The sequence below is a fragment of the Schistocerca cancellata genome, chromosome 1 (assembly GCF_023864275.1).
Source record: "Schistocerca cancellata isolate TAMUIC-IGC-003103 chromosome 1, iqSchCanc2.1, whole genome shotgun sequence".
Taxonomy (NCBI): Eukaryota; Metazoa; Arthropoda; class Insecta; order Orthoptera; family Acrididae; genus Schistocerca; species Schistocerca cancellata.
The window spans coordinates 265,014,850-265,136,745 of record NC_064626.1 but is presented as its reverse complement, the minus strand read 5'-3'; the positions used below and the strand labels follow the sequence as shown (position 1 = coordinate 265,136,745).

The 121,896-nt window shown below is 40.6% G+C and overlaps 2 protein-coding genes across 2 annotated transcripts; one reads left to right on the top strand and one right to left on the bottom strand.

The window, feature by feature from the left end:
* Positions 1 to 3,620: 3,620 nt before the first annotated feature.
* On the bottom strand, positions 3,621 to 34,866 carry LOC126170885 (nucleolar complex protein 2 homolog). The gene is made up of 3 exons (XM_049920757.1): positions 34,817 to 34,866; positions 18,372 to 18,579; positions 3,621 to 3,855 (listed from the first exon to the last, which is right to left on the bottom strand). Exons 2-3 carry the CDS (start codon positions 18,565 to 18,567, stop codon positions 3,746 to 3,748), a joined length of 306 nt encoding a protein of 101 aa, XP_049776714.1. The 5' UTR covers positions 18,568 to 18,579; positions 34,817 to 34,866; the 3' UTR covers positions 3,621 to 3,745.
* On the top strand, positions 34,810 to 74,276 carry LOC126170869 (signal recognition particle 14 kDa protein). The gene is made up of 4 exons (XM_049920756.1): positions 34,810 to 34,935; positions 35,021 to 35,093; positions 36,207 to 36,319; positions 74,043 to 74,276. The coding sequence occupies exons 1-4, from the start codon at positions 34,912 to 34,914 to the stop codon at positions 74,157 to 74,159; spliced, it is 327 nt and encodes a 108-aa protein (XP_049776713.1). The 5' UTR covers positions 34,810 to 34,911; the 3' UTR covers positions 74,160 to 74,276.
* Positions 74,277 to 121,896: the final 47,620 nt, after the last annotated feature.

The following is a 121,896-nucleotide window of genomic DNA, read 5'->3' as shown; positions in this document are numbered from 1 at the left end:
AGTCCTAAAAATACCCGCACAATAACACAGGTACAGAAATCTGCAGTCAAGGCTGTCACAGAGTGGATGAAGCCTTTGGTTGAGACCCCTATTTGGCTCCACACCAAAGGACCCTGATCAACTCTGGAAATATTGCTGCACATTGCGAGCTCTGTTTGCACCCCAAGGGCATGGCCAGTAGTCTTCACCACCTCTGCCAGTTGCCTGTACGAACTGAGGGTTACGTCAGAACCCATGCCACAGGTGTCATCGGTGCTGACGTGAGCCACAACTAGCAGATGACTGCACCCTGCATGCTTGACAGCCACCAGCAAGGCTGCCTCCTAATCTTGGATGAGCCCCCAGTGGACATACCATGTGAACAGTGGCCTTCTTTCCGGTCCTGAACGCTATCTGCCTCAGGGGCTCCATAATGCACCTAACATTGGTGCTCCCAATAACCAGTAAACTCCTCCCCCCCCCCCCCCCCTCCCCCGTGTGGCTGCTCAGACCCTGCTGAAGAAGTGGCCACCTGTCCATTCACAGGATGAATGGGCAAGGCCAGATGGCCACTCTCCATAATGGCCCTCCACCTCGAGCGACGTGAATGCCTTGCACCTGCCACTCAACCTGCTGTGAGGGTGGATCCACTGAATCATAGGCACTAGGAGGTGCCTCGAAAGCAGAGCCAAGCCTATGGGCAAAACAAGTGACATCTAAGGTGTCCCCTGTGACATGCCAGATTCTCCGCCACCGGTACACCCTGAGGCAGCAGCCTGAAGGTGACTGACTGTAGCCAAAAGCACATTCAGATGTTCGTGAACCACAGCCAGCTCTTCCTGCGTCCACACATAGCATGCACACATCTGCCCATCCTAGCAAGACTAACTGGAGAGCAGACAATCCTAGGTATGTGACTTCCTACCCTTCTGAACTGTCACCAATGGGCATGTTAAAGAGCTACGGAGCTGGCTATTCAGTGAGTAACAATTGTGCTAAGGACTGAATGACTTTACACTTGCAAAAACGCAAGATCAGCCTTCTTAAACAGAGAAACACACATGTAATTTAATAAATATACTATGTGGAAAAAACAGAGAAGGATCCAGACATCCACTAAAACATACGTTTTTCATATTAGGTGCATTATGCTGCCACCTACTGCCAGGTACTCCATGACCTCAGTAGTCATTAGACATCATGAGAGAGCAGAACGGGGCACTCCTCAGAAGTGACGGTCTTCAAACTTGGTCAGGTGATTGGGTATCGCTTGTGTCATACGTTTGTATGCGAGATTTCCACACCCCTAAATATCCCTATGTCCACTGTTTCTGATGTGACAGTGAAGTGGAAATTTGAAGGGACACGCACATCACAAAAGGGTACAGGCCACCCTCGTCTATTGACTGACAAAGACCGCCGACAGTTTAAGAGGGTCGTAACGTGTAGTAGGTAGAGATCTACCCAGACCACCACACAGAAATTCCAAAGTGCATCAGGATCCACTGCAAGTACTATGACAGTTAGGCGGGAGGTGAGAAAACTTGGATTTCATGGTCAAGCGGCTGCTCATAAGCTACAGATCATGCCGATAAATGCCAAATGACACCCCGCTTGGTGTAAGGAGTATGAACATTGGCCAATTGAACAGTGGAAAAATGTTGTGTGGAGTGACGAATCATGCTAAACAATGTTGCTATCTGATGGCAGGGTGTGGGTACGGCGAATGCCCAATGAACTTCATCTGTCAGTGTGTGTAGCACCAACAGTAAAATTTGGAGGCTGTGGTGTTATGGTGTGGTCGTGTTTTTCACGGAGGGAGTTTGCACCCCTTGTTGTTTTGCATGGCACTATCACAGCACTGATGTTTAAGCACATTCTTGCTTCCCACTGTTGAAGAGCAATTCGGGGATGGCGACTGCATCTTTCAACATGATCAAGCACCTATTCATAATGCACGGCCTGTGGCAGAGTGGTTACATGACAATAACATCCCCATAATGGATTGGCCTGCACAGAGTCCTGACCTGAATCCTACAGAATACCTTTGGGATGTTTTGGACTGCCGACTTCATGCCAGGCCTCGCTGACCGACTTCGATACCTCTCCTCAGTGCAGCGGTCCATGAAGGATGGGCTGCCATTCCCAAGAAACCTTCCAGCACCTGATTTAACGTATGCCTGCGAGAGTGGAAGTTGTCATCAAGGCTAAAGGAGGGCCAACACCATACTGAATTCCAGCATTACCGATGGAGGGTGCCATGAAATTGTAAGTCATTTTCAGCCAGGTGTCTGGATACTTTTGATCACAGAGTGTACATGATCTTTTAGATAAACCACGAGATGCCTGTGAGTTGCACACTAAACCTCCAGAAAGAATTTTTTTATGTCAGTATTGAAGATGATAGCTGAAAGTATGCTTCACTTGTGAAAGTCATTGCAGTTCAAGGAAGTACTATTTGAATTATCAAATTTGGCAGCAGTTTTTGGAGCTTTATGAGCACTTTTTCTGTGGGCAAAATGGTTTAGCAGGGATTGAAAATATGCTCAAAGAAGAACCTTCTGATGATGATTTAGTGAGAGATGGAATTCTTTTCAAGTTCGGTACCAGAGGAGAGTCTTTCGTGATTCAAATACTATGCAAATCATTAAGCTTGTGCATGAGAAGGACATGATACCATTTAGCAACTCAAGAGGATACAGAAGAAAATTATTATGTATCAGATCTGACTGGCAAGCTGATAACCACGAGATCCTGAACTACAATAACATCACTGAATTTCTGCAGCCTTGACAAGTAACTAGGCCTACTCTTCATACGAGTCAGATGATTGTCAGCATGGCTCAACATGGGATTTCAAGGTTTTCCTGCTAAGAAGACTAGTGACATACCAGAGAAGCCAAATGCTGCAGAGTAGCTTTTGTGTGTTCATGGAGAAGATATGTTCACAGAGAAGATCTGAGTTGCACTGGACCCCTGTCTCTGTTGTTTGTTTTGTTTCATTCATTATTAGAGTTTGCAACTATGAAAGAAATAATGTATGTGAATGTGAGAACAGTTTTTTCTACATTAATAAAGGTGACTGGTATGATTTATGTAGCTGCACAGTAGAGAAAGTAGAGAAGTGTGGCAGTTAGAGAGATATATATGAATATTAAGTGAAGATATTGATGTTGCAGAAATTGAGATGGTAGTGCTAGCTGCGGTTTTCTGTGAAATGTAAAACCCATGCTAAGAGGAGACTATGGCATAATTGTTTGGCTTGAAGCTGCATTATCAATAAGAGCAAGACAAAATGTAATAATGGCATTTAGTAAGCAACAGCTACAGTATTGCATAGTACATTGTTAACACATTACTGGCACACATGTATGTGCAGTAATATAAAATGCTGTATACTGATGCTACATGCTTCGACAAATACAGCATGGAGGCAGCTGACTATTTGTGCAAGAAACACACAGCTGTCTTCGCACATGCTAATGTGATCTTCACCGTCTCTTGCCACAAACTAAGTTTACTTCGACTTGAAGAAGAAGGGGTAACCTTACAGGACAATGAATAGTTTTGTTATGACCCTTTTATATGATTGAATTCAATACTATATACGTTCCATTCATGATTTCAAAAATAATTTATTAGTAATTAATTTATCAATAATTATTAATCTCTGAAGATAATATAGATATATTTACAGCAAGTATCACACAAAAGTGTCTTTTGTTATCGGCACATTTCATAAGTTTCACGTTTTATTATATAATAATTAGCATTTCTTTCTTTTAGAAGCTGGACCTCCAGCATCATCACTGCCAGCAGTCTGATCATTATCATCATCATCATCATCTTCTTCTTCTTCAGCATCTTCACTGCCATCTGCAACAATGAGATATTACAGTGAATCCTGATTCAGTCAAGTTCTATACAAGCTTTCAGTCAGAAATAAAGCTGTGAAATACTATGGGAACAGCACATAAAGAAAAACAGCAATTAAAAATTACAAATTGTAGCCTTACGAATGACCGGGTGATTGAAAAGAAAGACTGACTATATCAGATAACACTTTTTAGCAGCTTCAGTCATTCAGAAGTTTCCATGGTCTGCAGAACATCCACAAAGCACAGAGACAACTCTGCAGAAAACATAATGTTTGGAAACAGTAAAGAAAGTGCACGATGAGGTTAGAAGTCAAAATTTAAGAAGACATAGTATATTATCTTGGCATACATTGGTAGCACAAGGCGGATGTTGAACCAATATTAAAATCTTTTTGAAGTGAGTGCTATCTATATACCCAGCAGTTCGAGTCAAGAGTGCATATTTTAACATTATTTCTTGTGTGATGTATACTCTATAGGATTTTGTAATAATTACCACTGGTGCAGGAAGCTTAGGAACACAAATTATATATTGCATAATTGAGGATAATTTCAGGAATACTGCTAACATGAAAAAAATATGTCTCTCTCCTTCTCTTACGCCCTTTCTATCTTATCGTATTTTCTAGCATAGTGACACAGGACTTGGGCTCTACCACTGTGGATTTTTCCACCTCTGTAGTATACTGTAAAGTATGCTATATAGTATGTTGCACATAAATGTTTATGGTTTATAGTAGTATTTATTTAGCATAAAACTGCAAGGTACTTGTTTCGGATTTTCTTTTTAGCTTGAGTGACACAAATTAGGTGAGTGCTGATGGCTGTTCTTCATTCCAACTAAATCTTCACCAGTTTGACAGCCATCTACAGCAAAAAGATGCCCTAAGTTGTGCAAAATCTCCTGTGGCTATTATTACAAAAAGAAAACAAAACTGAATTAAAAAAACAATTGTAGCATTTGTGTTAATGGTGATATCAGTTGTGTTCACACCACAATACACTACATTTATATGTTTTACATTACTGGAAGTTTCTAAATGTGTGACGTTATTTTGTACTCTTCAGCAATTAATAAACCAGCTTGAAGTAGGAAGATAAAAAACATTCTTTGAATATTGAATATTTCTGGTAGTACACATGAGAAGTGATTTCACATGGTGTCTTTTTGAACGATGACTCAAATAAATTATGACACTGAAATCAAATTTGCCAACCAAGCATTGAGAAAAGTGATGTAATCGATACCTTTGGTTTTGAAACAGGATGATGAAATTTATTGAAAATGAGTAATAAGTGTTTTACAGAATAGATAAATCTGCTATTGGAGTGTAAATTTAGCTAAAAATAACAATGAAGTATGTTAAAGCAGAACATATTAAAAATAATGGTGCAGAATCCAGAGGTCCAGCAGATTTAGGTGAATGCTATATTAAACACAACTGCTGGTTGTCTAAGCAACATGGCAATCGACAACCTTCCAAAGACAACATTTGATCCAAAACTGTTTAACAAGAAGTCATCATTCTTTCTTGCACTTTTTCTATTTCAAGAAAGGGCAAACTAAAATAAATAAAAATAAGTAATGTACACATAGCAGTATATGGCCTAAATAAAAGTCAAACAAATTATCAGCCATGAAGAAGTATCAATGCTATGTGTAATAACTCTACACCAGGGATATATATCAAACCATGTAAAAAGTGTGTACATTTGAGGAAGTTCCGGTGCTATTTTGCATCACACTGTCCTGCATTAAGTCCTTCTATGAGAGATAAAATTAAATGTATATTTCACATCTCTTTGATGAGCTATTCACCACAATATTTGTGACTTGCTGTTCAGTGTAGAACATCAGCATGTTACAGTGTGTTTTCTTGTTGGAACATAGGTTAGAGAGTGCACAGAAGAAGTGGTAAATCTACCCCTTTAGAACAACAGATACAAAACTTGTTTATTAATATGGCACCTAATGCATATGGCAGCACCAAACATGCCATTCACACACAAGTGTGTAACTCTAGAACATGTATGTAAAAACATATTAATCACAACTAAAATGTTACAAACGCTTCAGCACAAATAAGAGAGACATTCTGATAGCATAAAATGCTGCCATTTCATATACCCATCATGTAATTCATCCAACTGTTGCACTCGGAGATATTCATGGTTTAATCATTTGTAGAATTCATGCAAGAGTAGAAACACACAGCACGCACGGCAGTATATCAAGCAACATCATCAATTGAAAATACCATTATGATTTAAGGATCTGCAAATATAATTTGCTGTTTCAAAGTCACAGATGCAAAAGTTCAACTCTTTCTTTAGCAGGTTACTAGCCCTAGTTTCCTAAAAAATCATATGTAAGCACATGGCAACCACCACACTGAAATGGAATGAAAAAAACAACCTTGGAATGCCCAGTTCTAGACATTTCATCAATTGGCCATCTTTGATACACATTAGGCTAACCCAGTAATTGCCATGCCACTCTCAATACCAATGAACTGTTGTTGTTGTTTTATTGTGGTGGTCTTCCCTCTAAAGACTCATTTGTTGTATCTCTCTACACTAGTCTATTTTGTGCAAGCCTCTTCATTTCTGGATAAACACTGCAACCCACATCCAAAAAAGGACTCTGGACTTTGTAAAAATATCTAAGCAATCCACAGTCCAGAAAACCAAGAAACACCACTCTGATTTAATATGGTGGCTCACAGAATTTTTATGGCAGTGACTTAGTTTTACATGCCAAACATTTTGATCAGTTACTTGTAGTGCCTGTAGTTATATGTCATTATGTCCATTTAATCTGTTTCCTTCATAATACTGCAGTTTCCAACAGCGTACGTAGTTATTTTCCTTTAACAAACATCAGTAAACGTGAATGCATACTAATAAGTAAACACAAGCTATCCAATACAAAAGTAGCAGCTTTCTTTTATTTTATTTTACATTTTTATTTCAAAATGCAGACTTTAGTACAAATTACATATTTACATACTAAGATATACAAACATAACTCTGCAATTACAATTACTTAACAATTAAGGAAGCAACAACGTGATTACTATATGAAACCTTTAAGGAAGCAGTATTTAGCAGTGTGGACATATTCGTTGATGCATTAACTTCACTCATGAACTTTATTTATCCAAAACCCATGTCTCTAATTCCCAGTACTGACTAGGCCTATATGTTATATTGCCAAGGTATACGGAAAAATTAACAAAAATAAAGCTTGGTGAGGTATTTCAAAGATCATACGGAGATGTTGTGCGACAGCTGTTTTTGATAATATTACTCTAATTATTATTCATTGGATGTGGCATACTGGTTGTTACTACTATTAAGCTGGTCAGACGCGTAAGCTATTTGTAGTGTTGAACACTTTATAACATAAATGGTGATGATAAGTCGAACTTTTGCTTGCAGCTGTATGCATTAATTATGATAAAAATAACTTGTGACTTTTGACAGTTCATTCCAGTTGAGGCAACATGACACTATTGTCCAGGAAACACTAATGATGAGCCTGTTTCCACTCCCATGCCACTCACAGGTTGGCACATTTAGCACAGCTTGTTGCCAACCCATCAGAGAACAGTAGCGTGATGGTGAGCATTGTGAAGTGCAGTTTTTTTTTTTCTGGGGCACTGGAGTGCTCTAGCTGTTGCTGTGAAGTAGTGTTTAGTATTAGTATTGTTTCAGTAGTAGTGAGATATCTCAAGCTGAGGTTTTCTGTAAAAGACATCTTCTGAAAATATGTTTGCTGGAACGGACAGTTGAAAGGGAATTTCAGTTTGTGGACAAGTCTGAAAACTGATTTGGTCTGTGTTCTGCACTTAGAATTGGAGTGCAATAGTGGCAGTCTGATTGTAAGTATTTCAAAAGTGGTGGGCAAAATAACTGTTGTACTTGACATTCACAGGTCTGCAAAAGGGTCAGGATAAAGAAAAGAAGGAAGATGAGTACAATAAAGCGTCACTATATCACTTTCTACCAGAAAAACCAGGCAAACCAAGAAGTTATGGAAGACTGAAAGCCAAGATAAACACGTTCCAGCAGGAGGCACTACGCAGGCATGTGTATGGTTGCCTCAACTCACTGAGTACCCTATGCTGGACAAGCGTCTTTTTAACTGCAGAGAAGCAGAATTATTTAATGGGAGTAAGTTATCTACTCAACACTGTCTGCACAAGCTTGGTTGATGGCAGAAATGTTATAATATTAGAAGTTCATCATCAAGGTAAGTTACATAATAGCCTAGAAAAGCCAGTATCTGAGTGCTGTAAGGAGCATTTGACTTGACATTGTGTGCCTTGATGAGACATGGGTTAATGCTCGTCACATATTAAAAAATGCCTGGATGGACTACACAGCCAAATGAACAACAAAAGCACCAATAGGAAAGGATGCCACGATTATTGTCTTGCTCGCTGGCTCGGCTTGTGGCTTCACCCCAAAATCTTCATTGGTGTTTTGTTCCAGAAAGTAACGTGACTGTCATAAGGAAATGAATGGCACAGTTCACATGGAAAAGTTTTCCAATTTGTAGCTACACAATATTCTCCAGAATTAAATAGGAGTAATGTACAAAGTGTCATGCTATTCCATCTTGTTATACAAAGCTCTATCATGCAGTGAAGGAAAATGGATATTTTTGTCTGTGTAAAAGAAATAGATGAACAGAAAACACGGTAGAAGCTGACCTCGCGACTTATCTTCGAAGATAGATCAAGGAAGGACAAACCTATGTTTCCAGCATTTGTAGACTTAGAGAAAGCTTTTGACAATGTTAACTGGAATACTCTCTTTCAAATTCTGAAGGTGGCAGGGGTAAAATACATGGAGTGAAAGCCTATTTACAATTTGTACAGGAACCAGATGGCAGTTATAAGAGTTGAGGGGTATTAAAGGGAAGCAGTGGTTGAGAAGGGAGTGGTTGGTTGGTTTGTTTGTGGGATTAAAGGGACCAGTTGCTACGGTCATCGGTCCCTTGTTCCAAAACTTAAAAACACCCACACAGAGGAAAAACGAATAATGGAGACAGCAGATGACACAGGACAAGACAGACTCAGACAGAGAACAGACAAAACGAATTAAAATCGCACAGAGTGTGACAATGGTTGGTCGACTATGGAGACAAAAAAGGAAAAGCCAACCACTGAAAGAAAAAAAACACACTAAAAACTCAGACTAAAATCGTTGGCCAAAGGCCAGAATCAATACAAAAGGACAAACACTTAGATTGAGTGATAAAAGCCCCCTGCCCGAATAAAACACAAAACTAAGCCTGCCATAGCATTGTCATCAGTTAAAAGGGCAGGGGGCATATCAGACAGCACAAACATCTGCCTGAGCACAGTTAAAAGTGGACAGGCCAACAAAATGTGGACCACTGTAAAAGCCGACCCGCAGCAACATAGAGGGGGGTCCTCACGGCGCAATAAGTGGCCGTGCGTCATCCGTGTGTGCCCAATGCGCAGTCGGCAGAGGACGACAGACTCCCTGCGAGAGACTCACAAGGAGGAGCGCCACACAGTCGTCATCTCCTTGATAGCACAAAGTTTATTGGGGGTGGTCAGATCGCGCCATTCAGCGTCCCAAAGCATGAAAACTTTGCGGCGTACGACAGCTCGCAAATCAGTCTCCAGGAGGCCAATGTCCAGAGATGGTTTACAGGTGGCCTCTTTCGCCAGGCGGTCAACATTTTCATTGCCGGGTATCCCAACATGGCCTGGGGTCCACACAAAGACCACACAGCGGCCGCAACAGGCAAGAGCATGGAGGGACTCCTGGACAGCCATCACCAGACGAGAGCGAGGGAAACACTGGTTGATAGCTCGTAAACTGCTCAGGGAGTCGCTACAGATAACGAAGGACTCACCTGAGCAGGAGTGGATACACTCTAGGGCACGAAAGATGGTGACCAGCTCAGCAGTGAAAACACTGCAGCCAGCCGGCAAGGAATGTTGTTCGTAGTGGCCCCCTAGAGTCAGAGCATAACCGACACGACCAGCAACCATCGAACTGTCAGTATAAACAATGCCACAGCCCTGATATGTGGCAAGGATGGATAGAAAGCGGTGGCGGAAGGCCTCCGGAGGGACTGAGTCCTTCGGGCCCTGTGCCAAGCTGAGCCGAAGACAAGGGCAGGGCACGCACCTACGGGGGTGTACGCAGAGGGGCCCGGAAAGGAGGTGGAAGAGGGAAAAACCTCAAGCCCCGAGAGAAGCTCTCTGACTCGGGCCATGATCGTACAACCCGACCGGGGCTGATGTTCTTGGAGATGGACGACCGACTGTGGGAACAGAAGATTATAATTTGGATGCCCGGGCAAGCTAAAAACATGGGCAGCATAAGCGGCCAGTAAACATTGGCGCCGTAACTGCAGTGGAGGGACACCTGCCTCCACAAGTAAGCTGTTCACAGGGCTGGTCCGGAAAGCACCAGTGGCAAGGCGCATCCCGCTGTGTAGGATTGGGTCCAGCACCCGAAACGCAGAAGGGGATGCTGAGCCATAAGCCAGGCTCCCATAATCCAGACGGGACTGGATTAACACCTGGTAGAGCCATAAGAGGGTAGATCGGTCTGCACCCCAGCTGGTGTGGCTCAAGCATCACAGAGCATTTAGATGGCGGCAACATATCTGTTTAAGCTGCCGAATATGAGGCAGCCAAGTCAACCGGCCATCAAAAACCACTCCCAAAAACCTATGTGTCTCCACCACATCAAGAAGTTCGCAGGCAAGATAAAGCCGCAGCTCCGGGCAAACAGTGCGTCGCTGACAGAAATGCATAACGCAGGTCTTGGCTGCCGAAAACTGGAAGCCATGCGCTACAGCCCAAGACTGCACCTTGCGGATAGCGTCCTGCAGCTGACATTCAGCAGCTGCAATGCCAATAGAGCTACAGTAAAGGCAGAAGTCGTCAGCATACAAGGACGCTGAGACAGACATTCCCACCGCCACAGCGATCCTGTTAATTGCTATTAAATACAGGCAGACACTTAAAACAGATCCCTGTGGCACCCCATTCTTCTGAACTCAGGAGGATCTATGGGAGGCCGCGACTTGCACGCGGAAGGTTCGATGCGACAGAAAATTTCGGATGAAAATCGGCAGTGGACCCCAAAGACCCCAACCATGAAGCGTAGAGAGGATGTGATGACGCCACGTCGTATCGTATGCCTTCCGCATGTCGAAAAAGACAGCGACCAGGTGCTGACGGCGGGCAAAGGCTGTATGGAAGGCTGACTCCAGGCTCACCAGATTGTCGGCGGCAGAGCAGCCTTTACGGAATCCACCCTGAGACGGAGCCAGTTGGCCCAGAGACTCAACTACCCAACTCAACCAGCAGCTCATCATCCGTTCAAGCAACTTGCAAAGAACATTGGTGAGGCTAATGGGGCGGTAGCTGCCCACCTCCAAATGGTTCTTGCCAGGTTTCAAAATGGGGATAACAATGCCTTCCCGCCACTGCGACGGAAACTCAGCCTTGACCCAAATTCGGTTGTAAAGGTCGAGGAGGCATCGCTGGCAGTCCACCGAAAGGTGTTTCACCATCTAACAGTGGATGCAATCTGACCCAGGAGCTTTATCAGGGCAAGCGGCTAGGGCACTGAGAAATTCCCGCTCACTGAATGGAACATTGTAGGATTCAGGATGGTGGGTGGGAAATGAAAGGCTCCGACATTCCATCCCCTCTTTAATGGAGCGGAAGGCCAGTGGGTAATTCGCAGAAGCGGAACTCAGAGCAAAATGCTCTGCCAAGCGGTTTGCAATATGTCGGAGTCAGTACAAACTGCTCCATTCAGTGAGAGTGCAGGGACACTGACAGGGGTCCGATAGCCATAGAGGCGTCTAATCTTGGCCCAGACCTGCGATGGAGACACATGGAGGCCAATGGTGGAGACATACCACTCCCAGCACTCCCGCTTGCATTGGTGGATAAGTGGCAGGCCCGAGCATGCAGCTCTTTGAAGGCGATAAGGTGTTCTATGGAGGGATGTCGCTTGTGACGCTGGAGCGCCAGCCAGCGATCTTTAATCGCTTCAGTGATCTCAAGCGACCACCAAGGCTGGGTGGACTCAGAAGAACTGGGAATGGCAGATTCTGCGGCAGTAACGATGCTGGTGGTGACTGAGTGAACCACTGCATCAATGGCTTCTTGAGAAACAGGTTCAATAGCGGCAGTGGAGGAGAACAAGTCCCAGTCAGCCTTATTCATAGCCCACCTGCAAGGGCGCCCAGAAGACTGACACTGTGGCAGTGACAGAAAGATCGGAAAGTGGTCACTACCACACAGGTCATCATGCACTCTCCATTGGACAGACGGTAAGAGGCTAGGGCTGGAGATCGAAAGGTCGATGACAGAGTACATGCCGTGCGCCACACTGAAATGTGTGAAGGCACCATCATTTAAAATGGAAATATCGAGCTGTGCCAATACATGCTCAACGGTGGCGCCTCGACCTGTTGCTACTGACCCACCCCACAGAGGGTTATGGGCATTTAAGTCGCCCAGTAACAAGAAAGGTGGCAGCAATTGGGCTATCAGCGCAGCCAGGACATGCTGCGCGACATCACCATCCGGTGGAAGGTAAAGACTGCAGACGGTAACAGCCTGTGGCGTCCACACCCAAACAGCGACAGCCTCTAAAGGTGTTTGTAGAGGGACAGACTCACTGTGAAGTGAGTGAAGGACATAGATGCAGACGCCACCAGACACCCTTTCATAAGCTGCCCGGTTCTTATAATAACCCCGATGGCCACGGAGGGCGGGGGTTCACATCGCTGGAAACTAAGTTTCCTGAAGAGCAATGCAGAAGAAATGGTGAAGACAAGATGGTGGAAAAAACCGCTGCAGTTTCACTGGAGGATGGTATTGTCCATGGCTGAGAAAGGCTTGAAGGGATTGGGGAGGCAGTTTACACCACTGGGTCACTTGCTGCCACTGATTCAGTACCCGTGCGAGTGACATCCATTGCGTCCGAGGGTCCGGTGAGATCCAGGTCTTCAGCAGATGCCAGACTCTCGACCTCATCCTCAGACGCGGAGCTAGTAGGAAGCGGTGGGACAGGTGCCACTGCACTGTCATTATTCTTATGAACCTCTTTCTTCTTCTGTTTCTCTCGCTGTGCCTTCGGTGGTTCAGGCTGAGAGGGCTTCCCTGGGTCAGTCTCAGGGACGGACGACGACCGTGAGGCCCTACGACCAGCGACGGGTGGGTGTTTCAGCCGTGTTTCCGCTGGTTGAAGGGAGGTCCCCAAGGGACCACTTCCTGGCGAGAGGACCCCGCTTCTCCGGCTGGGAAGGGGGAACGGATGTCCCCGATGGTTGGGGCGGTGTTGCTCCTGAAGTAGATGGAGCAGCAGCAACAGGGAGTGAAGTGCCCCCCCCCCCCCCCCCCCCCCCCACCATCAAGGGGGCAGGTGTGGTCCTTCGACTCTGAGAGCTGACTGGAGGTGTTGCAGCTGACGTAACTGTAGCAGGAGTGACTGTGGCGGCATAAGAAGACGTCATGCACACGGGATGAAGCCGGTCAAATTTCCGTTTAGCCTCCGTGTAGGTCAGTCGGTCCAGGGTCTTGATTTCCATTATTTTCCTTTCCTTCCACAGAATCGGACAGTCCGGCAAGCAAGGGGGATGGTGCTCTCCGCAGTTGACACAGATGGGAGGCGGGCCACAGGGAGTATCAGGATGGGATGGTCGACCACAATCGTGAAATACGAGGCTGGAAGCACAGCGTGAAGACATATGGCCAAACTTCCAACACTTGAAGCACCACATCGGGGGAGGGATATATGGCTTTACATCACAATGGTACACCATCACCTTGACCTTCTCAGGTAATGTGTCACCCTCGAAGGCCAAGATGAAGGCACTGGTGGCAACTTGATGATCCCTCGGATCCCGGTGGACGCGCCGGACGAAATAGACACCTCATCGCTCTAAGTTGGCGCGCAGCTCGTCATCGGACTGTAAAAGGAGATCCCTGTGGAAAATAATGCCCTGGACCATATTTAAGCTTTTATGGGGCGTGATATTAACTGAAACATCCCCCAGCTGCTAACAAGCGAGCAAGGCCCGTGACTGCGCAGGGGATGCTGTTTTTATCAAGACTGAACTGGACCGCATTTTGGACAAGCCCTCCACTTCCCCGAACTTGTCCTCTAAATGTTCCACAAAGAACTGTGGCTTCACAGATACAAAGGATTCACCATCAGCTCTGGTACAGATGAGATACGGGGGCAAATATGTTTCACTGGCATTCATAGACTTTCGTTCCTCCCACGGTGTGGCCAGGGAGGGCAACGATTTGGGGTCATACACATTAGCTTTAAAATGAGCCCTCGAATGCTTAGAGACTGCTGGTGGCTGGCCACCAGCAAGAGATGATGTGCCACACTTCATTGCGTGTCATCCACCCTGATGCCACCTACTCCGACCAAGGGCCATCCCCACAGGTGCCACCGAGCCACAGCAAGGGCCACCTGGCAGGATGGCCATTGCCGGGACTCCTGATGCCCCAGGGAGATGGGGATCTACTCCTTGGCATACATGGGGAGTAAATGACACAGGCATCAGTAAAGTGATCCCTGTGTTGTCAGGGGGCTACAACCAACAGGGTACATGGGTGGCCCCACCACAACGGACTGGCTACCGTGCTGGATCTTAGGTGCAAAAATGTCCAAGGTCGTCGTCTCAGGAAAAAGCAACACTCCACAGTGCATAGTGGTAATCGCACACAGGACGGTATCCTCGGCCAAGAGATGCAAAATGAGCGGGACAGCATTGCGACGACGAGAGAGCCGGCGAAAGGTCTCAACACACGACAGATACAATGCACCATGTAAGGCGCCCTTCCCCAATTGGTTCGCTCTTCGGAAGAATTTAGAAAGATGGAGATTAAACCCGAGAGGGGACCATCACATAAAACCGAAACTTTTGAGACTTCTTTTAATCGCCTCTTACGACAGGCAGGAATACCGCGGGCCTATTCTTACCCCCGAACCCGCAGGGGGGAGAAGGGAGTGAGACAGGGTTGTAACATGTCTCCGATGATATTCAATCTGTTTATTGAGCAAGCAGTAAAAGAAACAAAAGAAAAATTTTGAGTAGGAATTAAAATCCATGGAGTAGAAATAAAAACTTTGAGGTTTGCCGATGACATTGTAATTCTGTCAGAGACAGCAAATGACCTGAAAGAGCAGTTGAATGGAATGGATAGTGTCTTGAAAGGAGGATATAAGATGAACATCAACAAAAACAAAATGAGGATAATGGAATGTAGACGAATTAAATCAGGTGATGCTGAGGGAATTAGATTACGAAATGAAACACTTAAAATAGATGAGTTTTGCTATTTGAGGAGCAACTGATGAGGGTCGAAATAGAGAGATATAAAATGTTGACTGGCTATGGTAAGGAAAGCGTTTCTGAAGAAGAGAAAATTGTTAACATCGAGTATAGATTTAAGTGTCAGGAAGTCTCTTCTGAAAGTATTTGTATGGAGTGTAGCCATGCATGGGAGTGAAACATGGACGATAAATAGTTTAGACAAGAAGAGAATAGGAGCATTCGAAATGTGGTGCTACAGAAGAATGCTGAAGATTAGATAGGCAGATCACGTAACTAATGAGGGGGTACTGAATAGAATTAAGAAGAATTTGTGACACAACTTGACTAGAAGAAGGGACTGGTTGGTAGCACGCATTCTGAGGCATCAAAGGATCAATAATTTAGTACTGGAGGGAAGCATGGAGGGTAAAAATCATACAGGGAGACCAAGACATGAATACATTATGAAGATTCAGAAGGATGTAGGCTGCAGCAGTTACTCAGAGATGAATAAGCATGAACAGGATAAAGTAGCGTGGACAGCTGTATCAACTCAGTCTCTGGAATGAAGACCACAACAACAACAACAACAACAATAACAAAATAAATATTCATGTGCAGAAAACTGAACCTGTTATGAGTAAGTTGGACCTAATGGATTTTGTACACCTGTACAAGCCGAACACCCCATGTTAGCATGTCTATGAACTGGCTATGATGAAAGAACTTGATGTGATCAGGCTTCCTCGATACCGCACTCAGTACTCTAATTTAAGAAAAAAATCCTCACATGGCAATGCTGATGAGAGAAGCTATTAAGAGCATTACCAAACAGAATGGTCTCCACTAGTGACACATACCAAGAAGGCAGTTAAGAGATGGTGATTTCTGTCAGTTCCAGCACAAGTTCCCGATTCAAGGAAGAGAGGAGAGATTATTCATTATTGGAGGTGTGGCACTTACCCCATAATCGAGGCTGTTTATAAAATACTCATTGATTTAAATGACATGCCCATTGTTATCACTTGTTTATTCATTAACAATACCAAAAGTAGGTGTGAAATGCTTGGTGCTTGTTGGCAATGAAGCTTCCATATTGGCAATGCTGCTCTCTTCTATTCACTTAATACAGAACAGTCAAAATTTGCACGTTACCTATTTACATAAAAGCATCAGTGCTGTGGTTGAACCATTAAAATGAAAGTATTCTGTTTGTGGTTTCAGTTGCCTGAGACTGCAGTCATGTGTGTGTGTGTGTGTGTGTGTGTGTGTGTGTGTGTGTGTGTGTGTTGTTGTTAACAAAGACCACAGCCTAAAGCTTTAAGTGTGAATATCTTATTATTGTGCCTATCTGTGACTCAGCATCTCTGCTATATGGTGAGTAGCAACTTTCCTTCTCATAATATTATTCTGTTAGTGAGGCAGATTCATTTGATCAATGGTTACCAATGAACAATTACTCAGTTTTATGTGTCCTGTAACCTGTGAAAATATAAGCTACCATCAGGAGCTGAACACGTTAAATGTCAGCTAGCTGGTTGTTCTGTAAAAAAAAGTTCAATTATGGAGCCACTGGCAATGTTTTGAAAAGGAAACAATGATGAAAAGTAAACTAAGTGATGCAAAATGGAATGAACACACTAAATTACAAGTAGGGAAACTGAACAGAATATTTAAGATTACTTCAGAAATTGCATTGAGTATGTATAGAATCTGAACACATGATATTAATGTAACTAATTTTGCAGTATCCCTCCACTGTTTGAAGTCATTATCAAGTTGGCGTAGCAGCAGACATTATAGGAATTCAGTGGAAGCCGCTTTTAAGTTGTTACTCCATATTCTCTGCAGGGGATGTTTTCTTATTCTGCGTGCAGCTGTTTTTTGTATGTGTGCCTGGACATATGGTAATTGCAGCTGACATGACTAATAGTACGTAAAGAGCACCTATCATATGAACAACAGTGTTATTACTGTGCACTGTTGATATGGGGGGGAGGGGTGCAATACTTGGTTGGCATGCAGTAACATGTGCACAGAGTCTTATTTCTATCTCTGTAAGAAGACTCTGAACTCACTACCAGCCATCCTGTGAGCTGTTGCAGACACACATCCAGATGTGTAGATTATGGGGAGACTGCCTTATTATATGCAGAGACAGTAGCTGCCTTCCAGCAGCATTTACTACAGATATGGAGCAGGTGCCTCAAAGAAACATTGTAAGACTTACAAAAAGTAAACTAGCAACAACCTCAAGATCCATATATTTACCAGGGCAGCTACAAGACACTGAACAGTAACTTTTCCGTATTCAATGGGTACACGATAAGTCAAGTTGTAGAAAGAAATGTTGGCTTACAAGCTCAAAACAGTAAGAACAGTACTGCAGACTACATTATCGGAGTCTGCACTCTAGACGTGGGTTGGATAATTTGAATACAAAAACCAAAACACAGTATTCTGGTACTATAGTGACTTGAACCACAACTGAGAATGTATCCAAATAGCTAGCTGTGGATAATACACGTTCAGTGACTTACGTAAATCATTTACAAAGAATAATGCTACTATATATACACAGTTTAGTAAGAGGCAGATGCACGTGTGCCGTCCCCCAAACTCATCCAGTTGACAAAAACAAACACCTTTTATAAAGTACCTATTTATATAAATCTGTATTCTTGAGAAAAATATTTCCGGCGCAGGTACTACTGTTACTAATACTTTGCGAATCATGGAGTTAAATAGCACTTGTGAAAACAAAACAGTCACAAAATATTCTGGAGCAAGGACCACATTGTAGAACTACTAAGAAATCTCTGTCTACAATGATCTGTGAAATGCCTCATGCATTGTTACAGATAGCATAGATGACCATGCTTATTTGAAACATTTGAGAATACTTTTTTATGTAATGTACAATTAGACAAAAATAGAGCTTAAAACAAACAAGACAACATCCAGAACATTTCTTTAGAAGCATTTGTTGTCAAATTTCTTACGGCATCTCTCAATGTGTACCATGTCGCTGAGCTTCCCCAGTGCTCGTATTACAAAGCAGACATTTATCATATCAGTTACCTCCTTAAATATTGGATACACTTATTATGAGATGGTATGAGTAATAATATTTACAGAAATGGAAACACTACATTACTCCTTACCACTGTCACTGTTTACAGAGTCTCCTGGTGCATCGTTGTGGATGAGGTTTGTGAGGTATGTATTAACTTGCTTCTGAACATCCTTCAAAGTTTGTGAAAATTCTTTGAGATCCTGGGATTTATTGCCTTTTATTTCTACCAGAACCGTTCCTGTTTTGTCTTTAACTGTTACAGTTGGTACACTGCAGTTTGACATTATGTGGCAGATCTGTCAGCAGAATATTAATAATTGTGAATATTACTACAGAAAATGCATATTATTATTATTATGGTTCTTCAAAATAAAATTTATTTGATGATGCTAATGAGTTAATATAGGTGCATTAGTGACAAGCATACTAGTTTCTACTTGGAAGTGTATGGCCATGTTGGGCAGATCAAACAAAGGTAATGTTTCTACGTAGGTATCTCAAACAAGAAATCTCTTTACACTTCACATTCTTTCTCTCCCCCCTACCATATGTAGTATGATGTATGGTGTCATTTATTTCTTGCTATTTCCATATTTTTCCTTTTCTTTTTTTGGCCCTCAAAAAGGAAACCTTCGGTCATGAATGGTCAAGATGTAGTATCGCCTTTCTTGCTTTCTAGAAGTTCTACCCCAATTTATATGAGTAAACACAACCATATCTCTTCGCCAATATTTAATAGGTAGGTAGCAGCTATCACCTGCATTTGCAGACGTTATTTAATTGTACAACATTAATTATACTGTCAATATGAGCCAGTAGAAAGCCATCTTAATGTGTAACCTAGGTACTGTGTGGGGACTGACAGAACATGGGTTAAAGTGTTTCAGGTGGAGATTTTTAGTGCACAATTTGAAACCCACACATATTTTCAGAGTGTTACAGACACCTAACAGCAATATGAGTTCTGAAAAAGTGAAAAATTTTAAACCATGAAGTGATTTGTTCACAGGTTATCAAATGGCAGAACAAGATGCTTATGAGTCAGAGGCAGGCAAGGACATTTATAGGCATTATCAATTTCCACTACTAACAAACTGAAATGTGCACAAGACTATGCAAGCTGGGAATTAGTTTACTAACAATACAGCTTACACAATGTCACATCAGTAGTTTCCATTACTTTTGGTGCTACTTTACTACAGAAACATATTTGAAATGGAGAAATAACAGATGTATTCATCTATTGTTTTATTCATGATGGACCTTGATGAACTCTGTGCTTTTTATTCAATTAAATATTGTTAGGAGGGATCATAACATATTACATTTGTCTCACTCAAAGAGTTTTAATATGTATGACAATGCAGAAGTTTCTCCTAGTTGCTCATTAAAGTTATTCGCAAATATTGACATGCAACTACCTTTATTCTGACATTTTAAAATTTACATTATAGGATTTAACAAATGACAGACTAATTGGGGCGCATAAGAAAATAGGCATGAGCAACTGAATTACGGGTAGGATCAAGGCTCCATGTTTTGGCCACTACCACACTTATGGCCACTTTGATGTAATTAGTGAATCCCAGCCAATCATACAATAGTAATTATAAACAACACAAAATTTGCTATTTAATTAGAGATAGAATTATTTCTTTGTTTGTTCTTATTTGACATCATAATTTTGTGAAACGATTTGTGTTGAAGAAGATGAGTTTAGGAGAGGTTTTCTTTAAAGAACGTGTAATCGGTTTTTCATAATTTACACTTTGAATAAAACACGAGAAGAAACTTTATCTGTTGGGCGTAAGATTAGGTATCATAGTTTTATTTCTTACACGTTAAACATGGTACAACCTAAAAACACACCACCAAACTTCTATGGCTATTAACAGATCCGAATTTACTCTTAGTACCCTGTTATGGCCTTGCCTGTGACAATAAGTAGTGACACATGTGTTTTATTTGGCCACTTTTAAAAATATATACAAAACATCTACAGGGTGGAGAAGAGGATACTCACATTTTTTGCTACTGAATAACATGTAATATCCACATTAATACCACCCTACAGCCATCAGAGTTGGCAATGGAATTGTAAGTTCTTGTCAGATGCTGATAATGGTCATGTGGGATTCAACAGACCCAATGGTCCATGCCCACTGTGCCACATCTCCAATGGCTCCAGATTACAAGTACCCTCTGCCACCACAATATGGGATGGTTGGCGGCAGGCAGACAGTCTATTCACAATGAGGTGCAAACCAATCTCACTTTGAGCCTCTTCGTTACGTGATACTATGCAGAAGACATTTAGTTGCAGCTCCAACACCATTGTTCATGCTTTAGCACAGATAGCCTCATCCTTCTTGATACTGTAATAGCTGGACTTATCTGCTGCTGCATTCTTTGTAATGAGTCTTCATACTCCTCATTTGCTAATCATTTCTGCTTCTGTCCAGCTTTCCTGCAATGATAGTTGCTGCACCACTCTGCAGCCACCTCTTCTTACCATTGTATATGAAGTCCTACACAACATAACTGAAACCTGGTTTTATTTTTTACAAAATCTTGAATTATTTAATAGTACTTTTACTGCATTTTCGAAATCTACATACCTGAATCAGGTTCAGAAAATAATGTTGATATGAAGTCGTCCTTGCTGGACACAAATTTGGATCCTTTCCTGAAAGTTGTGCACAGCTCTCTCCAACAATTCATTCAGCACAGCTTTAATTTTATGATGAATGGAAATATTGACGTCATCTATTGTGTGGGGCTTGTTCACATACTCTCTTGATTTCAAGTAGCCTCACAAAAAGAACCTGTTGGAACCACATTTCTCTCATGTTAAATCAATGCCTTTCAGGTTCTGGAGGAAGAACGTTGTTTAACATTTCAATATAGGGCACTGATTTCACAGTAACTGTGGTTCCCCCTCTTCAAAAAAGTAAGGTCCACAGTCTCTATCTTGGTGATACCGCACCACACTGTCACATTTGAGTTGCGCAGAGGTTTCTGGTATAGCTCATGTGGGTTCTCTGACACCAAGTACAGACAGTTCTGTACATTAACATAACCATCTAGATGAAATTGGTCTTCATCAATTGCTCATTTCCCGGAGTTCAAACTGAAAACAGGGAAGACCAGGTGGTTTCTTTTTCATCATAGAACCAGTACTTCTAAATGCTGCAACCCATTAGAATATAGTATTTTGGTCTGAAACTGCATCATGACATTAAACTTCCAATGGAAAAGCCATTGAACCTGACAACAGAATCTTTGTTTCTAAAGAAATGTTAAAATGAGAACACAAGATGCTCTATGCTCCAAAGCAACTGAAAACACATTGTCTGAGCTGTCTGTCAATGGTTGCTCATGATCAATATCTCTACTCATTACCAAGTACTACTTGTTTAAAAATGTGTGCTTCCTCTGTTCCACCCTGGTCTAGATTCCAACTACAGATTATTTTATTTAAGTAGGTTATTCAAAATACAGGGTGTTTCAAAATGAATATACAGATTTTAAGGCTTTGTAGCATTTATTATGTTCACCTTACAAATATAAATAATACATCAAATGAAAGAGCAATTCAAACAGTTTTGTTTGTATATCTGTATGCAAAGGGAAGAGACGGGAATGACCAACAGTAACTGAAGAATGTGCTGAATGAGTGAGAGCCTTTCACTCATAGCACCAAGAAATCATTTCGGATGGCTGGTCATGATTTAGCATTTCCAGTGATGTCTCTGTGGAGATCTTTAAGGAGACATTTACAACTACGTCCTTATCATCTGCAGTTGTTACAAGCTGTAAAAAGCCTACAGCATGTGGTTTATGTGTCGACTTTGTAAACGAAACATTGCTGCATGGAAGTGAAGATATTCTGGATCTTGTCGTCTTCAGTGATGACTTGACATTTCACCTAAGTGAACACTTGTAAGAAAAACGGTTTCAGCTGCTCTTTCATTTGATGTATTATTTATAGCTGTAAGCTGAATGTAATAAATGCTACAAAGCCTCAGAACTTGTACATTCAGTTTGAAATTTCTCATATTTTTTATATCAAGATAGCCTAATTAATATTCTTGCCTGAGCTTCTCATATTAATTTATTTATCACCATAACAAAGTAAAATATGCACTACAATTCATGAAAATATAACATGTCTTTAACTCAAGGTTTTTGAAACACCTAAAGTATAAGATTTCAGTATGCCAAGTGAAGTTAAAAATACACTGGAGACTAGTTGTACAATGTTCCAAATACACTAAGAAATAAGTTTTATCTAGCTTCACAGGGATCTCCTGGGCACTGTGACCCACATTGTGTCTGCGGAGGAGTGGAGAGGGGGTTTGAGAGAGAGAGAGAGAGAGAGAGAGAGAGAGAGAGAGAGAGAGAGAGAGAGAGGGGGGGGGGGTGAATGTGGAATGAATTGGTTCAAGTTTGTAAGCAGCTGGAATTGCCCTGACTACTATCAAATGATTGATAGCTGCTGTGAATCATCATGTTGGAAGAGCTCATGAAAGTCAAGTACCTGTGATACTGGCACCAGAAGTCCCTAAAGTACTATCCTTTCCTCTGGGTCCTGTCTCCTCTGAAAGTACAGGATCCGTGATTACTCATCCACTTGACTGCGAGTGGTATGTCAATGGTAAATCTAGGCCCCTTATATAGGAAGGATGAGCACCAAGGAGAACTCAGGGTGTTGTACTGATCCCTCTGACCAAGGAGTCTGAGGTGCTTTTTCTCACTGAAACTGAGCCAGTGGGACTCACTTTACGTGTTTTGAGGAAACCTATTTTATACAGTGTCAAGAGGAGGCAAATACAAAACAGTAGGGGGTCTATTAATCCTCAGCAGTTCAAACAGACAGTGAATGATGGTACCCCTTAAAGAAATGGCAGCAAGGGACTGGAAAGGTCACCAGTGTACTCAAGTGTGTATGCCAGGGAGCCTTATTCAGTATGTTGAAGAGGCTACTCCAGGACCCATTGAGGGAACAAGATGAAACGAACTGCAGGCTGTGGCATACACTGGAACAAATTATGCCTGTCGTCTGGGCTCCGAGGTCATTTTGGGGTCAGTCCAGCAAATGGCAGAATGTTGAGAAGACCAGCCCCATGCATGGAGTTTCAATGAAGCTCACAATTTGCAACAATGTTCCCAGGACTGATCGAGGCCTTTGGTTCTCAGTCGAGTGGAAGGACTGGACCAGAGACTTCAAAGGTTCTGTGATGAGCTAGGCTGTGACCTCCTGGACTTGCACCATAGGGATGAGATCTGTAGGGTCCCCCTAAATGGGTCACATGTGCACTACACATCAGAGATTGCTACTCAGTTAACTGACTGTGTGTGGGTTGGACACAAGGGTTTTTTAGATTAGGAGACTCTCCGTCCAATACATATGATGACAGTTGTAGGGAACCAAGAAGTATCAGTATAAAATCAAAGGAATGCCTCCCACAGGCGAGAGTATTAAAATCCAAATGGTGAAATGCAGAAGTATTCGCAATGAAGTGCCAAAGTTTAAGCACTTATGAGAAACAGTGAAGCTCACATAAGCTAGCCAGTTGAAACCTGAAATTGCTAGCAGTGACATTTTTGGGGAAAGTTTAAGTGTACATCAAAAGGATAGGCAAATGGGAAATTTGCCACAGTAGACAAGAAACTCAAAGCCACTAAGATAGAAACTGAAGCTGCATGTGAGATTTTTGGACAAGAATCATTACAGGAGTGGGCATAAAACAATAATTGGATCCTTCTCTCTCCCACTAGACTCATTTCCTGATGTAACCGAAAACTTAAGATAAAACTTCAGTTCACTTGTATTTAAGTTCCTCATAATCATTAGTGGTGACTTTAATCATCCACCAATTAATTGGGAAAATTACAGATTTGTTGGTATGGGTGTGATAAGATATCCTACGAAACAGTGCTAATGCCTTCTCTGAAAAAAATTACCTAGAACAAATAGCTAGGAAATCTACTGATGATGGACACATATTGGATCTAATGGCAACGAACATACTTGACCACTTTAAGGATGTCCACATCAAAACCAGTATCAGTCACCATGACATGGTTGTGGCAACAATGATTGCAAAGTACAAAGGGTAACTAAACCAAGCAGAAAGTATGTATGTTCAGAAAGCTAGATAAAAAAAAATCAATAGTGTTGTATCACTATGAGGAACTTGAAACTTTCAGCACAGGCCAGGAGTATGTACAGGAACCATGCCTCAAGTTTGCAAAAAAAGTTGACCACAAACTGAGTAGATATGTACCCAATAGAACAGTCCATAATGGGAGGGAACCTCCATGGCATGCAGTCACTGTAAATAAACTTCTAAAGAAATAGATATTACTGCATAATAGATGTAAAACAAAGCATAGAACTATAGATAGAGAGATGTCGAATGAAACACGTTTGGCTGCCAAGAGAGCAAAGTGTGATGCCTTCAACGACTACTGTAGTGGAATATTGTCAAATGATCACAGAATCCAAAGAAATGCTGATCGTATGTAAAGGCCATTAGTGGCATCAAGGTTGTTGTCCAGTCTCTAGCGAATGAGACAGGAACTGAAACTGAGGGTAGCAAAGCAAAATCTGAAATCCTTAACTCCATTTTCAAATGCTCCTTCACAAAGGAAAACTGAAGTAATTTAATCCTTGAACCACTGAAAAGATGAGTGGAATAAGCATTAGTGTCAGTGGGGTTGAAAAATGGCTGTAATCATTAAAACTAAACAAAGCTCCAGGGCCCAATGGAATCCCTAACAGATTCTCTACTGAAAATGAGGCTGTTAGCCCCTCTTCTAACTACAATCTAATGTAGATCCCTCAAACAAAAAACAGTGCCCAGTTTTTGGAGAAAAGCATAGGTTACCCTCATCTACAAGAAGGGTAGTAGAAGTTATCCACAAAGATACCATCCAGGCTCCTTGACATCAATATGTTGTACAATCTTGACACATATCTGGGCTCAAACATTATGTCAAACAGAATGACCTTCTCCTAGCTAACAAGCATGGATTCCAAAAATATCAATCATGTGAAACCCAACTCATATTTTTCTCACATTACATACTGAGACTTTGGATTAAGTCAGTCACGTAGATGCTGTATTTCTTGATTTCTGAAAAGCATCTGACTTAGTACCACACCAATGCTTATTGTCAAAATTATGATCATATGGGATATCAAGTGAAATTTGTGACTGAAACGAGGACATTTTGGTAGGGAGTACACAGTATGTTATCTTCGAGGGAGAGTCATTGTCAAATGTACCAGTAACTTCAGGTGTGCCCCAGGGAAGTGTGTTTGGACCCTTGCCGTTCATGTTGTATATTACCAATGTTGCAGAGAAAATTAATAGAAACATCAGGTTTTTTGCAGATGATCCAGTTAACCACAATGAAGCACTATCTGAATGAAGCTGCATAAATATTCAGTCAGAGCTTGATAAGATTTCAAAGTGGTGCAAAGACTGGCAACTTGCTTTACATGTCCAGAAATATAAAATTGTGCACTTAAAAAGAAGCATGAGACAAGAAACATAGTACCCTGTGACTATAATATCAATGAAGTATCTTCTGACTATAATATCAATGTGTCACTGTTGGAATTGGCTAATTCATCTTCAGCTTATTGGTAGAACATTGGGGAAGTGCAATCAGCGTACAAAGGAGACTGCATACAAATCACTCAAGCCAACCACCCTAGAATATTGCTCAAGTGCATGGAACCTATACCAAATAGGACTGTGTTGTATTGTGGTCTTCAGTCCAGAGATTGGTTTGATGCAGCTCTTCATGCTATTCTATCCTGTGCATGCCTCTTCATCTCCGAATAACTACGGCAACCTACATCCTTCTGAATATGCTTAGTTTATCCATCTCTTGGTTTCCCTCTATGATTTTGACCCTCCATGCTTCCCTCCAATACTAAATTGGTTATCCCTTGATGCCTCACAACATGTCCTACCAACCAATCCCTTTTTGTAGTCAAGTTTTGCCACACATTCCTCTTAATTCTACTCAGTACCTCCTCATTAGTTACATGATCTACCCATTTAATCTTCAGCACTCTTCTACAGCACCACATTTCAAAAGCTACCATTCTCTTTTTGTCAAAACTATTTATCATCCACGTTTCACTTCCATACATGGCTACACTCCATACAAATACTTTCAGAAGAGATGTCCTGCATTTAAATCTATTCTCAGTGTTAACAAATTTCTCTTCTCCAGAAACGCTTTCCTTGCCATAGTCAGTCTACATTTTATATCCTCTCTACTGCAATCATCATCAGTTATTTTGCTCCACAAATAGAAAAACTCGTCTACTATTTTAAGTGTCTCATTTCCTAATCTAATTCCCTCGAAATCACCTGATTATACTCAGTTGTCTTAGTTTTGCTTCCGTTGATGTTCATCTTATGTCCTACTTTCCAGACACTGTCCATTCTGTTCAGCTGCTCTTCCAAACCATTTACTGTCTCTGACAGAATTGCAATGTCCTCAGCAAACCTCAAAGCTTTTATTTCTTCTCCATGGATTTCATTCCTACTCCAAATTTTTTCTTTGTTTCCTTTACTGCTTGCTCAATAAATGGACTGAACAACATCGGGGATAGACACCAACCCTGTATCACCCCCTTCCCAACCACTGCTTCTCTTTCATCCCCCTCAACTTTTATAACTGCCATCGGTTTCTCTACAAATTGTAAATAGCCTTTTGCTCACTGTATTTTACCGCTGCCACCTTCAGAATTTGAGAGAGAGTATTCTAGTCAACATTGTCGAAAGCTTTCTGTATGTCTACAAATGCTAGAAAAGTAGTTTTGCCTTTCCTTAACCTATCTTCTAAGATTAGTCGTAGGGTCAGTATTGCCTTGTATGTTCCTAAATTTCTAAGGAATCCAAACTGATCCTCCCTGAGGTTGGCTTGTACTAGTTTTTCCATTCATCTGTAGAAAATTCATGTTAGTATTTTTCATCCATGACTTATTGAAATGATAGTTTGGTAATTTTCACACCTGCTTTCTTTAGAATTGGAATTATTATATTCTTCTTGAAGCTGGAGGGTATTTTGCCTGTCTCATACATCTTGCTTACCAGATGGAAGAGTTATGTCATGGCTGGCTCTCTCCAGGCTATCAGTAGTTCTAACAGAGTATTGTCTACTTCAGAGGCCTTGTTTCAACTTAGGTCTTTCAGTGCTCTGTTAAATTCTTCACAAGATCATTTCTCCCATTTCATCTTCATCTACAGCCTCTTCCATTTACATAATATTGTCCGCAAGTACATTCCCTTGTATAGACCCTCTATATACTCCTTCCACCTTTCTGCTTTCCATTCTTTGCTTACAACTGGTTTTCCATCTGAGCTCTTGATATTCATACAGGTGCTATTCTTTTCTCCAAAGGTCTCTTTAATTACCCTGTGGGCAGTATCTATCTTACCCCTAGTGATACCTGCTTCTACATCCTTAGATTTGTCCTTTAGCCATTCCTGCTTAGCCATTTCATAGTTCCTGTCAATCTCCTTTTTGAGAGGTTCGTATTCCTTTTTGCCTGTTTCATTTACTGCACTATTGTATTTTCTCCTTTCATCATTTAAATCCAATATCTCTTCTGTTACCCAAGGATTTCTACTAGCTCTCATCTTTTTACCTACTTGATCCTCTGCTGCCTTCACTATTTCATCTCTCAAAGCTACCCATTCTTCTTCTACTGTATTCCTTTCCCCCATTCTTGTTCTTGTCAAATGTTCCCTAACACTCTCTTTGAAACTCTCTACAACCTCTGGTTCTTTCAGTTTATGCATCTCCCATCTCCTTAAATTACTACCTTCTGCAGTTTCTTCAGTTTTAATCTACAGTTCTTAACCAATAAATTGTGGTCAGAGTCCACATCTGCTCCTGGGAATCTCTTACAGTTTGAAATCTGGTTTCTAAAACTCTGTCTTATCATTATATAATCTATACCATGTGATCAAAAATATCCAAACACCTGGCTGAAAATGATTTACACGTTCGTGGCACCCTCCATCGAATGCTGGAATTCAATATGGTGTTGGCCCATGCTTAGCCTTGATGACAGCTTCCACTCTCGCAGGCATATGTGCAATCAGGTGCTGGAAGGTTTCTTGGGGAATGACAGCCCATTCTTCATGTAGTGCTGCACTGAGGGGAGGCACTGATGTCGGTCGGCGAGGCCTGGCACGAAGTTGGCATTCCAAAACATCGCAAATGTGTTCTATAGAATTCAGTTCAGGACTATGTGCAGGCCAGTCCATAATGGGGATGTTATTGTCATATAACCACTCTGCCACAAGCCGTGCATTATAAACAGGTGCTCGATAGTGCTGAAAGAGGCAATCGACATCCCTGAATTGCTCTTCAAGCAATGGGAAGCAAGAAGGTGCTTAAAACATCAATGCAGGCATATGCTGTGATAGTCCCATGCAAAACAAGTGGTACACGCCCTCTCAATGAAAAACACAACCACACCATACCGCCACCACCTCCAAATTTTACTGTTGGCACTACACACGCTGCCAGATGACATTCACTTGGCATCTGCCATACCCACACCCTACCATCGGTTCGCCACATTGTGTAGCGTGATTCGTTGCCCCACACAACGTTTTTCCACTGTACAATCAGCCAACGTTTATGCTCCTTATACCAAGCGAGGCATCGTTTGGCATTTACTGGGGTGTTGTATGGCTTATGAGCAGCCGCTTGACCATGAAATCCACGTTTTCTCACCTCCCGCCCAACTGTCATAGAACTTGCAGTGGATCCTGATGCACTTAGGAATTCATGTGTGATGGTCTAGATAGATCTCTACCTATTACGTGTTACGGCCCTCTTAAACTGTCGGCGGTCTCTTTCAGTCAACAGACGAAGGTGGCCTGTACACTTTTGTGCTGTGCATGTATCTTCACATCTCCACTTCACTGTCACATCAGAAACAGTGGGAGTGGAAGTTTCACATACATAGGTATGACAAAAGTGACACCCAATCATCTGACCACATTCAAAGTCCATGAGTTCTGTAGAGCACCCCATTCTGCTCTCTCAATGTTTAATGACTACACTGAGGTCACTGATATAGAGTACCTGGCAGAAGGTGGCAGCACAATGCACCTAATATGAAAAACATATGTTTTTGGGGGTGTCCAGATACTTTTGGTAACACAGCACATCTGAAACCTTCCAGTTTCTCCAGGCCTCTGCCACATATACAACTTTCTTTCATGATTCTTAAACCAAGTGTTAGCTATGATTAAGTTATGCTCTGTGAAAAATTCTACTAGGCAGCTTCCTCTTTCATTCCTTACACCCAATCCAAATTCACCTAGTACTTTTCCTTCTCTTCCATTTCCTACTATCGAATTCCAGTCCCCCATGACTATTAAATTTTCAGCTTCCTTAATTATCTGAATAATTTCTGTCATCACATCATACATTTCTTCAGTATCTTCATTATCTGCAGAGCTAGTTGGCACAAAGTATGTGTTACTGTGGTAGGTGTGGGCTTCGTGTCTATCTTGGGTGCAATAATGTATTTGCTATGCTGTTCATAGTAGTGTATCCACGTTCCTATTTTTTAAATTCATTATTAGACCTATTCCTGCATTACCCTTATTTGATTTAGTATTTATAACCCTGCATTCAACTGACCAGAAGTCTTGTTTCTCCTGCCACCGAACTTCACTAATTCCCACTATGTCTAACTGTAACCTATCCATTTCCCATTTTAAATTTTCTAACCTACCTGCACAATTAAGGGATCTGACATTCCACACTTCAATCCATAGGATGCCAGTTTTATTTTTCCTGAGTAGTACTCACCCGGGGATCCAAACTGGGGACTATTTTACCTCCAGAATATTTCACCCATGAGCATGCCATCATCATTTACCCATACAGTAAAGCTGCAAGCCCTCAGGAAAAATTACAGCTGTAGTTTCCCCTTGCTTTCAGCTATTCGCAGTACCAGCACAGAAAGGCCGTTTTGGTTGTTGTTACAAGGCCAGATTAGTCAATCACCCAGACTGTTGCCCCTGCAACTACTGAAAAGGCTGCTGTCCCTCTTCAGGAACCACATGTTTATCTGGCCTCTCAACAGACACCCCTCTGTTATGTATTGCTGAGGCAAGCAAGCCTCCCCATGAATGGTAAGGTCCATGATTCGTGTGTGTGTGTGTGGGGGGGGGGGGGGGGGGGGGGGGGGGGACTAACACGGTATATTGAATGTATACAGAGAAGAGCAGCACAAATGGTCACAGGTTTGTTTAACCTTTGGGAGAGTGTCACAGAGATACTGAGAGAACTGAACTGGAAGACTCTTTGAAACAGACATAAACTATTTCAAGGAAGTCTATTAATAAAGTTTCAAGAACGGGCTTTAAATGGTGACTCTAAGAATATACTACAATTCCCTACATATCACTCACATAGGGACCGTGAAAAAAAGATTAAAATAACTACTGCACACACACAAGCATTCAATCAATCATTCTTCTTTTGCTCCATACATGAAAGTAACAGGAAGGAACTCTAATAAATGATACAATGGAACATACTGCCTGCCATGCACCTCACGGTCGTTTGCAGAGTATGGATGTAGATGTAGAGCTGATGGACTTAGTTTTGTACTGTCCTAACAGTTTCGAGTTACTAAGGAAAATATAGCTACATAGGGCCTATCTATGCGAAAACTTATTGGAAAGGCAGATTTGTGAGATTCTAAGGCTATAGCGCAAAGAATCAACCTGGAAAGTGATATCATGCCACTGTTAAGAGAGATCAAATTTTGTCCCAAAAATAAGCTGTATGTTAATGAGAGAAAAATAAGAAACTGGTTCTATGGAGTATCTAAAACTCTGAATGACAAAAATATGTTAAATAACACTAATGGTTTTTAATATGGATAACACCTCCTCTTCTGACTCCTAAAGGGAAATTAATTGTAGACTGTTTCTAGGGTAATCACTACAATGCATTTTGTTAAATATATATAATAGTTTGAGGTGTAACATGAGTGGAATGTTGTCAAACCTTTTAGTGGACATTGGCATAGTATGTGGGTGCAGGATATGATAGATGAAAGGTATCAGCTAATATTGTTGCAGGCCAGTTTGTGGAGTCCAACATATGGATAACTCCATCTCAAACAACCAGTGGAGGCACTGGGCTTTCCATTTGCCACTGTCATCAAGGGTGTACCATGTGTATGTCTATCTTAGTTCAGAATAACTACTACTGCGGGATGAAGGAAGATAAGAGTTTAACATCCTGTTGATGACACAGTCATTAGAGATGGAAAATAAACTCAGATTAAAGAAGAATGGAGAAGGAACATGGTCATGGCCTTTTCAAACAAGTCACCCTAGTTATGTGCCTTACGTGGTTTAGGGAAGCCCTGAAAAATCTAAATCTGGGTAGCTGGTTGGGAATTTGAGTTGCCATCCTTTTGGATGGAGTCCACTGTGCTGTGGTGCTTGGTACCACCAACAGAATCATCTGCCACAGGCAATGGAGGCCACTATAAGAGATTCTGACAGCAGATAAATGGGCCAATGTGCAGCAAACCATATGCTAATTCAATACCGGTATGAGGCTTTCCACTCTCAACCACCAGCTCATAATGGAGTACAGAAAGTACCACTCTAAACCTGTACATCTACTCACTGCATGTCACAGGATGCAAGATTAGCATGCAAACACAGCACTGCCATTCACTATCGAAAGCATGAGAAAAGGTAACCTGATCTGTTTGATAAAGTGAGATGTCATGAAACACAATGATGTTAAGGTAAGAGCATTTTAAAAATTCATGTGAAGTTACGTGCCCTGTTTCCCAACAGAGCACAGATCATGTAGGTGGCAAAGGTATTCTCATGTGGATGATGTCCACACACAGGATCAAATGAAGCACCTCTTTACCCACTTGCAAATAGGCCCTAATGGAAGCTACTGTCCAATCACATGCAGCTGTTTGTTGATCTAAAGCTACATGCAGGCAACCTATTCCTTATGCAAGAAAATGGACCACTTCATCACTCTTAAATTGTGTCAGTTTTGAGCAACACTCCATGGACACTAGAATATGTGTGTGACTGTCCAAGCCACCTGTATTCAATCCTGTTAAACAAGTCTGGGACACCACTGCATACCTTGAATGCAGCTCAGATCGATCCCCATGAAGGTGAAGTGTGTGGAGACAGAAGGTTACAGGAGACTGAGGCCAGCACACTTACAGGAGCAGAGGTTATGTAGTAAGGATAACTGCCATCTGCATAGTTCAGAGAGGCTAGTGGCGGAGCGAAGAATCCAAATGTCCTGAGGTGTGAAGCAGTCATTGAAATTGAGCATGTTGTGCTCAGCTGCATGTTGTGATACCAGGTGGTCAACTGTGTTCTTGGCAACAGTTTGGTGGTGGCCATTCATCTTTATGGGCAGCTGGCTGGCAGTCACACCAACATAAAAACTGTGGAGTGTTTGCATCCGAGTTGGCATACGACACTGTCTCCTTCACACGTGGCCCAGCCTCTGACAGGCAGTGGGAGTGGCTTAGGGATGGACTAGAAGGGGTGAGCTGGATCATGGGTAGTATGTCCCTCATTTCACAGCAAACCTACAATAAGTGTTAACCAAACACTGCTGGGGAAAACTTTAGACTAATCAAAACCTATGGGTAGGGGCATAGAGCATTTTCAACAACGCCATACTTCAAACTTTTTAATAGCCTATTACAATATAGGTTATTACTTCTTGGCGAATTAATAACGTGGTAATATTCTGATGTAGGTTACCTGCATGAACAATTAGGAAATATTAAGCCATATTTTTACTGATTCTAGTAACTTTTAGGCTAAGGTGATCAATTACCAGCATTTTATGCTCATAGAGAAGTCTTTATTTTACCTCATAAAGCTATATCAGCTCAGACCTTCACAGGAATAAACCCACTGCGGTGAAGGTAATTTACCTTTCTAGCCTTTCTAACACTTGACTGATTAAAAGCTTCTGCAACAATAAGATGCTCTGATCATTATAATTTGAATGTCTGAAGAATTATTATCATTGAATACACCAGTTACCAAATGTTTAAGACAAAGGTCATAACTGCATAAACCAATCATTTAACTTATCTATGACATATGATTGTAGCATCTGTAATTGGTTCTTGTCAAAGAAGTTAATAATAACTTTTTTGGGGAGACTTAACCATGCAGCCTTCTGCTTGGAAATAAATTAACTGGTTTCTTCATGTACAAGTATCTTGAATGTACCCTGAGAGGGAACTCCAAGTTTATCAAACCTTTTTACTGATGGGCACAATTTGATTAGGGCCTATATAGCTTTATTTGAGTTATATTATACTTTTTATCATTAATCGTAATTTATATGGAGTGCTCTTTCATAATTGTCATTCAGACTGCGGCCTTTTTGTTTGATTAGCAGCATTTATTCTTACCATTTTTTTAAAAAAAATTAGAAACTGAAAAGCAAATGGCTGGATTCAGTAAATATTACACAAATTCTGAAATGCCATATTTCACTAACGGCAGATACTCTACTTTGCTGTTTTATTTCCTAACACTAATTAAAAACAAAAACATTCAAATCAGTTACTGTTTTTTAATTACTTCGAAGTGTTAACAGAAGCACTAACATACAGGCAATGAAGGCAGTTCCAAAGCATTATCTAATGCATGACACTTTATTTATGTGTGTTGAAATTAAGATTGGAAGATAATGAAAACGATTTTATTTACATTAACAAATGACAGTAGGGCTATAGATTTGGATCATCAAAAATAGTGCCTCTGAGAAGGGCTGGGTCTTGAAATAATTCGAGATGCGTTCATTTACATAAAGGAACGGGCAGTATATATTGAGACACCACAGGTGATTCTTCATGTGGAATGCTACCTTCAAAAATTATGTCCCTGACAAGGGCTGTGTGTTCGGAATATCTCGGAAAAAGGCCAAGGGTGATAAACAAATGTATGTAGTCTAAAATGTGGTAGTACCCTGAAACTGGTTTCAATTTGTCAGCAAAGTGCAAAAAGTAAAAGTAACATCGATTCTGGAGAATGTAAATGTGGACACAATGCGAAATGAAAATCTGTCCACAATAAAATAACAATCTACAGCAAACAATGACCAAGAAAATGTAACAATTGCACCGTTAACTAGTGACTTCGGAGTTTACATTAACAGAAAATACAACGTAAGTAAACATCGATACAGTGTTGTAGTAACGCTACGTATACCACATAATACCTCAACCGGCTCTCATTCCGTTTGTAAACAAATACACTAAATGGGCTGTTGTTCAACTGTTCGCCAGGTGTGGAAACAGTGTTCCAGGTAGGGTAAAATTAAGGGTTTGTTTTGATCCGATAAATGAAATGAAACAATAATGTAATATATTACTTTGTGAATAGAAATAATGTTTTATTTTTATGTTAATATAAATATAAAAAAGCGCCAAGTAATACCTACTGATGGTAGACGATTTGGTGTTTCATACGAACGTGGACTCTCTGGTAAATGTGTTGTAACTTTGATGCGGGAAGTGGCAAGTTTTAATATGCAGTATGGTGTTGCTTGAGAATGAAGTTGTAAGAAGCTATATAAATGTTTTGTATGTAATTTGATAGTATTGCTTTTGAAAGATTAAGTTCCCATATATTCGTTCCTTTGCAGTTTTTGACGGAGCTCACGCGAATGTTCCAGCGCGCGCGAAACAGTGGGGCTGTGGTTATGGTTATGAAGAGGTGTAAGTGTTCAGGTTCTGATTGGAAGAACGTAAGATGTGAAGTTTTGTTATTATTATGTCGACCGCCAAGATTTTTCTCCTCCACCCATATATCTCTCGTGTCAAAATGTCGATGTTAGTATAAGCGTGCCTTCGTTTGTATTGTAACGCGTAGATTATTCCTCAAGGCTTCTTTTTCTTGTACACTCTATGTTTGAATGATTTTTTTTAAGACCCCATCTCCACTTCTGTAGCCCGCCTTTTTTACCGCACATGTATTTTCCTCTTGCGTATAATAAACAAAGTTGTTTTGAGCTTGCAGCTGATATTTAGTGGTAGGTGATAACAGTGTTGTTTCGTTTTATAATATTTCGGCTTTGTTTTTTCCTTATCTTGCAGAAGCGCGAGTGTTAACGTTTTACTTAAGTTTTCTTTACCCCTGACGTGTTTATTTGTGACAGAGTGGCTGTAGTAGCCGTATTTTTATCCTGTGTATGAGATAAATACATCCACTGTGCTCCAGCCAGCTCCACCAAGGTTTATGTTTACAGGAAACTGTTGTGAAATACGTGGTTAGACCTCAAAGCTACACAGAAACTAAAAAAATGACGTCGAGTTTCAGGATATTTTAATCAAAGTGCAATGGGAGAGTATAGTCAGGATTTTATTATTAGTGATATTTGGAATTTTGTGGGGCCCTAAGTCGTTATTTTGAGCTTTAGAAGCCGTCCTTATGTCCCTATGTGAAGTCATTCATTTAGTGTGTTTCTCATTAATTAAAAAAAAATTGTTTGAACATAATTTTTTTTAAAAAAGGAGAGAAGTGTGAATAATTTAAAAACTTCAGGGAGTTTTTCTTTATGTATGCGTATGTAATCTGGCAAGGATCAGATTTAGAGTTTCTGAATGAGTTATGTCAGGCAAAGCAGATTGTTTGCTCTGTATTAGATACTGCCACACTTTTTTTTACCTGACTTTTCTTAACATTATCTCAAGGTTTCACCAGTGTTTGTTTTTGGTGTTCCTTCTCTTGGACATGCAAGCTACTGGGGAAAATTTCAAATATTATGAAAAAACACAAATGAAGGAAAAGATTCATTTATGTCATTAATAACAAAATTTTAATCTTTTCAGATGATGGCCGCACAAAACCACATCCAGCAAAAGGAAAGAAGCCTCTTCCAGAACCTACAGAATTTATGTGTCTAATGAGAGCGACTTTAAAGAACAAAAAAATCAGTACTGTTGTAAGTTACAAAACATATCTGCAGTTTGTTTTATAATAGGCCTAATCAATTTATTGTTTATTAGGGTGTACCTATGAAAAGTTTTGAGTGCTAAGTGCAAAATGAAGTTGGCATGTGGGATGTCCCAAAGTAAAGCGTGAGGTTATATCTTTTTTGCTATAATTGTATGCCAGATGAAGGGAAGAATATGAGTTCAGTGAAAAATCAAAGATATTTGAAGGAGCATTTTGCACCAATTGTTTTAATGTTATTCTGTCCAAGTAGTGCTAGTTCGTAAAGATACATAAGACTGATAGAGCTAGACAACATTAGGTTTCTCGTATGTAACGAGTGGAGCATCTGGGTAGAGAAATTTCACTTTATTGCAGTTTTTACCAGCATTACATGAAGCACTATGGAATTCTTCAGAAGAAGAAAGTGAATATATAAGATATATTTATTGAAGATAGTAGGTTAGTTTCGCTCCTAGGATTTCCTTTTTGTGCAGTTTCCTTCATCAATTGGAGAACTATTCAGCATGGTTTGTGTTAACATCAGCACAGTTTTTAATTGCTATTAAGGTGCTATCATTTAAATGTAAAAAGTAATGGATTGAATGGCATTAAGCTCTTTCCCTTCTCACTTCCTCTTCCTCCATTGGTACATAGTAAATTTTCATAAAGAACATCGTAGCTTGAGTTGGTGTATGAGAAGAGCACAGCACTAGGAACAAAGTGAACAGTTCGCATCAAAGAAATGGTTTACCTCCAGCATTGAGAGCCTTCATACTATGAAGGGACTTAAGCTGGCAATCAAACGAACATGTAACACCAACTCACAAGTGGCAATATCTGCTACTCAATGCTTACCTGTTTATCATTACGAGCAATCATCATCAGATCGTCGGTGAAATGAAATTCTGCCAATGACGTGGGTGGCGCAAATCGTTGTTTCCATACTGAAGTATGATACTGTCTAATTTTTTAAGCTGTTTCTTCAGCAAAGCTGTTGAAATGATTTGTGAAAACACATCAGAAATAGCTGTTGGATGCCCAGCACTCAAAGCAGCTTCAGAAAAGGAAGGAAAGAATTTCAGTAATTATGCAGAGTTGCAGCTAACACTTTGACCACATTCATCTGGAAAAGCTTCCTTGTCATTTTGATGTTATATTGTACAAATTTCTATACTCATACATAAGCTGTGGACTTTTAGAATTTCAGATATGGCAGCATGAATTTAAATATTGCCTCATACTTGATGGACATACATCCGATTGGGAGACAAGATGGTGCTCCTATGGAAAATATTAAAAGGCCTCTCTCAGACAGTAGCCATGCGGTCTGACGTGCCTTGCCACCATTCACGCAGCTGCCCTCACTCTCCCTCTACTCCCAACTGTTATTTCACACGGGGTAGCCATGCGGTCCGAGGTGCCTTGCCACGGTTCATGCAGCTCCCCCTCCCTCCCTGTCGGAGGTTAGAGTCCTCCCTCGGGCATGGGTGTGTGTGTTGTTCTTAGCGTAAGTTAGAAGTTAGATTAAGTAGAGTGTAAGTCTAGGGACTGATGGAACTCAGCAGTTTGGTCCCATAGGAACTTACCACCTCTACCACTACCCAACTGTTACAACATGCCTCTATTCAGGTAGTATGTCTGTGGGATACCTGCCATAGTCTACATTGTGTTGTCATAATACTGGCTGATAAAATTGGGCAAGGAATATCAACTTGCAAATGCCAAGTAATGACAGCTCCTTACAAAAAATTAAAGCAGCTTGATTCATGGCTGAATTCGGGAGTCCACATGTTACCAGTAAACTTGATTGCATGATTCCTAGTACCAATCTTTGACTGTCTGCTGACTTGGTAAATCCACATTAAGTATTTTCTTTAGAGTAGAACATGCAAGAAATGTTTATTGTGCACTGGCCTGTATTTCATGGTGCATGCCTCCCACCACAGTGCTAATCCTGTATAGTTCACTGCTGTGACACCAACTGAGTTACAGTGCATTCTTCCACCACAAAGGTTTATATTATTATTATTATTATTATTATTATTATTTAAGAACCTTCAACATCGCAGCGCGTCAGCAATCGTTGGTTAATATATTTAAAAAAACTAAAACCCCGCCTCAGTTGCGAAAAAAGCACGTAGTGTTAAGTGTTAACCCACAAGTGCCTAAGAAGACCTTTGTCAATGATTAAAAGAATACCATAGCTATACATTTATAAACGAAAAAGCAAACACAAACAGTACATATGTACAAAGTCAAAACCACTACTCAACTTAATGGTGTACGCTCCACCTCACACTGGCCTATGTTCGATGGGTCATGACCCGCCATAAACTGCTGCTACAAATGGTCGCACACTTACAAGCCTTTTCTTTTTCGTTTATAAATGTATAGCTATGGTGTTCTTTTAATCATTGACAAAGGTCTTCTTAGGCACTTGTGGGTTCTGAAGAAGGTGTAGTTATCTACGCCGAAACCTGGGTTAACACTTAACACTAGGTGCTTTTTTCGCAATCGAGGTGGTTTTTAGTTTTTTTTTTTTTAAACATAAAAAAATTATTTATTATAACACAGGTCCAAACCACACCATCTCAGATTTTCTTGAAATTTAGCGTAGGTGTACTGTTAGTATAGACATAGAAAAATGTGAAATTTTGCTGGCCTAAGTCAACTCCTGAATTACAGAGGTGTAAAATTATAAATGGGTCCAAAAACAGGGAATGGCAGTTTTCGGAGTTTGTGGTAGAAGCTTTTATAATTGAGCTACAGACCATGGATCAATACCCTTTCCTATGGTATACAGCAAGATATGGTTAATATAAGAAAATTCTTTTCAAAACAAAATTTAAAATTTTAATTTTTTGAAAAGTACAAGTTTTAACATTTCCAGATTTATGCTGTGAATAGCTAGTATTGTTGTAAATCACAGGCCAGAATATAAATTTGAGGTGATAATTTCTTCAGTAGTAAAAAAAAAAAAAAAAAACAGTAATTCAACTGTGTACTTACGTTAATTGTTACAACTCTACTAATGTTGATATTTTCAAACATAAACATTGCTGTGATAAAGATTTAAGTAAATAGTCCACTGTAAAACTAACTATTAAGTAATAGGTTCTGTTTATCATTTTAAGTTTAAGAAAGCTTCATTTGCTTGGTATACATCACTTCCAAGTAAAATATAAGTTCTTCCAGTAGGATTCACAGGTTTTATTTTCACCAAAACATCCATTACTGATACTCACAGAATATAAGAAATTCTTGGATATGAAAAGTGCAGTGATGCATGCCCATACTTTCAGAAGGCTGCACATGTGGCAGTCTGTCAACCGCAGAGTGCGCCTCGGACTTTTGTATGTGTGTGCGAGATCATCGTCATAGCCTGCCACGTGCTCCACTCTACTTAAGGCCAGCCAAGCTGTGCTTGGCCTGTTCTCTGTGTGCTTTGCTGTAGCTCTTTGTGTGCATGTTGGTTCCTGCTGAATGTTAAAATACTATATTCAAGTTGTTAACACTTTTGTGGAATAAAGTTGTGTTCAGTCTACTGCTCATGTTGTGCTTGTACGTAACGATAACATGATTGGTGGCCAGTGGTGGTCCTGTTCTCCGTGCAAATTTCTATCTTGGTTGGTCCTTCATTTATTCTCATGATGGCTAATGTGTTAAGTAGGACATTTTACATCGGCTGATCAGAGATCAAGAATCATTCGCCACAGTGTTGCACCACCAATCAAAGACTCTGGGCAGTCAAACTGTGGTGCTTCAACCATTGGCTTCTGTTTTGTGTAGTCGGCATGTTCCTTAGCCTGTGTCATCTGCTGTTTCGGCCTTTGCGGCTCCCATGGTTTATCTGTCTCCCTTTTCTACATACGATGAGTCTGTTGAGGAATAGGACACATACGAGAAACGTGTGCGACAACACTGTCACGCTTTTGGGATTACTGACAATATTTCATGTCGTACCTTGTTCCTTTCATGGGTATCACTGAGAATGTACCAAGTTTGCACCTTTGCAGGATGTGTCTTCTTTAATGTTGGACCAAATGTGTGAACCTCTTTCAAAAATGTACTGTAAGCGCATTCATGTTATTGAATCCTGGGTTGAGTTTTACCACTAAAAGAAGCAACCACATCAGTCCTGTTGAGCATGGGCAGCGAACGCCATGGGTTAAGTCGTCATTGTCATTTGTGTCCAATATGATAGTCGTATACTGATAAGATTGTGGGAGATCATATCATTTTTTTAGTTCCAGATCTTGAGATGTGAATGTGACCTCTAGTGTGAAAATCCACCCATTTCTGAGGTTTTAGCTATAGCACAGTGAGCAGTGGAGAACCAAATTGAGTCATGGTGTGCAGTATCAGCAGTCCAACCCTCTCCTCTACAAGCTTCAGATAGTTTGTAATGGGAAGATACGGGCTCGGCGGCCCGCACACAACCACAGCATCAAGGCAGCTGGTGTCGCAAAGTAAACAGGCCAGTAAACAGCAACATACGCATTCCATGCTCTTATACTGTCCTTATTGTTTCATTAGCCATGAGCACCCAGACTCCCCAAAACACTAAGCGAAATGTCGTAATTGCAATGAAAAAGGTCACATTGCTTCTATTTGTAATGCTAAAACTTAGCGCAATGATCCTGATGTAGGTATGGACAACATTGTATTGACTATTTCTGTTGTGTCAACCAAGCTTTTAATTGATGTTATGGTTTTTCATAAAGTTCTACACATGCAAGTGGATACAGGAGCTGCAGTAATCTAGTTACAGTCACAAACTTGTATGAGCTGGAGTCCCCCTTCGCTTCTCCCTGTGTCACGAAAGTTAGTAAATTACAATAAACAGTGTGTTCCTATTCTTGGCCAGTTGTCTGCCGCAGTGACCTACAAGTCAGTAGTCCAGTCATGTACATTTCTTGTAGATAACACATGTAAGGAGCATCTTTTTGCATTAGTTGCTCTTAAGTTGTTTGGTTTCACCATTTCAGATGAAGTGAATTTAGTGTCTGAAAGTGTGCTGTGTACACAGTTATATGCATTATATTCAGAGTTTTCCTCTTTGTTCTCTCCTGGATTGGACAGTACAAGTGCACATTACCATGAAACCTGCTTGGCCTCGTCTTCCAGGCCCATCTGCTGCCACTGGCAGTCAGGGAACAAGTGAAAGATGAGTTAGATCACCTCACAGAATCTGGCGTTGTTAGACTTGTTGTTTCAAATGTCTGTGAATGTACAATCTATGGTGGATACATACCTGACACCATGTATGGGCAAACATTTCAAAGCTATCATGGTCAATATTTCTCAAAAGTTGACCTGTTAGACACCTATTTGCAACTCCCTTTAGCTACAGAGTCCCAACATATGTGGGTTGTCAATACCTTCTTTGTTCTTTACTTGCAGCTATCTTTTGGAGTCGCCAGTGCTATTGCTATTTTTTGCTTGTTTTTGGGGCAACTTACAGCACCTGTGCTGGAGTGTGCAAACTATTTGGATGACATTGTAGTTTCTGGAGCCTCCACTGAGGAGCATTTACAAAATCTCCATACTTGTTTTACTCTCGTGCAAGTGGCCAAGTGTAATTTAGAAAAATATCAATTTTTTCAAGCTTTTATCATTCATCTTTAGAAGTTTCTTATGAGGGTCTCAAACTCCTGCATCAACATGTTTCTGCTATTGTGTTACTTACACACCCTATGTCAGTCTAGGAATTTCAGGTTTTTGTAGATAAAGTCACCTACAACCATACATTTTTGTCTGGGACAGCGACAATCGCTGCGCCAGGTGACTCATGTTCACTGGTTGCTGGCTTGCGAAACCACATTTTCCACCCATAAGGCCACGTTACAGTCTGGGACCTGTGTAGTAGTGTACCAGCAAGGCTTCCACTTGCTCCTAGCAACAGATGCCTCAAATTATTGGTTGCGGGCGGTACTGGCTCATAGATATCATGATGTCTCCTAGCAGCTTATTGTTTATGCCACAAAAATGCTGACTCCTGCTTAAACTAGGCACTCTCACATAGAAAAGAAAGCTTTATCTGTTGTATATGCTGTGAAGAGATTCCATTTTTTCCTCTGTGGTACCAAATTCCACCTGGTCACTGATCACAAACCATTGGTTTCCTTATTCAGTCCTTCTGCATCGTTACCAGGTGAAGTGGCACATAACATTCAAGGTTGGCCTGTTTTGTTTTTCTGTTACAACTATGAGATTCATTTCTGTCCTACGAGTCAACATGCAAATACTGATGCTTTGTCTTGTCTGCCGGCCATTCCAGACCCAGGATTTGATCAGGAGAAATTACTTTTCATCCACAAGATGTCTCTATACAGAAGACAACTGATGGTTTTCCTGTAACTAGTGCACAGGTCTTGAAGGTTGTAAATTTAGACTCCGTTTTATGGGAGGTCATAATGTTTGAACAACATGGTTAGCTGGATTTACCACCTCCTCATGTGCCCGACACCCTCAATAATTATTGCATCTTTTGAAATGGTGTTCTGCTTTTAGCCACGTATCACATGGCCCCTCAGTGCTTCATTCAGGGGTTCTCTGTTACATGCAGATCATTGGGGTGATCATGCATAATAGCATTGGGCCCATCGACATGTGATTTGGCACAGCTTGAACGGTGAAATTACCCATCTGGTTGCGTCCTGTTCACAGTATGTGATGCTCTAAACTGCTCCCCGTGTATCATTGTCTCTTTGACTGATGCTGTCACATCCATGGGATCATATGCATATGGATTTAGCTGGCCCTTTTCTCAACGCTTATTGACAATTGGTAATTGATGTGTATTCTCAATTTCTCTATGTCGTTTGAGCAGCCTTGTCCAAAATTTTATCATTTGAAGGCTTACTCATGACGTTAGTGCCAGATGATGGTCCACAATTTTCATTGCAAGGGTTTGCAGCATTTAGTGATTCCCATCACATTCTTGGCCCGCAGTTCCATCCTTAATCTCATGGTGAGGTGGAAGCCTAGTTTGAACGTTCAAAACTGAGATGAAACAGTATGCTGCCCACACTTTGTCTGACATTGCCTTACCTTGGTTTCTCTCCTTGTACCGTATCAAGCCATTTAGCGAGAAGAGCTACTCCATGGATGCCAGCTGAGGACACTGGTACACTTCCTACTCCTCCATTTGGATGTCAACCTGTGCAGCCGCTGCACCTCTTCCAGCCAAGTGTGGCTGTCTGCTCACGTGGTTTCGGATGTCGCCGTATGTGGATTTCACCTGTCATCACCACCTGCCTGGGGCGGTGCCCTCTGACGTCCACACGGAGGACGACCTCTGCTCGGGCCGCAGTGATCAGCTTCACCTCTGTGTGGACAGCCAGGTGCCCTCTGATTTCACACTATTGTATCCAAGCCTGCTGCCGATTCTCCACTCCCACGCAGGCAAGGGCCTCTGTCCTCAGTGGCCAAACCAGCAGTTGCTCTATTGCTTCTGACACCATTGTCAGGGATCTTGTTCCTGAGCGGCTGCCAGTACCAGCATCATCAGCGCCACAAGCACTGTCATTAGAGCTGACACTCAAGATTGACACGGAAACAGCCCTGGCATCTCCAGTTTTGCTGCATGACTTCACATGGAAAGGTGGGCCCATGATGTGTGTGTTCCCGAAGCACTTCAGACCGTATGCTCCTATTGCACCACGCCATCTTAGCCAGAGTCCAGTGTACAAAAAGGACAGTGGGGATGTCTCAAGAACCCTTGATCTATCTAAGAGGGGAGGAATGCAGTGACGCATGCGCATACTTCCATAAGGCCATGTGTGTGGCAGTGCTATGTTGGCCACGGAGGGTGCCACAAAAAGGAGGATATATATGGCCCAGTTGGATGAAGAATAGTTATTTTTACTTCATCAAGTTATTCACTTTTGTGTTGTAAGACATACCCAAGCCACAAGTTTGCTTGGTAGAGAACAGTGATGTAGCCTGATATGTCCGCTAATTTTAGTTCATCGGGAGATTTTGTCGCTCCCCTTTCGCAAACTTCTGAATTCAAAGAAAAGTATTTCACCAATATTTTTGATCTAGTTTTCAGAGTAAATGCATGATATTGATGCATTCTTTGGATAGTCAGTGCTTGTTCAAAGCAATTTTTCGAGAAACATCTGGATTCAATGTCTTGAGCTGAATACGAGAAGTCTACATTGGTAATGTTTTCTGCTGCCCATTAAAAAAGTTGCAGTAGGATTTGTATTTAGGTTTCATAGGGACTTCGCAAACTGGCATAAGCTGTCAATCTCTTTACAGGTCCTACAACACTGCCACAAGTCCCTTCTCCATGTGCTTCCACTTTAAAATCTTACTCATGGAAACAGAGTTCAAGAAGAATTTTTTTTTTATTGGGCAGCAGGCCCATCTGCATAATAGTATAACTTTTTTGGAAGGTTTTAAATTTGGATTGTCAGAAAAGTTGAGTTTTTTAACAAGTATATACAGCAACTGTTGTTGCGCTCTAGTGAATTAGAAACAATTACATAACTAAGATGTTCAACTTTGTTTTCCTGTTTGAAATATATAACAAAGGGTTGGGTTGTGACCTGTTGATTTGTTGTGACTCTGAGCTTCATCTTGTAGAAATATGCTGCAATTTTTAGAAGAATCACATGTGGCAATGAACTCTTGACTCTTTCAGATTTTCGTTTGTGCAGTTAAAAAAATGTCCGTGCTGCTTGACAATGTAGTCATGCTGAATCAAAGAGGACAACTTGCTGCAGAGTAAATCAGTAAACTCTTCTGAATCTTTTTCCTAAGTGTCTAGATTACAATGGTCAAATGAAACCCACCGATGTAATTGCACTTTTTCAATTGAATTTTCATCATAGGATTCTTCCAAAATTTTGTGCATCTCAGTTCCACCTGGACAATAAGCACACTTCCCCTTGTTGCAATCAACAGACGATGGGCTACAAAGCACTTTTACAAGGCATTGCTAGTGATTTTTAGTTTTACATTTTGTTTACAGTTCTAAATGTAGTATTTCCTGTCCTCAGTTTCATGTTTTGCTGATTTGTCCAGTTTGGCCAGCTAACGTACAACATGTAGATCTCAATTCAGCAAATTTAGAGAAACCTCTTTGTATGCTCGAAAACATGTCTTTTAAAATTTTTACAGTACTTCCCTCTGTTATATGTTCTTATTTAAGCGTATGTAATACGAGTCTTTTCAAAATCTTTTATTTACTTCCGTCTGATGCAGTTACTGCCTCATATTCTTTAATACCTGGCATCGCTCTACCAACAACATTACATTCATAAAATGAATTTACATTTTCCAGTGCCTAAATTGGCAAGCTTTATCCTGGTTTTAAATTTGGACCTTCCAAAAAGCCTTTTTCTTTAACAATTCTTTTTGACTGCCTGGCCATGTAGTTCGGTGCATTGAATTCACGCATTATGTTTCTAATGCTCCAATTATTTTACGAACATGTTCCCAGAAGCATTAGCCTTTTCATTCTACTCATACATTTGGAAAACTTATTTTTCAGATTTTTTTTACAATTTCACATTTCCCATCATCATTGTTGCTTTCTGATGACAAACTTTCAGCAGAAGCAGAAAACAGTTTTATAGTTGCGGAAATTTTTCTTACTTTCGATGTACAGTACTTCTTATATTTTGTTTTTCTCTTACCAGTTGGAGACTTGCCCAACTTTTCAAGAGATATATTAAGTGACTGTACAACCTCTGAAATAGTTATAAATTCTGTATCAATGTGCAATAGTGTTTCTGAATGAGAATGCTCATGTTCAACATTTTTGTCACTTAGGGACTATACATTTTGTAACACAGTAATTTTCTTCCTACATTTATCACGGATTTTTGAACTGCAGTTAAAATTCAGGCATGCATTATGTGATATTTCTGAGCTTTCTTCTGTCTCTAACAAAGTGATTTTGTCTGTAACGCATTGCAACACTGTATGCTTAGTGTCTACTCCCATCTTGATGAACAATGTGTCATTTCTATCTTGAGGGGGGAACACTCAAACGCAGTTAATGTTAAAGTAGAAAGTCACTTGTTAAAAATTAGCCAGAACTTTTACATTTTCATGATTGATTTTAAGTCACTTTTTAGCTTCCAATAATACCTGTTATTGAAGCACAAAATATTTGGCCTAATTTATTTATTTATTTCATGTTCCGTAGATCCAGTTAGAGGGTCAATCACAAAGATATGGAATGTGTCAAATTGTACGGGTTTCAATTTAAACTTCCAGTAAATACAAGGGCAATTCAATGCCAAATTGTACATAGTTTAAGTAAGACATACTATAAATACAGTAATAGATACAATGTCAGCTAGATAACATAACAACCATTTAACAGAAAAAGGAGTTCCAAATAAAGGTTAAAAATAAGAGCACAAAGTTAAATCAGATATTAGGCCTACAAGAGTAAATACAGGTACAGCCAATCTGTTGTTACAATAAGTGTGCTAATGCTCAAATACACAATAAAATCAATTGAACTACTTGTAGACACAGTAAGTTTAGTGATGGTATACATTTTCTTTCAATTATTCATCCACAGTATAAAAATATTTCTCTGTCAGGTAATCTTTGAGAACTTGTTTAAATTTTGGCGGTTCTGTATGAACACATTTGATATGTAGTGGTAGAGCATTGAACAGCTTAATGCTGGAGTAGTTAACTCCTTTTTGTACCAGAGTGAGACGTTTCATTTCGAAATGTAGATTGGAATTTCCTGTTGTCTTGGTAGATAGAATAATTTTTGCACACAAAGGTCAGCAAGGAAAAAATATACTGTGAGGCAGTTGTTAGGATACCTATCTTCCGAAATAAGTGCCTGCAAGAGTATCTTTGACGGACCCCACACATTATTCTGATTGCTTTTTTTGGATGGTAAAAACTTTTTTTGCAAGTGGTTGGTTCCCCCAGAATATGATAGCATATGGCATCAATGAGTGGAAGTATCCAAAGTAGGCAACCTTAATGGTCTCAACTTCAGCCACTGAAGAAATTACCCATAATGCAAATGTTGCCGAGCTAAGTTTTTTACATAGATGAAGAATGTGAACTGACCAATTACATTTGCTGTCTATGTAAGCACCCAGGAATTTTGTATCTTCAACTTTCTGTATTGGTTGATCTCTACATTTTATGTTAATTTCATCAAGATTACTTTGTGATGTATGGAACCTCATATAATGAGTTTTATTTGCATTGAGTGAGAGACCATTTGAGGAGAATCAATTCAAGATGTCATTAAAACCAGTATTTGTAGTTTGTTCAAGATCGTGATCTATCGAGTTGTCAATTAGAATTGTGGTATCATCAGCAAACAGGGTAAGTTTGCTGTTTGTCTCAGAACAAAGAGGAAGATTATTAACGAAGATGAGGAAAAGCAGTGGGCCCAAAACGGAGCCTTGAGGCACACCACACGTTATCGTGCCCCATTCAGACGAGGCAGGTTCTCCAGAAGAGCCATTTAGCATTACAGTCTGCTTCCGATCCTGTAGATATGATTGTAGCCACATGCCAACAGTACCCCCTAAACCATAGTATTCTGCCTTTTTCAAAAGAATTTGGTGGTTTACACAGTCAAAGGCTTTTGCAAGATCACAAAAAATACCCATTGGAGACTTTTTTGTTAATGGCTTCCAAAACTTGGTTGCTGAAAGAGAATATTGCCTGTTCAGTACAAAGACCGGCATGAAAATCAAATTGATTTTTGCATAAGATACTGTGGAAGTTGAGATGGTCCTGCTGTGCATGAGTTTTTCAAGAATTTTCGAGAAGGTAGTTAATAGGGATATTGGGCGATAGTTTGTAACAATGCTTTTATCACCTTTTTTAAAGAGAGGAATCACTACAGCAAATTTTAGTCTGTCAGGAACAATCCCTTCTTGTAGGGATGTATTGTATATGTAGCATAAGACGGGACTAACAAATTTATAACAGTGTTTCAGTATTTTACTAGAAATATTGTCCACACCAGCAGAATTTTTATTTTTTAATGATCTAATTACTCTTATGACTTTGCTTACAGTAACTGGAGGTAAAGATAACTGTGGGATTCTGTTGCTAATAGCTTTCTGTAGGAGGGACAATGATTCTTTCATAGAACCATTACAGCCTGTCTTCTCTGCTGCTCTCAAAAAGTGGTTATTAAATATTTTTGAACCAACTCATGTTTCTTTATGATACTGTCCCCTGTTTTAATCTCTATCTGAGACATGTTTCCTGTTGTTCTGCCAGTTTCCCTCTTTATTACATTCCATATAGTTTTAATTTTATTTTCTGAGCTTTCAATTTCTGATTTTATGCACATACTTTTAGATTTATTTATAACCTTCTTGCGAATGCTACAGTAAAGTTTGCAGTGTTGTTGTTTCTTTGGATCATTACAAGTCCTGAGAGAACTGTATAACATCCTCTTTGTTCTACAAGATGTTATTATCCCTGTAGTGATCCAAGACTTCTTGGCATTGCCTATATGGCTATTTCTAACTACTTTTTTTGGGAAAGATGGACTCAAATACAGACATGAATTCATTTAAAAATGAATTGTACTTTTTGTTTACATCTGTTTCCCTATAAACTGGGCTCCAATCTATCTCTTTTAGGCTGCCATTGAATTTTTTAAGGCCCTGTTCATTTATTATCCTAAAAGATTTCCAAGAATGCTTGGAACTGTTGCACACACTAATGTAATTGAGCCTAAGCAATTGACCACCATGATCAGAAAGGCCAAGGATTGGATGTACAGTGATCTCATTGCATTTAGACTTATCTATAAATATATTATCTATCAGACTTTTACTGTTAACAGTAACCCTAGTTGGGAAATCTACTATTGCCATCAGATTATAAGACTCCATTAAATGTACTAAATCAGCTTTACTATTGCTCTCATTTAGGAAATCAACATTAAAGTCACCAGTAGTTATGAAGTTCTTGGACTTTGAGTACAGTATGGATAATAAAGAATCTAAGTGCTTAAGAAATACATTCAAATTCCCTGAGGGTGATCTATACAGTGCTAACACTATAGCCGTGAAGTCATTTACAGTAATCTCAACACCACATACTTCAATTTGTTGCTCTATACAATGGCTCTTTAAATCTAATGCATTGTAAGATACATTGTTTTTTTTTACATAAATTACCACTCCACCTTTTTCCATGATGGTTCTAGAGTAATATGCTGCCTGACAGTAACCACTTAGCTGCAACCTTTCAATATCTTTCACATGATGTTCACTAAAACATAATACATCAGTATCTTTTATTCCTTGTGGTTCCTCTAACAGAACAGTAATGTCATTTATTTTTTTACCAAGTCCTCCCACATTTTGGTGAAAAATCGTCATTTCTTTGGAATTAGAGACAGATGTAATCTTTTGCCTAAAAATTATCTGTACTTACAGACACAGTACGTTCATTACTAACAATTTCATGAAACATTTAAGTTTGAAACTGAGTCTGACTTGAAGGCTGGCTGGAGCCATTTAAGTGCAATTGGTTCCAACTTTGGGGTACATTTGTGGACTTCTTCCAATATTTTTGTTTTTAAGAGGGTACCTTATGCTTTTTTTCCTGATCTGTTCAGGTGCACACCATGTCTTGTAAATAATTCTTGTCCAAAACTGCTTATATCTACAACACAAGTATTGTTAAAATGCTTACACAACTTTGCTAACTTAAGAGTTCGTTTGTGAGATAGCATCATTTACACAGGACTGTGGGATTAAGTCATGTCTCTTTGGAATGTTCACAACAAATACCTTAGACTGATGAAGCGCCGATATTTTCTTCTTGAGCGACTGTATGACATCATTCCCTTTGTTGCAGGCAACATTGTTTGAGCCACCTATTAAGATCACACACTCGCCTTTTTTACTTTTTCAGGAACACACCCCACTACAACTTCTTGTAAGTAATCTTTAATAGCAGTCACAAGTAACTAACTTCCTATGCACCCACCAGGACACTCCACTGTGACAGTGAGTATTGTTGTGACAATTGGCACGAGTACACAGTTAAATGCTGTAAAGTGTTATGTATCCCAAGTCTGTAGGTCAATTAGGAAAGCTTCTACAGTCGTTCTAAAAACTGCCATTCCCTGTTTTTGGTCCCATTTATGATAACTTCACAGCTCTGTAATTCAGAAATTAGTTGACATAGATCAGTAAAATTTCATATTTTGCTAAGTGTATACCAACAGTACACGTGTGCCAAATTTTAAGAAAATCTGAGACAGTGAAGTAAAAAATGGTCCTTTTCTGTGTTGATTTGACATGGAATGACCCTAAATGAAGATACACTCCCCCACTCTTGTAGGAATAGCAAAAAGAGGTTTAGGCTGATTACAGCATGCACAGTAGTGATTGATCACTTTCATCATGCTTCATACGTGAATGGAATGGGAAAAGGTACTGGGAAGATGTACACTCAGTGGTTTGCAGGGTATGGGTATATATGCAGAATTCTCCTCTAATAAGGCCTACTAGTAAGCTGAAGGGACAGAAACATAAAATTTTGTGGACAGTGGTTCCTAAGAACAAGGAACTTCTTTGGATCTGAGAATGTCATATTAATCATAAAAAATACATCTATGGAGCTTAGAAATGCTGTAGAAGAAAATTGATTTACCTCAGTGGTAAAATCTAAAACTGTGCTAAGGAGCAAACGTCGCTAAATGAAACGGTAAAGATGGCTTTCTTGGCTCACAGTGGGAGAAATGTATTAACAGTTCTGGCCAATACTTTTGAAATGATAAACAGTTAACTTACTTTTTCTGTTTGCTTGCTTTTATTTGACTGCCCTTATATATTCAATTTTGGCATTGCTTTTGTGGACAAAAACAGGAGTTTCCCTGCTGTTCACAAACATTCAGCTGGAAAAAAAATGTTGCCTCTCATGCGATAGTTACCTGTGGATACATTGCTACAGGAACTATGTCATAAGCAGTTCATTTGCAAATACTGGACTCAAACTGTGATCACAATGCTTTCTTTTTGAATAGAAAAGAAATTCCCGAATTACTTGATATGTCTGCCAGTTTTTAATTTAGTGTATTAGCATAATGTCTCATAAACTACATGTTACAATTTACTCTTAATTGGAAATACTTTGTTTCTTTGATTTGCTAACATTAGTGACCAAATTTGTCTATTTTGTTGATAATGTGATGATGAAATATGCAAGTTTTGCCACATGTTGTCTTCTTTGGACAGTCATCTCTTACCTGCTTGCAATAGTAATCTGTGAGATCAGTGCTTCAGAAATTTTGTCATCAGCTTTACTTCTGCAAGTGTTATTCTCACACAGTCATTACACATTGAGTGTAATGATGTATTAGCAGTAGGTAAAGGAGTTCAGTGGTCATAATCTGTGTAACAAATTATTGCTGGCAACATTAAGGAAAGAACTGTGCAAGACATAGTGCACTTTTTTTTTTTTTTTTTAGGAGGGGAAGAAATAACATTGAGAGCAGATGGCAGTCTTGATGTGCTAAGATGTCATACATACTGCATTTTGAAGAGAAACTCTGAAAGCTTTTTTTACAAACATTCAATATGCGAACCATGAGTGACCCAGCAGACGGCATTACAATAATCGAATTCTTGCCATACCCGTCCCAGTATGGCGTCGTCGACTGTGGCAGTCGCTGCCCGTATTCTCTCCCGGAGCTCTGCTACATCACGTGGTAGAGGCGGTACAAACACACCAAATCTTTAATATGTCCCCAAAGAAAAAAGCCACACAGATTGAGATCTGGTGATTGGGGAGGCCATTTCGAAACAGCTGTCCCCTTCTGTAGCACGTCCGACCATCGATGTGGCAGCTCTGTGTTCAGGTACCCACGAACTTCACAATGAAAGTAGGGTGGAGCTCCGTCCTGCTGAAAGGTGCCTGGAGAGTCCGATTGCATTTGAGGCATCAGCCATTGCTGCACACTTGTTTATTGTCGAACTCCAACGCACAGAAAGCTCGCTCCGCACCTGAATTCGCAATGTTTTGCGACTAGCGCTGACTATCGGCAGATTACCAAACTATGTTGTGGTGGTATACATGAAAATAAACTTTCAGGGTTTCTCTTCAAAATGACATATGTATGATATCTGTTCAGTGCTTGGTTCTTGTGCAATAAATAAATAAATAAATAAATAATTGAAAGTGTTCCCGGACTTTATGTACACCTTGTATAGTGTTCAGTTAGAAGGTAAGGTATTACGTAACAAAGCGGTGTTGATGACTTACAAGCACGTACTCATACTACAGTATTTTGTTGTGGGATGTGAATATGCATTGACTAAATCTTTCCAGAATGCTGTCGTAATGTTTGTTACACGTGCACCACCTTTTCAAATTGCCAAGTGTTTTAATTTAGTAACACAAATGTTAAGTATTTGTTCTTTTGTGTCATGGTGAGTGCCAGAGTTTTCAAAGTTATTGTAGAATGTGTTTTCTTTCCACCCTGGCCTTTTTTTATCAACTGAAATTTAATTTGGATATTGGAAGAAATGTGCAAGTTTTGCCAGAGTTTGGCTGTTGTGGCCAAACATCTCTTACCTGCTTGCAATAAAAATCTGAGAGTGCATTTTTACAGAAGTTGCGAGCCATCTGCTCTACTTCAACTATGTTCTCTCAAACAGTTAATGTTCTTGCTACACAATATGTGAATATTGTGAGGTAATAAAGGGTCTCCATAATTTCTTGATTATTTGATCAACCATAATTGCAGTAAATGTATACAAACAAAATTCCTTGAACCTTGACCAGTTGAACTTTGTTACAAAGGTTCATCATCACCGAGGCAAAAGGGGGGGGGGGGGCTTCAAAGCAACTGGTTTTAATATATTCATAAACTTTTAATTGCTCAGTGGAGTCACTGACTCTTCAGACATCTACTTATTTCTCATTTCTGAAATTCTGGTACTAACAATATGCCTGATGCTGTGCTGCAGTAACGATCAGTGCGTGTAGGGAACATCACAATGTGTCGCAATTTGAAATGTGCAAACCTCCATGGTTCTCACATTTGTGGGCTGGTACTTAGCAGACAGTTGGCTTTTTTTATTGTTTGTAGATGAAGAAGGTAGTTGCAAATTGTAAGGATTTGTTTTGCTGTTGGGAACACTGATTGGAACTTTGTAGTGTTACCCTATTTACCTGTGCTAATATGCCTCCAGTAGCTGCACCACTGCCATATCTGGCTGAAAAGTGATTGTCATAAGTAGGCTATTGTAAGTAATGTGGTCGACACCAGGTTTACAGTCCAGAACACTTTAATTGCATTTTGATATTAAAGAACCTACTGTTTATTTTCAGCTCGAGTATCATCTATCATAATTTATGCACAGATAAATGGTTAATCCCTTACTACACTCTGTTGATGTTCTATTAATACGGTTGTTGAAGTGCAGTAACTTAACATGGATGTATTAGTACAGTGAATCGTTAAAACATTCACTAAATAAAGCTTACAAATCTCTGTCCTTGAAATCTAATGGGCAACTCCATTACAAAAATTATCCACACAATAAGTATAATTTGGAAATAATGATTCACAGTCCAATACTGTTGTCACAGTTTTCACATTTATTTACATAATTCATGAGATTAATTAAAAGTTCACAGACAATCACTGAAATACAGTCACTGTATAAACTCTCAAAAACAGAATTTGGGCAGAACTGCACCTTTTACGACATATGATTTGTGCTAGCTTATCCGCGTACATTGGCTGTAATTTTGAGCACAGATCTTCTGTACTTCTGTTAGTTACAATTCAAGATTTCTATTAGAGAATAACTGAATGGTGGAATAGACTTGTTCGACTGAGAACTTTTATCTAAAACAATAATTTCTATTAAACCACACTGGTTAGTTTGCCAAAATATGGGGTTCTATTTCAGTAACAATATTTTAGTTAACAATGCTAATTACTCTGAAACTTAATGAGTGCAGTTGTTACTAATGTGTGTTTCTTTTGCAACATCCTTTTACTGTTTTCATAGATTCAGAGAAATTGTCAGAAAAACATACATTCTGTCCCTGCAGACAGAGGCCCTGACAATCAGCAAATGGAAAAATAATTCTAAGACCATCTTGTGGTGTCACCACCAGACACCACACTTGCTAGGTGGTAGCCTTTAAATCGGCCGCGGTCCGTTAGTATACGTCGGACCCGCGTGTCGCCACTATCAGTGATTGCAGACCGAGCGCCGCCACACGGCAGGTCTAGAGAGACTTCCTAGCACTCGCCTGAGTTGTACAGCCGACTTTGCTAGCGATGGTTCACTGACAAAATATGCTCTCATTTGCCGAGACGATAGCTAGCATAGCCTTCAGCTACGTCATTTGCTACGACATAGCAAGGCGCCATTACCAGTTACTATTGATGCTGTAAAACCTGTACCGTCAAGAACGATGTTCACCATTTATGGATTAAAGTTAAGTATTCCAGCAGCTACGTACGTTCTTTTTGCTAGTCTTAATTTCCTTGACCTGTTCCAGACCTCACGCCAGCCTTCGTGAGCTAAAACGCATGCCTTTCGGCTTCCTCTCATAGTGGGTTGGCTCTCTTGCCAATCCACAACACATCTGAGGAAGCCATCTAGGCCACTTATGTGCTATTTTCACCTGAGATTGTAACTATTGCCCAAAGAACTAACACTCTCATCCACTGCACCACCAACTATATTTTTGCCTTGCTGGTATGCTCCAGAATTGTCAACTTCATTTTATTGGGGGAGTTTTAGGAAAGTGTTGGTCATCTTTAAAGGAGACCGCATGTAGAACACTAGAGTGACCCATTGTTGAGTACTGCTCAAGTGTTTGGGACCCTTACCTGGTCGGGTTAAAGGAAAACATGTAATTAATTCACTTTATCTGCTTTGTTGCCCTGGGTAGCTGGTACTTCTCTCGGCTGTCAAAACTGGTCAAAAACAGTTAGTGATAGGACAATTCCAGTAATGTAGACCAGTCCAGTTGCAGTCTCTCAGGTTTCTGTTAAGTACAGGTAAATGAATAGTTACATACTGGTCTTATTTATAGTTCTTGCTATGCAGTCGTAATGCAGTAGATCTCACCTCAATTAGATAATTACCAATCGGTTGATGTGGCAAAAGGATGATTAACATTAAGTCACAAGATTAGTCACTATGTTAGGTGATATGTAACACAATATTTTTCAGGTTGAACGTAAAATGTAACTACAGCATCAAATTGCACAGTGAAAGTATGTTCATACTATTTGATACTGACTGTTACTGCATTGGATTGTTACCATAGCAGAACACCATTTTCACAGTTATTCAGTCATTGAAGTCAAATGTGAACTCACGTTGTTAAAGCAATTACGAGATATTGTCATTGATTTAATAAGCAACACATGACAGGATATGAAATTGTACTCAAATGTGGTACATTTTACGACCTGTTAAGACTGCATCAAATTTTTCCGTACTGAGTGACATAGTTGTTGCCTCTGTGATTTATGGCTGCTTGTATACTCTGGGACTCAAATGGTCATATAAAGACTGGCATGAGAACTTTCTATTATTTTATGAACTACATATTACTTCAAAAATCAGCTGTGTTGAATGTGATTCTTTTAAAATGATTGCAAGTTTTCTCTAAAATTTGGTTTATAAAATGTTACTGTTTAAAAATTTAGAAAAATAGGATGATACTATTATGCTTCCGCAATGTGAATCCCCTTGTTTACAAATATAAGCACCATATTGAAAATCATAGTAAATTATATGAAATTATTAATTACTGTATTAATTAACAATTGGTGTATGTCATACCATACAGAAAAATTAATGTAACAAAGGTAGGCAGCTGAAGGTCAAAATCTGACAGTGCTTAGGGCAAAATATGTATTGAGTGTTGGTAGTTTAAAATGCACTGTGGAAAGTCAGAGTGCTTAGCTTTTGTAGGGCGTAAGTCATTATATTGTATTCTGCCAATTAGCTTATAGGTTTTTCCACTTATTGAACTTTAGCATTATCTTCAATTAATTATAACTTTTAATTAGCATAATGTATACCCAAACTAACAGTATCAGTGGAATCAGGCGACTGAGAAGAATAAGCTGAACAATGAATTTAAATTTAACTTGGCCTGTCACCTGGTTTTCATGTACCTATCACATGTTACATAAACAACTATATTATAGATTAAATAAACTTTGAAGTAAATCTATAATTATTGGGTACTAGTGACATAACAGATGGGCAGTACCTGTGTGTTATGTCTCAGGCATTGAAGCAGTTCAATGGCATGCTGCAGTATTTATTACCAGGAGGTTGTCAACACACAAGTATTACGGGGAAGCTTTGCAAACACGAATGGGTATCCTTGGAGGGAAGATAATGTTCTTTTCATGATAAAGTTTAGAGAATGGCATTTGAAGCTGAATGCAGGATGATTCTACTGCTGCCAATATACATTTTGTGTAAGGATCAGAAAGAATAGGGCTTACACAGAGGCTTATAGACAGCCATTTTTCCCTTGCTCTATTTGTGAGTGCAACAGGAAAGGAAATGACTATTAGTGGTTCAAGATACCCTCTGGCATGCACCACACAGTGGATTGTGGAGTATGTATGCAGATGCAAATGTAAATGTACATAAATACCAGGTAAGTGAGGATCAGCGATTACTGTCAGAAGAAACAATATACAAGAATATGGAATTGGTAATGCATATGATCAGGACCAATGTGTCTCATTCTTTGGACAGAGCAACAGAAAACAGAATGGTTAGAGAATAATAGAAAAACTGTGGGATAGTAAGAACAACATTAAATGGGTTGCAGAAATTGAGGCAGTTGGAAGAGAACTCCATATTACAGTAGATGACCTAGAAAACAAAACAGACAATACCAAAATACAGCAAGAGGGAGTTGGGGATGGGATACCAGAAAGATTGAAGACATATTGAACAGGCACAAGAGCAAAGAAACCTGTGTAATAACACATTATAATAATTCATTGTATAACTATTGTACTATAGATTAACAACTCCTTGTATTAACCATTGTACAATGACCTAGAGTGGTCCATTGAAGGCCATATTGCAAATTTTGGTATCTCAAATTTTGGTATTGCAAATTTTGCTAGCACTTTCTTTATAATCTTGGCAAGTTCTTTGAAATCAAATACTGTAACCCACAGTATCTCTACTGTACGTGAAAACGGCTTTTTTGTGTCGCCATCAGGGTTCATGTAATCCTTTGTCAAAATATCTATTTAATTTTGAATCTTCTCAATGAGAAATGCATCAAAATGGACATTGGTTATGATGGCATTTACATTTGTGGGCAGGTCTTCAGAGTATTTTATATTTTTCTGTTATGGACTACTGACATAAGTCTGTACTTATCCTTGAAATCATGTTGAGCTGACATTTTTGCACTTAAGTACACACGAGATAAGAGAGATGTGAACTGATATCTGTTGCTGCACCTACTCTGCCAGGTATATAACTGGCAGGATCAGGGATGGGTTTAGCAGACTGAATGTGCCAAACATAGACAGAACAGAGATGATGTATCCTTAGTTTCTCCATTACAAGAATGTGGTTATTAATGTAAGCTGTGAACCATGTTATCAAACTATACATGCAGTGTTATGTGAAGCCATTGAGTGATATTGAGGAAAATGTTGCTACCAACAATTAAGCATGTGAACTTATGATGGAGTCTTCAAATTAGCTTTTCTATGTGTGATTATGTATCGTGTATGAAGCTTGAGTATTCATTTTGATAGAAGAAAAGTAAATAATACTCTCTCTCACTCTCTCTCTCTCTCTCTCTCTCTCTCTCTCTCTCTCTCTCTCTCTCACACACACACACACACACACACACACACACAGAGAGAGAGAGAGAGAGAGAGAGAGAGAGAGAGAGAGAGAGAGAGAGAAATATTAAATAAGTTTATTAGTTTTGTACTGCGTAGTAAAAGAATAGTGAATAGTTTTTGGTCTTCTACTTACAGAACCTGCAGTACACACAGATTCTCTTGAACCATGACTTTCTCACAACTATGCTCCCCCTCCATCGCGCGCGCGCGCGCGCCACACACACACACACACACACACACACACACACACACACACACACACAGTCCCTTCCCTCAGTGTTTGTGGAATATTTACGTTAGTAACCAGCATGACAAAATATTTTTAGTGGCGGAAACTGTCGTAATAGTGTCATACATATCAGCAGTGTGTGCTCTTGCATTAACATCAATGAGAAACTATAGCCCTTTCTTGTTAAATCTGTGAAAAAATTGCTTTATATTGTTCACATTCATATCAAAAGTTGTGATTTGATGCAAGAAGATCAGCCCAAAAATTCATCTTGCACACCACACTCTTATTTTCATACTATGCAGATGCTCATAAATGTAGTGGGTGAGAGTTTTCAGAACTTCCAATGTCTGTTGTACAGTTTTAATTTACCCTGATAAATGCAGTAATGCTTCTTCAGGAAAAGGAGCCTTTCAGGATCAACATCTTCCTTTTGCACAGACTGTAGTAGCCAGTTGCATTAGTGAAGTTGAGCACCAGTACTTGAATTATTCAGTTGGTACACCGTTGTTACTTGGTAAGGTTGCACAACTCTGTGAGCAGATGCTACTGACAACATAGTCTGAAGTGACGATCAGTTATTTTCCGAAACTACTCCCAACTTGTCTACTCTACTGCTTATATAGTAGCATCCTTTGGAATGCTCAAATGTTTTTATTTGCTGACACTGTGTTACAGTTTTGTCCTGGTCAGGAAAAAGTGGCAGACTCATCACAATTTGTAGTATTTGTTTTCTTTCTATCTCTGTGTTTGCATCAAGAAAATTATATGTGTAATTTAGTTGCTGAAAGCAATAGACAAGTTTGTGCCAGATGTTGGCATTTTCTCATGCTCAGACATCTCTTATCTACTTGCAGTAGCAACCTGTGAGTGCATTGTTACAGAAGTTGTTAGCCACCTGTTACACTCTGTCTGGTTGTAGAGATGTATTAGCAAGTGAACATTCTGCTTCAATAAATGTAAATACATAGATTATCAAACACCAGTCTTTTTCTTGGTTGCAACCAAAAACTACTGAGTAGTACACACGTTTTGCAATCATAGTGTTGTCATTGGTGGGGACTTTGTAATGATCCAACAATCAATAGGGGTAGTTACAATTTTGTATGTGGTAGTGAGACAAGGCACCCTGTGAAAAACTAGTCATATGCCTTCTCTGAAAAATACTTTAAATAGATAGTTTGTAAGCCCACTTGTGCAGGAAGTGTATTGGATTTTATGGCAACAAAAAGAACTGTCATTTTCGAAGATGTCCATGTTGAAAGTGGTATCAGGCACCATGGGTCAGTTGTAGCAGCAATCATTGCTCAGGTACAAAGGGCAACTAAAGCAGTAAAGTAGACAAAAAGGCAATATGTATTATGTTATTGCTGCAACTCAGCATCTCCACTATATGGTGAGTGCAATTTTCCTTTTCGTAATAGTGTTACATTCCATGCTGGATTTTCCATTGTTTGAAGAACTAATCATTTAGGTCTGGACAGGACCATGGATCCAATGGTGGCTCAATTTTAAACAAGTAATTAACCATACACTTGATGGATACGTAACTAGAAGAACAGTCCAAGTTGGGAGGCACCTCCTGTGTTATGCAGTTGCTGTAAACAAAGTTCAAAAGAAACATTGACCACATCATAACAGGTGTAAAGCAAAACATATGGCTATAGATTGATGTTGAATGAAAGTTGTTTATCTGTGAAGAGGGCAACATTTTAAGCATTCGATGACTATTACAGCTGAATATTATCAAAAAATTTCTCTCAAAATCCAGGAAATTTTGGTCATATGTAAAGGTTTTTAGTGGCATCAAAGTTAGTTTCCAGATACTCATTGATAAGGCAAGAACTGAAACTGTAGGTAGCAAAGGGAATATAGCGCCAATTTAATTTTCACATCACTACAGAGATAAGCAGGAGTTACGTGTCAGCAGCATTGAGGAACACCGGAAATTGCTATAATTGAAAAAAGCTCATGTCCCAATTGATTCTCCATCAGATTCTGTACTGAATATGTGGTTAAATTAGCTCCTCTTTTAACTTCAGTATACCATAGATCCTTCAAACAAAAATTGTGCGCAGTTTCATATAACTACAATATCAATGGGTCATAACTGGGATTAGTGAACACAAGGTCATTGTAGTGAGGCTCAAAACCATATCAACCCAAACCACAAAACAGCAGATAAAAATTCGCCTGATGCCTTTCTAAAAGAGAGTCTCCATTCCTTCCAAGCTAATTATGTAAGCGTAGACCAGATATGGCTCAAATTCAAAGATACAGTATCGACAGCAATAGATAGATTCATACCGCATAAGTTAATAAGAGACGGGACTGATCCACCGTGGTACACAAAACACGTTGGAACACTGTTGCAGAAGCAATGAAAAAGCATGCCAAATTCAGAAGAACGCAAAATCCTCAAGACTGGCTAAGTTTCACAGAAGCTCAAAATTTAGTGCGGACGTCAATGCGAGATGCTTTTAATAGTTTCCACAATGAAATATTGTCTCAAAATATGGTAGAAAACCCAAAGAGATTCTATTCATATGTAAAGTACACCAGTGGCAAAAAAACAGTCAATACAGTAACTGCACGATAGCGATGGAAAGGTTACTGATGATGTTGCCACTAAAGCGAAGTTACTAAATACAGTTTTCTGTAATTACTTCACGAAAGAAGACGAAGTAAATATTCCAGAATTCGAAACCAGAACAGCTGTTAGCATGAGTCACATAAAATTAGATATCTTAGGTGTTGTGAAACAACTCAAATCACTTAAGAAAGGCAAGTCTTCCAGTCCAGATAGCATACCAATCAGGTTCCTTTCAGAGTATGCAGACACAATAGCGCCTTTCTTAGCAATCGTATACTACCGCTCACTTGACAAAAGGTCTGTTCCTAAAGACTGGAAAGTAGCACAGGTCACACCAATATTCAAGAAAGGAAATAGGAGTAACCCATTGAATTACAGACCCATATCACTGACCTCAATTTGCAGTAGGGTTTTGGAGCATGTGCTGTATTCGAACATTATGAATCACCTTGAAGAAAATGACTTATTGATACATAACCAACACGGATTCAGAAAATATCGTTCTTGTGAAAAACAACTAGCTCTTTATTCCCGTAAAGTAATGAGTGCTGTCGACATGGGATCTCGGATCGAATCCTTATTCCTAGATTTCCAGAAGGCTTTTGATACCATTCTTCACAAGTGACTATTAATCAAATTGCGTGCATATTTAGTATTGTCTCAGTTGTGTGACTGGGTTCATTATTTCCTCTCAGAGAGATCACAGTACATAGTGATAGATGGTAAATCGTCGAATGGACCAGAAGTGATATCTGGTGTTCCACAAGGTAGTGTCATAGGCCCTCTGCTGTTCCTGATTTATATAAATGATCTAGGTGATAATCTGAGCAGCCCTCTTAGATTGTTTGCAGATGACACTGTAATTTACCGACTAGTAAAATCATGAGACAATAAATTTCAATTATGAAATTATCTAGAGAGAATTTCTGTATGGTGCGAAAAGTGGCAATTAGCACTAAACAAAGAAAAGTGTGAGGTCATCCACATGAGTACTAAAAAAGAAATCCCATAAATTTTGGGTATACGATAAATCGTCAAATCTAAGGGCTGTCAATTCGACTAAATACCTAGGAAATACAATTACGAGCAATTTAAATTGGAAAGACTACATAGATAATATTGTGGAGAAAACAAAAACTGCACTTTGTTGGCAGAACACTTAGAAGATGTGACAAACCCACTAAAGAGACAGCCTACATTACACTTGTCCGTCCTTTGCTGGAATATTGCTGTGCGGTACGGGATCCTTACCAGGTAGGTTTGACGGAGGACAATGAAAAAGTGCAAAGAAGGGCAGCTCGTTTCGTGTTATTGCGCAATAGGGGTGAGAGTGTCACTGATATGATATGCGGGTTGGGGTGGCAGTCACTGAAACAAAGGCAGTTTTCTTTGCGGTGAGAACTATTTACGAAATTTAAATCACCAGCTTTCTCTTCGGAATGTGTAAATATTTTGTTGACACCCTCTAAGCAGAAATGATCATAATAATAAAATAAGAGAAATCAGAGCTCGAACGGAAAGATTTAGGTGTTCCTTTTTCCCACGCGCCGTTCGAGAGTGGAATGGTAGAGAAGTAGCATAAAAATGGTTTGATGAACCCTCTGCCAGGCACTTAAGTGTGAATTGCAGAGTAACCATGTAGATGTAGGTGGTCAACTCATGCAAATACCAGTGTTAAATGAAAGGATCGCATAAGCCCAGTTACAGGTAAAGCACTTGGCAGACTTCATTTCAGTGGTAGAATACCAGAGAAATGCAGTCAGTGTACAAAAGAGATTTAGCCCTAGATAAAAATAACATTGCCTGGTGGCGAGGGGGGAAATCACCTAGTTGCAAATTTTTGTACAGTGCTAGGAGGGAGTGCTATGAACAATATACTGTGTTTGATTGTGTATTCATTACAAAATTAAACTGCATTAAATTTCATACAAAAACATTCTCTTCATTTATTCTTCAAGATTAATAGTTTTCAAGTTGCAGGGGATAGAAAAATTACAGATTGTTAAAAATATTATTTCAGTTTTATAAAATAAATGTTAATCTTTAAATGAAATGGATTAAAACAAATATTAAATGTTTGTACCACTTCTAAATGCATTAAAGCCATATCAGGGGATAAATTATGTTCTGGAGTTGTAATGGGGTGGAAAGGGGGAGATGTGTGTGGCAGAAGGGAAAGAGGAGGCAGGTTCCCAGATTGTATTCAGGGACTTCCTTCATTCATAGGTCTGCAAACTGAAGAGCAAGAAGGGGATTCCTCATTCTGTCTACCCCACTATCCCACAAGAAGCAACTTCAGAGTGTTTCACAAAGTTATGCCGATACTACCCAGCACCCCTTATGAACCACTGGTGATGCAGCATGCAGACATGCCCAGAGAGTGTTTATTTTCCACAACATACACTATCACTACATGGAATGCAACTACGAGATACTAACAACACTAACACCAGAAACACAAATGGACAGAATCTTACCCGAACCTCTGATCACTATTCCACACAATTAGAGGGGAAATTGATTCTTAGTAATCCTATAGTGCCTCTGTATTGTTCTTCTGGGAAAGGCATTTCCCCAACACCAGCGCTGCTCGCTTTTCAGTTTACAGCTAAATTATACTGCCCCAGCATTTCCTGTTCAATTCTCTTATGTGAATAGAGAAAATAATTTTAGTGATCTTTTCTGTGGAGTGGAGTTATTTACAGTTAATTAAATGAGTGCTTATCTGCAGTTGTTGAGTGAGATATTACGTAATAAAGCTCAGCTGCTGGAGCTGTCAGCTGTGTGCCGCCCTGAGGAGCTTGTACCAACTGTAACATGCTATCAATATCTATTCAACAATGCCAAAATTATTGTCTCCACTGTCTGGAATACTTTTCACCACCTGAGGGGTATGAAATGCATCATTCCAGACTCAGCTCTCCCAACATCTGAAGGGGCTAAAGACTTAAATCGTCCTCCTCTGCAACAGAAATAGGTCACTCAAGTGTTACTGAACTTCAGACATTTCAGCATAAGTCAAACAGTGCATTGCAGCAATTACTGTTTTAAATTTGAATGTTTCATCAAACATATTCACATCCATATTGGAAGATATACTAGTTGCTGAAAGGAAAAGATTTATACAGTCTACCAGTAACAAAATCAATGGTGAGAAATGTGCAGTAACTTTCTGGTTATTCATCAATTCACTACCAAGTGACTACAACACAATTGTATTGCTTTACAATGTGCTACAAACAATAGACAGCTGCAAGGTGCCATATTTACCAATCAAATCCTCTTCCCACCACCACTACACATGTCACTGAGAACATTGTACTTACAAGTTAAACACTTTTCAGTCATTGAGCTCACTTAACAACTGCAAATAACTTCTCATTTAATAGACTGAAAATAACGCCGCTATATAAACAATGGTCCATGAAGTTATTTTGTCTGCATACATAAAAGAACTGAACAGGAAATATAAGAGAGGTATGGTTGTCTGCAAATTCTAAATCTAGCAATGTTCATGTTGAGGTAATTTGCCTTTACCGGAAGAACAGTACACAAGCTGTACAGAATGACTAAGAATAAATTTCACCCGTCGCAGAGTAGAACAGTGTGCAGAGATTTGTGCAGATTCTGTCCACATTTTTTTCTTGCATTAGTGTTATTAATGACTCAGATCAGCAAGCCATGTAGTTTTAATTCAATGTGTAGAAAATATAGACCCCTTTGGGCATACCTGCGCATTGCATTGCCAGTGATTCAGAAGGCACACTATGGAGGGCCGGTATAACTTTGTGAAACACCCTGTAGGTGCTTCTTGTGATGTAGGGGGAATCGCCTGCTCGATCTTTAGTTGCAGATCTGTGTAAGAGGGAAGTACTAGAAGTTGAAAATACCGCTTCAGTTGTATGAGTGCAGAACTCCCTGTTCTCTGCTCATAGGTAGCACACCGCACCTAGTACACATCCACCGCGGTGCTCGGGGGCCACTGCACAGTTGCGACACTTGAGGATGGGCTTATAAGAGCCCAAAACTGGCATGATAATAAAAGAAATTTGAGAGTGAAGTGGTATTTTCAACCTCTGGTATAATGCTTAGTTGCAGATGTTCTTCCAACAGGATTGTTTGTAAAAGAGAAGTGCATGAATATATACAGCAACCTACCTTCCTCCCTTGTGCTTCTGCCCATATGTCCTCCTCCTTGATCCCCCTCCACCATGTTACACTAACAGAACAAAATTTGTTGCTTAATATGCCTCTGATGCACTTATTTATGCTACACACATTTAATATTTGTTTTAATCCCACTTCACTGAAAGATAAATGTTAATTTTATAGCATTAAAACAATATGTTTAATAATCTGAATTTTCCATCTCCTGCAATGCGGAAACGATTAGTCTCCGAGGAAGAGTGAATAAGACCTTTTTTTTAATAGGAAGCTAAATGTGGTTTAATTAGTGTAGAAATGCCGAAAGAGAAAATTGAGTTACTTCTGTAGTAAAATTTAAAATTGTTATAAGGAGCAAAGTTGCTAAATAAAGCTGTGCTCCCCAATTTGATTCAGTACTCTTCTGTAGTTATTCAATCTACCCAAAAAATTGTCAGCGTTCTTCAGTTACAACACATGTCTTGTTTGTACTGTTTATTCCCATGCTTTGATTCCGATTAAGATTACATTCCTAAGTGTATTTCCAAACGAAACATCACAGAACTTCTCAACAAATTCAGTTTTTGTTTCTTCTAGTAGTTTTCCACTTTACTGGTTTCTCCCCCTTGATCTTTATCATCCTCTGCATTGTTACAACTCGTGACAGCCTTAAACATACAATGTGTATAAGTACTATTAGTTAAGAAAACCATTCATCGGTGGATGAAGGTATAAACTGCCTACATTCTATTAAAATAGTCTGGAGGTATCCAGTTATATTGTGTGTGTGTGTGTGTGTGTGTGTGTGTGTGTGTGTGTGTGTGTGTGAGAGAGAGAGAGAGAGAGAGAGAGAGAGAGAGAGAGAGAGAGAGAGAGAGAGAACTGTTCCTCTCTTTGTGATGCACCGTGCATTTGTTCTAGTGTTTCCTGTTAAAGTTGATTGAGCACATGTAATACATTCCTACTCAGTAAACAAAACTTTGATGAATGATGCTCTTCTTCAATGAATTTCATGTGATTTTTCCATTAATCATGTGTAGTAAGAGTCATGGGCGGAACAGTAATCAAGACTGACTGAGAGATATTTTTCTGAATGATGTCCCTCATTGGTGAACTATATTTGGAATCATTCTCCCTATGAAGATCAACTTAGGCTCTACTTTCTTGACAGTTATGCTGCCTAAATACATTATTTTTGTGAGTTACTAAAGATTTGTTTCATGTATTGTAGTTCTACAAAGCTGATCATCTTGCCCTTTCATGTGTATTATGCAATACTCAGCTGTATCAGTATATTTCATTAGAGAGACAATTGATTTCAGTCTACTATCAGACCATTATTGGGTCCAGAGACATCCGTGCTATGGACCCAATGATTGTCTGATACTAGACCGAAATTCGTACTCTCTAATAAAATGTACTGCTAAATCTGTATAACACCATCTTCATAAAATATTTGTTTATATAATTTAAATATTGTATCACTGGATATACTGCCAATTGCGTGAAAGTGTTCCTCCATTGCAAGACAATTTCCCACTGATTGCAGTTATTTGTGAATTAAAACATCATCTATGAGCAGCCTGATGAAGATGTTGGCAGTATCTTCAAAGTTATTTATAAATACCATAAATGGTAAAAATATTTTGGCACTATCTCTCCCTTGTGAACAGTGTATAAAATTTGTATTTTCCCTGCTATTCGCAAGCATTCAAACAGGAAGGCACAGACTTTGGCAGATGTTGGCTATCACTGCCTGCAAATCTGATACACTAATTATCTGCAGCTACATTGCTACAGGAACTATAAGTCACAAGTTGTTTATTTGAAAATATTGCACTCAAACTGTGAATGTGATGCTTTCTCTAGTGTGACACTATGAACAGGAAGGGCATTCTCAGATTGCTTTATTTGGTGGCCATTTTTCGATTGAATCTTTTAGGATAATGTCTCATTAACTACATGTTATATCTATTCTAATTCAAAATGTTTGGTTATTTTGATTTACTAACATTAATGACCAATTTTGTCTGCACTGCTGATAATGAGATGATGAAATATGCAAGTTTTGCCAGATGTTGTCTGCTTTGGACAATCATCTCTTACCTGCTTGCAATAGTAATCTGTGAGATCAGTGCTTCAGAAATTTTGTCATCAGCTTTACTTCTGCAAGTGTTATTCTCACACAGTCATTACACATTGAGTGTAATGATGTATTACCAGTACATAAAGGAGATCAGTGATTATAATCTGTCTAACTAATCACTACTGCCCCAACACTGAAGAAAGTAACTGTGTGGGGCATAGTGCACTTGTGATTTTTTTCATTTTTATTTATTTATATATTTTGGAGGGGATGGGGTAAGTTCAGGGGAAGAAATAATGTTTTGAGAGCAGATGGCAGTCTTGGTGTGCTATTGTTTTGGTAAGGCACACAAGAATTACTATTCACTACTTACTGAAAAGCCTATGACTGTATATAGTGTTCAGTTGGAAGGTTAGGTGTTACATTACAAATTGGTGTTGACGACGTACAAGCAGGTACTCATACTATAGCTCAGGTGTATTTTGTCGTGGGATGTGAATTTTCATCGACTGAATCTTCCCAGAATGCTGTCGTAATGTTTGTTATACATGCTTTTCAGATTGACAGTTGTTTTCATTTACAAACGCAAGTGTTAGGTTTTTTTTTTTTTTCCCCCCATCATGCTGAGTTCCAGAGTTTTCAAAGTTTGTAGACTGTGTTTTCTTTGTACCTTGCCTTTTTTTTATCAACTGAAATTTAATTTTGGATATTGGAAAAAATATGCAAGCTTTGCCAGAGTTTGGCTGTTGTGGCCAAACATCTCTTACCTGCTTGCAATAAAAATCTGAGAGTGCATTTTTACAGGAGATTAGTTATTTGCTTTACTTTGAGAATGTTATTCTCAAACAGCCAATATTTCATTACATGTAATGTGAATATTGTGAGCTAAGAACTTTTATTCATTTTTTATATTCATTAGCCTTAATGGCATTGAAATTTATACAGAACAAAATACCTTCAACCTTGACAGGTTGACTTTGTAACACAGGTTTTTCATCACAGAGACAGAAAACAGTCTTGGAGGAAACTTCTGGGTTGCAATAAGGTCCCTGCATGTTGGAAACAGCAATACTCCAGAATAGGGCGTACAAGTGTGGTGTAAGCAGTCTGTTTAGTAGACTTGTTGCACCTTCTAAGTGTAGTGCCAATGAATGGCAGTCTTGGGTTTGCTCTACCCACAATATTATCTATGTGATCATTCCAGTTTAGGTTATTTGTAATTGTAACCCCTAAGTATTTAGCTGAATTTACGGCCTTCAGATTTGTGTGACTTACCGCGTAATCTAAATTCAGCTGAATTGTTTCAGTACTCATGTGAATAACTTCACACTTTTCTTTATTCAGGGTGAATTGCCGCTTTTCGCACCTTACAGATATCTTATCTAAATCATTTTTCAAGTTGTTTTGATCATCTGATGACTTTACAAGATGATAAATGACACCATCATCTGCAAACAATTTAAGACGACTACTCAGATTGTCTCCTGCGTTGTTAATATAGATCGGGAACAATAGAGGGCCTATAACACTTCCTTTGGGAACGCTGGATATTACTTCTGTTTTACTCGATGACTTTCCGTCTATTACTGCAAACTGTGACCTTTCTGACAAGAAATCACGAATCCAGGCGATATTCCGTAGGCACACAGTTTGGTTAGAAGACACTTCTGAGGAACCGTGTCGAAAGCCTTCTGGAAATCTAAAAATATGGAATCAATTTGACATCCCCTGTCGATAGCACTTATTACTTCATGAGTATAAAGAGCTAGTTGTGTTTCACAAGAACGATATTTTCTGAATCCGTGCTGACTATGAGTCAATAAATAATTTTCTTCGAGGTACTTCATAATGTTCGAATACAGTATATGTTCCAAAACCCTACTGCAAATCGACATTAGGGATATAGGCCTGTAATTCAGTGGATTACTCCTACTTCCCTTTTTGGGTGTTGGTGTGACTTGAGCAATTTTCCAGTCTTTAAGTACGGATCTTTCTGAGAGCGAGTGGTTGTATATAATTGCTAAATATGGAGCTATTTTATCAGCATACTCAAAAAGAGGAACCTGACTGGTATGCAATCTGGACTGGAGGCCTTGCGTTTATTAAGTGATTTAAGCTGCTTCGTTACTCCAAGGATATCTACTTATATGTTTCTCATCTTGGCAGTTGTTCTTGATTGGAATTCAGGAATATTTACTTAGTCTTCTTTGGTGAAGGAGTTTCTGAAAACCGTGTTTAATAACTATGTTTTTGTGGCACTGTCATCAGTGACTTCACTGTTATCGCGCAGTGAAGGTATTGATTGTGTCTTGCCACTGGTGTGCTTTATGTATGATCGGAGTCTCTTTGGGTTTTCTGCCAGATTTTGAGACAGAATTTCGTTGTGGAGATTATTAAAAGCATCTTGCATTGAAGTACGTGCTATATTTCAAACATCTGTAAAACTTTGACAGTCTTGGGGATTTTGCGTTCTTTTAAATTTTGCACGATTTTTTTGTTGCTTCTGCAACAACGATCTGACCCATTTTGTGTACCATGGGGGATCGGTACCATCACTTATTAATATATGCGGTATATATATATATATAATCAATTGCTGTTGATACTATCTCTTTGAAAACATTCCACAACTTTTCTACACTTACATGATCAGATCGGAAGGAGTGAAGACTGTCTCTTAAAAAGGTGTTAAGAGCATTTTTATCAGCTTTTTTAAAGAGATATACTTTGTGTTTCTTTTTGATGGTTGCAGGTGTTAAGATATTCAGCCTAGCAGCAATTGCCTAGTGGTCACTAATCCCTGTATTTGTCACAATACTCGCTATTTTTCCAGGATTATTTGTTGCTAAAAGGCTAAGTATGCTTTCACAACCATTTACACTTTGAGTGGGCTTATGAACTAATTTTCAAAATAATTTTCTGAGAAAGCATTCAGTACAATTTCAGATGACGTTTTATGCCTGCCGCCGGCTTTAAACGTATAATTTTTCCACCATATTGAGGGTAGATTGAAGTCACCACTGACTATATTTGTATCAGCAGGGTACTTATTTGAAATGAGACTCAAGTTTTCTTTGAACTGTTCAGCAACTATATCTTGTGAGTCGGGGGGGGGGGGGGGGGGGGGGGGGGGTCGGTAAAACGCTTCTATTAATAGTTTAGTCTGATAGTACGGGTAGAGTTTATACCTGACAATTTCACACAAACTATCTACTTCAATTTCGCTACAAGGCAAACTATCTGTGACAGCAATAAATACTCCACCACCAACTGTATTTAATCTATCCTTTCTGAACACTGTTAGATCGTTTGGAAAAATTTCGGCTGAACTTATTTCCGGCTTTAGCCAGCTCTCTGTACCTACAACTATTTGAGCTTCAGTGCTTTCTCTTAGGACTTGGAGCTCTGGTTCTTTCCCAACACAGCTACGACAATTTACAACTACAATACCAATCGTTTCTACAACTACCTTATTGTGTTTTACCTGATCACCTTTAGACGGACACCCCTTCTGTGGTTCACTGGGACATTCTAACCTAAAAAACTGCCTGCTACCCATGTAGCCGCCTCCGATGTGTAGTGGAATCCTGACCTATTAAGCAGAACCCGGAAACCCACCACCTGATGGCGCAGGTCAAGGAATCTGCAGCCTACACGGTCACAGAACTGCCTGAGCCTCTGATTCAGACCCTCCACTCGGCTCTGCACCAAAGGACCACAGTTGGCTCTATCGCCTATGCTGCAGATGGTGAGCTCTGCCTTAATCTGGGAAGCAAGACTGGCAGTCTTTACCATTTCTGCTAGCTGCCCGAAACAAGACACAATCTGCTTCGATCAAAAGGGATACACCTCATTGGTACCGCCGTGAGCCACCATCTGCAGTTGGCTGCACCCTGTACTCTTCATGGCATCCAGAAGCACCCTTTCCACATCTGGAATGACTCCCCCCCGGAATGCACACGGAGTGCACACTGGCTTCCTTCCCTTCCTTGGCAGCCATGTTCCTAAGGGGCCCCATTACGCGCCTAATGTTGGAGCTTCCAACTGCCAGCAACCCCCCCCTCTCTCTGTGAATGCCCAGACCTTGCGGGCCGAGAAGCATCCTCTGGAACAGGGTGGATGATTGCATCTGGCTCAGAGACATCGTCAGCCACAGATAACGCCTGAAACCTGTTCGTCAAACGAACTGTGGAGGCCCTACGATCGGCCCCTCGGAAAGTTTTTTGCTGTCTGCCAGACTTTGGAATGATCTCCCACTTGACCACAGATGAGGGGTCATCCTCAGTGCAGGCAGCACCCGGGGTTGATCACAGCAGTGGACCGATCGGGGGACACATGGGATGTGCACGATGTCCCTTGCATCCCCGCACTCGATCCCCCACAGCAACACCCTTTGGCAGCAGCCTCAAGCTGTATGACAGAAGCCAACACAGTCTGGAGCTGTGAGTGAAGGGTCGCCAACTCAGCTCGCATTTGTACACAAAAATCACAGTTCCTATCCTTTACTGCTGTCGCTCCTGTTTTAAGCTTGTAAAAATATGCAACAAACGAATGGTGTACTCGCCTTATTAGTAGCAGGAACTAGCGGTGCGCTCTCGCTGATGGTCTAACATATATGTGCGGCACCTCCATATGCAAATATTTTTATGAGCCATCTAGAAGAAACCTTTCCTGAACATCAATACCTTAAACTGCTTGTCTGATTCAGATTCTTTAATGACATCATCATGATGTGGCATATGGCCTCCACTCTTTTCTCTGGGCCCACAATACCTATTCCCAAATCTATCACATAGTCCTTCTGATGTTGAGCTGCCTTCGTGGGAACTGATCTCAATTTCTGTGGCTCTCCATAAAATCTTCTCATAATACAAATGCGCCAACAATCAAACAGTACCTGAGCTTTGACAGCTATCAACTGTTTCTTGTCAGAAAATCCCTTCTCTGCAGCTTTGGTAACTGTGGATGATATCTGCTGTAGCAAGCAGGTTAAGTTTACTAGAGCCAGATAATGTTTCCTCAATTTGGTCTACATGGCTGTTCTACCATAAATCCCTTGTTGATGTCCGTGAGTATTTTATATTTGTTGCATTTCAGTGATTGATTGAGAAAGGTTTATTAAAGTAAGATTAGATGTTTTTACCTTTTTGTTACTGTTGTTTATATTCATAGTCGTTCGGTGTGTGTTCTATGTAGGTCTCATTTTGTAACTGTTTTCTTTGTACAAATGCATGTGTGTGAAAAACTGGAAAGCTGTGAGCGTTATCTGTCAAATAATTCCTGTGTACAAGTGATTAGCATAGTTCTGTGACTTGTTACCCGGGATAGGCTTCTTTAAGTTTTGTTTCTGACAATGAGGTCCTTGCATTTAGAACAAAATGCTGGGTTCTGTCAACATGAAGAGTTCTTTGGACCAGTTGCATACCTGATATATTTTGTTAACATGTAGATTTGTGTTGGAGTTAGCAGTATAAAACTGAACTGAAGGCTTTCCAAAAATGGGTAAAGACAAATCAACGTATACTCCAGCCTACTGGACTGAATGAATGAAAAGAGTGAACTGTTTTTTTGGATTGTAGAATGTGTTGATTTCTATAATGTAGTCATTCAGTCTTCAAGAGAAGCATTGTTGCAAGTGTTATATATGTTTCAGTACTTTGCAAAATATTAATGAGAGTAATGTAATCTTTTTGGTGCTGTATCTGTGTTGAAAATTTTCTGAAAAACTGAAATGTCAGACACTTTTTATGGGCAAAGGGATTTAATGATTCTCATACTTTGCTTCATTGGAAAGAGGAAAAAGGTCATTACTAGAATTGACTGAAAGAAATCAAATTCTATGACTAAAAATCTTATCTACTTACTACATAAAGAAGGTGTTGAGTTTCAGACAAGAACAGTGAAAAGACTGCTAAACATTGATGGTTACACACACACACACACACACACACACACACACACACACAGCTTGCACATACATAGCTGCTGTCTCCGGCCACTAGAGACCAGTACTCTCTCTCTCTCTCTCTCTCTCTCTCTCTCTCTCTCTCTCTCTCTCTCTCTGTGTGTGTGTGTGTCTGTCGTGTGTGTGTGTGTGTGTGTGTGTGTGTGTGTGTGTGTGTGTTTATTTATTTCAGAAGTGGGATTTTTTTTGTCTGAAAGCTTAAATGTGTGGCACTATGTTCATTGTGCCCCTCTGCATCTCAGTGCCTCCTGAATGTGATGAGTAGCAATCTATCATTTTCATATGTTATTATTACATCCAGCGATTTTCATTGTTTAAATACTGTATTGGCAATTTTACCACTTGCACTTGGATCAAATTATTTGTGAATTACAACCTGACATTACAGCTTCAGTTTCAGTGAAACTGGAACTGCTCAGTGGTAAATCAAAATCAGGATGCAATTCTTCACATAAGTGTTCCACTTTAAACAAGGTCTGACCATAACTGATTATTTGTGAGATGTTTTGCTGCTGCTGTATTCGCATATTGAATTGATGTAGCAACATTATGTCATGGCTGCAAATTGAATATTCCCACCTGAAAATGACTATCGCCTTGGTATAACATTATGCATGAATAATACTGATACAACTTACGCATAGAACATTGTATACCTGGATTTATTCTAGATTTCTATACCTTGTTCCAGACATAAATTTATTTTAAATATTAATAGCTGATATTTCAGAAAAAGCTGTTAATTTTTTGCTTAGTCTTGGAGTTAGAAAATTGAAAACATAATCTATTGCATGTATGAGGAAAGAGGCGTTCCATATTATTCACGTATATTTGATTGCATATTTCTATTTTCAGATTCATCCTAAGGATGTCAACAAGTTTCAGCAAGCCTATTGCAACCTGTTGAGGGGAAATTTGGATGGACTGAAGAAACTTAAGAAAACGAAAACTAAAGCAAAAGCCACTCAATAATGTTGATGTATTTGTATATAACTGAAATATTGTGTTACTTAAGAGTCTAATTTATGTTTTCTATGAGATGTTCCTGACGTGTTAGTCTCTGAATGAAAAAGAAATTTTTTGTGGAAATGGTTTTCTACATTTTATTTAAGAGAATGGGTACTTGACTATAATATGTTGTTAGTACATTGCCTTAGCAGTGAGTAAAATCCACTTCCTTGAATGTATCTTGTTGGAACATGACTTTATTCTAGAGAAAAGTATAAAATATAACAGCACAGAAAGAGATCATTAAAATGGATCAGACAATTGATATGTACAACTTATCTGGGCCTATAGTTTGAAGTTTGTAATTGCTATGGCAAAACAGGGACAAACAGTTAGTGATTGTAGTTCAATGGTCTTCTATCTTATTACTGAGTAAAAATGTGATTCTGTTTATTTCAGTTACATTGATAGTGTTGTATGCTAGCTAGTTTGACAAGGGGTTGTTACTTTGTTGGCTGTTATATAAATATGATGTGAGGAACACCACAAAGATGTACAAATGCCTGAATGTCTACAGTTGATGTTACAAGTGTCATTAGTACCATAATTTTAAATCCAGGAAGGAAAAGAGATGTTGGATCTACAATTGACAGTTCATAAATAATGCACAGGTTGGAATTACTGTATATTGTTTGATGCAACAGTAATGGAAAATTTTGTCAGATGTAGTTGGAGTTGAGGAAGAAGATCATGTTTCTCTTTTTTTCTGTATACTCTAACTTAAAATTGTTGAGAGCTAATGGGCCTTGCAGGAGTCTTGGTACTGCGAGGTCATACATCGAGATTGCAACTTTACTTGGCAAAAACCCTACAGAAAATCACAGTGCATGAAGGGGGGATGTAGGAGAAAATGGACTTGTTTGCATAATCTAACACAGTTTTTGATGTTTGAAAGATAATAGAACCAAATTTTGCATGTGAGGTAATTATGTAATGGGCTACAGTCTGGATTTTACAAATTTTTTTCTCAAATAATTTGATCATGGTATTGTTGGAAATTTTCACAACATTTGCTATCACACAAGCAACATTTTCACAAAAGTGACATTACTTACAACTTTCATATTGTGGTAGGTAATTCTTAGTAACCAGATAGCAAACATGTGGAACAGTTTCATATCAGTTTTAGAGCTCTTACAATTTATTTTAAAAAATTATGCATATGAAACAAATCAATTTCAATTTCACAGAAAAGTAACTAATTTTGACAGAAATACACATAGAACAATTTTGTACCACAGGAAGTTGTCATACTATGAACAAGTCTGCAGAAAATTTCACTTTTCTATCTCCAGTTGTTCAGGGGAAAATGTTCCTTATGCACTGAAAAATGAAGTTCCTGAAAATGTACAGAAAAGATTTTATAAGGATTTAGACCATTAACTAGTACCTTAGTGATGACCATAATCATACATTTGGTCTTCGTGCTCTCCATGTATGTGTTTACTTTTTATCTGATGTTTCTGGCATGTCCTTATGGGTATATCCTTCACAGACAGTTCAGAACGTGCAACACACTCACAGTATCTCGTCTTCTTCGATAGCTTCTCGGTGGAGCAACCTGCAACAAATCTTAGTCCAGTAAGGGTCTTTATTCTTCCAATGTTACCATCATTAAACACCAGACATGAATCGTATGTGGCAATTTTAACAAGAGTAGATGAGCTAAATGTTGTTTTTGGGCATTTCTTCCAAATGAGACTGTTGAAGCTCTCAGTTGGGTTTTATGTTCCGCCATGGGTACAATTCTTTAACAAATCTGAATGAGCTAGAAACTGGAATTTTGGCTTTATGGTGTTTAAGAGTGCTTCAGGAAGACTATGTTTATGTTAATCGGTTTTGTTTTCGGCTTTTTGCCTGCTTATATTTGCACCAGGATATATCGCAGAGTTCATGTACTTCATCAGTTGACAACTTGTGAAAAAATGAATGTTGCCTACGCTGCCTTCTGCATTGCCTTCAAATCTCTAGTGTTTTGGCTTATTGCTTTGCCATAATATGTTTGCAAATTGTGGATCCCTTTGTCAGTCAGGCATTGTGGCCCACCCAGTGGCTTTCCATCTTTGAGTTTTATACTTTTTTGTTCTCGTTTCAGTTTCAGAAGTCTATCTCTCATCCTCTTCTGAATGTGCCCCACACACTCAAGCTTTTCAATGTTGCATCCATTTCCATATGGCTTGCTTTCTACAACAGATTTGAAAGCACTAGAATCTCCGTCACCAAGATATTTCACATATCTAACACCATGCCTCATTTCGCTCCAATGAAATATTAATTCTTACTGGCTCCATGCCACCAGTGGAACCATCATAATTGTTGCTGCAAATTATTTTGGGGTTTATTTGCCATTGTCTCTCTTCTTCATTATTGCCTAATGTCTTCCACTGTGCACAAATAGCGCAATATTTGGACATCACTTGCAAATCCAAAACTTTTCCTGTGTCAACACTTATAACTGATGAAAGACCGTGTAGGGAGGTGTGGTCCCTTTTCATCCATGTGCTATCACATGAAACACACAGTTCTGTAAAAGGGTCATTTACTTCTGTCTGAATATCTTTTTTAAAATAAAACTGCCTCTCTCACTGGTGCTGTTTCCAAGGCGTTCAGATGATGATTGTTTAGCGTTGAGTACAAGGCAGACAGAGATGTCATATTCATTATTGCACAAAGCAAATTGCTACCTTCCCTTCCAACACCAACACATCTCATCCCATAGCAGAATCTCTTGTTGGCTTCATACACCCAATTCTTAGCAGTTGATATTTTCAATTGAATGTCAGTGTGACAGCTGTCACAAAACAAGTGCATATTACACATCTGTCATTGCTGTCACATAATCTTAAAGATTTATTGCTATGGTTACCACATGCACACGAATTTCTAATACTAGAACACACAGTTGCTACATCAATTATCCTAAAACAACTATTCACATTGTCTTTAGTAGACTGAAACTCTACACCAGTTCCAAGTTTCTTCTGTAAACTGTTTTTCATCTTAGCTTCACAATTATCTTCTGCTGAAAAGTTGACTCGTTGGACCATATGACATGTTTTCACTGATCAGCCACCCAGGATTTATGCCGTTGACACAATGTTTTACACTTCTTTGCGTTGGTTGTCGTCACTAATGGTTTTGGTACAGCAGCTCATTCATCCATGAATATTCTCTCTATGGAGTTCTTGGTGCATAGTGTCGATAGATACAGGTCTCAAAGATGGCTTTTGAGCTGTGCAGTCAATGTAGCCGCTGCAGTTTTGTGTTATTTTGACACAATTGGTATTAGCGTACGACGATCTGTGTCATTTAGTTTTGATTTGCGCCCACTACTACATTCACACGATGACGTCTTTCCATGTTTTGTGTAGGCTGTCATGAATGTTGAAACATTTGCTCTTGAAACATTCAATAAGTTGGCTGTGTGGGTTACCGATACTCCAGCTAATCAGATCCCCAAAATGTGTCCTCTTTGGAACTCTATTAGGTCTTTCATTGCACATCAACCTCAACCTCTAAACTCAATTACGAAATGTGCACTACTCGTAAAAAGAACTGCACTGATGACTAGTCCATACTGAACACTAACAGACAGCTTGACTTTTGCCTTACCTGCATTGTTGACTGTGAAACACAACCATCCCATTATTACCACTGTTCACATTATTTTACCTATCTCATGTATTTAAGATACAAATGAGAAGAATTAACAACAACTTAAATCTGGTCTAAAAAATGTAAGGATTTAAACTAAAATACATATAGTAAACGAAAATAAGTCGTCATTATCAGTAGCTCGTTACAGCTCAAGCTAGACAATCTACTCTGATGTTCTACTGCAGCTGTATACCAATACCTTAGTGATGTTTTGGACAGGTTGTGACCCAGCAAATTGAATCGTCGCTCCTGTCCTATCAGCTGTTTGATTGCTACTCATTCCTGAATCACCTAGGACTCACATCAGGGTTATGCTAGTGCTTTCCTCTATCCTCGCAAGGGCTTCATGGAATTCTGCGACGATCTTTGATAGGGCTGAAAGGGATTTCAGAGCCACATGGTTGTATGAATGAATGAATGAATGAATGAATGAATGATGCCATGATCCTTGTTGCACCTGTGCAGATTCTCCTCCGCACACACTCTGATAGCAATGTTTCTGCCCAGACTACTGTGGCCGGCTTCCCTAGAGAGATTTCTAGTCTAGGGTGTACCCCCTATACCCTAGCCTCACCACCTTCGTCTGTTCTCCAAATGTTTGTAAACTAGACTATGTCTTCTGAATTTTATCGTGCTTCCTCCACTGCTCCCTTCCTTCAGTTGCTACCTTGAAAGGTTTATTGAAGCAGCTGGAAATTATTGTACATCCAGTCAACATTTCCCCCATTGTTTCTATATTTACCACATTCATTATATCGGTGTGTGATTCTGGACATCCTAATGGTTTCCAGTTATTTCCAGTTTTTAACCATGTATCCCCTTCTGGTGCCTCCATTATAATCCAGAGGTGTGGTTGGGACATGTCTACCATGGTCTCCATCTCAGCTCGTGGTGAGCTGCTCATTATGCCTATTATTGCCAAGTAGGGCAGTCTCTCAACCTTCCCAATCTCCTTAGCAGCACTCTTCTCTTCTGCTTTAGTTAACCATATGGTAGACACAAAAATTATCACAGGTCTCATTACAGAAGTGTACCGTATTTACTCGAATCTAAGCCGCACTTTTTTTCCGGTTTTTGTAATCCAAAAAACCACCTGCGGCTTAGAATAGAGTGCAAAGCAAGCAGAAGTTCTGAAAAATGTTGGTAGGTGCCGCCACAACTAACTTCTGCCGTCGAATATATGTAGCGCTTCACAGGCATGCTCTGTAGGCACAAAGATAAATACTGGCGCCAAAACCTCTGCGTCAGTAAATAAATTTAAAAAAAAAAGTGGAAGACGAGCTTTTTTTTCTCTGCCCCGAGTTTAGACCACTGCATTTTCATACATTATCCAACGAAGTAAATACAAATTCTGTATTGTTCATCTTTGAATGTAGTAGAATTTCAATGTACTACGAAAATCCGACTGGCAAGACTGGGATGTTTTTCAATATGGCCAACTCTACATTCTGAATTTTTTCCTAACTGTGAGAAGAGATGGTTGCTAATAGTAACCTGATGAAATGTGAATCACAAGCAGTATTCTCTTCACCATTCACCATAAGAATAATACGAATATAAACATTTTGCCATGTATTCTTCCGTGTTTGTTGCTATCTCATTTAAATCCTGTCTGCCTAATAAACTACGAAACTAGAGTGAGACAACAGCAAACGCGGAAGAATATACTTACCGTGTCATGTTGATATTCATATTATTCTTATGCCTAATAGTGATACAGTCAGAAATGAAGCACGGCAACTAACTAGATTTTTAAATCTAAGATGACTCCAATTTCTGTGCAGAATTTGATGTACTAAAGAAGCGGCCGCAAAGATTTTCAAACGGAGAAAAATTTTCGTCTAACTCTCGTTCAGAACGTGTTCTATCATACGCAGCCTATTATTTGGTTCTTGTTGATCATTCTCAAAGAAAGCAGCAGTGTAAGTAAGAACAAATAGCAGTCTCTTGACATTGCTTCGCTAATGAGATGATTCGCCTCTTTTTAGTTGTAAGCGGCGCTAGCGCGCACAAAAGCAAGCCATGCCGCGAGCGGCGACAGGCCATAAACACGCACTATCAGAATGCGACAAACAATGCATGACACAAGTGATGCATTTTCAACGTAAGAGTGACGTAAACACCTATAACAGAGAAAACGGCACTTATCAGATCAAAGCAAAATAAGCAATCGATTCAAACCAGACGAAGCACGTGAAAAAGGAAGGGTACCCGTATAAATACGGACGGAGCGCTTGACGCATAGCAATGGCTATCTGGTAAAGCTTAACTGCTAAGCTTACAACTCGAACCAAACTACTGTAGCTGTAGCGTCATTCATTCGACCTAAATTGTGTCTCATATTACAATGGACCAACTTTGTTTCGATTTTGAGGTGCAGCCTAAAACTTTTCTCTCCCATTGAATTTCGAGTCTCAAATTTCACGTGTGGCTTAGATTCGGGAAATCTTTTTTTCCTTTGTTTCGCGTCTCATTTTTCAGGTGCGGCTTAGATTCGAGTGCGGCTTAGATTCGAGTAAATACGGTATATACAGTACATGGTCCTGTGGTTTGGGTCCCAGACTTTACCACAGGCCATTCTAGTGCACATGAGAGAGTACCTTTGGCCTTAGAACATATATTCTTTACGTGAAGGTGTGAGGGGACCACGATAGTTTTACATCCAGGATTTGCCTTCTGTACAGATAGAATTTCGTCGAAGAGCTTAAGATTCCAGCACTTGTTATGCATATGTTCCCTCATGAACGGTAGCTAAACATGTTCTCCTTGGACTGACCCATAGATTCTATTTCCTGCACCAGTTCTGCGCAATGTTCAGAATGCATTGTGCCATTGTTTTGATTGTATTTGTATATCCTTGGCAAAAATTAAACTTTAGTAGTTAATTCTTGGATGAGTTCATTCAGAATTAGATTCCATAGTACTTGGAATAAAAGCCCTCCTTCTGAATAGCCTTTGTTGGTGTTTATCATCATTTTCTCATTCATCATGGTGGCATCAACCTTTTGTGTACTCGGCATGGTTTTAGTCCACCTGAATATACTTGACTTAAGGGCTTACACTTCTGCTATTCTGACCATGAATTTGAAGGTCATACTGCTAAAAGCCCTCAATATTCAGGAAGATGCAATATCCAGGAAGACGCACTTCCTCAGTATTAAGCAAGATGCACGTCCTGAAAGTGAAGAGCTTTTTCCAACTTTCCATTAAACTGGTGAAGTGCTGTTTTGCAGGATTTGCCTGGTTGATATGTATTTTGGTTTGCATGTAGAGGTATGTTTGTTTATCTCCTTTACCTAATGTTCACATTAACCAATGCATTGATTTAAAAAAAAAAAAAAAAAAAAAAAAGGTCCAATTGTGGTGGGAATGTTTCAATCATTCGAGTCGCCAGGTGGAGATGGAAGCTTTCTGGCTGTACTGCAAGAAGCAGGAGAGGAATTAATCCAACTCCTATGCAAACTGTTTGGAGTCAGCCTAGCAGCAGGAGTCATTCCTAATGCTTGGAGGATAGTGAACGTAGTTTCCCTTCCTAAGCCTGGGAGAACTGCTCATACGAGGGCTAAGGAGGAGACTGATCAGTCTGACCTCCTTCCTCCTAAATGTTTTCGTAATATCTTTATGAGAGAGGAGGACAGACATGTCAGTCTCGTCCTCAGCCTTTGTATGACCAGTTCTTCCTGGCTTAGGAAAGAAAACAATCTTCACTGCCCCTGAAGCATTGGGAATGATACCTGGGCCTGGTGACTTGAACAGCTGAAACATTCCACCACACACTGGATTTTTTAAAATTTTTTTATTATTTTTTTTAACCACATTCTCGGGCAGATCCCCATTTCTCCCTTTGGTTACCTATGAAGCAATACCTCCCAGGGATTGAATCTTGGTCTGTGTTATCTGCCAGAATGCAACGAGGCAAGTGAGTTATGAGGAGCACGTCTAGCATCTCAAGTGCTGTCCTTGCATACGTACCATCCTCCTTACTTAGAGTGCCTCCTGGATTATTTGATATTCTTGTGAGGCCTTTATGCTTAATAGAAAGGCTGTATTTGGCAAGAGCCTCTCAAAATTTTAACCATTATCTTTTCCTACTTGCAAAGTTGGACAGTTTTCTTACATGCTTTTCTTGCAATTCCATGTTATTGTTTCCCCAAGGTACACTCTTGTTTGTGTGCTTCCTGATGACTGAACAGTCTTAAGTACAAGGTCTTATAATTTCATCCACATACTGTATTTCTTATTGAGGTTTTGTCTTGATATAAGGATGAGTCTGTGTCTTTTCTAGATTAGTACCAGCTTGTTTTCAGAGTATACCTGTAGGCCATGTTCTGTTTGACACCGATTTCAACACGAGACTTACTATACATGTGGCCAGACAAGGTTGGCTCTGTCACCACATGCTTTTGTTCAACCTAACTATCCATGAAGACAGATGTGAAAGTTACATCTTCCTTTCTTCTATTCTTGTAGATAGGTTCCCTACCACTAGTCAAGATCTCCAAATTTCTCTTAAATATGTATTCAAACAGGTGCCTACCTCTGCTGTTGGTGTCACTGCTTCTCCTCACCAGTTAGTGGGCATTGCCATCACAATGAACCAGCAGCTGTGAGCAGTTATCTACCTGTCTCCTCACTTCCTGGGAAGTAGAAGTACTGTCCTTGTGAAGAAGATTCCCTCGTGCCTTCTTCCTCATGCTGTCTCGGCGTGATGGTCAGTAGGTCCCGGAACAATGGTCCACCATTGATATGTTTGAAATCCCATTCTTGGCATAAATGTTTTTTTGACATAAATCAACTTCAGTTACTCAGAGGCTTCAGATGCTTCCTTTTTGTAAATAGGGTTTCTGCATCAGATTCACATCCACACCTTTTTCTTCCCAGAATGTTGCCACTTACTGTTTTGCAGGTTTATCTTTTACATTCCGGCGCTGTGATCATTTCCGGCATCTTCGATTGTCCTGACGATAACCTCGAAGGACCCTAAATGCAGTTTCAGTTTCTGTTCTTGCATTGCCCTGAGGGATTCTTTATCGACCTCCACCACAAGGGTTTAGCCATCTGATACAACCTTCTGATTGGTTACTTTCCTGTCTTCTGCTCCAACCTTCTGGTTCTGTACCTGTACTTTCTCGAACAGAGTTTTAGGAGGAATGTCGTTCAGAAGTTTTGATACCCAAGTTGATATCTTCGCAGTCTTGAAGAACTCGACCTCTTTCTAGACCAGCTTATTTGAGTTCTGCCATGAAGATATCTTGGACAACATCTCCTTAAGCCAATCCACTGTTCCCTTCCCCTCAGAGACAAAGAAAAGTGCATCTCTGTCCTGACCCTCCTGCATTTGGAGCCTGGACTTATTTCCTCCCAAATGGTCTCTTAAGACAGCCATATGAACAAGCTCCACCTGTTGTGATGTTATGTCAGTCAGTGGCTATCATTATTGGGTAACCACCATTCTAAAGACCGAGATTGCAGTGCTATATGTCTGTTTCCCTATTTATTGCCTCGACTTTTTCTGGACCTGTTTATCCTGAGAATTGGCAGTATCAGACTCCTCCCTTCTTCTCTTGTTCCCTGTCTTAGAGGTAGAAGGGATCTGATATCTGCTTTCACTCTGAGACAGTATTTTTTGGAGGTCCTTTATGTTTAAGAAGCCATTCTTTATCTTCCTGGTCTTTCTGTTCTGTGACAAGTTTTCTCAAAGGATTTGATCCTGAGCTTGTCCAACTTCCAAGTGATGTTTACCACTTCTTGGACTGGTCTGACACCTGATCCAGTTGCCTAAACAGTTTCCATCACTTCCAACACTGATGCTCAGTTGTTTGATGTTTCATAAAATTCATCATTTTTGGACTGTTTTCTGTGTCTTCCAGTTTGGTTCCGTGAGAACTGGGGACTTATGAGGTCGATACCAGAAGAGAACTTCCAAAGTGCCTCACGGTCTTTGACACAGATTGCATCGTACTTCGGGTTGGGTGCTTAGGGAATTTGGGAAAGGCTATGGGAATGGGTTTTGGAAGAGATGGGCGTTGTGGGACACACTTTGTCTGGTCCACTTACCGAGACTTTCCCAGTGTGAGAGATCAATCCCATAGCTGCGCTACAGTTGGCTTAATCCTCAGCTACAATGAACACACAACTCTCTCTGCCTGCATGGTCAGATGGTGTCCCCTGGCGAGCGAGTTTTTTAGAAGCACAGCCTCCTGAAACGGCATATAATCTTCTCATCAGATATAAGTTGTAAAGAATTAGCTGCTGTACACATGACAACAGTGTGCACTTATGTATTTAATAGTGTTACACTGTTGAAGTAAGTCAGTTTTACCAGTAACCAGGTCTTCATTTAAACGTTGTTCTATCTTGTCACTTCATGCACACACATTTGCAACCAAGTCCATCTTAGTACATAGTTCCGGAAATGAAACAACAAATAAGCACAGTTTATACTAATCCTTTCACACTTCCTTCCTTCCTCTCTCTCTCTCTCTCTCTCTCTCTCTCTCTCTCTCTCTCTCTCTAGTATCCAGTATAAAGTGTTAACTCAGACCTGTTTCTGATACAGATGCACTTTTTATCAGCTGATAAACAGTTTGTAAAAACACACAGTGATTAATGGTTTTAAAAGCTTGCTCAAGTGCTATGTGGATCATCGCTTTTAGACTCTTCCAAGTTCACAGTTACGACTGCACAGCACGCCATGCGGAATTTATGCACCCCAAAAGAAAGTCTCAGTCCCCACTAAAGTTCCAAAGTTGTATTAAGGAATCGCCACAATTCAGTCTTAACGACAATGACTAGAGCTCCGCACTACGTGACTACTCGTCACAAGAGCTGCCCACAGACTCTTCTCGACTCGGCCTTATATTTCAGTTCACATAACCCGGTACTCTCCCTCAGTGAACCAGTGCCAATTCCAAAAACAGTGTACATGAAATTACAAAATAATGCATTTACAAAAAATCAATAAAAACAAATTAACCTCATCTTTAATTGTCCTAAGGACTGAAATATATTTTACATTTGAGAAATATCAAATAGTGGCTGTCTTACATTTATTATTTTCCCACATAACCCACATCAAGGCTGCACAATCTGATTTCCATACTCACTAATTGTTACTCATGGTTTCAATGATTCATACTCCACATACCATTGTTGAACTATATGAAGAAAACGTAAAATAATTGCAAACTACGGCGTGCATAAATTTTATTTAACATGTAACATCACTACAGATATTCAAATTTAGGTTATGGTATGTTCTACACGCCTGCCATCATTGCTGATGATGTGACGCAGACGAATAGCAAAATTCTGCATGGCACACTGAAGTGTCGGAACATTGATGCTGTCGATGGTCTTCTGAATGGCTGTTTTCCGCTCAGCAATGGTTTTAGGGCTATTGCTGTACACCTTGTCCTTAATATAGCTCCACAAAAGAGAGTCGTGTGTGTTCAGATTCAGAGAATATGGTGGCCTCAGGGTACCCCAGAGGCAGAATGTGCTCCTCGAAGACATCAAACACTCTCCTGCTTCCATGGGGTCGAGCTCCGTCCTGCATGAACCACATCTTGTTGAGATCTGGATCTCACTGGATAATGGGGCTGATATCAACTTCCTAAACCTTCAAGTACTGTTTGGTAGTCACTGTGCCATGAAGGAATATTGCACCGATTATTCCGTGAATGGACATTGCACACGACACAGTCATCTGTTGATGGTGAAGGGAATTCTCGTTCGCGAAATGCGGATTCTCAGTCCCCCAAACGCGCTAGTTTGGTTATTAACGAACCCATTCAGCTGAAAGTGGGCTTCATCGCTAAATCGAACCATACAGCGCATGTTAATTCCCATCATGCCCCGCGGCCAATCGTGCAGTTTGAAAATCCTAATACAAACCGTTCTGAAGTTATGACGATTTTATTTCATTAGTTCAATAATAGTCACACTGTATATGCCTGCATATCGCTTGAAGAGCCACTTTATTCACATATGAATATATGAGGCACTGAAAGCACAAGCGGACTAACCCCGGAGAAGTCAATATGGAGGAAACAGGTCTCATAATACGGGCCCACAAATAATGTATGTATGTGATACATTGCAGCCTTGTAACATGCATATGATGTAACTGTGGTTTTATTGAACAATATTTTGACATAGATAAATTACAAAAGTACTATATAGTAGAATATTAGCAGTTTTGTTGTGGCTTAGTCCATTTTCGCTCCAAGTAGTTGAACATTCTCAATGACAGGTCCGTTAGTACGCTGATGCATGTGACAATAGTATTCATTACTAGTATACGTTGTACACATTACATGTACCATTTTACATTGGTTTCTGTAATGTTACGCATTGTGTTACATTTCAAAATCATCCACAGGCAATGTTTCTACAGCATTTGATGACGTTTGTAAAGTTTTGTAGAAATCATGATGAAGTGGAGGTACATACGGAAGCAAACTTAGCAGATCCTTCTTTTTTGCCTCTGTAATTACATTTCCATTAGGATAAAGCAGTTCGAGATTGCTGATGCATGTGGATGTTCGTTTGGCCACATCAATTTCCTGAAATGGCTCTTGGTTTTGGTTCGAGTATTTATACAATATTTTGAATCTGTTGCTTGCTTCATACCGCAGCCACTGTATGTTCAACCATTGTACTTTACAATTGCCAGAAGACATTTTTCGATTCGTGATGTTTCTTTCGAGTTGTTTTGTTGAAAAGAAACATTCCGCATTCATATTAATTACCTTGAATGGATTCCTTTTTCTGGCACTCACTACCACATCATTCCAGTGTTTAGGACGGTAAATATTAGGAAAATACTTTTTTCGTTTCTGAACTAAGCCAAAATCCTGATCACAGGGCAGGTACGAGTGTCCGCTAACTAAAAATTTATGGTCTATTTCCTTCACAGAGAACTCTGAGCTGTTGACAATGTATTGGCACAGTACAGCAACCTTTATGTTTCTATTCTGGCCTCCGCACTGATCAGAGTACATAATTAGTTTTTCAGTCCTGACAAAATTGCGTATGAAGTACAGCAAACAAGAACCAATTTCTTGTGGCCCTCTCGACGCAATGGATTCATGCCACAGAAACATGTATACATCATCATTGTGCATATTGTGGATGCCAAAGCAATATGTCCACAACTGACGTTTGTAATAGCAAACTCCAGTTGAGATGATCGGTGTAGGCAAAGTTTTCATCAAATCAAACGTTATCACTGTAACGTTACCATCTGATTTGCTAAGCAATGTATCACTATGTAAACCTGCCCGTGCATACTCAGCTTTTTGCTGATGGAATTCACGTTCTGCAATTAACTCCGTCCTCTCCTTATCATTATCGGCAGCTGTTATTTTTACCTGCAAAGCATCACATGTTCGACAAGAGTCGGACACTGGTGGATGAAATGACAAATTGAAGTTTTCGTAAAAAATTTTGCGGAAAATAAAATGAGAAACGGGCATTTGCTCCTCTGCACAGTACAGTGAATACATGACTGATAAATTTAAATCTGGTCCTAAATACTTTCTACCGTTATTTTTATGATACGCATAATGGCTTTCATACGCCGGGAATTTTTCTATGAAACGTTTTACTACATCAACTTTGTGGCGAGGTGTTTTATTACCAGGTTCACCTTTACCTCTACCATCACGAGGAGGGGTGGCTTTTTCCCCTTTATTCTTGAGTACCCTATCGATTCTTCCAGCAGATACGGCTAAAGTATTCTGAAAGAATCTTTTGCACACCCTCGTTTCAGACCCATTTGAATTGAGCAAGTAATACAATCTCGTCTTCTCCCTACGTGAATGTTGCTGACCTACGTAAGACCGTGCTTTATCAACGACTTTAATCATGGTAAACAGGAAAGCCGACTGCAGATCGTGGCTGCCTAAATTATAAAACTCATTGAACACTTGTTCCTGCTGTTCTTCGTTGATGTGTTTGTGGCACTCATACCGGCACGTACACTCGCTGATTTTCCGCAATTCCTTTCGAGGTACAAGGTTACCCTTACGGTTTACATACTCTTGACCTAGAGCTCTCCGTTCTTTCCTAACGTTACGAAGCCATTTATCTTCGTTTCTAAGGCGCTTCTTTCCTCGGCTCCGTACCACGGCATCGTCGTTCGTCTCTGGCACGTCCTCTGGAACAGTTGTTGCTGCAGCCGTGCTCGCTCTCGCGTCTCCCGGCACGTCCCCATCGGACGCAAACATCTCTGTAATAACAATATCCATCCCTCAATGTAATATTAACTACACTACAGTAATGGTCAACGTGTGCATTGGTATCCACAGGCGAAGCAATTGCTCAACACAACTCGGCGGGCGGTAAAACATTGTTGTACACATAACAAGTGATCGTTACTTGATTACACAAAATAGCAATACATAAAGTATTGTTTGTATGTCATTCTGTTTTCGTATGGAAAACAACCTGCATTTTCTGAACAACGTCACCATTCGAGATACGGTACATCTAGACGTGTTTGCATATGAACGCGTTAGTGTACAATCGACAATGTTATCCGCAAAAAAGGAATGGAACACAATACAAACTAACCTTCCAATTGCTCCTCCACGCTTTTCGCAGGGGCTGCCATGCTGATCAACTGAAATACACGTCCACGTGGTCACTGGTCCAATACGTTGTTCCACACTAAATACACAAGTCTTTCGTTCGCCGGCGTCACGCGCAATGGCAGTGGACGGAGAGCATAGAGCACAAATGGACTATGACGCATAGTCCACCCCTGCTCTCAACGGTATCTATCGGCGGTTGAGTGCAACAGCAATGTTTACGTTGCTACATTAGACAAACCTTCAGATAAACAAACAGATCAACATGCATTGCATAATACTCGTATACTGTTATCACAACATGTCAATACCTCAAATTCACAAAAAGTGTGGGTTAGTCCGCTTGTGCTCTCAGTGCCTCATATCTTTCTGTCAGTTCGCGAAAACACTGTATGGTGCCATGACACATTGCATACGGCAAGGAACCTTGTTAGATTCCCTACGCTCTGAGCACTATGGGACTTAACTTCTAAGGTCGTCCCCTAGAACTCAGAACTATTTAAACCTAACTAACCTAAGGACATCACACACATCCATGCCCGAGGCAGGATTCGAACCTGCGACTGTAGCGGTCGCAAGGTTCCAGACTGTAGCGCCTAGAACCGCTCGGCTTCCGTGGCCAGCCCCTACGTCTCAGTTTCGTTGTAGTATTCACTGTAAGGGAGAGCTAGGCAAAGTGGCCATAGGGGTCCTGGGGTCTACAAGGTGCTGGCATGGCCCTGGAAATGCTTTAACTTATTCTACCTGATCCAGCCTACCGCCATGAACCATGGACCTTGCCGATGGTGGGCAGGCTTGCATGCCTCAGCGATACAGATGGCCGTACCGTAGGTACAACCACAACGGAGGGGTATCTGTTGAGAGGCCAGACAAATGTATGGTTCCTGAAGAGGGGCAGCAGCCTTTTCAGTAGTTGCAGGGGCAACAGTCTGGATGATTGACTGATCTGGCCTTGTAACACTAACCAAAACGGCCTTGCTGTGCTGGTACTGCGAACGGCTGAAAGCAAGGGGAAAATACGGCCGTTATAGGCCTACTTATAGCAAGTTCTTTTAACAGTGACACAGAAGTGGCAAATAAAGAAAGACAAGAAAATGAAAGTAAAAAGAAGAAAAACCGGACATCAGCCGTCGCAGAAAGGTAGTAAAAATGAGTGCGAAGAATAGGAAACCCAACCCTAGAAGAGCTCATTTTTAGGAAAACGATGAATACAGAGAGTGCATGTAATACAAAGAAAAATTTTCAGATTCAGAGCCAGAAGATCAGTGCCATTTGTGCTCCTTCTGGGCCCACCATCTTTGTACTGGAGTTGAGGGACAAAATTTGACTTTTAGGGGGGAAAGGATAATTCAAATCACGTTTCACAATAAAATATGTTTAGTTATAAGTGAAAACAGTTTTTATCCGTCATTTCTGCGTTTTAAGCTGACCACTTTCCTCACTCATGTTCGGGCAAAATGGCCAGTTCGGCACTTCGTGAAAACTGAATTGTTTAAAGTACTTAATTTGGTACTAAGGTAATCAAACTACTCGATACTCGATACTACACTTCATTACCCACACTCTACAATCGCTCATTTGTATACATTTCCATCTATTACCACTCACTTTAAAAAATAGGAATATGTTAGCGTGGTCACTTTGCTCGGTTCTCCTCTTCTGGTTTCTGCATTTACTGTGCACATAAATCGAGCCATGGCGCCTATTTTGCTTCGCTTGGGTCTTGTCTGGCACCACTGCCTCGTGCTTGCTATGGATTTACTGTTTGTTCAGTAAGTACCTTTGGTCGAAGTCGGTGTAGGAGGAAGTGTTGGCTGTGTGGTGTCTCGGGGTAGGAAGACAGTTGGTCTGAGACAAGGGAATTGCACGGTTAGAGCCGAGTTGTTTGTGTCATCGAGTTCCTGTGTGAGAGCTGAGATAGGTTGTTTGAGCCAAGTTGGTCTGCGACAGCCGCATCCGTCCGACACAGGAAATTGGCTGCTGGACGAGTGGTGTGTGGGGCATGTCAGTTGGTTGGTGGGGTTTGCCTTCGTTGCGTCCGCTAGCTAAAGGGGCAACTTTGTGGCCATCCAATCGTTGGTTAGTTATACCGAAGTTCATCGGGTTTTATGGACTGCCCCTTCATGTTGCTCGCAGCTTGGTTTGTCTGCTTCACGCTGGACTGATCTTCCGGATACACCATCCGACTGTTAGTTTAAAAATTACCATCTCAAGGCATCTCTTGCATCCTTGCAGCGCCGACACCTTACACAAGATTACTGAGTGTGGCTTCATTTGACTACAGAAGCCTGAAAAGAGTAACTCTGTAGTCAAATTTCTTCAAACTGTGGCCATAGGATTTAAATTGCAAATTTCACCTAAACTGGTCTTTCCTGGTTATTATTATTATTATTATTATTATTATTATTATTTCTTTCTATTCTCAGACGTTATGTCTGGTCAAAAATGGACAGTGACGCGGACCTTGATCAAGTGACTTCCTTTTAACTGTACGGTATATGTTATATTGCATTTAGGAACTTTTGGGTCATTGAACATGTATCAATAATTACAGATTTTTGTAGTTGTATATATATGTTTGGATGTAGCTGTATTGCGTTGATGTACTGGTGGATATTGTGTGGTATGACTCCTGTAGTTGATAGTATAATTGGTATAATGGCAACTTTATCCTGATGCCACATGTCCTTGACTTCCTCAGCCAGTTGGATGTATTTTTCAATTTTTTCTCCTGTTTTCTTCTGTATATTTGTTGTGTTGGGTATGGATATTTCAATTAATTGTGTTAATTTCTTCTTTTTATTGGTGAGTATGATGTCAGGTTTGTTATGTGGTGTTGTTGTATCTGTTATAATCGTTCTGTTCCAGTATAATTTGTATTCCTCATTCTCCAGTACATTTTGTGGTGTGTACTTGTATGTGGGAACGTGTTGTTTTATTAGTTTATGTTGTATGGCAAGTTGTTGATGTATTATTTTTGCTACATTGTCATGTCTTCTGGGGTACTCTGTATTTGCTAGTATTGTACATCCGCTTGTGATGTGATCTACTGTTTCTATTTGTTGTTTGCAAAGTCTGCATTTATCTGTTGTGGTATTGGGATCTTTAATAATATGCTTGCTGTAATATCTGGTGTTTATTGTTTGATCCTGTATTGCAGTCATGAATCCTTCCGTCTCATTGTATATATTGCCTTTTCTTAGCCATGTGTTGGATGCCTCTTGATCTATGTGTGGCTGTGTTAGATGATACGGGTGCTTGCCGTGTAGTGTTTTCTTTTTCCAATTTACTTTCTTCGTATCTGTTGATGTTATGTGATCTAAAGGGTTGTAGAAGTGGTTATGAAATTGCAATGGTGTAGCCGATGTATTTATATGAGTGATTGCTTTGTGTATTTTGCTAGTTTCTGCTTGTTCTAGAAAGAATTTTCTTAAATTGTCTACCTGTCCATAATGTAGGTTTTTTATATCTATAAATCCCCTTCCACCTTCCTTTCTGCTTAATGTGAATCTTTCTGTTGCTGAATGTATGTGATGTATTCTATATTTGTGGCATTGTGATCGTGTAAGTGTATTGAGCACTTCTAGGTCTGTGTCACTCCACTTCACCACTCCAAATGAGTAGGTCAGTACTGGCACAGCATAAGTATTTATAGCTTTTGTCTTGTTTCTTGCTGTCAATTCTGTTTTCAGTATTTTTGTTAGTCTTTGTCTATATTTTTCTTTTAGTTCTTCTTTAATATTTGTATTATCTATTCCTATTTTTTGTCTGTATCCTAGATATTTATAGGCATCTGTTTTTTCCATCGCTTCTATGCAATCGCTGTGGTTATCCAATATGTAATCTTCTTGTTTAGTGTGTTTTCCCTTGAATATGCTATTTTTCTTACATTTGTCTGTTCCAAAAGCCATTTTTATATCATTGCTGAATACTTCTGTTATCTTTAGTAATTGGTTGAGTTGTTGATTGGTTGCTGCCAGTAGTTTTAGATCCTCCATGTATAGCAAATGTGTGATTTTGTGTGGGTATGTTCCAGTAATATTGTATCCATAATTTGTATTATTTAGCATGTTGGATAGTGGGTTCAGAGCAAGACTGAACCAAAAAGGACTTAATGAGTCTCCTTGGTATATTCCACGCTTAATCTGTATTGGCTGTGATGTGATGTTATCTGAATTTGTTTGGATATTAAGTGTGGTTTTCCAATTTTTCATCACTATGTTTAGAAACTGTATCAATTTAGGATCTACTTTGTATATTTCCAATATCTGTAGTAACCATGAGTGGCTTTTTGGTAATCAATGTATGCGTAGTGTAGCGACCTTTGTTTAGTTTTAGCTTGATATGTCACCTCTGTATCTATTATCAGTTGCTCTTTACATCCTCGTGCTCCTTTGCAGCATCCTTTTTGTTCTTCATTTATAATTTTGTTCTGTGTTGTATGTGTCATTAATTTCTGTGTAATGACTGAAGTTAATATTTTGTAGATTGTTGGTAGGCATGTTATGGGGCGATATTTAGCTGTGTTTGCTGTGTCTGCTTGATCTTTAGGTTTCAGATAGGTTATTCCATGTGCAAGTGTATCAGGGAATGTGTATGGGTCTGCAATGTAACTGTTAAATAATTTAGTGAGATGTGAATGTGTTGAGGTGAACTTCTTTAGCCAGTAATTTGCTATTATATCATTTCCAGGGGCTTTCCAATTGTGTGTAGAATTAATTGCTTGGGTGACTTGATGTTGCAAAATTATCACTTCAGGCATTTGTGGTTTCATCTTGTATGGGTCTGTTTCTGCTTGTATCCACCGTGCATGCCTGTTATGTTGTACCGGGTTTGACCATATGTTGCTCCAGAAGTGTTCCATGTCTGTTATGTTTGGTGGATTGTCTATTTTAATGTGTGTGTCATCTATTGTTTGGTAAAATCTCTTTTGGTTTGTGCTGAATGTTTGGTTTTGTTTCCTTCTATTTTCACTTTTTTTGTATCTTCTAAGTCGTTTGGCCAATGCTTGTAATTTCTGCTTCTTTTCATCTAATTGCTCTATTGCTTCTTGTTGTGAGATTTTACCTAACCTTTTTCGTTTTTTGTCTGATATTTCATTTCTTATAAATTGTGTTAGCTGTCCAATGTCTTTTCTCAGTTTTTCTATTCTGATCTGTAGCCTGTGTTGCCATGCTGGTTTTGTGGGTTTTTTTCTGTGTGTTGGTTTGTTCTGATCTCTGCCTAGTGTGTATATGTAGTGTAGTGAGTGCTCCTATATAAACCAGTAGTTGTAACTCTTCCATAGTTGTATTTTCCTTTATTTTGTTGTGTGTGATTGTGTTGATAGTTTTTATTGTTGTTTTGACTTGTGGGTTATTTGGCGGTCTATGCAAGAATGGTCTAATGTCTGTATTTGTGTCTTTGTATTCTATATATTTCAGCTGAAATTTCTCTTCTATATCTAACACATGTGTCTCTTCGTGTTCTGTTTGTGCTTGTTCTGGTGGCTGTCTTAAGATTTCGTTTTCCTCTGATTGTTTAAATGATGTGTGTTGGTCTTTGTTTGTTTGCTCTGGGATGTTTGAGTCCATTACTGTATTTTCTTCTTCTTCTGACTGCACATTATTTTGTTCCAGTATTTGTTGTACTTGTTGTTTGATGTTTTCTAATTCTGACTGGGGTATCCTGTTATTTTTTATTATTACACGGATCTGATCAGCTAGTCGTCGTTCTGTTAAAAATTTTAATTCCGGGTATCTGGTAATAAATGTTGTGTATACTTGTGATCTGTATCCAGTTGTGTTGGTTCCTAGATTTGTTGCTTGGTAATAACAGAACATGAGGTGTCGGTTAACTTCATCTTACCAACTCATCCTCAGTCTTTGTTTTCCTTCTAGGGTGGTTGCAGGAAGCATATCCTGCAAAACACCTCTTTTTGGATTTAAATCATTTTCCAGTTGGCTAGCAGTGCCGTTACCATTGTGGGTGGGCATAGGGTTCAAGCGTCGTCCCCGACCATGACGGCGCTTGTCCGAGGCTTCTTTAGTTCTGTCCTGAACCAAGTAATCACACTAAAAGGGGGGTTAGCCCTATTAGTGGTTTGTTCTTTTCGTCGCCTTTTACTACTGGCAGAACATACCGGAGGCCTATTCTTTTCCCGGGCCTCCACGGGGATTATTATTATTATTGTTATTATTATTATTTTCGATTATTCCCATTTAAAGAGAGCATTTGAACTTGAATTCCTTTATGATGATTGTTTACGTTTATTCTGAGCCCAAATTTTCTTCATGTGTTCACTGTGTTGTTTCTTTTGCTCCGCTGTCCATTTGCATCCTGGTCTCTTCTGTGTTGTGGTGTCAAATTCATGTTTTTTGATTATGTTCCTGAATTCAGTTCTATTTTCTGCATCGTTTACTGTCATGTGTACTTGTCTGAGGTCCTCTTCAACTTCTTTTATCTGTTTTGTTTTCCCCGTGCCTGAGTTGATGACTTTAAGAATTTGCTTTGAAATTCTGTTTTCATTCATCCCGTGGATATGTCCGTAGAACTGCATTCTTCTTTTCCTTATTGTATCCGTAATCTTGTCTGTGGCCGCGCGGGATTAGCTGAGCGGTCTCGGGCGCTACAGTTGTGGACTGTGCGGCTGGTCCCGGCGGAGGTTTGAGTCCTCCCTCGGGCATGGGTGTGTGTGTTTGTCCTTAGGATAATTTAGTTTAAGTAGTGTGTAAGCTTAGGGACTGATGACCTTAGCAGTTAAGTCCCATAAGATTTCACACACATTTCAACATTTTTTTTCTTGCCTGTGATTTTATATAATTCTGATGTTGGTCTCTTCTTCCAGATTCCTTGCTCTTGTATCGGGCCAAAAATTTTCCTGAGAATTTTCCTTTCTTGTTTCTCTATTTCTTTGATTTTAGTTTGCCCAACTATTTGTGTTGTTTCATATGCATACAGTGCCTCCGGAAGTACGACAGTCTTGTAGTGCCTCAATTTTGCGTTAATGGATATGGACTTTTTGCTATAATAGTTCCACGTGAGTTTATATGCTTTCTGTAGTTTTTTAATTCTTTCCTCATTGGCCTTTAGGTTGACCCTTGATGGCTGGATGATTTCTCCCAGGTACTTAAAATGTGGTACTTGTGCGATTTTCCCATGGGTTGTCACAATAGGCAATTTGTCTTGTGGTACTCTTTCTGTGTACTGGGTTTCTCATACGAGATTTGCAGACCAGTTCTTTGTGCAGTTTGGTGTAACTTCTCTATGGCGTTAATGGCTTCTTTTCAATTATTTGTGAGGATTGCAAGGTCATCTGCAAAAGCTAAACACTTCACATTGAATCTATTATCTTTTCTAATGCCAATTTGGATTCCTTTGACCTATTTTTCCCATGTCCTGATAAATTTTTTCAAGAGTGAAATTAAAGAGTAATGGTGAAAGTCTGCCACCGTGTCGCACTCCAGTTTGGATTTCAAATGGTTCAGAGATATCCCCCATAAATTTAACCTTGGAGACTGTGTCAGTTAATGTTTGCCGAATGATTGCTCTTGTCTTTCTGTCAATGCTAAATTCTTCCAGCGTGTTGCAGAGCACTACTCTGTCTATTGAGTCGTAGGCCTTTTTAAAATCTACAAAAGTAACCACTGTGTTTCGGGTGTTTCTCATTTGGAGAATCATTTTCAGATTCCAGATCTGTTCTATGCATGATCGTCCCTTGCGAAAACCAGCCTGGTATTCTCCTATTTGTGGGTCAGCTTGTTCTTCTAATCTATTCATGAAAACTTTTGATAGGATTTTATATGTGTCCGGCTCGAGTGTGATACCTCCGTAATTATTTGGTTCAGTTTTGTCCCCTTTTTTGTGGAGTGGATGGATGAGTGCGCATTTCCATTCAGAAGAGATCTGTTCTGTTTCCCAAATGTTTAATATGATTTTGTGCATTTTTCCTTTTAGTCTTTCATCATTTAGTTTCCATAGTTCTGCAATAATTCCATCTTTTCTGGTTATTATTATTAAAAGCATGTTATATTTTTCCAAACTGTGTCTTAAGATTTAAATTGCAAATTTCACCTGAACTTTCGCGTAGCTGGCCCTTTTATTATTATTATAAGCATGTTACATTTCTTTTAAATTGTGGCCTTAACATTTAAATTGCAGTATTTATTTCTTCGATTTTAAGTTAAACTTTAACTTATCAATAAATTAATTGCATGAAATAATAACCACTTGATTTGTGAGCCTGTTCCTTCCCGTTTTCCTTAACTCTCGGTTGTCCGGTTCATAAATAGTGACTGTTTCGTACTGCTAAACTGGTGGCCAGATATTAACGAACTAGAAGCATGCACTATGGAATCAGTGCTGCTTTAAAGAGTTGGAAGAACAGCAGCAGATCCCGATGCAGCGGCAGCCGTTGGGCCGTCTATAGAAGCAGCTGCTGATGGATGACTGGGCCAGTTATTTGTGGTAAGTATGTGTAAAACTTCACTACGCTGTGTTTCAGGTTCAAGATCCTTTCATTCAGAGGTCGCTTCTCTTTGTCTTTGGTCGATTCTATCTTTGTGTCGTTTGTTCGAAGAGATTGTGCCTGTTGTCGGATCCACACGAATGACACTTCCCTCACATGTGCGAGGTGCTGTTGGAATATTACGGCAGCAGAAGACATGTAGTGGCCACCCGTCTAGAATTTGGTCAATGATGGAAGACTGCACATTTGTCGTGGGAGAGTCGATTGTTGATTTAAAAGCTTTGAGTAGTAAGTGTCACTTTGTATATAGTAATGTGCATTGCAAAGCTATCTTGTTCTCATTTATGATTGGTGGTTGTGTAATTAAGTTTTCGCCTGATGGGGAAATCCGTGCACTTGCCCTCAAATTGTCTGATCTTTGATGGGAGAATGTGTCTACTATACCAAATGGCTTTTTCACTGATTCCGCAGCACAGTGTCGATTTTAAATTAGTTTGAACGTTTCTGCTTGGCGGTCCGATCGTGACGAAAACAAGCAGACTGTTAGATAGTCTCACAAACCGGCTATCCTAAACGTCCAATAGAGCCTCGACGCGAAGCCCATAGCGACACTGCAAGCGTCAGTAATCCATGCTCGGCAATTGATCATCATCATTACCACCATCATCCTCTGCAGATTTTGACCAAAGGCGGAGATCCGTCTAAATGTAAACTTCCCTGTCCAAGATCTTTAAACAAGTATCCGTCACCCACCATATCGTTTCCAGCGATCGGCAGTGCCGTTTTTATGTCACGAGAAAAGCTACATTCTCTCGACAAGCGATCTTCAGCTCCGTCGCTTGACAGGACCACACTCCTCGTTACATTTAGCTCGTTTTCCACACAGTGGAAGCTGGCTGCAGGCAAACTACGAAAGTTGACGGAAGATCTACAGAACTAGGTAGAGATGTACAGCGCTGGGAACAGACAGACGCATGAGGCTAATGTGCCTGAATTTAGGCTCATCTCGATGCTTTTAATTGTTTCGGTTTCTAGATTGGTGAATCAGTTAAGGTTAACTTTTGCCCACATTAGGATGTACCACTAATAACATGCATGACACACATCACGAAAAGTACAGATAATTTTCACATTTGCCCGAGCTTACCAAACTAGAAAGTTCTGCTTAACGGCTTCAAAACAGAATTAGATGTGTTATACAGACAAAATCATTTTATCCTCAGTTTCGTCCAGTTCGTGAGATTCCCCATTTGCCTTAATGAAGAAAGCGAACGGTTCTTTCCATCTTTGAAGCGATTTTCAAACAGTCACCATACAAGTCCATTGCTGATACGAAGCAAATTACACGATCAGACGAAATACACAATCCGAGACTGATTTTATTCCTGGCGTGTACGCGGCAGCATTGTAAGTAAAGTGGTAGCTTAAACTAACAACTATGAACAACAGATGTCCATTCGACCAGTCAGTTGTGAGCAGGCAGTGTTAAACAGTGGACATGGGACTGTAGTGTGTCAATGCTGATGTGTCACAAATCGCAATGGAGCAACATATACAAATCAAGTATTCAAGACATTCCCCAGAACGTTTCGAAGAAGAGAAAAATGTGGGCAAAGTCTGTATCGCACACCTCGACTCCCAAACAAAAATTGCGACACATGGAGGTCTGCTGCAGCTTGATTGAAATGCAAAACGCGGACAGTTCTTTTCTGGAAAAAATCATCACAGGTGACAAGACTTAGTGTTATCAATACGAACCTACCTCAAAGCGACAAAGTGCAAAAATTCACAAGGTTTAATGCTTTGACTACGTAATCGACGTCAAGCCAGTGTGAAGCGCGAGTTGAACATAATCCCACAGAAAGACTTTCGTGACAGTTTCAGTCGGTTGTATGAACGTTCTTTGCATTGTACTCAAGTGGAGAGAGACTTTGTAGAATAGCTGAAGCAACAAAACCATCATTCCTCAATTTTTTAGTGGCCCAGTCCCGAAACTTTTTGAACAGACAAAGTATATTTTGTTTAGAAAAATGGTGTTTGTTATTCAAAGAGCAATTTGTCTGATTTTTATTTTAATTTGTCTCTGTTTGAGACATGCAATATCTAATTACATCTGTGATTATTGGTCTCCAGTATCTCAAGTAATTGGTAGTTCCTGCCTGTTGTGTCTAGAGTGCAGTATTTCTGTATCTACTAAAGTACTGTGTTTGACTTGCAGACAATGCTGCAGTCAGTTTCGTGCCGCTTCCAGTTTCGGGGGTGCTTTTTAAGAGTGATGCACACTGATCTACCTGGTTTTCCTGTGTACTATGAGGAACGCTCTGTACAACTGATCTCTGTTTCCAAGCATGTACCGCTCGACGCCCATCATCTACCGCAGCCTGGACGAATGTTTTTGCGTGGATGCCAACTAAGGACGTTGCTCATCCCTTTGACGCCTTCGATGGAGGTGGCGACGTGGTAAAACACTGGACTCGTATTGGGGGGAGGGGGGGGGGGGGGCGCATTGGTTGAAATCTCCATCTGCTCATCTAGATTTATGTTTTAACATGTTTCCTCTACATCGCTTATGGCAAATGCTGGGATGGTTGCAATGAAAGGGCGCAGCCACTTTTATTCCCCTATCGAAGTTCGCGTTCTGGCTCTAATGACTTAATCATCGACGAGACGTTGAATCCGATGCTTCCCTCCTTCCTTCACCACGCTGCTCCAGCCAGCACTAACACCAACACCAGCTATAGGCAGCTGGTTTGGTGCTGGCACTTGCATCTGAGGACAGACATTTAGTCGAGAGCACCTTGTGATCATCAGGGATGACGTTCGCCCACACTTCCAAAACCAGCTTCAGCTGCAGAGACTAACTAGGATCTGATCACAGCTGTGTGTATTCCATGGCGAAAATCCCAGAACCGGAACCCATCACCAGTTGCCAGCTGCCTATCTCAGTTCTTCCTGGGCAACTTGATTTTCAATATTTCGCTTAATTATTGACCGAATTTAAAAACTTAAAATGCTGTGATAAATTAAGATATATACTCTTACGTTAAATGTTTAGAGGGTGATCAAATCTGTTATAGGTGTAACACCCTAAGACAAGTATTACATTAGAACCTGATTATAAATGTCTGGAGCTCACAGCCCTCAGATACCTGGATTTTATTCACCCGTATTTGAGAATGAGAGTATTTACCGACATCCAACAAAGTTTAAGCATAATTTCAAACCTTTACGAAACTTTTTCTCCCTGACATCCCCTGCGACCGACCCTCTCCCAAAAATGAACAGAAAAAAGTTTATCGATTACTACATTTTCGCTGTTCATTCAGTAAAACATGTGGATCAGATAGGACGTTTTAACTTACAACTTCCTTACCACTAACTCTATTCGCGTACCTGCGAAACTATACCATTGTACGACACACATCTTACGTCATAAACACTAAGATGCTTGGAAAACCTTGGTTGTTTAAAACAGAGCGCGAATTACCCAGACCGCATTTATCCAGTGCTTGATAATGAGACCGAATTCCAACAAACTTTAACCGTAATTTCAAACCGTTTCTCAACTTTTTCTCAATTATATGCTTAACGTCAAGTTAAGCATATAACTCTTTGTAAAGTAATAAGACTATTGCAGCTGATTTATACATGGGAGCTGGATCAGTAGCACCAGTGAGGACAACAGTTGTGACCCCAACTTTTAAGATCTCCGGCGCACCCAGGCCAAAGACAGACAGTCTGTGGACAGAGAGGGTGGCCAACAGAGTCAATATGGGACGGCACACTGGATCACGGAAGTATAAAATAAAAGAAGCCAAAAAATTCAGTGGGTAGCCGTCTAGGTCAGACCAAAATAGGTCTGTTGAATGGTTTAATTTCTCAATTTTCATGCTCTGAGATTTTAAAATCTGACAGGTATTTAACAGGCTTAAGTATAAATAGGATGCTGTGTAGTTTTACAATTCTAATTATTTCCATAAATATTGATATTTTCAGAAGAATGTTTCACAGTAATGTTACTTCACTTAAATGTGCTTGTAGGTACCACAAGCAAGAAGTGTGAATGAGGTATTTATTTGATATTAAACTTGTTTTCCTTCTCTGTTAACATATGGTGTCACAGGAGTTGTCCTTGCATTGTAAATTTTACTTAAATGTTTGCGTTTGAGATAATCCAGCGAGTGAGAGTTGATTAGGCAACGAATTATTCATTTAAAATTATCAAAATACTCGTATTAATTCTTTTTTGTGTATATATGGTTATTTTGCTCTGTGCTAATTCTTATGTTGCAAGAGTTTTATTTATTTTGGGAACTACAGCTCCATAAAATAATAATACTTCATGTGCATCAAAAACTTTGACATGTAATGCTAATTTTACATGTCTGTTCATTTTCGGTTGTCGCAAAAAGACGTTCCAGTCAACCAGACGCACCATCTCATGACACTATTGTTCATATGAAGAGGAATTTGTACACAGTATGTGAAGTAACCCCCCCATGAACCATGGACCTTGCCGTTGGTAGGCAGGCTTGCGTGCCTCAGCGATACAGATAGCGGTACCGTAGGTACAACCACAACGGAGGGGTATCTGCTGAGAGGCCAGACAAACGTGTGGTTCCTGAAGAGGGGCAGCAGCCTTTTCAGTAGTTGCAAGGGCAGCATTCTGGATGATTGACTGATATGGCCTTGTAACAAAAACCAAAACGGCCTTGCTGTGCTGGTACTGCGAACGGCTGAAAGCAAGGGGAAAATACGGACGTAATTTTTCCCGAGGGCATGCAGCTTTACTGTATGATTAAATGATGATGACGTCCTCTTGGGTAAAATATTTCAGAGGTAAAATAGTCCCCCATTCGGATCTCCGGACGGGGACTACTCAGGAGGATGTCATTATCAGGAGAAAGAAAACTGGCGTTCTACGGATCGGAGCGTGGAATGTCAGATCCCTTAATCGGGCTGGTAGGTTAGGAAATTTAAAAAGGGAAATGGATAGGTTATAGTTATATATAGTGAGAATTAGTGAAGTTCCGTGGCAGGAGGAACAAGACTTCTGGTCAGGTGACTACAGGGTTATAAGCACAAAGTCAAATAGGGGTAATGTAGGAGTAGGTTTAATAATGAATAGGAAAATAGGAATGCGGGTAAGCTACTACAAACAGCATAGTGAACGCATTATTGTGGCCAAGATAGATACGAAGCCCACACCTACTACAGTAGTACAAGTTTATATGTCAACTAGCTCTGCAGATGACGAAGAAATTGAAGAAATTTATTATCAAATAAAAGAAATTATTCAGATAGTGAAGGGAGACGAAAATTTACTAGTCATGGGTGACTGGAATTCGAGTGTTGGAAAAGGGAGAGAAGGAAACGTAGTAGGTGAATATGGATTGGGGCTAAGAAATGAAAGAGGAAGCCGCCTGGTAGAATTTTGCACAGAGCACAACTTAATCATAGCTAACACTTGGTTTAAGAATCATGATAGAAGGTTGTATACATGGAAGAACCCTGGAGATACTAAAAGGTATCAGATAGATTATATAATGGTAAGACAGAGATTTAGGAACCAGGTTTTAAATTGTAAGACAATTCCAGGGGCAGATGTGGACTCTGACCACAATCTATTGGTTATGACCTGTAGATTAAAACTGAAGAAACTGCAAAAAGGTGGGAATTTAAGGAGATGGGACCTGGATAAACTGAAAGAACCAGAGGTTGTACATAGTTTCAGGGAGAGCATAAGTGAACAATTGACAGGAATGGGGGGAAAGAAATACAGTAAAAGAAGAATGGGTAGCTTTGAGGGATGAAGTAGTGAAGGCAGCAGAGGATCAAGTTGGTAAAAAGACGAGGGCTAGTAGAAATCCTTGGGTAACAGAAGAAATATTGAATTTAATTGATGAAAGGAGAAAATATAAAAATGCAGTAAATGAAGCAGGCAAAAAGGAATACAAATGTCTCAAAAATGAGATTGACAGGAAGTGCAGAATGGCTAAGCAGGGATGGCTAGAGGACAAATGTAAGGATGTAGAGGCTTATCTCACTAGGGGTAAGATAGATACTGCCTACAGGAAAATTAGAGTGACCTTTGGAGAAAAGAGAACCACTTGTATGAATATCAAGAGCTCAGATGGAAACCCAGTTCTAAGCAACAAAGGGAAAGCAGAAAGGTGGAAGGAGTATATAGAGGGTCTATACAAGGGCGATGTACTTGAGGACAATATTGTGGAAATTGAAGAGGATGTAGATGAAGATGAAATGGGAGATACGATACTGTGTGAAGAGTTTGACAGAGCACTGGAAAGACCTGAGTCGAAACAAGGCTCCCGGAGTAGACAACATTCCATTGGAACTACTGACGGCCTTGGGAGAGCCAGTCCTGACAAAACTCTACCCTCAGACTTCAAGAAGAATATAATAACTCCAATCCCAAAGAAAGCAGGTGTTGACGGATGTGAAAATTACCGAAAAATCAGTTTAATAAGCCACAGCTGCAAAATACTAACACGAATTCTTTACAGACGAATGGAAAAACTGGTAGAAGCCGATCTCGGGGAAGATCAGTTTGGATTCTGTAGAAATACTGGAACACGTGAGGCAATACTGACCTTACGACTTATTTAGAGGAAAGGCAAACCTACGTTTCTAGCATTTGTAGATCTAGAGAAAGCTTTCGACAATGTTGACTGGAATACTCTCTTTCAAATTCTAAAGGTGGCAGGGGTAAAATAGAGGGAGCGAAAGGCTATTTACAATTTGTACAGAAACCAGATGGCAGTTATAAGAGTTGAGGGGCATGAAAGGGAAGCAGTGGTTGGGAAGGGAGTAAGACAGGGTTGTAGCCTCTCCCCGATGTTATTCAATCTGTATATTGAGCAAGCAGTGAAAGAAACAAAAGAAACATACGGAGTAGGTATTAAAATTCATGGAGAAGAAATAAAAACTTTGAGGTTCGCCGATGACATTGTAATTCTGCCAGAGACAGCAAAGGACTTGGAAGAGCAGTTGAACGGAATGGACAGTGTCTTGAAAGGAGGATATAAGATGAACATCAACAAAAGCAAAACGAGGATAATGGAATGTAGTCGAATTAAGTCGGGTGATGTTGAGGGTATTAGATTAGGAAATGAGACACTTAAGGTAGTAAAGGAGTTTTGCTATTTGGGGTGCAAAATAACTGATGATGGTCGAAGTAGAGAGGATATAAAATGTAGACTGGCAATGGAAAGGAAAGCGTTTCTGAAGAAGAGAAAGTTGTTATCATCGAGTATAGATTTAAGTGTCAGGAAGTCATTTCTGAAAGTATTTTTATGGAGTGTAGCCATGTATGGAAGTAAAACATGGACGGTAAATAGTTTGGACAAGAAGAGAATGGAAGATTTCGAAATGTGGTGCTACAGAAGAATGCTGAAGATTAGGTGGGTAGATCCCATAACTAATGAGGAAGTATTGAATAGGATTGGGGAGAAGAGAAGTGTGTGGCACAACTTGACCAGAAGAAGGGATCGGTTGGGAGGACATGTTCTGAGGCATCAAGGCATCACCAATTTAGTATTGGAGGGCAGCGTGGAGGGTAAAAATCGTAGGGGGAGACCAAGAGATGAATACACTAAGCAGATTCAGAAGGATGTAGGTTGCAGTAGGTACTGGGAGATGAAGAAGCTTGCACAGGATAGAGTAGCATGGAGAGCTGCATCAAACCAGTCTCAGGACTGAAGACCACAACAACAACAACATGTGAAGTAAACGTGCAAAACAAGAAGAAAATAAAGCTTCGTCAGCAGCGAAACTGCCGCTTCAAGCAGCGACATAGTCATTTGTATCATGAGATAAAGGCTTTGCAGGAGAACTACATAGATAAAGAGTACTTTAGTGCTAAACAGTGTATCCAGTGTAGCCTAAATGAAGAGTTGTCGTGACACCATCTTAGAACAATAAGTGGTATCAAGGTGGGGCTCTTGCATTTGCAAGTGATGCGCTATGTATGACAAGAGAATTTCATTGATTTGATGGTTAGTGAAGTTATAAGTAACTGTTTAAACAAGACTTTATTTCTGAACTTGATTGCTCACATGAGGATCACTAATCACTTGATAATAAAGATTTTATTTCACAAAATACTGGTTTATAGTTTTATTGAGTCTAAAATGATCGTTTAAGTGTGCAACCCATTTGTTGTAGATTCTGTTTTACAGGCATCATAACTGAATAAAAGTGCACTCGTAGATGTATTGGTGAGTTAAAATCATGACTGACTATACAATTGTGCAAAGTTGTCGAACGAAATTGCAGAATGATCTAAACATTCTTAGAAGAGGGGAAACAATGTTGGAGAGACATAGATAAGCTTTACTTGTAAGCTTTTAATTTTAGTGATATACTTCATTGCACCTAAGCTCAGTTACTAATTTTTATACAATATCGTCGTGTAGTTCTCACTAAAAAGCGTTATTTCAGTGTTCAGATTACGAAAGTCGTACAATTTGGTCGTGAAAGGATCGGAAGGATCTTGTGCCTTTTTAGTGTAAACTATCACAGTTAACTGTTCGGCTTAAAACGATCGGCTGTTTTGCCGCGATGTAGTCAATGCTTAACGAATGAAATTTCTCATCAATAAATTAATTTCTGAAGTGTCTGTTTACGAGTAAGACTCTACGAATAATATGGCGGACTGCTCCACTCCCTGGCTTCAACCAATGCCTGCTCTCTGCATAGGTAACGTCGTTTTCCTTCATTCTTGCCTCCGTCAGCAGCCCTACAATGATTCGAGTGACGTTTCTAGTCAGATCCTATACAGTAGGTTCAGAAAATAGGCCTGGACTAGAGCCATATTTGGTTTTGGCCGTATCTTGTGTTCAGAATCTTACCTATCAGTACCTTTACCTGATCTCATTGTAATGCTCGTTGTTTAGGTTTCTGTATTTGTTGTGGAAACAACCAGTGACTGTTTCCACCACAACAATTAGTTCAAATGGCTCTGAACACTGTAGGACTTAACATCTGAGGTCATCAGTCCCCTAGAACTTAGAACTACTTAAACCTAACCAACCTAAGAACATCATACACATCCATGTCCGAGGCAGGATTCGAACCTGCGACCGCAGCGGTCGCGCGGTTTCAGACTGTAGCGCCTAGAACCGCTCGGCCACACCACTAATTGCCATTCTTGAAGTATACAGTGCAAACGATGGGCAAACATACAAATATGAGCATTAAGTAGGGGACAAGCTTCAGGAAGTGATTCCTCATAGGAAAAGGACAAAAAGTTCGTATCAACATATGTCCATAAAAGAATGATGAGACTAAAATAAAGCGATTATTATGTACTAGTACATTAGATAACATTGATTTGTTATTTAATTAATGCATATTTGCCAATATAAGTGCCACTGGCCAACAACATTCTCGCTCTTGGAATGTATGATTATTCATTACTGGAGCATGATGAAATGGTTTTTGCCCACAGTCAAGAATGTGGAAGCAGTCGAGACACCACTGAAGTTAAGTCGCATAGTGCTCAGAGCCATTTGAACATTTTGATGAAATGACATCTAATTGAGATGGCATCATAAATCTACACAATCGTCATCTGTGGTCTGCAGAATACCCTCAGAGAACGGTTGGCTCGCCACATAAGAAAGGGCTTAACATCGTTGTTTGGTCACTGACTATAGCGACCACGTATTTGGACCATTTAATTTGCTGCAACGTCTCATTGTATACACCTGGAATTCCTACAGAATACGTCTCTTCTGATCGAGTATATTCTTGCAGCAATACAGAAGGTAACATGAAATGACTGATGCATCATGCAATACGAGTCTACTTCCGTATCATTGTTCATCCACACCTCACATCTTCCTCAGGAGATGGATAGGACGAGAAGGACTTTGAGCCTGGTCACCTCAATCGCCAACTTAAATACCCTAGATTTTTACTTGCGGAGTCATCTGCAAAGTTTTGTGTATGCTGAAACTGTTACTGATGTGCTGACCCTTGAACAGTGTGCGTTTAGCAGGCACTGCAGTTTGGACCTAAGCCTGGAACATCTTAAAGGGCGACGCAGTTGCTTACGTGACATGCGAATGTGTGCATTGCATAGCATGGTGACCACTTGTCAAATGCGTAAATGAGCTGCAGGAAGAAAGTCAATGAGATTCTGGAAAGTACCGAATGGGATATGGAGCTACATCTGTTGTATCTCGGGTGGTGACGACAGTAATACATAGACAGTGACAGGGTAGTTTGGCACACTACAGAATATCAATAGACAGTGCTGTAATTGCACAATCAAACACATTCACTTGCCTTTTTGAGAAGCAGTCATGTAGAATGTAACAGCTTAAGTATTTCCAATCTCCGAAGAAAGTCTTGTGTCAACTCAACAGCAAACTTTCTTTCTAACTGCGTTGGTTCTCACAGACCTAATCATCTATGACGTCGGCAGCTGCTGTCCCATGGAGCTGAGGTGTCGAACTGAGATGATCGGCGCTGAAGAAATGGCCTGCGAGCGCTACGTCGGCGTCGTGCAATCTTCTCAGAGAAGGGAGGTGAGGTACCTGATTTGCGTACACTGCCACACTGGCACTAACCCTTGGTTCCGCAGATAATGATGTTCGCACTGGCGGGCTTTTTGTGATCAATGCACAATCGGTGTTTTATGATGATGCCACAAATATCGACTCCAGTGCTTTGGCCACCTGCGCTAGGTTCCTTAGTTGAGGATCCATGACGCGAACAGTCTGATTGATGTGATCACACAGGTTCTCGATTGGGGTTGAATGTGGGGAGTTCAATGGCTAGTGGAGTATGGTAAACTCATCATGGTGCTCATCGAATCTCCAAACACAGCTTACAGTGTGAGACACTCCAACCCTCACCACCCTGCCCCAGCTCCAGAGGGAGATTAAAAACTTTACAACTGAAAATAAAAACCAATTTCACGGTGGAAACTGAGAACTGGTTCAAGCATCCGGGAATCGACCACCAATATTAAAGGTAAACTGAAGGGAAGTCTATACTTAGTATGCAGAGCCAAAAGAAGGGGGCATTCCACCAAAATGTGGACTACTGACTGGAAGTCTCCACAACCACAAAGTGGGGGTGGCTCATTATGCAAAAGATAACCATGGGTCAGCCTGGTGTGGTCGATGTGGGGACGACACTGGGTGGTCGAGTCCTTTTGTCAGCGACAGAAAGAAGAATGCTACAGGGCAGGTGTCACTTTAATCGCAAGAAGTTAATTAGACAGGGAGGTATCCTCCCAGGAGTTGGCACATGATTGTGTGAAGTGGGATTTGATATGAAGCCGTAAATCCGCCGCAGGTGGGGTTACAGGGAAGGGGGGGGGGGTTAAGTGACTATGCCCCCAGCCAGACAATCAGCAATCTCATTACCTGGGACGGCCACATCGCCAGGGACCCAAAGGAAGTCAATGGAACAAGCGGCACAGTGAAGATCAGCGAGATGGACATGGATGGCCGAGACCAAGGGATGGCAGGAAAAACACCGGTCAAGAGCCTGAAGGCCACTCATTGAGTCTGGACATAACAAAACGCGGTTGAGTTGGAACTGTTTAATAAAGGTATGGACCTGGGAAACAGCCATAAATTATGCAGTAAACACCCCACATGCAGTTGGCAGGAGATGATTTTCCATGCCAACAGAGGATGTGAAGGCATATCCCACATGATCAGCAGATTTTGAGCCATCGGTGTAAAAAACAACAGCATCCCGAAACTCCCATAAAATGCAGCGGAAAAAACAACGGAATACCATCGGGGGATCGGAATCTTTTGGACCTCAGCGGAGATCCATCCGAATCTGGGGCTGAGGAACTAACCAAGGAGGGGTGTTGGGAAGGGAAAGTGGGAGACAGGACAAAGAAGGAAGCTGAAAATCACAGCAAAGAGACGCAAGGTGGAGCCCAATCGGTAAACCCACCCGAGGGCGAGAATCAGGTGGGCGATGTCCTTGGTCTGGGAACAGGATAGAATAGGAAGGATGAGTGGGAGAGGAATGGACAGTGATTGCATAAGAAACCAGAAGCTGGGACTGCCGAACAGAAAGAGGGGGGGATGGGGGGATCCCAGCCTCAACAAGGAGACTATCAACAGGGCTAGTAGGGAAGGCACCAGTGTCCAAATGGATGCCATGATGGTAGACCGGATCCAGGAGGTGCAGTGTAGGAGGAGCAGCCAAACCATAAACTTGACAACCATAGTCCAAGCGAAACAGCACTAAAGCCTGATAAAGGCAGAGAAGAGTGGAACGATCTACACTCGAAGAGGTGTGGGTAAGGATGCAAAGGACACTGAATTTACGGAAATATCCTATCTTCAGAAGTCTGATATGGTGCAGCCAAGTAAGCTTGTTGTCGAAAAGAAGACCAAGGAAACGAAACTGTGGGACCACAGGTAATCGTTGTGCATCGTGATAGAGCTCTGGATCAGGGTGGACCATAGTACGGTGAGACAGAAGTGGACGACCTGCGATTTTAAAGAAGAGAATTGAAATCCGTGTGAGAGGGCCCATGCAGAGGCACGCCATATAGCACTCTGGAGCTGCCACTCTGCAGAGGCCATCGAAGAGGAACTAACCCAAATGCAGAAATCATCCATATACAGAGCAGGGGTGACCAAAGGACCGACGAAGGCCACAAGTCCATCTATAGCAATGAGGAAAAGAAGTACACTCAAGACGGAACCCTGTTGGATGACATTCTCATGGGTCCACGGAGAACTAAAAGCCGTACCAACCCGAACCCTGAACGACCGATGAAACAAGAGGTGGCGGATAAAAATAGGGAGAGGGCCCCAAAGACCCCACTCACGAAGTGTAAGTAAGATATGATGGCGCCAAGCCGTGTCACAGGCCTTGGGAAGATCGAAAAATACTGCAATCAAATTGCGGCGCTGGGAGAAAGCCTGCTGAACTGCGGATTCCAAGCAGTAAATGATCGATCGGAGACCGACCGTCTTGGAAGCCACACTGATAAGGGGACAGTAGATCCCGAGATTCGAGGACCCAATTGAGCATAAGTAACTCGCAAACAACGTTTGTCAGACTAATTGGCCGATAGCTTTCGACAAACAGGAGGTTCTTATGAGGCTTAAGGACAGGAACCACGATGCTATCCCTCCATTGAGAAGGGAAATCACCCTGGAGCCAAATACGGTTAAACACCCAGAGAAGATGTTGCCATTGTGGAGCACTGAGATGATGAAGCAGTTGGTTGCGAATGGAGCCTGGAAAGCAGCCAGACAGGAGGCTGATGCTGTTGCAAAATGGTTTGCAAGATGTTCTGCTAGAATCAATGGGTCTGTGCAAAGACCATCCAGAAGGTGAAGGCCCGTGAGGGTAGACTGCCAATGGCAACCTTGGAGAGAGCGAAGTGTAGCCCATACCCTTGACATAGGGACAGTAGAACCGAGGGAAGAAACAAAGCGTTCCCAACACATCCGTTTCCTCCGTTTGATTAAGTAATGGGCTTTAGCGCGAAGGTGTTAAAAGGTAATGAGGTAGGCAATGGATGGGTGGCTCTTAAGGTGTTGCAAAGTTCAACGGCGATCACGGATGGCAATGGCAATCGCTGTACTACACCACGGGATCTGCCGGCGGCGAAATGGTCCAGAGGAGCGCGGGATAGCAAGGCTAGCAGCGCCAACAATCGCGTCAGACACGTCACGTAGGACGTCATCAATACAACCCGACAGAGAGGGAGAAAAAACGACCTGTGCAGTACATAGAGCTAAATCGGCGCGTTGGAAAGACCAATGAGGTAAGCTATCCATTGGGTAGCGGGAAGGGAGCGAGAGAATCAATGGGAAATGGTCACTATCACAAAGGTCGTCGTGTGGCGACCATTGTAATGAAGGAAGGAGGGAGGGAGAAGAAAGAGAAAGATCAATGGCAGAAAAGGTACCATGTCTGGCACTGAAATGAGTAGGGGAGCCATCATTAAGAAGGCACAAGTCGTGGTCAACAAGAAACTGGTCTATGAGGAGGCCCCAACTACATGGAAATGGACTGCCCCACAAGGGATGATGAACATTAAAATCTCCAAGAAGGAGGAAAGGAGGAGGAAGTTGCTGAAGAAGGGCAGTTAAGGCAGCAGGTGTAAGAGTCCTGTCAGGAGGGAGATAAAGATTGCAAACTGTAACCCCAGAGTCCAGCTGGATCCTAGCAACAACCGCTTCCTATGTAGTTTGAAGAGAAATCCACATATTTCTTATAAACCGGGCAATCCAGTGAACGTGGAGAATGATTGCCATGACAATTAACACACACACAGGAGGGGGAACACAGGAACTCCCCTCATGGACAAGACATCCACAGTCACCACAGAGAGGTGTCTGCAAACAATGGGAAGACATGTGTCCAAAATGCAGGCACTTAAAATAGGTGGTGGGATGTGCGGCTTCATGTCACATTGATAAACAATAATCTTGACCTCTCAGGGAGGGTATCCCTTTCAAAGGCCAGGATAAAGGCACCAGTATCAATGCAATTGTCCTTTGGGCCCTTCTGAACACGCTGAACAAAGTGAACACCCCGCCTTCCTAGATTGTCTCTAAGTTCCTCATCAGTTTGAAGGATGAGGTCCCTGTGAAAAATTACACCTCGATCCATATTCACAGATTGGTGGGGGTTAGGGACGCAGGAATTGTGCCAAGGTGGTCACAGGCATGAAGGGCCGCAGACTGGGCAGCTGAAGCAGTTTTGATCAACAACAAACCTGACCGCATCTTGCTCAGAGAGTCCACTTCGCCAAACTTGTCCTCAATGTGTTCCACAAAAAATAAAGGTTTGCTATTGGTGGAAGTATCCCCATCAGTCCTGGTACAAACCAGATAGCGGGGAAGGGTTTCGCCATAGCTGACGAGCCTCAAACTCCTCCCGGGGGTAGCCATGGGAGGGAAGGCCAAAGGGACAGGAGAAGCAGCACGAAAAGAATCCGTGTCATTCAAAGAGACAGCTGTAGAAGAATGGCCAGAGTTCTGGACCGGCTCTCCCCACAGGCGCCACCCAGCTACAGCAAGGGCTGTCTGGCACGGCCGCCATTGCCAGGAGTTACGATGCTCAAGGACGACAAGCAACCACTCCTAGGCTTACATGAGGAAGTCACAGCTCAGGTATCAGAAGTGTGATCCCTGTGTGTTCAGGGGGCTCAAACAAAAGGGTACATAGCGACCCCACCATACGGGCTGGCTACCGTGCTGGCCATGGACCCTAGCATTGGACGACGTGAAGGAAAAGATGGAAGGAAAGAGGAGGGCACACATTGAAGACACTAGGTAAGGTGCTCTTCAGCAAATGGCCCACACTATGGAATAGAAATTTAGTAATGGAGGTCAAACTCCATAGGGGGAGCAGAGAATGCCAAAAGGATGAGGTAATTACACAACAAAACCAAATCGCAAAGCCAACATAACCAGGTGGATAGCAGGGCCATCATAAACAAGGACACCAAGAGAGGGGGAGGATAGGGCGGAGGGGAAGGAGCAAGGACAGGAAAGGAGGGGAAGGTAAAAGAAGGAAGGCTGCAATAGCTCGGGGCCCCGAGCTCGCTTCGCACGTACTCATGAAAGGACTGTGAGCATCCTGGGGAGTAGATGTCGTCGCGCCGACGTGAAACAAACTACATTTAGGGCTGGACGTGGTCCCTAAGGGTAGTTGGATACTTTTGTTGATCCATCGTGCCTTCCAGAGTGAAGGAAATGTCAGGAAACATTCCCCAGACGATAATGCTCCCTTCTCCGGACTGGATCCCTTTGCTTTCAGACATTTCACGTCGTTCACACCAACGGCTTTCAGTCCGATGGAGCATGAAACGTGATTCATCTGAAAAGACCACCTGTCGCCGCTCAGTGAGCGTCCAGACGCGGTATTGGCGTGCAAATTCCAGCCTTCGTCGCCGATGAACAGCAGTCGATGTGAGTGCATCAAACAGCACCTGCTGTGGAGGCCCATATGCAGCAACGCTCGTTGATCAGTCGTTGAGGAGACACTGTTGGTAGCCCGTTGGTTCATCTGTGCGGTCAGTTGCTCAACAGTTGCACATCTACTCGCCCTTAACTCACTTACACAGTCGTTGTTAATCCTCGTCATCTATGGTCTTTAGTGCACCACAGGGGCCTCGGCGCTGGTTTTGGATAGCGCCATTTTGCCATGCACGTTATACTTTAGTCACGGCGGTATATGAACACTTTATAAACTTAGCCCTTTCCGAAATTCTTTTACCCTTACCCAAGAGCTAGTGACGATGACCTTTTGTATGTCAGAAAAAGCGCCTTATCCACATTATGACAACAACCACACTGTTTTCAGCGTCCCCCGGACATGCTTTGTATACCCTCCACTGCTAGTGCTGCCATTTGTCATCTTCTGTAGTTACTGCTTCATTGCAGACTCGCCGTCTCTTTCCGGTCATATGTTTCACTGCACTCTTCTGTGCTGTTTTCTGTCAGAAATAACCCTGTATACAGCCTGCATTAGGTTTCATAAGAACATAAACGGTGTTAACTGTAAACAAGAGTGTACCATTCAGTGTCTATCTCAGTAACACAAGCAAGGCAGAACACAGTCAACTAAGAAAACACACATACAACAAACAGGATCCGCGGAAAAGCACCTAGTTCACAAAAATGGTTCAAATGGCACTGAGCACTATGCGACTTAACTTCTGAGGTCATCAGTCGCCTAGAACATAGAACTAATTAAACCTAACTAACCTAAGGACATCACACACATCGATGCCCGAGGCAGGATTCGAACCTGCGACCGTAGCGGTCGTTCGGCTTCAGACTGTAGCGCCCAGAACCGCACGGCCACTCCGGCCGGCCCCTAGTTCACAGCGAGACCCAGTAATCAGAATTTTCGCGAGCGTGCGCAGGTATCGGACAAAGTAGAGTGGCCGATCGTAGCAGGAGCATTGTTGGGCTATCGGATGTTGTGTGTGCCGCGTAACGTGACGAATGAGGTCACGGTGCTTTACTTGCGATACTCTATTGTGTTAGTTTCCATTATCTCCATCACAAAGCTTTCCGTATCGCCTTCAGGCAACGACACTAAATCCCTTCGCCGGAAGGCGGCACATATGATCAAAGAGGTGTGTTGGATCTTTTAGGTGGAATGACAATAATGACGTAAGATTTCGGTTGGCCAGTAGCATGGTCATCTGCGTCCTTCCTGGGTATATAAATACATGTATCTAGTGATGTAAACAGTGGCTGTTCTGACTAGCGAAATTGTTGAGACGATTCCGCTGTAACAGATGTTAGCTCTTTTATCTTATGTCGAAGTATTTCGGTACAAATACGTGGTTTGTCACTGATAAAATCAATAAATCGGTTACTTGTCAAATATTAAAATTCACCAATCATTTGGAAACACCTCCTTATAAGACACTCAACTATGAAATATTCAGCTCACTCTTTTAAAGTTGGGTGGTTAATTACTCCGCTCACTCTGTCATCTTCACAACTGAAGAAAACTGTACTTACACTGAGTTGAGGTGTTACTTAATGGAACGAGAATAAATTGAATAAAAGTTCTAAAACTGCCAGTTACATGTGGATGCTGACTACATGATAAAAAAAATGGACCCGCCATCCACTTAAAAGTCACTGACATCGTCATCTCAGCACTTTTGTTAGGAAATCGACTCTTAAACACTAAAAAAAGTTGTAAAACGCATGTTACTCTGTTGCCGTTGGCAGTTAGTGTAGTAGATTGGTTTCCAGCGAAGCTAGTAGCTTGTAATTAAAATGTTGTGTATCGAATGTGGCACTCCACAGGCTTCACTTACTGGTCGATCTTTTGCCAGAGAATGCAACTGTGTGCCAATGGACAATATCCTATTCTTAACCTGATGAGCATTAGTTCCTTCCATCTGTGTCATTGGCATGAGGTTCATGACACCTCAGTGGTTGATTTGATTGAGTGTAGTGTCTTTACCACCTGCAACAAGTCGTATTTCCACTGGTGCATGATCCTTATGTCTGACAGTGAGACAAGGGGATGGCATATAGAACAACAACGCCTACAGTACACACTTACTAGGCCGCTTTATCTCCTACATCATTTACCCATGTCCCGAAGTGTTCTAGTACCTAGCAGATGTGAAACATTCTACTGTGGTGGCTTCTCATCTGCTCTAGTGCCTTCAGTGCTCTGTATACCTCATCATCATGATTTGATAGTTGTTTTTGAGAAGTAATCTCTGAAATCCGTATCAGGGAAAGCGGATTAATAGCCAAGTGTATTCCCTGGTTAGGTCAATCTCTATTTATAACAACAAGAGTCAGGCAGCAGCAGCCAGCCGAGACAGACGCACCTACAGGGAAGTAACCGATTTTGTGACTTTTACGACTTCCTAACTAGGAGCGAATAGTATAATTTAATCTGTGTGCTTTGATAGTTTAGTTTCTCGAGTTTCTGTGTGTTAATTTAACATCCAATAACCACAGTTCTCGCGTTTTCGTTTGCGTCGGAAAGTAAATCGATTTTGTGACATATTACAAGTTCTTAATCAAGGGAAAATTCTTTCGTTTAATCTGAGCGCTTCAGTAGTTAGGTTTTTGAATCTCTGGGTATTAATCTAATTTATTGGACACAGTTCCTGCATTTTGTCAGGGTCTACAGTAGGGTCTACACTAGTTCGGTATCTGGGTAGTTTAGTTTTCCACGATCTTTAGTAGGGATAGGGATTGTGATTGTTGTGTACAGATGATATCCGAGTTGGTGATCCTTCTCTCTCAGCTCCAGGCTGTGATGGCTTCGGTTACACAGCTTGAAGCTGCAGCAAATGGGCACCATTATTGTGAGCCAGCCGTGGCGATCCAACAGACGTCCAGCACGTGCGAGTCCTCTGATCGGTCCTCACCGGTGGCCAGCCCAGTTACTGACAACATTGATTGACCCCTCACCTGTGGTCGAGTGGGAGGTCGTCCTGGGGCGTAGCAGGTGGCGAAGGACTTTCCAGGTGGCCACACGTAGGGCCTCCCCGGTTTGTTTGACAAACAGGTTCCAGGTGCTGTCATGGTTGACACTGTCGCTCAGCCAAATGCCATCGCCTGTCCTGTTTCAGAGGAAACCACACAGCCTGCAAGATCTGGGCAATCACAGAGAGTGGGATTATCAATAGTTGGGAGCTCCAGGGTTAGGCGCGTTATGGGGCCCTTAGGGACATAGCTGCCAAGAAGGGGAAGAAAGCCAATGTGCACTTGCCAAGAGGGGGAAGAAGGCCAATGTGCACTCCGTGTGGAGTCATTCCAGACAAGGAACAGGTCATTCAAGATGAGGAGCACAGGGCGCAGCCAACTGCAAGTGATGGCTTACGTCAGTACCAATAGTGTGTGTCCCCTCTGTCGTTTTGAGCAGCTAACAGAAGTGTAATAAAAAAGCCGCCAGTCTGCTTGCAAGACGAAAGGAGAGTGTAGTGTAATAAATATGTAATGTACAGAATCGACTGTGAGAAAGCTAAGTGGCAAAGACGTTATCTGAGAGACTCTATGATAATTATATCGTTGACTCGGAATATTACTCTCTCTGTGGTTTACTCGTAACTAAGGGTAGCGACAGTTTTCTGTTCGCTTCTTTTGATGTTATGTGGAGAATTGTACAAGAGACACAATAAACCATTATTATTTCATGAGAACAAAGGTGAGCGTCACGACCTTTATTAGTATTTTTGGAAGTATTGAAAAGCAGAATGTTTCAGATTGAATGCGACGTGTACGGGAAGAGACGTGGACAACAGCACTCGAACCTGCAATCTCATGTATGAATAGTTGCTAATAATATCCAGCCGTCTCTCCCACGACTCTTCATACGTGCAACAAACAGTAATTCTTTTAACAGCACTATCAGAGACAATTTTATCACGTTGTTACGACCTTTTACTGCAAGCATAATACATCGACAACAGACAAAAACACACAAAAGAATCTACGACAAGAGCTGGCCATTGGCAGTGTAGTCGAGAGGACCGATTGCGGACCTCTGGTGCAGAGCGGAGTGGACGGTCTGAATCAGATGCTCAGACGGTTCTGCGACCGTTTAGGCTGCAGATTCCTCGACTTCCGTCAAAAGGTGGTTGGGTTTCGGGTTCCGCTGAATAGGTCCGCAGACCACTACACGTAGGAGGAGGCTACACGGGTATCAGGGGCTGTGTGGCGTGGACTGGGCTTTTTTTTTAGCTTAGAAGGTCTCGGGAAAGAAAACTTGAGTTTGATTTCAAACACGTACCCGACTCATACAATTGTAGTTGGTGGTGCCTTTAATTTACCCTCGATATGTTGGCGAAAGTACATGTCTAATTCTGGAGGTAACCATAAATCATCATCCAAAACTGTGCTAAACGCATTCTCTGAAAATTATTTCGAGCAGTTAGTTCATGAGCCCACGCGAATAGAAACGGTAGTGAAAACACACTTGACCTCTTAGCGACGAATAATCCTGAGTTAATAACGAGCATCAAAACGGATACAGAAATTAGTGAACACAGGGTTGTCGTGGTGAGATTGAATATTGTAACCCAAAATCCTCCAAAAATAAACGAAAAATGTACCTATTCAAAAAAGCTGATGAAAATTCACTTGACGCCTTCCTGAGAGACAATCTCCACTCTTTCCAAATTAATAATATAAGTATAGACCAGATGTGGCTTGAATTAAAAGAAATAATATCGGCAGCAGTTGAGAGATTTATACCAAATAAACTAACAGACGACGGAGCTGATCTTCCTTGGCACACAAAACGGGCCAGAACACTGTTGCGTAAACAACACAGGCGCAAGATTGGCGATCGTTTACAGAAGTTCGAAATTCAATGCGGGCTTCAATGCGAGATGCTTATAATAGTTTCCACAACTAAAGTTCGTCTCGAAACCTGGCAGAAAATCATAAGAGATTCTGTTCGTATGTGAAGTGTGCTATCGGCAAGACACAATCAATGCTTTCTCTGCGCGATAGCAATGGAGATACTATCGAAGATAGTGCTGCCAAAGCAAAGTTACTGAACACAGCCTCCCGAAATGCCTTTTCAAAAGAAGACGGAGCAAATATTCCAGAATTCGAATCAAGAGCAGCTGCTAACATGAGTAACTCAGAAACAAGTCTTTTGGTCCAGACAGTATACCAATTAGGTTCCTTTCAGAGTATGCTGATGCAATAGCTCCGTACTTAACAATCATATACAACCGTTCGCTCAACGAAAGATCCGTACCATAAGACTGGAAAGTTGCACGGGTCACACCAATATTCAAGAAAGGTAGTAGGAGTAGTCCACTAAATCACAGGCTCATATCATTAACGTCGATATGCAGCAGGATTTTGGAACGTATATTGTGTTCGAACATTATGAATTACCTCGAAGAAAACGGTCTGTTGACATAAAGTCAGCACGGATTTAGAAAACATCGTTCTTGCGAAACACAACTAGCTCTTTACTCGCAGTGCTGAGTGCTATCGACAAGGGATTTCAAATTGATTTTGTATTTCCGGATTTCCGAAAGGCTTTTGACACTGCACCACACAAGCGGCTTGTAGTGAAATTGCGTGCCTGTGGAATATCGTCTCTATTATGTGACAGGATTCGCGGTTTCCTGTCAGAGAGGTAACAGTTAGTAGTAATTGACGGGAAGTCATCAATTAAAACAGATTTCTTGTGTTCCCCATGGTAGTGTTACAGGCCCTTTGCTGTTCCTTATCTATATAATTGATATGGGAGACAATCTGAGCAGCCGTCTTCGGTTGTTTGTAGATGACGCTGTCGCTTCTTGTCTACCACAGTCATCAGAAGATCAAAACAAATTGGAAAACGATTTAGAAAAGGTACATGTATGACGCGTAAATTGGCAATTGACCCTAAATAACGAAAAGTGTGAAGTCATCCACATGAGTGCTAAAAGGAATTCGTTAAACTTCGGTTACACGATAAATCAGTCAAATCTAAAAGCCGTATATTCAACTAAATACCTAGGAATTACAGTTACGAATAACTTAAATTGGAAGGAACACATAGAAAATTTTGTGGGGAAGGCTAACCAAAGATTGCATTTTATTGACAGGACACTTAGTATATGTGACAGATCTACTAAGGAGACTGCCTATACTACGCTTGTCCGTCCTCTTTTAGAATACTGCTGCGCGGTGTGGTATCCTTAACAGATACCACTGACAGAGTATATCGAAAAAGTGCAAAGAATGGCAACATGCTTTGTATTATCGCGTAATAGGGGAGACTGTTACTCAAATGATACAGGATTTGGGATGGACAACGTTAAAATAAAGGCGTTTTTCGTTGTGAAGGAATCTTTTCACGTAATTCCAGTCACCAGCTTTCTCCTCCGAATGCAAAAATATTTTGTTGATGACGACCTACGCAGATAGAAACGATCACCACGATAAAATAAGAGAAATCAGAGCTCGTACGGAGGTTTTCGTTCTTTCCGACCGTTATACGAGATTGGAATAATAGAGAATTGTGAAGGTAGTTCGATGAACCTTCTGTCAGGCACTTAAATGTGAGTTTCAGAGTATCCATGTAGATGTAGATGATCTTGATACAATATAAATTGAAGAAAATGAAGTTTTATATATGTAGTCTGGAGTTCACCCTAAAATCATTCTGGGCCTCTGAAGACACCAAATCGGCAGTCTGTCCCCTCACTGTCTCCTTTTCCTGAGGTCTGACGCATTCGGAGCCTGGGTGGATTCGCTACAAGTGGCTGATTCCAGAACATCCTCTCAACGGTTGGAGAGTCCATCATACTATTATAAAGTCAACGGTGAGACAACACTAACATTTTCGGTTCCTGCCTTACCATGACGAGGCGTAGAGCTATAGTGAACTCCATTGACAGATCCGCATGAAAGGTGTTACAGGTGGTAGAGTGTCGGAACTGGTAACAATTGCTCTGAGAAATGCGTCTGCCAATTGAATATGTGTGTCCAACAAATATGAAGTTGCTTAAGAGGGACCTGTCTGCACTGTCCTGGGGTAGGCTGAGGGTGCCTGCAGCTGGCGTCAGGAAATTTAAAAATCGAGCAGTTGGAGATTCGATTACTGCTGTGACGAAACGTTGGTTGAGTGTAAATAGTATTTGCTGTGGGTACATCCAGCGAGCGTATATGACCGATACATTCAGCCCAGAGTGGATCACAGTGCAGCTATAGATTTGTGTGGGGCTCTAGACGTACAAATGTGCTACTGGATGTGGTTGAAGAGCCTTCACCGTTGACAAGTGTCATCCTTTAAGTGCTTCTCAATGACGGTAATGCAGCTTCTGTTGAATTTCCTGTAACTGTCTCTAACACCTGCTTTTTAAACATTCAGAACATGAATTCCGCCTCCTCGTTATTCTGATGATATACAGGGTGGCGCACGAAATGTGTTACCATTTTGTTTTTGAATATAAACTTTATTGTCAATACAATCTGAAAGGAACATATACTACAATGAAGAGCCGTCCATGGAGATTTGTTCTAACTCAGCACATGCTCAGTATGTCCACCATTTCGTTTCCTAACTTCCTTCAAATGAACACTGAAGTTAGTGATTACCCTGTGGCACATGTCTTCCGTAATTTCACTGCAAGCTTGAAGAATAAGTCTTCTGAGCTCCATTAAATCAAGTGGACGTTTCGGAAAAATTTTTTCTTTTAGGTACCCCCAAAGAAAAAATCACATGGATTGAGGTCTGGACAATTGGGGGGCCAATTTTGTCCGTCATTGAAGCGACCTGGAAACCTGAGTGAAATGATCCGCATGTCGAAATTCTCGTGTAAAATCTCCAACACAGTGTTTGCAGTATGTGGCCTTGCTCCATCTTACATGAACCACTGCGTGTTGAAGGGCAAGGCAGTAGCAAGAAGCTGTGGAATGAAGCTATTGCGAAGCATGCTCAAATAACGCTCGCTGTTCACAGTTTCTCCAAAGAAAAAGGGTCCAATAAGTCCGTGACTGGAAATTGCTGCCCACGCTGTAATCCTCTGAGCATAATGTTGTCGTTCATGAAGCACTTGTGGGTTTTCAGTGGCCCAAAAGCGTAATTTTGTTTGTTAAGCACACCGTCTAAATGAAAATGCACCTCGTCTGAAAACCAAACGTTGTTGAGAGTTTCTTCCCTATCTTCCGCCCACAGAGCAAACAGTAGTCTCTGCTGCTTGTGTTCTTCAGTGAGTGTCTGTGCACAGGTCATCTTGTATGGGTATATATGGAGGTCACTTTAAAGAATGCGTTGAACGGAGCATCTGGATATTCCCAGTTGCACTGCTGCCTTTCTACACGATTTCCGGGGACTTCTCTGTACAGCAACTTGTACCGCTTCAATATTCTCTGACGAACAAATAGGCTTAGGCCGAGGTCGCTTCGCTTCCAATACTGTTGCTTCATGTACAAATTTATCGTACAACCTGTGGATGGTCTTCTTGCAAGGGACCCATCGTGTATTAAACTGTTGTCGAAAACGCCTCTGAGTCAAAACAATGCTCTTCGTTTCATGAAAAAGTAACACAATTGCCGATCGTTGCTGTGTCGTCAGTCTTCCATTGTCAGCCATTGCTGCTTACTAGTCTCCTAGCGTGAATTACACGTCATTTCGTAGCCCATTTGTTTTTCCAAACTCTGCTGGTACTGCTGTACAGATCCCAGTGGGATATCTAATGTGCGTCGTAAATTGTGAAAGAAACAATTGGTAACACATTTCGTGCGCCACCCTGTAATTTGAGTAAGGACGAAAGTGTCTTGCTTTGGTGAGAAATGTGAATCACTGCTGGCGACGATAATTTTAGGTAAGGTATCTATCGTCAGGACCTCCCTAAGTTACCTTCAGTAATAGTAATACATGTTTCAGTAATGTGTTGATACTTGGACAGGGCATCGCCCACAATTAACCATATGATTTTCAAAAGTTCGGGGCTGTACATGTATCATCTAAGATTTCTGTGCAGTAAAGTAAGAAATTTTGCTTGTAGGGTCTCAGAAACGACTTGGTC

Excerpts from the sequence above, each read along its gene's own strand:
- LOC126170869 (XM_049920756.1), top strand. The coding sequence starts at position 34,912 with ATGGTGTTGCTTGAGAATGAAGTT. Across the intron at positions 34,936-35,020 it reads TGTTGCTTGAGAATGAAGTT|TTTTTGACGGAGCTCACGCG; the intron begins GTAAGAAGCTAT and ends GTTCCTTTGCAG. Across the intron at positions 35,094-36,206 it reads GGTTATGGTTATGAAGAGGT|ATGATGGCCGCACAAAACCA; the intron begins GTAAGTGTTCAG and ends TAATCTTTTCAG.
- LOC126170885 (XM_049920757.1), bottom strand. The coding sequence starts at position 18,567 with ATGTCAAACTGCAGTGTACCAACTGTAACAGTTAAAGACAAAACAGGA. Across the intron at positions 3,856-18,371 it reads CTCTGTAAACAGTGACAGTG|ATGGCAGTGAAGATGCTGAA; the intron begins GTAAGGAGTAAT and ends TCATTGTTGCAG.